Source organism: Onychomys torridus, chromosome 8, assembly GCF_903995425.1.
Source record: "Onychomys torridus chromosome 8, mOncTor1.1, whole genome shotgun sequence".
Lineage (NCBI taxonomy): Eukaryota > Metazoa > Chordata > Mammalia > Rodentia > Cricetidae > Onychomys > Onychomys torridus.
This window is the reverse complement of record NC_050450.1, coordinates 43,030,374-43,170,990: the sequence shown is the minus strand read 5'-3', so window position 1 is coordinate 43,170,990 and position 140,617 is coordinate 43,030,374. Positions and strand designations below refer to the sequence as shown.

General features: G+C 50.0%; 3 protein-coding genes across 7 annotated transcripts in view; 2 read left to right on the top strand and 1 right to left on the bottom strand.

Annotated features, from left to right (window-relative positions):
- Positions 1 to 39,396, top strand: part of Anxa6 (annexin A6) — a 51,303-nt gene extending 11,907 nt beyond the window's left edge. The window contains exons 3-26 of one of the 2 annotated variants that reach the window (XM_036196303.1): positions 6,554 to 6,644; positions 9,142 to 9,236; positions 9,704 to 9,817; positions 11,681 to 11,771; positions 12,987 to 13,066; positions 13,888 to 13,944; positions 14,584 to 14,677; positions 15,039 to 15,134; positions 16,683 to 16,741; positions 18,840 to 18,962; positions 20,217 to 20,275; positions 21,540 to 21,618; positions 23,511 to 23,592; positions 24,912 to 25,006; positions 25,298 to 25,411; positions 25,502 to 25,592; positions 27,029 to 27,108; positions 27,764 to 27,817; positions 31,711 to 31,728; positions 32,577 to 32,670; positions 33,611 to 33,706; positions 35,609 to 35,667; positions 37,286 to 37,408; positions 38,904 to 39,396. In XM_036196303.1, the coding sequence (XP_036052196.1) occupies positions 6,554 to 6,644; positions 9,142 to 9,236; positions 9,704 to 9,817; positions 11,681 to 11,771; positions 12,987 to 13,066; positions 13,888 to 13,944; positions 14,584 to 14,677; positions 15,039 to 15,134; positions 16,683 to 16,741; positions 18,840 to 18,962; positions 20,217 to 20,275; positions 21,540 to 21,618; positions 23,511 to 23,592; positions 24,912 to 25,006; positions 25,298 to 25,411; positions 25,502 to 25,592; positions 27,029 to 27,108; positions 27,764 to 27,817; positions 31,711 to 31,728; positions 32,577 to 32,670; positions 33,611 to 33,706; positions 35,609 to 35,667; positions 37,286 to 37,408; positions 38,904 to 38,963 (2,004 nt within the window). In that variant the 3' untranslated portion in view covers positions 38,964 to 39,396. The remainder of the gene's footprint in view (positions 1 to 6,553; positions 6,645 to 9,141; positions 9,237 to 9,703; positions 9,818 to 11,680; positions 11,772 to 12,986; positions 13,067 to 13,887; positions 13,945 to 14,583; positions 14,678 to 15,038; positions 15,135 to 16,682; positions 16,742 to 18,839; positions 18,963 to 20,216; positions 20,276 to 21,539; positions 21,619 to 23,510; positions 23,593 to 24,911; positions 25,007 to 25,297; positions 25,412 to 25,501; positions 25,593 to 27,028; positions 27,109 to 27,763; positions 27,818 to 31,710; positions 31,729 to 32,576; positions 32,671 to 33,610; positions 33,707 to 35,608; positions 35,668 to 37,285; positions 37,409 to 38,903) is intronic. The other variant, XM_036196305.1, reaches the window with a different exon arrangement.
- Positions 39,397 to 63,483: 24,087 nt separating this feature from the next.
- Tnip1 (TNFAIP3 interacting protein 1) lies at positions 63,484 to 108,428 on the top strand. 4 transcript variants are annotated; one of them, XM_036195850.1, is made up of 18 exons: positions 63,484 to 63,573; positions 77,973 to 78,144; positions 79,119 to 79,256; positions 81,075 to 81,196; positions 82,984 to 83,067; positions 85,401 to 85,592; positions 88,853 to 88,947; positions 90,797 to 90,920; positions 93,363 to 93,452; positions 95,385 to 95,450; positions 95,611 to 95,742; positions 99,160 to 99,288; positions 101,024 to 101,155; positions 101,496 to 101,621; positions 102,067 to 102,132; positions 102,392 to 102,586; positions 103,648 to 103,738; positions 107,715 to 108,428. In XM_036195850.1, the coding sequence occupies exons 2-18, from the start codon at positions 78,009 to 78,011 to the stop codon at positions 107,744 to 107,746; spliced, it is 1,950 nt and encodes a 649-aa protein (XP_036051743.1). In that variant the 5' UTR covers positions 63,484 to 63,573; positions 77,973 to 78,008; the 3' UTR covers positions 107,747 to 108,428. The 4 variants fall into 4 exon arrangements, with proteins under 4 accessions (XP_036051743.1, XP_036051742.1, XP_036051741.1 ...); XM_036195849.1 differs by having other exon boundaries at positions 107,641 to 108,428; XM_036195848.1 differs by lacking the exon at positions 107,715 to 108,428 and adding an exon at positions 107,435 to 107,628.
- Positions 108,429 to 108,839: 411 nt separating this feature from the next.
- Gpx3 (glutathione peroxidase 3) lies at positions 108,840 to 117,294 on the bottom strand. Its single transcript, XM_036195852.1, has 5 exons — positions 117,059 to 117,294; positions 112,382 to 112,535; positions 110,663 to 110,780; positions 110,203 to 110,302; positions 108,840 to 109,804 (listed from the first exon to the last, which is right to left on the bottom strand). Exons 1-5 carry the CDS (start codon positions 117,143 to 117,145, stop codon positions 109,583 to 109,585), a joined length of 681 nt encoding a protein of 226 aa, XP_036051745.1. The 5' UTR covers positions 117,146 to 117,294; the 3' UTR covers positions 108,840 to 109,582.
- Between the last annotated feature and the right edge of the window lie 23,323 nt (positions 117,295 to 140,617).

Sequence of the window (140,617 nt, the reverse complement as noted above, 5' to 3'; positions counted from 1 at the left end):
TGGGAAGTTGAATTGACCCCACCAGAACTACGTGGCCCCAGGAAGGGAGATAGGCAACTAGGCAGACACCAAATTTCAGTGAGGTTGCTTATGCCCTGAAGAGGTGTATTCCATGACATACCCTTTGGGGTTAAGTTTTCCTGGCCAGGAAGACTCTTACCTTGGTCTTTCACACTGTCTGACTACTCTGTTGGGTGATAGAATTTGAGACCAAATGCAACAATCTCTCCTATGTGGCTAAGGGTGATATGAGAGCTTCCTCTGCATTAGAGAGAGGTCCCAGTTGGTTACCCTTACAGTGCAAACCTGGCATTGGAAGGGGAGGATGAGCTGAAGGATCCCCAGCTGACCCCCATTTGTTGCTTAATCCATCTCTGGAACTTCTGGTCACAGAACAGGCCTCTTTCCCCCTGGCCGAACTGAGAGCCAATTTTACTTCTCATCCCTCACGTGATACCCGATGAGCCAGGGACAGTCACAGCCTGCAGAGAACAGTGTTTATATGATACAAGGCAGACCCTCAAAATAGCTCTTGCACAGACAGCTCCCCTCCAGCCCTGAGGAACGGGCTCTGTCCCACAGCCTCTCTGATCAGGCCGATCAGGGAAGAGTGTTCGTTGTTGTGGGCAAAGCTCCAGGAGCTGCTGCTGCTCCCCTCTTCCTGTGTGTGCGTGCGCAGGAGCTGGGAGGCACTTGCCCTGCGGGATTCTGAATGACTCAAGCGACAGGTCAGTCTGAAAGATCAGTAGGGTCGAGACTTGGGGTTCAGAGGTTTGGGCCAGGGACCTTCTGCAAGCAAGTTTCAGGGTGACTGGGCGTGAGTGCAAGTCAGATGTCCTTGTACGGGCTTTGGTGGGACATGAAAGAGGTCTGGGGCCAGCGGGAGGGCACCCTTTGGGTCAAGAGGCTTTGGAAGACAAGAGGGATCTGGATCAGACAGCCAGAGCTGAGAAAGAATCCAACCTCATCAGAGCAAAGGGTAGTTCGCAACCTCAAGAGGGGGAAGGTTGCAGAAGATAGTCCTGGGGGGTGTGAAGAAGGAAGTTGGTCTGTTGCCAGCTCTCAGCACTGTCTTTAGTGCCCCCACGCACGTGTGCACACACCCACACACCCTTGCAGGCACACAGCACACTGTTCACAATCCTTGGGTCCAGTCAGTCACCTTAGCCCATCATGCTGACTGGTCCTTCCTGTCACCTTCCAGAAAGGTGAACTTGGGAAGAGGGTAGACTATGATTCCTTGGAAGGCCCTGGGAGATGTGGCTCTGTGACCTGGTCACTATTGACATTTGGTATTGGAATGCTATAGTGGATATAAAAACACTTTGCAGACAGGGAGAGAGGGGCAGATGTGTGTCCTGGGACCCCAACAGCTGCAGGATGAGGCGGGTATCAGAGCTGGTTATGGTTGCTCTCTGCTAGAGTTCCCGTACAGGCAGGCAGTCGTCTGTCTAGGTAATGTTTATCTGTGTTCTATGAGTCCCAGGACACCTGTAGTAGCTCCAGGCTGGAGCCCCAGGGCCCAGGTTGCTCACCACCTGGCAACAGGGTCTGCTAAATATTTCAGGGCGGAAAGCTTTCTCCCCACTCCCTCCACCCTGGGTATCTGCATCCAGAATCCTATCTGCATGGGGTGGGACAGGCTGACGACAGGTGGCCTGGGCTGCTGCACATGTGGCATTTAGGAATATAAACTTCCACAACGGGGTGAGTCATGGCCTGTGGGAGCTAGGCCTAGATGGTTTGAGGGAATGTTTCTATACCTTTATGTTAGCGGCCTGAGCTAAGGCCCACTTTGCTTGCAGTACCCATGACTGTGTGACATCTTGCATCGTGGGGCTAGCAGGCAAGCACTGAAAAGACTTCTCCGTCACCGTGCAGAGCTGCATGGGAGACTGAGCCAGATCCCCACTTAGTTTGTCTTTCCGTGAATACTTTGGCCAAGCCTGTGCGGGCCATTAGCCATCCTTCCCCGGTGTCGCATGGACCACATTCTCTTCAGCCGAAACACCACCAGAGCCCACCCACACCATCCTGAAGGTGAAGGGAGGAGGGCAGAGATGGAGAAGCCGCAGTAGAGAGGGAAGCATGCCTGGTGCTCTGTCTTCAGCCCTGCAGCCCAGCAGGTGCCTCCTGTCTCCGCTCAGCCCCTCTAGGCAGCTTTCAACCCTATGGTCATAGAGACCCTCGGTATGTGACTGTGAGCTTTGGGGAACCGTCTCAGAATCTGTCTTGGCCCTTGCTGCCTCTAACACGTCTCCTGTAATGATTAATCTCAGTTGTCAGCTTGACGAGCTCTAGATCCACCTAGGGAAATGGTCCTCTTGGCATGCCTAGGGAAGGGTTCTCTCCCCTCTCCCGCTTTTTAAATGAGAGGCTTGTTATATAGCTCTGGCTGGCCTGAACTCACTGTTGAGACCAGACTAGCCTTGAACAGACAGAGGTCTGCTTGCCTTTGCCTCCCGAGTGCTGGGATTAAGGGGCTATGTGCCCAGCTCTGGAGGATTACCCTAAGTTAATTGAGGTAGGAAGACGTACCCACTATGGGTGACGCCATTCCCTAGGCTGGGGTCCTAGACTGTATGAAAAGGAGAAAATGAGCTAAGTGTAAGCATTTATTGTTCTCTGCTTCTCAACAGTGTAAGGAGCACAGCCACCCCAACTTCTCCATCATGATGGACTGCGCCAAAATAAGCCCCTTCTCCCTTAAGTAGCTTTTGTTCAGGGTGTTTTATCACAGTGACAGAAAAGAAACTGAGGCATCCCTGCTATTGACCTTGAGAAAGGCATCAGTTTGAAACGGCTGCTGCTTGGCTGCTTTTAACCTACACAGAAGATGGGCTACATGGTTAAGCTTCCTGGGGAAAAAAAATGCAAAACCCCGGAACCAGTATCATGAGGAGCACCTCTGTTTAATGAGCAGAGACAGCAATGCAGGTACAAGAGCCTTGCTTTTCCTAGGCCCTGACTTAGGTGGCATGCCCAGGGTGGCCAAGAGGACTGCAGGCTCTTGCTGACATGGCGACCCCGTCTTCTGCTTCATGCTCATTGTACCCAACGTGAGTTGACCAACTCTGGGCATCGGCTCCTAAGCACTATAATCTGGGGTTCCTTTCCCCAATGTTCTCACTGTCTCCCAGGCCTCTGCCAAGTCTCCTCTGGGTGGTAATTTCCACAGCCTCTCTCCCCAGGGTGGAGGGCCGCTGTTACTCATCCTGTAGAACTCGCAGGAACTCAGACACCATCTCCAGGAAGTCAGCTGTAATCTGCTCAGGATGTATTCTCAGTAATTCACTCATCTATTTCTGAAGCAAATACCAAGGTGGGCCTAGATGTCCTAGGTCCTGTGCTAGGGGCTAGAATACCTCCATGAGCAAGATAGATGCAGTCCCGGATTTAACAGGGTTTCTTCTCCAGCCCCTGTGCTGCTCTTAGCTGACTGGATTGTGGCTGCATCTACCATGTAGTTCCCTGCCAGACTGTGAATTCTTACAGGTTCCTGGGCTTAGCACATAGTAGGTTCTCAGTGAGAGATGGATGGATGCATGCATGCATGTGTGGGTAGATGAGTGGATGGATGGATAGTTGGGTGGATGGATGGGCATGAAGATAGATGGGTAGCTTGGTAAGTAGATGGAATGGCAGATGGACAGACTGATAGATGGACAGATGAACAAACAGGTAAATGGATGGAAGGATAGACTGTAGCATAAATGGGCAAATGGGTGGATTGGTAGGTAGATAGGCAGATGAATAACAGATGGATGAGTGGGTGAGTGGCTCTGGTTTCCCTGGAAACGAGAATCTAGGTATGATGGGGTACTGATGCCTGTTTATAACTTGGAAGTGGGTCACCCTGGCACAGAGAAGAAACAGGTCTCCAGAAGCTGCCATCCCAGCAGGGGAGGCAGACAGTGCAGTACAATAACTCCATGTTTGTCTTCAAGGAGAGGCAGGTGGTGTCATTAGCTTAGGAAGAAGCCGTAGGCCGTGTGGTGGTCAGTGACCCGCCACACCATCTGGCTTCTGGCAGGGAGGGTGAAAGCTTGGTTTGCTAGAAACAGCCATCTTTCCCCTTCCCAGTCAGGCCTCTGACATGCTGGCTGGTCACATGCCACTTGTCCTCTCTATTTTGGGCCTTTGAAATTTTAAGGTGCATTGCCCTTTTTCTCCAAAGTGAACCCCGGGATCAGTGGCAAGGAGGCTGAAGCTAGAGAGATGATGGACATGTGGACTCAGGCAGGCGGAGAGGAAAACATCATGAGTCATGGCAGCAGCTAGCTGCCCCAGATAGACAGACCCTAGAAGACCTAGCTCCCAGGAAGCTATTTCAAAGTTGGATATTCCAGAGCTGGTCCAGCATCTCCAATGCTGAGCCATGGGGCTAGGAATCCATGCTAAGGAGTCCAACTGCCTTCCCTCTGCTTGCCTCTCTCTTTAGCATTTTTTACCTCAGAAGAGAATGTTTTAGTTCCTTCATTCAACTCAGGTTACATTTAGCAAGCCTCTCTGGTCTCCATTGCTAAGCCTGTTCTAGATGGGGATCCACTATTCTCCTATGCAGTCATGTCCCATTCCTGACGGCTCCTGTCCTTGTGGAGTCAAGAGACAAAGAGCTGAGTGGCGTCACTCACCTGTAATCCCAGGACTCAGGTAGCAGAGGCAGGTGCATCAGGAGTTCAAGGTCAGCCTTGGCTACATAGTGAGTTCAAGACCAGCCTTGGCTACGTGAAGCCTTATGTCAAACAAAACAAACAAACAAACCAAAAGGTTCAAGAGGAAGGTTAGACTAAAAGTCTTTAAGGCCCTTTGCAAAGCAGACATCCTGGCCCCCTCTGCCCCCTTTTTCTCCACCCTAGAAGCTGATGGCAATTCTTTTTTGACATTTCTAGACCAGGATATACAGAGAGAAACACCACATGGGTAGGAGGTAAAATTCCAGCTGGACGCTGTCATTTTTCAGATAACAGCGATTAGTCATGGTCAGTCTCTGAGCCGTGCGCAGATCATGGCTGACACTGGACCCCAGGTCCCTGGATCAGACTCTGCAGGGTGGCACTGTGCAAATGCAAATGTGGCAGGCCTCAGAAGGGCAGAAGAGGGAGGAGGGAGTCTAGGCAGGAGGTAGGGCCAGCATGCGCCATCCCTCGCCTAGTCTGTTGTCTGGCCTGTTTCTCCTTCTTTGCCCAGGGCTGAGATCAGGTTGCAGGGGATTCAGGAATGGCGGGAAGAAGGCTGTGTCCCTTTCTGGTCACCCGCCCTTTGAGAACTTTAAATAGCAGCCCTGCACCCACACATGCATACCTCTCAAGAGTCAGCTCTGTGACCGAAGGCAGAGGACATACAGATGTCTGGCTGGATTCAGTGGTAGGAGCCACCAGGGGACACCGGACCATGGGAGGACTCCTGTTTTGCCTGTCTATGTCTCACTACTTGAAGGCACAATCTATGGGCTCCTTGGTCTCCCACTGCGTTGCTCCTCCATCCACAGAACTTTTTCTGGGCTCCTTTTGGAGTTAGTGTTGGGCTTAGCTGTTCTTCTGTAACTTACCTTTCTCCTTAGGTGTTTACACAACCATTTATAGCTCATATCAGCCACTGGGTGAGAGGCTCAACAAAATTCGATCTTTGGTTTTTCTGAATCTTTAGCCCTTGGCCCAGGGCCTGGCACGGATTCTGTGCTGTGTGCCTGCCCAGTGACAGCCCCTGGTGTACTGGATTTGTCCGGTGGTTCTCTCAGACCCCATACTTCTCCATACTGTATGGCTGACCCACATCTGACTCCTCTGTGAAGCAGCCTATTGTGCATTCAGCTTTGATCTGATGTCTGAGGTCTCCTGGCTCTCTGCCTTCCTCTTCTGGCCTGCAAGGACCCGGCCAGCTTATCCTCAGATGCCGTTTCACAGCTCAGTTTACTGGGCCCCCAGGACCAATGCTCATCTTGGTATTGAATTTGAGAGCAGCTCTGGGTCCCCGTGAGTAGCTGACAGCTGTTAGGTTTGTGCAGCTGAGGGGAGCAGGGAAGAGGGGCTAGGGTCTGTGGGGGTCCTTCTCAGGGTTTGGCTGTAGACCGTCAACACTCCTGCAGTGGCTAATATATCTGTGTTAATGGAGATAAGAAGCTTAGTAAACTGTAAAGATGGTGTGAAAAATGGCCACATAGTGAGACCCTATCTCAAAACAAACAAAAATAAGGTGGGTGACACCTGAGAAACAACACCTCTGATTGACCTCTGACCTCCAGCTACACAAGCGCTCACAGGGATCATGTCCAGCCAGCCACTCAGCCACACTTTAACCTCTCCTGATGGTACCAGGTGATGAAGGGTGGTGAGCCTCAGCCAAGCCGCCCTCCCTTGGAGGAAAGGCACTGTCCTTTGAGCAGGCTGCATCTGATAGTTCTGAAGAGTCAGCCACACCCTTCCCAGGTGACCTCAGCCCTTGTTTTTTTTTTTCCCCTCTGGGGAACAGAGCTCAGCCTGAACCAGAACTAACGGTCTGTCCTGGATCCAGGCCCAAGGTCGGAACTCATCCTCTGCTTCTCTCTCCACAGGGTGGGATGTACCGAGGCTCGGTCCATGACTTCCCAGACTTTGATCCAAATCAGGATGCCGAGGCTTTGTATACAGCCATGAAGGGCTTCGGTGGGTGTCAGCTGCCTAAGAGTGGGCCCTACAGGGAGGAGGGGGCATGGGAGACAGCCAGTCCCCCCAACATGGCCTACCCTCAAGCCATTTGCGGTATTCTGTGACTTTTCCTAGACAGAGATGAACAGACATTACCCAGTTAGGGCACTAACAACAAACCAAAGACACCGTTCCACTCATCTAGTTTGATGAACCAGTGAGTTTGTTGGGGAGACTTAAAGGAGAATAAGTGACCCCCAAACAGCCGCATGACTGAAAAACCCACTCACTGCAAAGCTGCGTCCTTAGTGGCCCCTGCCCAGTTGCAGACAGCTCTGCCAGAGAGGCTTGCCTCTCTCCAGCCGTTGTTTCTGCTTTTAGAATCTTGGAGCCATATGGTCCATGTCTCAGTTTGGGCTTTCTGAGTCTGCTAAGGTCCCTGAACTTCTGCTGAGCCTTATAAATTTCATGAGCTTCCAAGTCTTAGAAGCCTTCCTCCTCCATCCTTGAGAGACTGTCTCCTTGCTGTGGAAATGGATGCACAATAGCTATTGGTGGGGGAGGAGCCTGGAATGTGGCAATGTGGTTTTGTTTTGTTTTGTTTTGTTCCTGTTACTAGGGATTGGACCCAGGATCTCATGCAGACCAGACAAGCGCTCTGCTTCTGAGCTTATTGAATTCACTTTTTTTGGTCTCTTTTCATATTTTATAAATTTACAATAAAATATGTCAAACAAAAAAGTATATATATATATATATATATATATATATATATATATATATATATATATGTCAAACCACTAAAAGAGATAAAGAATACTAAAGCCTTACCCACAGACCTGAGCTTAAGGAATGGACCTGGTTAGTATAGCTGGGAACCTTGGTGAGCTAACAGCCTCCTGGTGACTCCCCTGCCTTTCTTCAGGGTGACCACTGACCTGAATTTGTGCTTATCAGCACCTTTGCTCGTCTGCAGTTGGCAGAACACAAGCTGTTAGGACATCTGGGTTTTTCTAAGTCTAGTGCCTTGTGAAGCCTTGTGAAGGTCCTCACCTGTCTCTGTGCCTCACTTCCTGTATCTGTGCCACAGAGAGCGCCATCAGGGACCCTTTGAGCTCAGGTGTTGTGAATGCAATGACTCCTCTCTGTGGGGACTTAGATCAGTGGTTCTCAACTTTCCTGATGTTGCGACCCTTTAATACATAAAATAATTTCGTTGCTACTTCATAACTATAATTTTCTACTGTTATGAATTTTTTTGGTTTTTTGTGTGTTTGGTTGGTTGGGTTTTTTGTTTTGTTTTGTTATTTGTTTTAATATTTTTTTTAACTTTTATTTTATGTGCATTGGTGTGAAGGTGTCAGATCCCCCTGGAACTGGAATTACAGATAGTTGTGAGCTGCCATGTGGGTGCTAGGAATTGAACCTGGGTCCTCTGGAAGAGCAGCCAGTGCTCTTAACCGCTGGGCCATCTCTCCAGCCATGTTTGTTTGCTTTTTTTTTTTTTGAGACAGGATTTCTCTGAATAGCTTTGGAGCCTGTCCTGGAACTCGCTCTATAGACCAGGCTGGCCTTGAACTCACAGAGATCTGCCTGCCTCTGCCTCCCAAGTGCTGGATTAAAGGCGTGTGCCACCACTGCCCAAACTGTTTTGAATTGTAATATAAATACCCTATACCTAGGATAGCTAATTTGAGGGGTGGCCCACAGGTTGAGAACCACTGATGTCGCCACCTCCTTGTTGAGAGCAGAAGGTTTCTGCTGATAACCTGCAGGAGCTGCAAGGCCTCTGCCTGATAAAGGAAGCAGCCCTGGAGGGCTTCCTGGAGGCAGGCTGGGCACGGTGACAGTGTAACCGAATACAGTGGGCTTGCATCTTATCCAGCAAGTCGAAATATGCACAGCAGAGATTGGTGGAGGAAGATTTATTCCCTGCAGCAGGCGAGGAGGCTGGCAGCCATTTTCAAGCCAGCGCTCTCGCTGAACAAACCAAGCATGGACATTTTAATGCAGGCCTGTACAGATTCACACAGCCACGGTCCCATTCCCCAGTGATCCCATTCCCTGAGTGAGCACGCCCTCGTGTTAGGGGTACAGTCCCAGGCATGCTCACTTTACTTATTATTATTATTGTTGTTGTTGTTGTTGTTGTTGTTGTTGTTATTAGTTTTTCAAGACAGGGTTTCTCTGTAGTTTTGGAGTCTGTCCTGGACTAGCTCTGTAGACCAGGCTGGCCTCGAACTCACAGAGATCCACCTGCCTCTGCCTCCCGAGTGCTGGGATTAAAGGCGTGCACCCCACCCCACCCCACCCCACCCCACCCCACCCCCACCCCCGGCACATGCTCACTTTAAAGTGACATAAATGCCTCTGGGCATGCTCCCCTTGAACCATGGAGCCTTAGGAGCAAACAATGAAAGGACTTCTTGAAAGCGTCTGAAGTTAGCACGGGAGTCTGAACCTGAAGGCCCTGGCCTGCTTAGTCACTACCAACAGGTGCCCTCAACTCTTCTAGGCAGTGACAAAGAGTCCATACTGGAGCTGATCACCTCCCGCAGCAACAAGCAGAGGCAGGAGATCTGCCAGAGTTACAAGTCCCTCTATGGCAAGGTAAGCCTGGCGGCTGGAGGGCCAGGGGCGAAGGGAACTGTCACTTCCTGTCTTGTTATTCAGGATCCTTTTCTAGCTTTCTTCTCCATTCTGCCTGCATGCTGGCTCTTCCCACTCTGCTCTTACTTGTCCTTCGGTCTCACATGTCATCGGAGTACCTTGCACTGGGCACCATGCAGGTGTTATACCCTGCACTGAGAAAGCAGACCTGTGCCATAGCCTCTCTCTACACTCCCGGATCCTAGAAAAGACAGACAGTGGAGGGGGAGGATGTTGAGGGCTTGAACCTGCATAGTCCACTTGCTAGCTACATGACTTGGGGCAGTGGCCTGAAGTCTCTAGAATCTTCTGTAAGGGGCGATGGTGATGTCTCCTCCCGAGAGCTGGATTCAGCAAGGCCTTGGACCAGGCAGAGAAATCATTCACTTATCACCCACTCCTACCACGGTGCTCCTCCACCCCCCCAGGACCTCATTGCCGACTTGAAGTATGAGTTGACAGGGAAGTTCGAGAGGCTGATCGTGAACCTGATGAGGCCGCTTGCCTATTGCGATGCCAAAGAAATTAAAGATGCCATCTCGGTAAGAAGCACGGGTCTAAGTGTGCACTGGGGGTGCAGATAGGGGTAATAAGTTCTGGGCTTTGCCACAAGCTTGTGGTCAGCCCCTGCCCACCCAGCCCATGTGTCCTGCTTTAAGAGGCAGCCTGTCCCAGATGGGTTTCCTAGTCTTCTGCAGCCTGACAGATGTGGACAGATGTTAGGGAAAAGTAGACCCTGTGAAATGGGGCCTTTGTTCTGATCCCCATGCCAGGGGTTATAGTCCTGAGAAAGTGGAGAGACATGGAGACAAATGCTGTCCAATACACTAGAAGCTTAAGGACACAATAAAAACTAATTCTTGCAAGACACTGGGTCTAAGAGGACCAAGTTGAGCCCAAAAGCCTGCAGAGGCTCTGATGGGTAGGAGTGCAGGGGACATCCTAGGCTGGGGGCTGTGTGTCCGGGTTTCGGTAAGACTTGACCTGCTTAAGGCAGACGGATGCCTTCTAGGAAGAGGGGCCACAAGCCCTTGATTAGGTGTGGTAGGGTAGTCACAGCACTGGGGAGTGAAGGCAGGAGGATGATAAGTTTGAGACCATAGCCTCAGTTACAGGAAAGACCAAAAAGAAAGGGGCGGGGGGCACTGGGAAAATGGCTCCATGGGTAAGTGCTGGCTATTGCAAGCATGAAGACCCGACTTCAAATTCTCCATAAAAGCCAGGCACCTGTAACCCCCATCTTGTAGAGAGGAGGAACAGGTGACCACCAGGGCCTACCGGTTAGTCAGTCTAGCCAGAACAGCAAGCTCTAGGTTTAGTAAGAGACCCTGTTTGAAAAACTAAAGTGGACAGTAATAGAGAAGACACCTGAGGTTGACCTCTGACCTCTGCATGCATATACCTGTGTATGTATGTACACATACACAAAGCCCTTGATTTAGGCTTCCATTCCTGGCACCCTAAAAAAAAATATACACAAACCCTTGATTATACCTGGTACTTAATAGTTTATAAAGTCTATGTCTATGTCTAGTTCCCACAAAAAGATTCATTTCATCAGTGGATACACTGACCATGTGAGAATTTATTGCCTTCATGGTCAGCCTTAGAATTTGGCAGCTCAACAAAGAGCTTCCCCATTGTATGGATGAGAAAATTGTGGCCAGAAAGATGAAGTCATTGTTGTTGTTGAAGGTTTTATAAATGTTCACTTTATGTACAAAGTGCTGGCATGCTTCTTCCATTGGGTGGGTAACTTGGAGAATTCATTCAAAGATCACTCAGTCCGACTTAATGAACACCACGTACTCTAGAGACTGGACTCTGGCAATACACATTGAGACTCTATTTTCCCATCAGGCTTAAGGATTTGTGCCAGAATACCAACCCTGGTGTAATCTCTGCAGTAAACTTAACTATTCCGGTAAAGTTGCCAATGTCCCATCTTGCTTTCAGTGGTGATTCTAGAAGGAAAAGAATGCAGGATTGTGTTGGTTTCTGAATATTTATTTATTGAGTCAGGGTATCATGTAGCCCAGGCTGGCCTTAAACTCCTCTGTCTCCTAAGTACTGGGAGTAGAGGTTTGTGTCTCCCATGCCTGGTTTTATGCAGTGCTGGGTCAAACCCGGGACCTTGTTGCATGCCAGGTAAGAACTATACCAACTGAGCCACATCCTTAATCCCAAGATTGCATTTCTTAGTGAGAAGTCAAGACAGCTGCTATACAGGTGGGAGCAAAACCCATGCCTTGAGTCTTAGGGTGGCATCTCCCAAACAATGCCTAAGAGCTGAGCCAAAGATACCTTGACTACAGAAGGTGTCACAGCCCAGGCTGATCCAACGTCCCCTTGTGGCTAAGGGCTTTCCATTCTGCTCTACCCAACATGTTCCTTCTCTCCTGCAGGGCATTGGCACAGATGAGAAGTGCCTCATTGAGATTTTGGCTTCCCGGACCAATGAGCAGATGCACCAGCTAGTGGCTGCATACAAAGACGGTGAGATGGGCGGGAAGGACTCTCAGACCGCAAGGGTGGGGACACTGAGACTGACCACCCACCTTCCCTCTGACCTATCCATCTCTCTACCCATCTATCCATCCACTCATCTGTCTATCCACTCATCCTTCTAGCCATCATCACACATTACCCATCCACATACCATCCATCCATCCAACATCCATCTATCCTCTCATACATCCACCCATCATCCATCCACTCACTCATCCATCCATTCACCACCCACCCACTCATCCATCAACCCATCCATCTAATGTTCATCCATCTATCTTCCCATCCATTCACCACCTGCCCATCCTTCTTCTATCCACCATCTACTCACCCATCTATACACCATTTATCCATCCATCTAACACCCATCTATCTTCTTGTCCATACACTCATCTATCCATCTACCAGCCCATATCCATCTTCCTGCCCATATATATCCCTCTATCTATTCACCATCCTTCTGTCCATCCATGCAGTAAGTACCTGTTCTGTGCTGGACAGTGTTCAGGTTCTCAGGGAGATGGTGGTAGATAAAAGCAGTGTAGTCTCTGATAGCTGGAACTTGTAGCCTCATGAAATAACGATGAGTCTCAGAGAAAAATAATAATGACAGACAGTGTCAGATTTTACAAAGGAAATGAACAAGAACCAGACAGTCCCAAGAGAGGACCTATGTCAGAAAACCTGTCTTAGGAGGAAGTGAGGAGCTTGTTGTATAGAGAACGGGGTGACAGATTGTCCTTCTGGCAGAGGGAACAGCGGTAAATAGACCCCTATGCAGAAGTGAGTTAGGTGGCCCAGATGAGGCTGAAGAGGTAGACGGTGAGTTAGCATCACAGAGGACTTTGTAACCAAAAAAGCACTGACATTTTACTCAGAGTCCAGTGACAGGTCAGGGGTGTTGCAATCAGATATGAACTTTATGACAGCTGCCTTGTCACTGTGGGTGGAAGAACCCTCTGCCCAGGTGAGGATGATGATACAGTGGGATGGTACAAGGGGACAGAAGTAGGAAGAATCCACTTCATTGTGTCCTGGTGCTAGCAGCTGTGAAGAGACACTTGTCATGGCAGCCACACAGATTGGATTGGGGTTTATGACAATAGCTAATCATACGGGGTGGGGAGAGTAAATGACCTCTGTTCTGGATCCTAGAGACTTGGGGTGGGGGGTGAGACTAGAGCTCCTGTGTTTCTTCCACAGCCTATGAGCGAGATCTGGAGTCCGACATCATTGGAGACACTTCCGGCCACTTCCAGAAGATGCTGGTGGTCCTGCTCCAGGTGGGTCTGTGTGCAGACATATGCCCCTTTCTACGGCTCTCCCTATGGGGGCCACAGGGTCCTTTCACTGCCTCTCAAACAAGTGGCCCTGGAGGACTGCAGGGTGTGAGGGCCTCTAGACTGGGCATCCTTCACTGCCCATCCCCACTTGTTTCATCCTCTGGAGCCTGAGAGGCCACTCTGAAGCCCAGGCTCTGTCTGTTGGTCTACCCTTGTCCCAACGCCATGCTTTACCCAGGTCTGTGCCCTATGGAGACCCAAATGCTTCATTCACAGCCTCCTTCCCCTCCTCATGTACCTTGAACTCCCTTCTGGGACTTCAGACCTTCGAATACAAGTCCCAAATCCTCATGGGTAAATTCTTGGGTTAGGGGGATGGGAGACCCTAGTATTAGCACACAAATGTGCAGTTCTAGGCTGGACGTGACTATATGCCTAGAATTCCAGCACTAGAGAGGTAGAGGCAGAAGGATCAGTATAAGTTCTAGACCAACCTGGTCTACGTAGTAAGTTCTGGGTCAGCCAAGGCTACATAGTAAGACTCTGTACCATCCTTTACCCCTTGGGCATTATTGTCATGAAGTGACCCAGAGAGTGCCAATGCCTGTGGCCTTGCCATCGAGAGCTCTGTCTTCAAAGTACAGGGCTCTTGTCTGCCGCCCTGGGATGAAGGTACCAGAAGGACTTCAGTCTCTCCCAGGATTCCTGTTTGGTCAGGGAGAGGCTCCCTACAAAAATAGACACTGGGCATTTCTCCTGCTCATGGGCCTCCTCCTGCCTCCATACATTGGAAACACACACTCCCATGTCTCTCCATCCAGGGAACCCGGGAGAATGACGATGTTGTGAGTGAGGACTTGGTCCAACAGGATGTCCAGGTAAATGATGCTGATGGAGGTCTCTATGCCAAGAGCCTTATGGGAGGGGAGAGGTCCGGGGCTTTGGGGTGGGGTAGGAGTGAAGTCTTTTGTATCAAGCACCCAAAATCCCTGAATCACAGTGTGGGTTTTATATGATTTCACCAGAAAAAAAGATGTAGGTTTCTTTCAGAGGTAGCATGTAGTGTGTGAAGTCATCGAGTGTGTTGGAGTAAAATGGTAACCTGCATTTGATCCCCAGAACCCATGTAAAAAGCTGAAGACACCACCTCAAAAAAACAAGCAAACAAGGTGGACAGTTCCCTGAGGAACAAAACCCGAGGTTGATCCTCTGACACCCCTCCACCACCCATCCCCCCACGCAGCCACACACAGAAAGAGGAAACTATGGGAGCTTTGGAAAGGGAGAGAAGGAAGGCATTCATCTAACAGACCACAGGGTTATTTTTGGAAGAAGGGAGGAGGTCTAACCTGGGCAGTGAAGGCTTGAGTGGGAGCTTCCACAGAAGGATGGGAGTGAGCAAAGGTCAAGAAGTCACCAGTAACTGCTGTGTTCAGGGTCAGGTAGCTGCTCAGAGTGTGTCCTGTCTCCGCAGGTGTGTTCTTTCTGTTACACCTCACTCACTTCTTCCTTCTCAGGACCTGTACGAGGCTGGGGAACTGAAATGGGGAACAGACGAGGCCCAGTTCATTTATATCTTGGGAAACCGTAGCAAACAGCACCTCCGGTTGGGTGAGTTCCCGAAAACCGCAGCTCCTCCAAGAGTGACACCGAGAACCCCTTTCTCTTTGCCTTTTCTACTGATGGTGCATGGGAGCCACTTCATCTCCAACCCGAATACTAGCCCTGCTGTGGGTTGTGTCGTTCCTTAGCTGAGTCCTTGCCAGGACAGCCCTGTCTCAAGATAGAGTCCTGGACAGCAAATATGACACAACTGTGTCACCTCCCAGCCACCACACCAAAATGCCAGCCCCAGCCTCTGGCTAGCATTTGATTATTGGCTATTACATCATCCCCTTCAAAAGTCTCAGTTCTTTTGTTGTTGCTATGGCAACACTGTTAGATGTCAAGTCTGTCTGTCTGTCTCCCTCAGTGTTTGATGAGTATCTGAAGACCACAGGGAAGCCCATTGAAGCCAGTATCCGAGGGGAGCTGTCTGGAGACTTTGAGAAGCTGATGTTGGCCGTGGGTATGTACTGGGGGCTGCAAAGGAGTCTGGGATGTCATCCCAGAAGTAAGGGGATAGGAAGGAAAGGGATTCCCATGGGGTGGAGTTAGAAAAAGCAGGTAGTAGAGGATTGGTTGAGCAGCATGGCTGAGGCTGGGCTGGGAAGGAACTCAGCCTTAGACACTGGTGTCCTGTGTGATAAGGGTAGAAAACATCCACCTTAGATTGGGATAAACAGTCATCAAAGACCTTGGAGAATCTGCTTGCCAGGCACCACGCTGTATTAAGTATCCCACTCAGCTGGGACAAGTCACCTAGCCTAGCTGGACCTTGGTTTCCTCATTGACTAAATGAAGGTGGGGGGTGGCTAGATTTACTCAGTTCTTTGCCAGTCTGGTACTTTAAGAGTTGGCATAGCCAGGCCACAATTTAGTTGGTTTTTGTTTTTGAGACATGGTCTCATTTAGCCCAGGTTGACCTTGAATTATGAGGTCAGCTGAGGCTGACTCTGGACCACCTACTTCTGCCTCTGCATGTGTGTAAGCACACACGCCACCATGCTTGACTTAGTTGGTGCTAGGGACTCTGTGTGTACTGGGCAAGCCCTCTCTCGACATTAAGCTGCATGCCCAGTCTTGTTTCCTCCTTTCTTTTCTTCTTTCTTATATATTTTTTCTCTAATTTATGTGCATTGGTGTTCGGTCTGCATGTATGCCTGTATGAAGATGTCAGATCTGCTGGAACTTGAGTTACAGACAGTTGTTAGCTGCCATGTGGGTGCTGGGAATTGAACCTGGGTTCTCTGGAAGGGCAGCCAGTGCTCTTAACCACTGAGCCATCTCTCCAGCCCTCTTCTTTCTTTTGACTTACATACTTAAATAAATAATTAATTTTTGAGGCAGGATCTCCTATATCCCATGCTGGCCTCAACTCACTGTGTAGCCAAAGATGACCTTGAATTTCTGACGGTTTTGCCTCCATTTCTGGAGGGCTGGAATTATGGTGTGCATCACTTCCAACCAACCAACCAACTACACACACACACACACACACACACACACACACACACACGCAAACACGCTTCCCATGTGTTTACAGCTGGAGGTACTCCGAGGCTGAGGACAGTCAGAAGCCAGGACTCCTCCTGCCTTTGAACTTTTGGCCCCCAAGAGTTAGGAACAACTGGTAGCACCCATGTGCAATCCCATCACTAGGGAAGCCTGAGGCAGCAAGACTGCAAGATCAAGGCCTGCCTGGGCTACGAGAGTAAATTGGAGGCTAGCCTGGGCAAATTTAGCAAAGACTGTTACAAAGTAAAAAGTAATGAAAGGATGTGGACTATAGCTCAGTTATAAAGCACTTCCCAGCACCCCGAGGCTAGAAATGGAGGGGGGAGGGGGAGGGAGGGGGAGGGAGGGGGAGGGAGGGAGGGAGGGGGAGGGAGGGGAGGGGGAGGGAGGGGGAGGGAGGGAGGGAGGGGGAGGGAGGGGGAGAGAGGGAGACCCTGTAGGTACCCTCCCTTTTCTGAGGCAATGGAGATAACTAGTCCTTTCCCCTCCTTTTTTCCAGTGAAATGCATCCGCAGTACCCCAGAATATTTTGCTGAAAGGCTATTCAAGGCCATGAAGGTTTGTAGGGGTTAGTGGGAATGAGGTTGGGGGAGGGAAGCCTCTGCCCGAGCCCTCAAGACTGCTGGGATTTTACCAAACCCTTGGTGTCCGGTGACCAGAAAGAGCCTGCTCTGGTTTGATTTTTGTTACTGTGATAGAATGCTGTGACCACGGGTAGGGAGCAAAATTAAAAAAAAAAAAAAAGATTCTGACCAAAAGCAACTTAGGGCAGGAAAGGATGCATCGGCTCATACTTCCAGGACACTGTCCATCATGAATGAGGAAAGTTGGGGCAGAACTGAAGTAGAAATCATGGGGGACCTGCTTGCTGACGCACTCAGGTTCATGTTCAGCTAGCTTTCTTATATAGCCCAGGACCACCTGTGTAGGAAGTGGTGCCTTCCACAGTGGTTAAGAGCGCTGGCTGAGCCAGCAGTGGTGGCACGTGACTTTAATCCCAGCACTCGGGAGGCAGAGGCAGGCGGATCTCTGTGAGTTTGAGGCCAGCCTGGTCTACAGAGCTAGTCCAGGACAGGCTCCAAAGCTACAAAGAAACCCTGTCTCAAGGCAGAGGGGAGATACTGCCAGCCGCTGCCATGACAAGGCTATTGTGTACAGGCCCACTGCCTAGAGCAGGAAAAGGAAGTCTCCCCAGACCAATGACTATCAGAGGAAGCAAATGGAAAACACCAGGAGGTGGCACAAGTGTTCCAGGACATTGACAACAACCTATGTTTCAATTCTGAAGTAGCTACCACCACTACACAATTTATGATCTTATCTATCATTGCAAAAGAATTTACTGTGAGGAGAAAAGAACCTCTGCAATGAAGGAAGGTGACCGGTTTATTTTCTCAATGTGAATTACCACCAACCACCTCTACTATCATAGTTTATATCCCTTCAAACTTGTCCCAGGATTAGAAGTTTATATTATGCATGGTGTTTTGACTTTCTACTACCAGCTATTGCTATAATAAAAGATTTCAGCTTAAAAAAAAAAAAAGAAAAAAGAAAAAAAGAAACCCTGTCTCGAAAAACCAAAAAAAAAAAAAAAAAAAAAGTAATTAAAGCAGAGCAAAGTGGTACATACTTGCAATCCCACAGCTTGGCATGGTGGGGCAAGAGGATCAGTAGTTCAAGGTCATCCTGAACCTGGTCACAAAAGCACAAAGCCAGGCTGGCTGGTAAAGGTACTTTAGTTCAGTCCTTGGGGCCATCGTGGTGGAAGGCAAGAACAGTTTGCCAAAGGTTGTCCTCTGACTTCTACACACACTCCATGGCATGTGCGTACCCACCCACACAAATAAAGAAATGTTATTTTTAAAAGTTTTATGAATTGGAGATATGGCACAGGGGTTAGGGGCACTTGCTGCTCTCCCGGAGGACCTGAGTTCAGTTCCTAGAGCCTATATCAAACAGTTCACAACTGCCTGTAACTCTAACCTGATCCCATGCCCTTTCCTCTTCAGTCACCTACACACATATGGCATATATACAGATAGATACACAGATAAAATCAAAATAAAAATAAATCTTTGAAAAGTTTTAAACTATAAAAGTAACAAACAAACCAGAATATTCCTACGTTTATCAGACCATTTTAGAAAACACTTCAGTGGGGCTGGAGAGGTGGCTCCGTGGTTAAGAGCACTGGCTGTTCTTCCTGAGTCCAATCCCAGCAACCACATGGTGGCTCACAACCATCTGTAATGAGATCTGGTGCCCCCTTCTGGTGTGCAGGCATACATGCAGACAGAACACTGTAAATAGAATAAATAAACAATTTTTTTAAAAAAGAAAGAAAAGAAAAAGAAAACACTTTGGCATCTGTCAGTAATCTCTCCACATTCATAATGCTGATCATTGTGACCAGGCGGCTGGTTTCCCTCTAGGCATATTCCAAAGGACAGCATTTCCCAATCTTTCTCTCATATGACACAGAAACCTGTGACATTTCCTTGGCACATTAGAGTAAATGAACATTTGCTATGAGAGATCCAGGAACATGCGCACTATCCCAGCCCTTCTTGGCTATTCCAAAAGTGCAGAGTAGATATGGTCAGACATTCCCTGTGAGCGTGAGTGCTGTCCTTCATGCCCTTATGTCCTCCAGGGCCTGGGGACTCGAGACAACACCCTGATCCGCATCATGGTCTCCAGGAGCGAGCTGGACATGCTTGACATTCGGGAGATCTTCCGGACCAAGTACGAGAAGTCGCTGTACAGCATGATCAAGGTGAGCAGGCTCTGGGGGGTGAGGAGAGGAGCAGAGAGTTCCCACCACCACCGAGGTCTTGGGAACCTTTACACAGGAGCATGCAGGTCTTGAGCATTCCAAGAGCTCTTGCTTTAGGGCATTTTCCAGGAAGTTGAAACCCCAGGGGAGCTGGTAGCAGGAACAACTTGAAAAGAAGGCGTGGAGGCTGGAGAGATGGCTGGGCCATTAAGAGCACTGGCTGTTCCTGCTGCCAGGTTCAGTTCCCAGCACCCATCTGAGGGGTCACAACTATCTATAATTCTAGTTCTAGGGGATCTAATGCCCTCTTCTGGCCTCTGCAGGCACAGGTGGTACACATGCGTACATGCAGGCAAACACTCATACACATAAGTAAAGATAAATAAAACTTTAAAAAGTAAGGTATGGACTGGATCCTGAAGGGCTTGCAAATAGATTTAAGGACCAGGATGTTGTCCCAAGGGCAGTGGGTGTCCACAGTCTCTGCAGAGCAGTTCACTGAAGAACACAAGTGAGCATTAATTAGAGAACCCTAGAGCCCGCTGGGTAATTAGTACTATCTCAGGGGTGGCCATCCCATGAGGCCTTGCCAAGAGATCATAAGACATAGTAGTTTTATAGGCCGGCAGGGGAAAAGATCCAATTTGTACTCGTAAATGGTGTCTACAGAGGATTTTTATGGGTGTCATGCCCTGGACATTCCATGGGGAAATAAGTCTGGAAAAGTCCAGAATAAGCAAAGATGCTGTTGCACAGGGTCTCTACCCTAGAACTTCTCGTAGCCATTAATATTGTGAGGTCCATTCCAAAGCCTCAAGGACTAAGTCATCTACATCATCCTATTTGCTTGACTTTGACCATTTTCCGTGGGTTTGTTTATGGAACTGTACTTTCCTGAGATGTTTCCCTTGGATGTGATGCACCAGGGACAGTGGAATGCCAGGGCCATGGGAGGACAGCAAGTATCTCAGAATTCCAGAATTAGTGAAGTCAACGTGGTACTGAGTTGTTATTGCCGGAAATATTCATACCTCAGGAAATGTGGCAAATGACATACACCAGAGACTTGCTCCTTCTTCCTGTCTTTCCCAGAGAGCTGATGGCTGGATAGTGACCAGCCCCGCACTGTTTGGTGGCCTCAGCCACTGCAGGCAGGAGGAGAGGCAGGGCTGGTGTGCGTGTTCTGCCCCGCCCCCTCTTCTTGTCCAAGAAGACCCAGGGCTGTGTTTGAGGTCACCTTTCTTCTCTCCCCAGAATGATACCTCTGGTGAATACAAGAAGGCTCTACTCAAGCTGTGTGGAGGAGATGATGAGTAAGTGGGTCCCGGACCCCAGGACGGAAGGATGGCCTGACCCTTCTGGGCACCGTCCCCCGTGGATGGGTCGATTGCATGAGCCTGGGTCTCCTCTGAGGCTGGAATGCCAAACGAGGAGGAAAGTGGCCTTCGGCATTCCAATCTCTACAGTCTTGGGGTCTGAATGTCTGCACAAGTGTGGTCTACCATATGTGGAACTCTGCTGTGTGCACTTGGAAGTCAGTCTGCCGTCTGGACCAGGGATTAGAATTCAGGGGATTTAAACTGGGCACGGTGGCACACACCAGAGGTGGGCAGATTTCTCTGAGTCCAGCCTCGTCTATGTAGCAAATTCCAGGCCAGTCAGGATTGCGTAGTGAGACCTTGTCTCAAAAAATGAAAGGAGGGGGAGAGAGCCATGAGAAGCCGCCTCCCAGAAGGCCTGGTGAAGAGGACTGGCCTGGCTTCTTCCTGTGACCGCCAGTGCATTCTGTGGAGAGCTGGGGAAAGAGATGAGGTGGCAGGCAGGCTGCAGGGGCCCTTCCTGGAATATTAAACTAGGTGACTGCGTCATGACATGACGATATTTATACCAAAGGAATTGTGGGTGCTTTGACTGCCTTCCAGGGTTCAATGGCCAGTTAAGGAAGGGACACGAGAGCTTCCTATTGATTACACTCAGGCCACAAGACCACAAATCCTGTGCCCCACACACTGGCCCCTCCCATGCCCAGGTGCCTTGCAAAAAGAGATATGGGAATGATACAGCCATATTGGGCCCTTGGCTTATTTGAGAGGGGATTTGGACAGAAGTCACCAAAGGACTATAAGGAAGAAAGATGAGATTGAGGGACTTTCCCACCTGGGTCTGGGACCACCAAGGCTCTTGGGGAGAGCCCCACTGCACAGGTTAGAGGGAGCTCAAGAGAGGGCAGGAAACTCTCTGGACTAGAGGGTCCTCTGATGAGCTCAGGCTGGAGAAGAAATAAAGCCAGAGAGGTGTGCGTTGGTGTTAGGGGTGTGTGTGTGTGTGTGTGTGTGTGTGTGTGTGTGTGTGTGTGTGTGTTAGAATACATGTGTTGGGGTGTACACTGTGGTTTCACCAAGTGTTCCCTTGTGTCCTTGGGTTAGAATGTGTGTGGGTGTCTCACCCTGTGTTGGTTGTACTTGTGTGTGTTGACGGTATGTGTGCGTTGGGCATAAGAGTGTGCTGGAAGTGTGGAGTGTTGCCCTTGATGACATTCCCTCCCATCCTCTCCTCTCCCGAACCCCTCCATTCCAGTGCGGCTGGCCAGTTCTTCCCGGAGGCAGCACAGGTGGCCTATCAGATGTGGGAACTTAGTGCAGTGGCCCGAGTCGAGGTCAGACCCTCCCCACTTCCTGCTTGGCCTCTTCACCACTGCCTTCCACCTCTGCTTGCACCTTTCCCACTGAGCTGGTTGGCCCTCGGCTGCCCCCTGGTGGCCAACCTGAGCTGAGGCATCTTACTTCTGAAGCTTCCAGATCCTTGTCTTGGTTCTAACAGCTGGGGAAGTGTTCTCTGCCTGCTCTCTACTAACAGGGCTTCCTCCAGTGAGACTGGGCTGGTTCCATGAGGGCCTCTGCATCCTGGACCTGGCAGCTGGGCTTTGCATACTTGGCTCCCCCCAGAAGAGCAGAGGGTGCTCCTGGGTATATTACTACAGGGGTCAGGGATGTACTCCTGAGCACCCTCACACCTGGGGGTCCATGAAGGACAGGATGGAAGATTTCACAGAGGCTCCTGGCAAACCAATCTAGACACTGTCGGGTCCTCACCCTCCTCATGGCCTCTATGCCTGAATCTTTCAAAGGAGGGGCTTATACATGGCAGTCCTGGTGGCCTAAAGGCCCTTGAACTCTGATGTTCTTACTCTTCCCTAAATTTGAAGGCAAATGCTAGCACTGCAGATCTCAGGTCTTACGAGGAACGAGCTTGGCCTGGCAGATGGAGGTGCCTCCCAAGGCATTAAGTAACACCCCACCTCTCAAAGAGAGCCTACTCCTTTTCAGTTCCACCAGCCTTTCTGATAAGTAAAGAGAGATCGGCCTGGTGCCACACTGGTGCTGTACAGGGTGGCTGCCCTTCTACACAGAGAGCCAAGGGAGCTGGCCTAAAGTTCCATGGTCTTGGCAAGCAATTGCATCTTCAATTTGGTGACCTTTAACCTGAGTGGGGGCAGGCATTACATTTATTTTTATGGGTGATCATCTGTTAATGACATAGGATACATTCTTTCTAGTTTGTGATAGTAGATAAAGTATAAAATTATTTTTATCTCAAAACTGGGGATATAGCTCAGTAGAGTTTGCCTAGCAGGCACAAGGCTTTCAGTTTAATTGCTACCACTGAAAAATATGTTTTAACCTAATGTCTGTTATGTGTCAGGCACTTGTTAGCACAAGAGGATATAAAAGGTATACACAAACATTTAGACATGGTGGTGCATGCCTTTAAACCCAGAACTCAGAAGGCAGAGACAGATCTCTGTAAGTTCAAGACCAGCCTGGTCTATTTAAATGTACTTAAAGACGGATTTGTCGGGGCTGAGATGTTACTTAGTATGTCAAGCACCCCGCCCCGGAATATTCTAAATAAAACTGCTTAAGCAGAGATCAGGTGTGATGATGCACACTTTAATTCCAGCATTCAGAGAGGCGGAGGCAGGCAGATCTCTGAGTTTGAGGCCATCCTGGTCTCTTTAGGGAGGTCTAGACCAGGGAAAAGCTACATAGTGAGACACTGTCTCTACATAAAATAAAAATAAAAATAAAATACAGTAAAACCCCAAAACCACGTAAACAAAATAAAAAAGAAATATTAAGACAGCAAATACGGGAAGCAGCATGAGCGTTGTTGGGTAATGACTAAAATTTGCAAACTATTCTGCTTCTGAGTCTTTTGGCCTCCTTGGCTGCACTTGGCATCAGGGCACCGGGGTAGGGTGGGTGGGATGCTGAGGGGCCCCTGGGGACCGTTCAGCCTCCGGAGCTGGGACCGAGCTGAGTCCAGTTGTAGGAGCTGCCTGCCCTTCCCTCTCCAGCACTCAGCTGTCCCCAGGCCTGAGACTCTGCCCTCTCAGCCCTGAGCGGCTTTGTGTGCTGTGCCTCCTCCCCCAGGCTGCTTGGCTTGGGCCTCAGCCTGGACAGCCCCTGCCACTCTGCATGCTCCTCTCTGGACCTGGCTCCCCAGGGGCCTCCAAACCTGTGCTGAACCTCGTTCCTCTTCTCACAGCTGAGGGGGACTGTGTGTGCAGCCAATGATTTCAACCCCGATGCTGATGCCAAGGCCCTGCGGAAAGCCATGAAGGGAATCGGTAAGGGTGACAAGGACCAGAGAAGGTCCCTAGGCAGCAGCCTGGCAGGTTTTGGCTGTAAAGGGGCTAGACAAAGGGAGGGATGAAGCCTCCAGCCAGGCTCTGCAGGATGAGGAGGAGTCTGTGGGAGCTCCCTCCACCTCAGGTGGGAAGGAAGGATAGGAGAGTGTTTGGAAGGAACTTCATCGGAGTCTTTCCCGGACACCTAAGTCTCTGTCCCCCAGCTTCTGAGCAGGAGCCTGGTGTGGAAGAAAGTACTGATCATCAAGCTTCAGGTGTTAACTCCATAGGACTCTGGATAAGTCCTTAACAGCTCTGGGTCTTACTTTCCCAGTGTGTAAATGAGGTCCATTGACGTAAGAACCCAGATCCCCAGTGCTGGAGTGACAGCACCCCAATTGGTGGCTCCTCCAGGCTGCATTGGCTGACCATGGGAAAAGCCACGGCATGACTGGTCAGCTGCTTGCACCCAACTGGGCCTGTGCTTGGCAAGCCCTTGCTGGGGAGGAGAATGGGGGGTTGGTTTCTGTTGTCTTCCCTCCTCCCATATGCCCAGCAACAACTCCCAAGGGGTCTTGCACCCTCTGGGTCTCAGTGAATTCTTCTCATGAGAGTAATGCCTACCTAGCATCTCTGTGACTGTGAGGGGGGGGCGGGGGGGCGAGGGGGTGCTCTGAAATTAGATCCCTGGGTCAGACCTGAGGTTGGTGTTGGTGGCACTCACGTGACAGGCAGGCAGCAGGCAGTGCCCTAATGCCTTCAGCCAACTTATGCTATGCTTAGAGGGACTCCCTGGGAGCCACTGTCAGGGAGCTGAAGACAAAGGAAACACAGCCACTAATTATGCTGAGATTCCAACAGGGTTGGAAGGATCCCTTAGTGGTTACTCGATCCTATTCATGTTAGAGACATGGAAAATGAGTCCCAGAAAGAGAAAGGGACCTCCCCAAGGTAGGCAGCCATTGCCAGAGCCAAGGTTAGAACTCAGAGGCTCTGATACCCAACCCATTGCTTGCCACCCCAACTGCCAACCAGATGCTCATCACCCAGTGCCCGCCACCCTCCTGGTTATAGTTTTATCTTGTCCAGTAGCATGTCAGAAGAAAGCAAGGAGCCCACAGGGGCCAGGAGTCCACAGGGGCCAGGAGCCCACAGGGGCCAGGAGCCCACAGGGGCCAGGAGCCCACAGGAGCCAGGAACATGTGGCCACCAACCCAGGCCTTTACCCTGACAAAGACTGATGGGAACTGTCACTGGGGGGATGCTGGGGAAGCTGAGCCACAGAACCTCCTCTGAGGCATGTGGCTTTGGTGGCCCAGGCACTGATGAAGCCACCATCATCGACATCGTCACACACCGGAGCAACGCCCAGCGGCAGCAGATCCGGCAGACCTTCAAATCTCACTTTGGCCGGGTAAGGGGCCTTCCTCCCTAGTCTGGGTCTCACATCGTTACACCTCCCTAGTGAAGCTCAGCCTGCCACTGCCAGCTCTGGACAATCAGGTACCTGAGGGCTTCATGGAAATGAGCCCTCCCACCTGGTTGTGGCATCTTGGAATGTTCTAGCCTTGGGTCACTCTGTTCCCAATTCCTTGTGATCAGTGAGTGGTCATGTGTGTGAGATGGCTTGGTGGGGACGCAGTCAAAGATGATGGCATTTCTGTGTGGCTCTGAGACCGGTGTGACCTTGGGTCTGTCCTGGCAGGATTTAATGGCTGACCTGAAGTCCGAGATCTCCGGAGACCTGGCAAGGCTGATCCTAGGGCTCATGATGCCACCAGCCCATTATGATGCTAAGCAGCTGAAGAAAGCTATGGAGGTATGGTGCACGAACTGGAGAGTGGGATGGGGAGGTCTTGGAAGTCAGGTCAGAACTGCAGCGGACATGTCCTTTGTATGGACTTTCTAGGGAGCTGGCACAGATGAGAAGGCTCTCATCGAAATCCTGGCTACTCGGACCAATGCTGAAATCCAGGCCATCAACGAGGCCTACAAGGAGGGTGAGTGTGGGAGGGCTGGCCCAGTGCTGCTGGGAAACAGGGGGTCCCCCACCTGTCGGTATCAGCCTACAGCTCTGACCTACTGCCTCCATGACGCTGTGTAGGTGTGTGTGTGTGCAGGGATATGTATGTTTGTGGATGGAGACCAGGGTTCAATCTCAGGTACCATCCACCTTAGTTTTATCATTTGTGTGTGTGTGTGTGTGTGTGTGTGTGTGAGAGAGAGAGAGAGAGAGAGAGAGAGAGAGAGAGAGAGAGAGAGAGAGAGAACGAGAGAGAGAGAACATGCATGTGTAGGTCAAAGGACAACGGACAACCTGTGGGCGTCAATTCTCTCCTCCTACTGTGTGGGTTCCAAGTATTGAACTCGGGTCATCAGGCCTGGCAGTGAGCACCCTTACCTGTTGATCTAGGTCATTGGCCTCACCTTGTTTTTTGAGACTGGATCTCTTCCTGGTCTAAGGGTTGCCGGTTTGGCAAAGCTGATGGCCAAGGGCCCCATGAACTTCCATTCTTCCCCTCACCAGCTATAGGATGACAAGTAGGCACTACCATGCCTGTTTTGTTTTGTTTTTGCCGCGTGGGTTTGAGGATCCAACTCAGGTCCTCATGCTCCTATGGCAAGCCCTTTACTGGCTGGGCTGTCTCCCCAGCCCTTCTCTGGGGCTTTAACAAACCTGTTAGTGTACCCAGCTCCGCATCTAGGGAGAGTTGCTGTCCCCAGGAGAACAGAGTCCTGATGGTAGAAGACAATTTACATAGAATTTGGGGAGCAGAGAGAGCATTTAGCCTGCTAATGAGAGGGAGGGTGGCTTCATGGGAATGGGGCCTGAACAGTTGCACAGGGACCCGCCCTCAGAAGGGTCTCCCCTGCCTCATTATGCCCTGCACTGCTATAGTCTTGAAATCCTTAAGCTTTAATCAAGTGGCCCTGGACTGTCAATCTGAAACACTGTGCCTTCTGATCAGACCTCAAACAGCTGTCTTTCAGCAGAGCTTTGGGAAAACAGCCATTTTAAGTGTGGGGGGGAGGGCACGATATACTTTGGGATTCAGTGGCTGCTGGGTAGGAGGGATGGTAGAGAGTGAAGGAAGGTAGGAAGGTTCCACTAGAAGGTGTTGAGGGCGGGAGGTATATATAGCTCTAGATCCCTGCCTAGCATGCACAAGTTCCTGGGTTCAATTCCCAACAATGCACCAAAATGAATGGATAATGAATGGGAGAGGTGGGGAGCTGGTGCAGGAGTGTGGAGGGGCAGGCACCAGTACAAGCTGCCTCCAGACATCAGCAGGAAGATAGATAGATACTGGAGACCCTCAGGAACTGACGGCACACTCCTTCATCCCCACCTTCCTGCTGACATGGCCCTGGCTTAGGTGTGACTCTCTCCAAGCCTCCCAGCCTGCAGCTGCTCACACCTTTCTTCCTATCTCAGATTATCACAAGTCCCTGGAGGATGCCCTGAGCTCAGACACATCTGGCCACTTCAGAAGGATCCTCATTTCTCTGGCCACGGTGAGTGAATTCATGGTTCTGAGGTCCATTCATCCACAGACTACAAGAGAGCGTGCCCCGCCACTCATCCCCTTGCCTCCTTGGGGTTCCACCTCAAATTGCTGTGTTCCCCTTTTTTGATGTTTTGTTTTTTTTTTCAAGACAGTGTTTCTCTGTGTAGCCTGGCTGTTCTGGAACTCAGTCTGTAGACCAGGCTGGCCTAGAACTCACAGAGATGCACCTGCCTCTGCCTCCCAAGTGCTGGGATTAAAGGCGTGCACCACCACCACCACCACCACCTTGTGAGAATTCCTTTTTGATGGTTGGTATTATGACTTTTTTGGTCTCTTTTGTGTAGGCCAAAGCCACATGAGTCACTCTGTCCTGTGATCCTATAACCCAGGGGCCACACCATGTGGCCTACTCTGGAATTGTTTCTTTGTTTTGTTTTGTTTTGTTTTGTTTTTTCCAGAGCTGAGGACCGAACCCGGGGCTTTGCGCTTGCTAGGCAAGCACTCTATCACTGAGCTAAATCCCCAACCCCCTGGAATTGTTTCTGTGTTGCAAAAGATGCAAAGGGGTGCCAGAAAGTGGCTGAGCAAGACCCACAGGTGACTGAAGGGTACAAGTGGGGAATGTCTGGGGACTGACTTCTCGATGGTCCTGTGTGTGACAGGGGAATCGCGAGGAAGGAGGAGAAAACCGAGACCAGGCCCGGGAAGATGCTCAGGTGAGACTCCCGCCCATCCCCACTGGACAGCTGGCGGGTCCCTGCCAGGCAATGGCTGTAGGTGGGGCAGGCTCCTGGCTGGAACGTGGCTGGTTTGACTGACAGATGCTTAGGTCAGACTCCTTTACTGCCACTCATGGAAGCGAAGCAAATGCTTGAGGGTTTTCAGAGTCGACTTGGAAGGGTGGAGCTTGCTTCCTGGCACTTCCCGTGTGGATAGTGGGACCCTCAGAACTGTAAGGCAATCGTAGATCACCCAGGTTCAAACCTCTCAGCCTACACTGGCAAATGGAAGTCCAAGAGGGTGACTGATTTCTCAAACCACACAAGCAAATCTGGCCCAGGGAGAGCTGACCCAGAAGGAATGGGTTTGGAATCTTGCTAGGCAAGAGGCCTGCGAACCAAATGTCTGGGTTTCCTGTCTGAAAAATGAGACCAAAGTCAACAGGAGTGACTTGGCAAAGTGTAGCAAGCTCCTGAAGGCTGGTGCTGCTGCCACTCACCGATGATGTATCCCAGGTACCCTGTGTCCACTGATGACTAGATACTGCCGAATAGTGGCAGGGGAGGGGTCACCAGAGTCCTGGATGCTCTCTGCTTCTCAGGCTTCTCTGAAGCTGTGCTTAGAGGCTGGGCAACCCCATGTCATTTCCCCTGAGGAGCACTGTGACTGTGTAGCCCCCACTGAGGTCCTCACTACTGTCCCCATGGACCTGAGCCAGGTCTCCATCTGTTCCATCCCCACCTGCTGCAAGAGCTGTCCCATGTTGGAGATGGGCATAGATGCCACCAACTGTAATGCTAGCACCCTGTCACTAGAAAGAACATTGACAAACCCAGAGTCCCAGCGGTTGAACCCCCAGCTTCACCAGCAGACATGGACTGAGACACCAGTGGCAGCTCAGCCATCCCTAGGGTAGCCTGATGAAACTGAAATTGCAAAGTTGGGCACACCCCAGCACTGGGGGGCACAGGGGCTGGGGCAGGAAGAGCAGGAGCCTAGCCTCAGCTCCCAAGGCCCTGTCTCCCAAAGAACAAAACCCCAACAGCCCCCAAACTCTCTTTACAATTTAGAAGGTGAGCCCTTTAATGCCCTTCTGTGTACCATGTTGTTTCTCCTGGGGAGGAAATCATCCTTATCCTGCCCACAGGGACAGTTTCTGAATGGCTTCAGTTTGATTGGCACTCAGGTCCAATTATCTCCAGTCCAACTTACACAATACCCTCCAGGACCCAGCACCATTATCTCCAGTACTCAGCTCCTTGCTCAAGAGACTGTGGTCCAGTTGCCCAGTTCTTTCTGAAATACAATGTCAGAAGCTTCAGGGTCCCAGTCAACAGGTGTTTTCAATTATATTCAAGTACAGATGTTCATAGGAGCTAGCCGTGGGACAACCTCACTGTTGTTTACTGAACCCACATTTCACATACACACACACATCCAATAGGTGTTTATTTAGTATTCATGAGCAGCCTCTGGGTGTAGCAGGGGGCTTTTGATCTTAGGCTTCACCAGCATCCACCCTGTATCCTGACATCATCTCTAGGTAATGCTGGTACCTGGTGCCTGGTCTGCCTTGGGTGCTAATGGGGCAGTGGTGGTCCTGGCCCAGTGACTACTTTGCAAGGGAAGAGGAGAGAGAGAACCAGGGTGGAGGCAGTGGAGGGATCTTTTGAACCATAGCCCTGACAGAGGCTCAGTGGCTTCTCCATGAATAAGGATCAGATCCTGGTACAGTGTCAGCTCATTTCCTGACAACTAGCAAGTTTTTGTCTCATAAGTAATATGCATGCTTTCATAAAACTTTAGAAAATAGAGCTAAAGACAAAAAAAAATCTTACTCCCGCCCCTCTAGTCATCACTTAATATAGCTATTCAAATTGGGCTTTGTTTTTGTATATATGAATAAATAGTTTCCTGCTTATGGCAGTTAAAATAAGCAGGCAGAATAAACCTCCCCGTAATCCCAGCAGAGGCAGGCGGCGCCATGCAAGGTCAACGCCAACCTGTTTTTGCATAGTGAGTTCCAGGACTATCAGAGGCACTATTGAAAGAAAGAAGGGGGAGGGGAGTGATACATAGGGGTCAGAGGGCAGGTTGGGGGTGGTCAGAGGGCGGGTTCAGGGGTCAGTTCTCTCCTTCCACCTTATCAAGGCAGAGTCTCTCCTGTCTAAGCCCTGCTACTGGCCCTGCAAGCTTGCTCTGGCTCTCCCTGTGAGAGTGTTGGGATTACAGATGTGCACCACTGCATGAGTTCTGGGGATCAAACTCAGCAGGTTTTCATGGCAAGTGCTTTGACCGGCTGAGCCATCCCAGTCCGGCCTGAGTTAATCATTCTTCAGTGGCATCCAAACCCATTCATGTTGCACATCCACCACTATTACCCTGCCCCCTAGAACTCCTAACAAAGCTGACACTCTGAGCCCGTGAGCCAGTGGCTCCTCACTTCCCCACCCTCTAACCCATAGCAGCCTGCTTTCTGTCTCTGGACTTGACCCCTCTGCCAGCATCAGTTAGGGGCTTGTCTGCTTATAGCTGGTTTACTTCACCTGGCACAATGCTCCCCCATGATTCAGTGAGGTGATTGAAAGCCTGGGGTAGCCCATAAGCCTTCTAAATGGGAGCATCATGGCTTGACATTTAAATCAAAGTGAAATAAAATATTTCTACAATGGGGAATATGATCATAAAATTCCAGGATGGGTAAAGGAGCCACCTAACTCTGGCCTCATGGAGAGCCACATCATCCATGTATGTACTACCTGGTGAATATGAGTATTTTTTTTCTCATCTAGATGAAAGAAGTGCATACAATGCATATATGCACATATGGACTTATGTAAATTGTGCAGAGAAGTCTTGTTTTTATGGTGCTGGGACTCAAACCCAGGGCCTTACTCTATCTTAGCTTCTCCCCTATCCCAGGCTTAACCTTTTTTAAAAAACAAAAAGTGTGTATGTGTTTGTATGTGCACGTAAGTGCAGTGCCTGCAGAGGCCAGAAGAGGGCAGCTCCTCCTCTGGAGCTGAGGTTATGGGCAATTGTGAACCATCTGCCCTGGGTTCTGAGAACCAGACTCAAGTCCTTTGTTAGAGCAGGACCTGCTCTTATCCACTGAACCTTCTTTCCAACCACCTTAATTTTTTTTTTTAAAGCTTCATGGGACCTTGAACATGGTATCATCTTCTATAATCCCATAACTCAGAAGGCAGAGGCAGGAGGATGGCTGTGCAGTTAAGGCCTACCTGGGCTGCTATTTGGTGAGCCCTTGTCTCCACAGAGAAGAAAAGAAGCCAGGTGTAGTTGTGCATATCTGTAATTCCAGCACTCAGGAGGCAGAGGCAGGTGGATTTCTATGAGTTCCAGGCCAGCCAGGGTTACATAGTGAGACCCTGTCTCAAAACTAAATAAATAAAACCTGGGATCTTGGTCTATGCAGGAGAATATGAAGGTTGGCAGGATGTTGGGAAAGGACTAAGGTGACCGTTCAGGTACATGGCTTTATTCCCAGACATTCTGGGTTAGAGCATCCTGGCTCACAAAAGTCCTGGCCACAGTGTTCGCTCCATAGGCCATTCTTCTCCACGGGCTCCTAAGGTGTAGTGCCCACCTATGCCACATGCCTGTGACTCCTAGACCTTAGCTGCCCTGCCTTTCTGTCTGGGACCTGAGGGGCTAAGGTGACAGAGTCTGATAGTCTTCCACTCTGAGTTCTAGCCCAGAGATTAGAGAAAGGATGTGCCCCCCACAGCCCTTCACTGGGACCCTGGGGTCTCTTGGGACCCCTGCCACTCTGAGTCAGGCTTGGGGCTCCAGGGTCCTCCGGCCGCTCACCTTGGCCTCTGACTCTTGCCTCCCCTCTCTCCCTCCTCTCTCTTCTCCCCGCTCTCAGGTTGCTGCTGAGATCTTGGTGAGTGTTCTGTTCTTCACGGGGATGTACCAGCGTCTGAGTCAAGTCCTGCTGAGCTTGGGCTGGGCTGAGTGGGACAGGATTGGGCAACAAGTGGGGTCTTCCTCACAGCTTCTCTCTCTCCCCTTCCGGGCCTTTTAAGGACTTCCTTTTAAAAGGACCAGGTGTGATAGTGCATGATTATAATCCCAACACGTGGCAAGTGGAGGCAGGAGGATCAGGAGTTTAAGGTCATCCTCAGCTTCATAGAGAGTTTGAGGCTAGCCTGGACTACACGAGATCCTGTCTCAAAAAAAAAAAAAAACGGGAGGCGGGAGCAAAGCAAGTGTTTCCCATGCTTTAGCCATTCATCTCTGGCTTGATTTATGCTATATAATCACAAGCTATGGTTGTTGCCTTTAAATTGATTCATTATAATTTTCTTTTTTAAACCCAAAGTGGGTTTTTAAAAGAGATTCCAAATAGGATCATAGCTAGCTAGGGAACTGTGGAAACTTTTATATGGTAGAATAAAATGTATTTGCCCTTGACCCCAACTGGGGGAAACTGTCTAGGACATTTTTGCTTGTTCACACACGTGTCCATGCTCCCCAGAGGGATTCTCTGGTGACTGGGTAGACGTACCAAGTCCCTATACCCAGCTGCAGTCCCATCTCTGGGTCCTGAGGACTTCAAAGAGAGATGGAATGACCACTAGGCTCCAGAGTTGAGAAGAGAAGGGACCAACCTCAATCCCCTTGGAGAGCTGGTCTAACCCCACCCTGCCTGCCTTGAGCCTCGGCAGAGACAGACTAACCGTGGCTTTCTCATGTCCTCCTCTACTCCCTTGCCCCAACTGCGCTCTGCAGGAAATAGCGGACACTCCCAGCGGAGACAAAACATCCTTGGAGACTCGCTTCATGACCGTCCTGTGCACCCGCAGCTATCCCCACCTCCGCAGAGGTGAGCCTGCAGAGCCCCCACCCCTTCCAGTGTGGCAGTGGAAGCCCCAAATCTGACCTGAGCCTCCCAGCCTTCTCCTTACTCCAGTGTTAGGGGACTCCAGAGCCCGAGCCTGTCCTCTGCCAACTCCCTTCCCCACCTTACAGAAGCAAGTAGAACACCTAGGATAAGGAATGAGCAGCCAATTTCACCTCAGAAACATGCAGTGTTAGGGATTCTGAGGTGTGCTGTCATGGTCCATTGGTGATGCTTGCCAGGGACAAAGCAGAGAGGGGTGAGGTTGGCCCAGGACAGGCCACCACAGCCGTGTGCAGTGGCACTCCTGAAGTCCCCGGCACTGAGACTTTTGCTGCCTCACATGTATCTGCTCAGTCCTTTTCAACACTCAGATACTGGGAGCTTGATGCTCCGTTGCCTTGACTCCAGCCCCCCACTTATCAGCTGTGTGGCTGAGCAGATGACTGAGCCTCTGTTCCTTGATCCCCTTATCTAAGAATTGGGGTTTTAGTTGTACCTCACATGGTTGCTAGGATACCAAACCTACAATAAACATAGTCAGCCTGTGTAGGGCACATAGAGCCTCTTGGATGTCATTTTGATTATTATATAGTAGGCACCATCCCAGCCTGTCGGGGGGGGGGGGGGGGGGGGGGAACCCAGAGAGGAAGACCACCCTGGGTGGTCCAGGCATAGTTCCTTTTACACATCAGCCTGGGATCACAGAACTTGCCAAGCCCTGTGGCTATTGGCTAGACCTGGAGGTGCTGATGTGGCCTAGTTGGCTCCAAGCCTTATGACAGCCCTGGGGCCAGAACCTGCCTGTCACCTCAGCCTTACCCAGTGCACAGCATACACTGTGAATGTACTGTGAGCATTCATGGGGTAGATCAGATGACCCTGCCCAGCTGGTGTTCACCTCTCCCTCACTTCTCTTGGCCAGTCTTCCAGGAGTTCATCAAGATGACCAACTATGACATAGAGCACGTCATCAAGAAGGAGATGTCTGGGGACGTCAGGGATGCATTTGTGGCCATCGGTAATTGGCAGGCACCAGGGGAAGGGGCTGGGGCCTTGCTGAGAATGTGGGCAGGTTCCCTAGAGGAATGTAACCTTAGCATCATCCTGGGAACTAAACACTGTCTCAGATCACCTCCCCTGCCAAGGTGTGATTGTGGGGGACAGGGACAGCCTGAGGACATCTTCAAGGCTCTGGGGCCAGGGTGAGTAAAGGGCATTCCAGGGAGAGGACCAGGAGAGAAGAGAAGGGCAGTGCTCTGCAGGATTGGAGCGTGTGTGTGTGTGTGTGTGTGTGTGTGTGTGTGTGTGTGTGTGTGTATGCACACATGAGATTCACAGGATATGTATAGTGTGCAAGATGCCTTCATTCACAGGGCACACACTGCATGTATACACTAAGACACACCTTAAGCATGTTCTCTCATACCACATTCTGCCGCCGAGCTACCACCTTTTTTGTTTTTTTTATTTATTTATTTTTTTCCTTTGGTTTTTCGAGACAAGGTTTCTCTGTGTAGTTTTGGTGCCTGTCCTGGATCTTGCTCTGTAGGCCTGCCTCTGCCTCCCAAGTGCTGGGATCAAAGGTGGGCGCCACCGCCGCCCCGTGGCTTTTTGGTTTTTAGTTGCTTGTTTTTAGTTGCTTGTTACATTGTATTATTTATTTTGTGTGTGTACACATAAATGCACGTACAGGTCCGTGCATACCATAGAATGTGTGTGGAGGTCAAAGGAACCAACTTTATAGAGTTAGTTCTCTCCACTATGTGGGTCCTGGGGATTGAACTCCAGTCCTTAGGCTTGGTTTCAAGTCCATTAGCCTGATGAGCCACCTCACGGCCCAAAGATCTTGACTTTGAAAAAGTCTCTTGGCCTTTTGGGTCTCATTTCTCACTGTGTAAATATGGATCCATACAGAGCTAAGCATGATATTGCATCCTGTACTCACCTTATTATACCAGCAGGTGGTGATAGAAGGCTTTCAGAGTCTCTCTATCCACTGCAAAATGCATCTTGAATTTCAGGAATTCTAAAATGTGAAGGAAAAGTGTTTAAGATTAGATAAATGGAGGTGTTGCTTACAATGGCTCTTTACCACCTACAGCAACACCAGAGAGGCAGGACAGAGTAGCTATTGGAAGCTGGGCAGCTAAGTAGGAACTGCCATGTGATTGCTGTGTGTTCCTGGGAGAACACAGAGCCTGTCTCAGCTTCTGCACTCTGTGACAGGACATGAAAACTGGCCTTCTACCCAGTCCTCAAGTGACACAGAAGTTGTTAGTCACACACACACACCTCACCCCTGCCTCAGAACATCTCTAGAATCTGAATTTCTAGAGTGGAGTCTAAAACTTGGGTTGTTTTTAGGTTTTTGTTGTTGTTTGGGGGTGGTGGTGGTGGTGGTGATGGTGTGTGTGTGTGTCACATTTGTATGGTTGCCTGTGAAACCCAGAAGAAGGTGTCATATCCCCTAGAATTGGAGTTAATAGGCTGTAGTAGTAAGTGGCCCAAATCTGGGAGATCTGGGAACAAAACTTGGGCCCTCTGGAAGAGCAATAAGTACTCTTAACCCCTGAGCTATCTCTCCAGACCCAGAAACTCAGTTTCTAGCCATCTTCTCACATGCTTTTAATGCACTCAATTGGTGGCCCTGCATCCAGCATCCCCTAGCCGACCTCAGTCAGCTTCAAACATCATCACTGTAGGAAAGATGCAGCACATGACAGAGAGATGGACATAGGGACAAGAAAAGGGAGTGGCACCATGGAGGGGATTAGAGCAACACCTCTGAGCAAGGCAGGTTAGCAGTGACCTTGCAGACCCAGTCCGTTGGCTGCAGTAGATAGAGAAAAGCCCTGCCCCGGGTCTGATCGGCACACAGCCTCTGACCAGATCCCCTGCTTCTCTCTCCTCTTCCCTACAGTTCAGAGTGTCAAGAACAAGCCTCTCTTCTTTGCTGACAAACTGTACAAGTCCATGAAGGTATGGCATCTGACCTCTTCCTGAGCACCGTCTTTCCCAAACCAACAGGCACAGATGTGCACCATCCCCCAGATGAGGACTTCAGGCTGCTGTTTCCCCACTTTGCTATTTGTCAGCATCTGCCTTTGGCCCAAGGATAGTCTTTCTCAATTGGGGTGATTTTTATACCCCTCCACCCAGGGATATTTGTAATATCCAGACAAAATTTCTGGCTGCCAAAACTTAAAAGAGTATTTCTGTTGGCATCTGGTGGGAGTAACCAGGGATGTTAATATACCCTGTTGTACACAAGATGGATCCCTATATCAAAGAATGACCCAGCCCAACTGCTTGAGAACTCACTCTGTGTCAAAGCCTGAGCCTTGTCTGCCTCTGACCACAGTTGACCCCCATGGCAGTGCTATGGGCCCATGGTAACCCCCTTATTTCCTAGAAGAACAAAGACAGTAGAGGGCAGTTAAACTTGGCCCATGTCTATATACCTGATGAGTGGCAGAGCTGCAGGGAGAGAAGAGGGAGCCCTGGTGCTCACATATTCCAGATCCTGTGTTAGTTTCCAAGACTTTTGTAATGAGTTTCCCTAAACTGAATGACAAGAACATAATCTCTGGTTCTAAAATCAAGGCATCCGTAAGGTCGGTTCCTTCCCCTCTTATCCCTCCCCTGCCTCCTGGGGGCTGCCAGGAGGCCCTTGTGCGTCTTGGGTTTGGCTGTATCACTCCAGCCTCCGCCTTCATCTTCATGTGTCCCTGTGTCCCTGCTCTCCTTAGCTGCCACTCCGTGGGTTTAGGGCCCCAATCCAACATGACTTCATTTTAACCCATGACAATGGTGTGTTACTTAGCTTTCTATCTCGGTGGTACAATATCTGGGAGGAAAATCAAATTAAAGGATGAAAAAATGGATTTGGGCTCAGAACTTCAGAGGTTTCAGCCCATGGTCTTCTGGTCCATTGCTTTCGAGACTTTAGTGATGTAGAATGCCATGGCAGGGAGCACATGGGAGAGCAGAGCTGCTCACTTCCTGGTAGCCTGGAGCAGAGAGGGAGGAAGGGACTAGGGACAAAGTACATCCTCTAACACCCCCAGGACTGACTTCACCTTCCCCCCTTCCCAGTAATGCCACCAGATTGTATATACATCAGTGCACTGACCTGTCGAGGAAGTCGGAAACCTTAAGATCCACTTCCCCAAATCTCTAGCTCTGAACATTGCACTGGGGACCAAGCCTTCAGGGCATGAATTTGGGGAAGGATACATCCTCCAAACCACAACAACACAAAGACTCTGTTCCCAAGGTTACATTCTGAGGTTCCAGCAGGATGTGAATTTTAGGAGGGCCTGCTCAGCCCACACAGGCCCTCTGCACCTCTCTGTCTGGCCAGTGCTCAACACAAGGGAGTTTGATTGTTGCTGTCTGTGGAAGACACAGAGAGTTTGATTGGTACTTTCTGTGGAAGACACAAGGGAGATTGATTGGTACTGTCTGTCTGTGGAAGATGGCAATGGAATAACCCACTTGGTTTGGGAGGGCAGAAGCAACAAGCAGGCAGACATCTGCTGACCCAGCTCTGCCTCGCCCTCATGCCCCATGTATCTCTCCTTCTTGACTCCACCAGGGTGCTGGCACAGATGAGAAGACACTCACCAGGGTGATGATCTCCCGGAGTGAGATAGACCTGCTCAACATTCGGAGGGAATTCATTGAGAAATATGACAAGTCCCTGCACCAGACCATTGAGGTAAGGGAAAGGCTGTTCAGTGGGCTCTTGGATTACCATGTATTCAGGGAACGGCTAAAGGGAGACCTGCCTCGGTGTTTTTGCTATGAAAATATTTCTTTTATTTTATGCGTATGTGTGTTTGCCTATGTGTAAGTCTGGTGCCCAATAGAGGTCAAAAGAAGGTAACAGGATCCCCTGGCATTGGAGTTGCAGAGTTGTGAATTGCCATGTGGGTGCTGAGAACTGAACCTGGGTCCTCTGCAAGAGCCATCTATCTCGCCCCTGGTTTTTACTTCTTGTAATTTTATTAAAGTATAGTTTACAGGCTGGTCAGGTGGTAACATTACCAGCACTAATTGTGGTGTTAGTGATACTAAAGTTTAATTTACATACCACAAAATTGATCTTTTTTAAGAACACAATTCAATATTTATTTTTTATTTACTGATAGTGGGGACTGAAACACATGCTAAGTATACACTGGACCACTGAGCTATAACATCAAACCTTCTTAAAAAAAAAAAAAAATTTTTTTTTGAGACAGGGTCACTATACTGCCCAGGCTGGCCTTACAGTCACTTTGTAGCCCAAGCTGATGTTGAACTTGCCATTCTCCTGCCTCCACCTCCTATTTGCTGGGATTACAGGTGTGTGATACCAAACCTGGTTCATACAGTGCTAGAGATCAAACCCAGGGCTTCATTCTTGGTAGTTCAGTCTACTAACTGAACCACACTCCCTAGCCCCTCTTTTAGAGTTTTTATTTGTTTATTTGATGTAGTGCTCTGCACTGAAGCTAGGCCTTCATGCATCCTAAGTGAGCGCACTACCAATGAGCTATATTCCCAGCTCTGAATTTTCCAAGTAGCCATGTATCCTGTAATCTGGAAGTATCGATAGGTCAAGGTCATTCTTGACTATATAGTGAGTTGGAGGCCAGCCTGGGCTACGTGAGACCTTGTCTCCAAACCAAAAACATTATAAGTAATAGAAGCCCCTTCTAAATGGAGATCTGTGCCACTGGGGAGGGTCTGGCTCCCTGGCCTGACTACAGACAGACCCCTGTGGTGTATCAGGGTATGTGGTGTTTACCAGCTCTGTTGCTGGCCTGGGCCTTGGTGCAGGGTGGCTCTCTCAGATGATGGTTATAGAACAGTGGGCACCAAGGGCTGAGGAATGTGCCTGGCTTCCTGGGGCAAGATGGAGGCCTCAGGCCCTTCAGTGGGAAGCTGCAGGGCTGGCCGGACAGGAGCTGGGATGGCAGATGGGATCCAAGCTGCTCCCAAAAGAAGAAGAGGCACTATGCCTTTCAGCTCTGCTGGGTCAGGTTCTAAAGGGCCAATTCCTGGAGGTACCGGGTGTGTGTCTGGAGAGGTCTCGATGGCCTTGGTACAGCAACTGGGTTGGTGACCGAGGTGCTGAGGGTCATGTCTAGGCTGATGGCCACTAGGAGGCTGGGGGATTTGGACCAGAATTCTTCCTTTCTCACTCTGCTTTCTCTCTGCCCTGTCAGGGTGACACCTCTGGAGACTTCCTGAAGGCTTTACTAGCTCTCTGTGGTGGAGAAGACTAGAGCTACCGGTCTTGGTGGCCCTCTGCCAAGCAGTGGCCAGCAGCACCAGCCACCGTGACCTGACCAAGCCATCGTTCCAGCTTCAGAGACTAAGGAAGGAGGGGTGAGGGGTGGAGTTGGACTGTCATTCAGCTGGGCCTCTCTCTAGCCGTCCAGGGTCCCGGGCAGTCCCTTCTGTTATCCCTCCTGCTCATGGCTGAGTGGAGAACCACAGCCATCTATCACATTCACCCCTGCCTCCCTTCTACCTCCTCCTCAGCCCTCCCTAGCTTCCAGCCCTCGACATAACCCCTGCCCTGATTCCAGCTTTGTCACATCTCAAAACATACCCAGCCTCTGGCTATAAAATGAGTGATGTGTGTGCTTTGAAGGGCGGGCTGTGGTGGCTGGTGCCAGGCGAGCATTCTGGGATAAAGGAGATAGATTAATTTGATAGAGTGGTGAACTTCCTCCGCTGTCACCATCCAATCTGCTAAAGTACCGAGTGAGGAATTTCCATGCCCAGGTTTCACGACACCCTGGGCTTCAGACTTTGGGCCCTTCCTTTCCATCCTCTGGCCTCAGTTTTGTTATCTGCAAAATGAGAGGCCAAAATATCTTGGCTTCCCTTCTAACTCTGACCTTGTAGACTGAGCCTGCAGCTTGAATCTTATTCATTCTTTTACAAGGGGAAGAAACGGGGCTAAGGAGATATAGTTCATTTAAGCAAGTTCTGTGCACGCATGCAGACCTGAGCTCAATCTCCAGAACCCATATTAAAAAGGCTGGGTAGCCACCAGGCAGGGTGGCACATGCCTTTAATCCCAGCGCTAAGGAGGCAGAGGCAGAGAGATCTCTGGGTTCAAGGCCAGCCTGGGATCCTGAAAGACTCTGCATGAAAATAAACAAGCATATATAAACAAACAAACAAAACAAACAAAAAAAAAACCCCAGGTGCATTGTGTATTTATGCCAGTGCTGGGAGATGGAGACTGGAGGATCATGGGATTTCACCTCCTCCTGCTTCTTGGGAAGATACAGAGTGGGAGCCTGTGTCAAGGCTAAGAAGTCTCAGCCTCCCTGCAGCTCAGGTCCCCCAATCCTTGCCCCCCTGAATGCCCTCCCCTTACAACCAACCCTGTGCTTCCTCTCTGACACCCTCTAGGACACGATGCCATCAGTAGCTTCATCGGAGAGAGGTGGGTGGAGATAAGCCATGAGGCTCCACAGCAGCTTCACTGTCAGTCCTCCCACAGCCGCCTTCTGCTCCGCACTTGGATCTGCATTTTCCAGGTCCAGTGATGGGAGGCTGGCTACTGGGCAGAGGGCTCAGCCCTGCCCCCTTGGCTGGCCCCTCAAGGTTACTGGACTCAGGGTGTTCGTGATAGAAGCTATCCACATGGACAGGTGGAGATTCTGGGTCTGGTCATTTGTCATTTCCTCACCGGGTGACCTTGCAGTTATTCACTGGCCTCACCATTTCCCGTTTGTATAGTGAAGGGTCGGACATGATGAAGGGTCGACATGATGATGAGTCTGAAGCTAAGAACACTGAGCTTGTCAGACCTCTTCCCTCCTTCCAGCAGGCTCCCAGGAGTCCAGGAGCCCCGGAGGGAGGGTCAGCTTCTCTGAGAGTGCTTTGGGATATTTGCCCAATTTAACAATTAACAAAATGGCTCGTGGTTTTGGAGTCAGACTTCTTACCGGTGTTGTGAGCTGTAGCCTCTCTGAACCTCTGCTTGCTTGCCTGTAACATGGGCTCCCAAAACTTCCCCTCCCATAGCCTCTGTGGTAGTCCAGTGGGAGGTTCTCATGAAGTGCTCCACCAAGCATCCCCGTGGCTTGAAGGCAGCCGGTATCACCATCTACCTTGAGCCAGGCTCAGTGGCAGGAGCTAAGAGGTAAATCCATGATGTCTCTGGGCTTGGATGTCAAGAAGTGGGTCAGCCTTGGATCACAGAGACATCCAAACTGGAGAAAAATGATGCCCTCATAGACACATATAAAGCTGGTCACTATGGCCGGCTGTGATCCCAGAACTTAGGAAGCCAAGGCAAGAGGAGATAGAAGGTTTGAGGTGAGCCTAGGCTACATGTCAAGACCCCCATCTTAAAATGGGACTGAGGGGATGGTTCAGCAGGTGTTTGCTTCATGCGGGTGAAGACCTACATCCAAACCTCCAGCACGTGGGTAAAAAAGCTGTGTGTGGGGGCTGGGAGAGATGGCTCAGTGGTTAGGAATGCTGGCTGCTCTTCACAACATTCTAGAATCTCAGTTCCAGTAGATCCTATGCCCTCTTCTTCAGGTACCAAGCATGAAGTGATACACAAACGCACACAGGCAAAACACTCCCACACCTTAAATAAAAATAATTTTTAAATCAGTGTATGGCTGTGAATTCCTGTAACTCCAGCTGGTAGGGAGATGGTAGGAATGCTCTCTAGGGCTCTGGGTTCAGTGAGAGACCCTGCCTTGAGGGAAGAAGGCCGTGAGTGATAGAGCAGGACCCTGCAATCCTCTGGCCACACTCACACCCATACATTAAATCCTTTAATCCCAGCACTCAGGAGGCAGAGGCAGGTGGATCTCTGTGAGTTCAAGGCCAGCCTGGTCTACAGAGCGAGATCCAGGACAGGCTCCAAAGCTACACAGAGAAACCCTGTGTCAAATAAAAATTTTTTTTTGAAAATTCATATATGTGCATACATATATTAAATATTTCAAAGAGAAATGGGCTAGGGGAAAAAAACAAAGGAATGTGAGAGCTAGGAAAGAGGAGACCCCACAAGGTAATCACAAAAAAATGCTGTGGAAACTAGGAATGCAAACAGCTGAGCCCAGTGCTTACGCTGAGGAAGGCATGTCTGGAGCCTCTGCACTTTTTCTTTCTTTCTCCAGCTGAAGAGAGTCTTCTTCAGGGATGGCTCATAAAGGCGGATTTCAGTGTTTATATGCTGAAGTGGTGGTGACAGACATGTTAGTCTGTCCCAGGGGGTTTGAAATGTCAGGATTTTCCTAGACTCCGGGAAAGTCTTCAAAGCTTGTGGGCATGGGGTGGTGAAGCCTCTTTGTGCCTGAAAAACAAGCCATACTTTCTTCTTTTTTTTTTTTTTTTTCTTGAGGCTTTGTCTCGTGATGTAGCCCAGGCTGGCCTCAAACTTGCTATTGGAGATGGAGATAACCCGATCCTCCTGCCTCTCCTCTGGTTCTGAGTACTGGGTTGCAGGCATAGCCTACCAACTCCCACAAGCTATACTCATACAGAGGACAGCCACTCTGAATCTGAAGCAGCTTGTTCATATTAATTATTCATTCATTCACGAGCTTCTATTTACTGATACCTGCTGTGGACCGTGCTGGTGCCAGGAGCTAGAGCTACGAACGGTGATGGTTCTAATCCTTACAGGGCTTCAGTGAGTACCTCTTCTGTGATTCTCTCCACAACAGTGTTGGAGGTGACTCTCGACGCCCAAGTTCAGGGCACAAAAGTGATAGGGGACAAATTAAAAGGAAAGCGATAGCATTTCAAACCACTGCTATCCCAAAGTAGGAGATGGGGAGGATGGCTCTGAGGTTCTAGGTACAGAAGGGGCCTCCGAAATTCTCACCTCCCTCAGTGACGGATGAGGCAACTATCACTTGTTCAGAGAGGAAGTGCTTGGCCATCACAGGAGTTAGAATGGGAAGGCCACAGTCCCTCCAAGGTCTGGGGTTCTAATACATGCCCCCTACCTTCCAGCATCTCAGTCACGCTCTGAGATGAGCTTCTGGGCTGGAGTCACCTTCCCTCCAAGTCCTTACTGCTCTTTTTTGCTGTTTGTTTTAATGTGTTGAGTTGGAGGAGTGCTGACATGTATGTATGTGTATCACACATGTGCCTGATACCTACAGAGACGAGAAGAGGACACTAGATCGATCCCCTGGAACTGGAGTCACCCTGTAGAAGCTGTGAACCAAATCCAGGTCCTCTACAAGAACCACAAGTGCCACCTCTCCAGCCCACCTGTTTCTAAAACGGGGTCTCGTGTAGCACAGGCTAGCCTCAAAGTCCGTGTAACTAAGAATGACCTTGAAGCTGTGACCCTCCTGCCTCTGCCTCCCAAATGTCGAAAGTCTGTCATGCTGGGGCTGAAACCCAGGGCTTTGTGCCTGCCAGGCAAGCACTCTGCCAACTAAGCTATATGCCTACATCCCTGGTCCCCTAGTCACTTTTCCTTGGACCATGCATTTTTCCCTTCAGGGAAGTCCTTTTCAGAAGCCTTGGGCTTTGGGACCACAAGGAAACACCTGAAGGAAGCGGCAGCTTGGGAGGGGGTTGCCCTAGCTAAAGCTGAGCCCCATCTCTGCTCACACTTCTGCTAACAGACAGCAGTGAGGGAACTGTTGGCTGCTGTGAAATCCCTGCTGTTTTCTTTCCCCAGCTCAGCTGAAGCTAGAGCCCAGCCACAGCAAACTTCACAGGCAGCCATTGTTTCCTTTACAGGGCTCTCCTGCCACTGTAAGGGACCAGAAGGGAGGTTCCTATTGGTAGGATAACTTGCCTGAAGACAACATCACAGCAAGACTGGCAGAGAAAACTGCCTCATTTCACAGTTGGAGGGAAATTCTAGCTCTGCCCCAGCTTCCATCTTGGGCTGCAGCCATGAGCCTGAACAGTCAACCTCTAGCAGTAGGGGATTCATTGACCTTCTTATGTCTTATTTTCCTTCTCTGAGATGGGGGCAGCAAAGGTGTGTCTACCTCTGAGCTGTAAAGCTAAACCAGAGCATGTACATCTCTGAGAGTACTGTCCATACCAGAAGGTCAACTCCATGACATTGGCTCTTGTATTCTTTTTTTTTTTTTCCAAGACAGGGTTTTCTCTATGTAACAGTCCTGGTTGTCCTGGAACTCGCTCTGCAGACCAGGCTGGTCTTGAACTCACAGAGATCCACCTGCCTCTGCCTCTGGAGTGCTGGGATTAAAGGCGTGCGCCACCACTGATCCCAATGACATCAGCTCTTCATTCTTAATAATTGACATGCTCATAGGGAGCCTCAACAGCCCCTGATGCCCACTGAGTCCATACACGGTGCCCCCACCCTCAGCAACCTAAGTGGAGAAAAAGGATTATTAGAGCCTGGAGGTGTAGCTCAGTTGGTAGTGTTCACCTGGAATGCAGAAAAGGCCTGGGTTCAATCCTCAGGAAGTTGGAAGTAGAACTGGGTTCAAGGTCAAGACTGCAGAGACACTTCAGTCGGTGAGGTGCCTGCCGAACTAGCATGAGGACCCGAGTTTCGATCCCCAGCACCCACATTAAAAAGAAAAAAGCCTGTTGTGGCAATGTGGGGGTTGGGGTGAAGATAGAGGCATCCCTGGGACTTACTAGCTGGCTAATCTAGCTGATCAGTGAGCTCCACATTCAGCGCCAGCCTCTGTCTCAAGGTAGGTGAAAATCGGTTGAAGCTGCTAACACCGTCTCAAAAGAGAGGAGGCCGGGGTGCAGGGGGGAAGAAAATGAAAGGAAGGGGTGACAAGAAGAGAGGGCACACCCCCACCCTGCAATGAATTCAGGAGAGGATGGGGACAGGTAGGGAGCTAGGTGTCATTACCTGGATCCTAAAGGTGGGGCTGGGGCAGGAGGGGCTTTTGAAGGCAGAGTGTGAGGCTAGAGCCCCCAGAGAGGCCATACAACAGCCTGTGTAAGGACACGTCGCAGCTATCCCGGAGTGGGCCCCTCCCCCAGGCCCAGCTGTCCTCAGAAGCTTTCAGCACATGCATTTCCTCCCGTGGATGGTCCCACCCCTTCCTCTCAGCTATCACCATCTGCCGATGCTGTCTGCTAAAAACCCCTCCCGGACACCCAGCGAAAGAACCCTGGACTTTGACCTGGGAGGGGCTGATAAAGCAGGGAGGAAGGAAAGGGGACACTCCACTCCCCAGTTTCCCAAATATATACCCAGCCCCATTCCCCACAGGTCATACGGAAAGTCAGATCACTGCCAACCATGCCTCCAGGGACAGACCAAAGAGAGTCAGGCACAGGTGCGTGCTGCTAGCCGCCGTAAGACACAACCTGCTGGAACGCTCAGAAGCACACTGTTAACCACGTAAACCCGAACTGATTAGGCCCGCAAGCACACCAGAAGTACATCATCCCTGGCCACATGGGAAACATCTGGCCCAGCTTTCCAAAGTTGCTTTTCACACACACACACACACCATACACACACACCACACACACCATACACACACACCACACCACACACACACACACCCCACACACACCCCACATACACACCACACACACACACCACACACCCATACACACCACACACACATACACACCACACACACCACACACACACACCACACACACATACACACCACACACACACACACACACACACACACACACACACACACACACACTGTCGCTCCCTCACCCTCTCATTGCTGCACAATCTTAGTGTACTACGTACAGCCTGGTCCTGGGCACCTGCCTGGTCTTGTGAAGAAGAGACAGAGGCAGGCCCCATGTAGTACCCATCAGCCAGGGGTTGCTCTCTGTCCTACCAGGCCAAGGCCTGGGGAGCCAGGTGGTGTGTTGTCCCAGACCTAAGAAAGGAGTGGAATCCTGAGAAGGTTTCCCCTTCCCAAAGAGGCAGAAGGCCCAAGGTGAGAGAGATTCATGGAGGCCAGAGAGATGTTCCCATTCTGGACACCTTGCCGGGGGTGTTCCAGGGAGGTTAACAGTGCCAGTCTTTGACAACCCCCATGGGGCCTAGGAAATGCAATGTGCTGGGATTTGCCCAAGGTGAGTCAAGGTCACTACCTGCCTCATGCCTTTTGGACTGTTCCCAAAATGAAATTCCCCAGTGAGTGAGATGAAAACCCAAAATGAAAGTGCTGAGGCTTCTCGGACTCAGGCCCCATCTCTGTTGCCTTTGTCAGCAGCAAATCTATCATCGTGATCCTCGTCATCACGGCCATCACGCCACCTTCCCCAGACCCAGTCTCCCGGGAACTAGGGAACACTTTCTCTTAGGCAAGGACAGTCTCACTGAGCCAAAGGCTCAAAGGCTCCCTCCCAGTCTTTGACCCAGGAAGATGCTATAAGGACAATGAGATGAAGCCTTTGAGAAGCCTAGCAGGCTTTTAGACCCCCAGGGATATCAAGGCCCTAGACCCTCTCCATCTTTCTCATACCCTCTCCTCTTCTCTCTCCCTCACCCATCCTGAAGTCCAAGCTAATGGGAGTTAGTTATTTACATAGACATACGACCTCACCGGGGAATTTCCCCAGTGACCAGGCTTCCTTTCTGAGGTTAGGCCACATCATCACACTGCTCCTTCCTCTCTGATGTACCCCAGCCACCCGCAGGCTGCAGCCCCTGTCATCTGGCAGGTGTGGGTCCCAGGCACACAGATTTAGTCTCAGCCTTTGACCTTGGAACATGCCCCCAAGGACCTGGAGCAAAGATATCAAGGTACTACACACACTGGAGGAGCAAATGAAAGGACAGGAGGGTGGAGGGGTCCCTGCTAACTCCTCAACAGCTCCCTGCCTCGCCCTGGGTCTTCACCTTCCCCTTCATGAGCCTCAGTTTCCTTTATGCCCAGTGAGCACATTGGTAAAGATCATTTTGAACCTTTTGTTTTTGTTTTTCGAGACAGGGTTTCTCTGGGTAGCCCTGGCCATCCTGGAACTCACTCTGTAGACCAGGCTGGCCTGGAACTCAGAGATTCACCTGCCTCTGCCTCCTGGGTGCTCTAATTAAAAGTGTGTGTCACCACCAACTGGCTCATTTTGAATATTTGTTCCAGTCCTGAGGGCTAAGGAGCCACTTCCTTTAACAGTCTTGCAACATCTGTCCTTGGATCCTCTCTAGCAAAACATCTTTCAACACACCCCTTTATATCTGTTTCCTTGGAAAGCACCATTTTACAAAACTCATCCTTGAATCCCAGTTTTCAAACCCCAACAGGATTACACATACCCTATTTCCTTGAAGTGACTTTGAGTTTTAGTTTTTCCTTTTATATCCATCATATGTGATGCTCTGTAGCCCAGAAAAGAGCCATGGAGTCTCCTCCATAGCAACTGAACTCTCTTTTCTCAGATCTCAATATCCGATGTCCTCAGTCTGTGACTTGGCTCTGAGAAGGTACCTCCCTGGTACAAAAAGTGGACTAAGATGCAGATTAGGGTGCTTCAACCATGAGTTCCTGGGACTCCTTAATCAGAATCAACCATTAAAAGGAGCTGGGGACAGAGCACAGTTAATAGAATACTTGCTCAGCACTCATGAAGCTTTGGGGTTTGGTCCCCAGCACTACATAATACATGATACACACCTGTAATCCTAGAGGTGGAGACAGGAGGATCAGGAGTTGAAGGTCCTCTTTGGCTATGCAGAGAATTCAAAGCCAGCCTGGGATACATGAGATTCTGTCTCAGAGAAAGAGACAGAGACACAGAGAGACACAGAGAAGGCAATGAAGGAGAGTGGCCAAAACCACAGGTCCCGATAATCTGGAAGAACATTGAAGCTGAGAGCCCCCTGGCCAAATCGTCTGCTTTATGAAGCATTGTGCGCCATGTGTGCACAGTAACTATCCCTAGATTTCTAAAACGACAAGGAAAGCTGCCTCTCACAGGAGGAGGGTGAGGAGGGACAAAGACTAGTTCAGTCACAGGGTGAGTCAGACACAAGTGTAGGTCTGGCATGTAGCAGGTGTGCGGGTGCATGCACACTCAGCTCGGTTTTGGTTATCTGTCCATCTGTTCAGAGTTTGGAACTTTTTGCTTGCAGCCTCCCAGTGCAACCATGTTGCTCAATGTATGCCCACAGTGTAGGGAGGGATAGTCTGTGGATTCAAATGGTGACTCTATCCCTAGCCAGTCTTCCTCCTCAAGACACACCTGTCACTATCTTCACATCTCTAAGGCACCTACTGGATCAGGTCATTTTCATCCTCAACAACTTTTTATTCAGGGTAGAGATGTAGCTCAGTTGGTATAGTGTTTGTCTCATATGCATGAGGCTCTGGGTCCCATCCCCAGCACTGCATAAAACTGAGTGTGGAGTCGGGCGTTGGTGGCACACGCCTTTAATCCCAGCGCCCAGGAGGCAGAGGCAGGTGGATCTCTGTGAGTTCAAGGCCAGCCTGGGCTACCAAGTGAGTTCCAGGAAAGGCGCAAAGCTACACAGAGAAACCCTGTCTTGAAAAAAAAAAAACAAAAACAAAAACAAACAAACAAACAAAACTGAGTGTGGAAAAACTAAAACTGGGCGTGATGGTGCATGCCTGTAATCCCAGCACTTGGGACATGGAGGGTCACAAGTCCAAGATCATCTCCTACTACTACTGAGGTTTGGGCCAGCCTCAGCTACTTAAGATCTTATTTTGGGAGACAGACCCATGCTTTATGTAAAGGAAAGCCAACCAAACAAGGTATCAGGTCCCCTGTAGGGCAGTTTGTTCCCCATCACTGTTAAATATAGATGGGCCTTGGAACTGGATGGCACTCTCCTCCCCACCAAGAGGCAGACATACTCACCCCAGTGGGCACTAGGCCAGTGAATATCACACAGAGTATGATTCTATTACTTCTAGATATGTCAGATAAGAATGATAGCTAGGCATAGCGGTACACACCCTTAATGCCAGCACAAAAGAGGCAGAAGCAGGTGGATCTCTGTGAGTTCGAGACCAGCTTGATATTCCAGGACAGCCAGAGCTATATAGTGAGACCCTGTCTCAAGTGGGTGGAGGGATAGGTAATAGTGCCAGCTGCTGCAGGACCTTTTCAGAGTTGAGGATTTGATGTTTGGCTGACTCCGCCAAGCAAGAACACACTCTTGTTCATGGCTGCTTGGCCTAGTTAGGTTCTTTGTTGTTAGGATAAACCACAGACCAAAAGCAACTCCGAGAGGAAAGGTTTTGTCTGGCTTACAAAACCCGACTGATCACAGTCTGTTGTTGAGGGAAGTCAACGCAGGAACCTGGAGACAGGAACTGAAGCAAAGAACATGGAGAAGTACTGCTTACGGGCCTGCTCTTCATGGCTTGCTAGTTTGCTTTCTTAGACTACCCAGGACCACCTGCCAGTAAAGAAAACATCCCATAGACATGCCCACAGACCAATCCAATAGAAACAAATCCTCAGCTGAGGGTCTCTTCCCCTAGGAAGTCTCCAAGATTCTAGCTTGTGTGAAGTTGACTACCTATGTACAAACAGATCATTCTAAGTTTGAGGTTTGAAAACTCATCTCAGAGAGCTTGGGCCTCTCAAACTCTTCTAATCCCCTGGTGATCCTTATCATATTTAAAATTCTGCTTCTAGGCTTCTACCTTGCATGGTCTGATATTGTGGGTTTCTGGAAGGGCCCATAGACCTGCCTAATCAAGGCTCAGTCCTAATAGGAGGAGTAGCTTTTAAGAGCTTTCAACAGAATTGGTGACCAAGCACTTGGACACATGAACCTGTGGGGACATTAGATATTTAAACTGTAACATTCCATACCTGGTCCTCGATACCCATGTCATCTCATAATGACAAAGGCATTCAGTCTGTCTCCAAGAGTCCCTGAAGTCTTTGTAATCTGAGCATTATCTGCAAGTTCAAATTCAAAGTCTATTCAGAGACTCAAGGCTGACTCTACTGTGACTCCCTAGAGACTCAAAGAGAACATTATATACTTTCAATATACAATAACAAAGAACAGGCATTTCCCATGATGCCCTATATCAACCAGGTGCCTGGTGGTGCTCTCTTCTGGAGGAAAAAAAAAGAGTCTTATAAGTATACTCTTTTATAACCCTAGTCTGGTCTGGAATGAGAAAAGACTAGCCCACAGCTGAGTTACCCTCACGGCTTCTTTCCTAGTCTCTCTCCTAGTCTCCCCTCCCCCTCCCCCATATGTAAAAGCAAAGAGCCTTTATTTTTTTTCCTGAACATAAAAACAGGTTATAATTTAAAAGTCCAGGGTTATTTTAAACAGTAAAATTTCTCTGTAGAAAATAGTATAAATGATAACATTCCCCAATAAGGCCCTTTAAGCCAAATGATAGCTGAATTATACATATAAATATTGACTAGATTCTGGGTTTCAGAAGAAACCTATCTTCATCTGTTCAGAGAACTATGTTTTACTTAAGTTGTGTAAGTGAGATTCCTATTCATCCTCCCCTTCACTGTTTGATTTACAGCAGACATTTTTCTATAAGCTAATCTATAATCTAAAAAGATTTTGGTCTCCCCTTCTGAAAGTACAGCCAGCATTTTCTTCCATCAGCTTGATACAGTACAAATTCTTATCCAAATAGTGAAATGTTCCACTAAAGCTTGCCCAATGATTGGGTAAAACCAAAACTTATTATAAGCCTCAGTCATCCTAGGGTCCCCCCTGCTAGGTAGCCTCCCTGGTTCTATGGGTTGCAGTCTGATTGTTCTTTGCTTTATATTATCTAGCTCTTTTTAATTGTGCTGATCTCTTCAGAGACAACAGCTTCCTCAGTCCCAACTTAATGTAGGCTTTCTGACTAAGCTACAAGTTTTAAAAGTCTTTCTGCCCTAATTGTCACCGTAAACTTGGCTAAACACAGCTAGCAATAACCTCGCCACCCCCTGAATGCTGAAATCCACCAGGTTAGTGAATTAACCCCTCATCTTCACACTCAGGCTCATTCAAAGTCTCAAGGCTTGCATGGATAAGACATAGACAAGTTCTTTTTCAGATGCAATATGCATGGCCCCTAATCTAGTTCCCAATAGAGACCTCATTCCCATCTGAAACCTCATGAGCCTGGCCGTCACTTTCTGCCTTCCCATCAGCATTCTGGTTTTCTGAGCTTCACTGGGATGGCCCATTGGGTTCTGCTAATAGCATACTGAGCTCTCTTCAGCTTACATCTCAACTTTCCTGAATTCTTCCTGCAGATCAGTTCCAAAGGCTTAAGAGCCACGCTTAAGCGTATAGCAACACACCCACTTCTCTGGAATTAGTTTTCTGTGTTAGTCATTTTTTCTCATCCTTGACATGAACAGCTTTATGGGAGGAAGAATTTAGTTTTGAAGATGATTTCAGCGATATTAGTTCATAGTCCTTGGTTCTGTTGGCTCTGGGCCCATGCCGAGGCAGAACATCATTGAGGAAGGAGTGTGTGGAGGAGGCTGTTCCCCTCATAGCAGACCAGCAGACTGGAAGCCGTCACTAGGGGAAGGGGGTGGGGTAGGGTGGGATGGAGCCAGGTTTGACCTTCAAAGTCACACCCAAAAGTGATCTACTTCCTCTAACTAAGCTCTACCTCCTCAGATCTCCAGAACCTCCTAAAATAGTGCCACTGTGTACAAAGCACCCAACACATGAACCTGTGAGAGTATCTTTCATATTCAAACTGTAATATCCTGGGTTTATTAAATGTAACCTGTCTTCTTGTTTATTTATTTATATATTTTGAGGCAGGGCCTCACTAATCAGACCTGGCTGGCCTGAACTCACTATGTAGACTAAGCTGGCCTTGAAATCATGAAGATGTGCCTACCTCTGCCTCGTGAGTGCTGAGATTAAAGGCATGTCACCATACCTGGATATTTTTGTTTCTATTTTCATACATGTGTGTATGTGTGGTAGGTGCACATGAGTGCAGGTGCCCATGGAGCCAGGAGGGGGTGGTGTTGGACCCCTAGGATCTAGAGTTCGGGTGATTGTGAGATACAATTCATAAGAGAGTCTTGGGGACTAAATGTGGGTCCTTTGTAAGAGCAGCAAATGTTCTTACCTGGGGAACATTTCTCCAGGCCTCATCTGTCTTTTGAGTTCAGCATGTCCTATCTCCAAGTGAGAATAGGAGACAGTATAGCCAGCCCTTGGTGTCCACAGGGGATTGGTTACCTGCTCAGATATTAAAATCCAGGGAAACACAGTGTTTGCTTATAATCTACTACACACACATCCTCCTGGATACCAAGCCAGCCCTGAGTGACTCATTATACCTAATACAATGCCAATGTTATGTAAAAGGCTGTCACAGAGTACAGTGGTGGGAGTGATGACGCACAAATTCGCACGTGTGCAGCAGAGAGGCAAATTTTTTCCAACATATTTTCCATTCACATTTGGTTGAATCCACAGATGCAGAACCCGTGGATACTAACTGCACTGGAGTTGGAACCACAGCTGTGCCTCTGATTACTGGTTTGCCTTAACCCTCCACACTCCTCAGTTTCCTCGTTTGTAAAACATTAGTGCTGGTCTTCTAGAGGTTCTTACTAGGTGTTTGAGAAGGGAGGAGCGTCACTCCAAAATACAAATCCTCAGAGTAGTGAAAGTGAGGAAAGTGGGGCAGTTTGGGTCTTTTGTTTTTGAACTTGAGAAGTCCAGAGCCAGACACTGGCAGGACAATATGGTGCAGAACAGTGAGTTCTTCAAGGAGACACAGTCTTCCCTGTGTCTAAGATGGCTTCCACGCTAAATCCCCCATCCTACTGGTTCAGGACACAAACCTTATTTCATGTATACCCTGGCTTTCCAGAGTCCCTCCTTTTCTGATATGTGGGATGGGGCCTGGAGCAGGCTGCCTGTAACTTTTCAAACCTAAAATGAACTGAGAATGCCTAGATATGCAGGCACAGCTGCCAGCTAGGGAAGACAGGGCCCAGCACTGTTAGGGACTTGTGATTTGTTATTGAATTTTCAATTCACCTCATACCAGAAATGGACCGTAAAGAATTACTTCTTACAGAGACACATGAAATAATTCATTCAAAAGAATTGAAAGATGGACATGGTGGCACATACCTGTCATCCCGGCTTTCAGGAGGTGGAGTAAGAGGTTTGGGAGTTCAAGGTCACCCTTGGCTTCATAGGGAGTCTGGGGTCAGCCTAGGCTACATGAGACTCCATTGAGCAGGGGGAAGAGTGACTAGTGATAGTGTTTCCTGACTCCTTGGCTGTCTTGCCTTTTATTCCTCTACATTTTCACACTTCCTTGAATGTCAGAACAGAATGTCCCTCTCTGGGTATTTAGCCTGATTCCTACACATTATAGAAGGAAAAGCTGAGGACTCAAGAGGGGGAGGGACTTGCCTGGGTCACATGTCAAAACCAAGACTCAAACTCAGCTCTTCTGATCCTCAGACCAAGTACCTCTTCTTCCGTGGTGCCCATCCCAAAGCCTGAAAGAGATGGAGAATTTCAGGCTGGAAAGAGAGAAGAGGTGTGGGGAGAGGCCGGAGAAGCTGACCAGCATCTCATCATGGACAGACCGTAACAATCTCCCCCATAGTTCAAGCCAAAGGCCCATGCTGGCCCAGCTTTTTGAACTTCCCTGTCCTTTCAAGGACCCCTGCCACTTGATGGGCAGGCACTGGTACAAAGCCAGTTCCATGTACTCACAGGGGTTCCACAATTATTGTGGCCACGTTTGTAGAAAATATTCCAGTAAAAAGAACATCTGAACCAAGTGATGCATTTTTACTCCCTGTTGATGAAAAGGTCTATGCCTACGGAAATGTACTGTTCTCTTTGCCTCTCTAGTCCAGCAGAACTTCTCGTGACATTAAAAGTATCTGTACAGCCCAATATGGTAACTGCTTTTAGATGAGATTTCTCGTTGCTGTTTTAAGGGGATTTCATTGTTGTTGCTGCTTGTTTCATTTTTTTTTTTAAGATTTTACTTTATTTTTAAGTGTGTGTGTGTGTGTTTGTTTGCATGCACATGTGTGTATATATATTTGCATGCACGCATGTTTGAATGTGTCTTTGGAGGTCAGAGCTGTTGAATCCCGATGGGACTGGAGTTACAGGTAGTTATGAGAGCTGCCCCTAACATGGATACTAGGAACTGATCTCTGGTCTTCTACAAGAGCAGTGGATGCTCTTAACTGCTGAGCCTTCTCTCCAGCTCCATGTTTATTTTTTGAGAAAGGATCTTACTATGTAGCCAGGCTGGCCTCAAAGTTACTCCTGCCTCAGCCTCCCAGGGACTGCACCACCTTGCGCTGACAAGTGACTACTGAGCTCTTGACAAGTGGCCAGTGCCGTGAGGAAGAGAGTATGGTCTGAGATAGAGCACTGGCCTAGGAGTCAGGAAGGCCCCAACTTACTCAGGGAGAAGTCACTTCCCTTGTCTGGCCTTCACTTCCTGCTGCAAAATGATGCAATGGTCGGAGAGGCTCCCCCATCGCTCCCTGTGTAACCCCAACCTCAAGGGCACAGAAGCGGTTGAGGAGTGAATGCTGAAAACTCTGTCCCAGATCACCCTCTCTGTGCCCAGCTTTCCATGTGGGTTTTGTGCAGCCCCTGTACCTATGACTCCCTTCTTCAAACTCCATGCCACCAGTACTTCACACAGACTCTTCTCTGTGCACATTTTATTCCTTTTGTGGCGAACATCCTTCCTTGTGCTCTTGCTTGGCTACTTTCCGGTCTCAGCTGAGAAGTCACTTCCTTCAGGAAGACTTCTCAGGCCCCCCAAATCTCATCTAGACATTTGTCCCAGTGCCTACAGCTCCCTGCATTTTTTTTTCCTGCCTAAACACACCTTCCTCACCTTTCATTGTAACCCTCTGATCATATATCACAGCCACCAGAGCAGTACTATCCAACGGCACCCTCTATGACAATGGAGGTGATGGACAGACTTGCAGTCTCGTGTGATAGCCAGGAACTGAAGGCCAGACAGGAGAAACGACTTCCGCGTGAATTAAGTTAGGAGTTCCCTGACTCCCAGTCTAGTCTAGTACTCTTTTCTACACCACACCCCCTTCCTCATGGCACTGGCCACCCTTCAAGGGCTCAAAAGCCACATGTAGAGCAGGGCACGGCAGTGCATACCTGTAACCTCAAGTCCCACGTAGGAGCAGCTATCACCTTGGCTAGCCAGCCATCACAGAGAAATGTGCCTAATGCTGAGGAACTGAGTTACTGTGTGTGTGTGTGTGTGTGTGTGTGTGTGTGTGTGTGTGTGTGTAGAGCATGTGCATGTGTGTACACATATGTATGGAGCCCAGCAGTTAATCTCAGATGTTGTTCCTCAGATGCTATCCATCTTGCTTTTTGAGGCAGATTCTCCCACTGGTCTTAGGCTAGCTAGACTTGCTTACCAGTAAGTCCCATGAATCCTCTTGTCTCTGCCTTCCCTGCACTGGGATTGTACGTGTTCACCACACCAGGCTTTTTCACTCAGGTCCCGCGGCTCAACTGAAAGTCATCATGCTTGGACAGTGAGCACAATACCCACTGACATATCTCCTCAGCTCCTAAATTCTTGCTTTCATTTAAGTTTAATTAATTTACATTTGATCCATGTGTGGATAAGGGTCACACAATTGGACAGGACAGCCCTGGTCTCTGTGAGCTTTGAGGGACAGAGATCTGATTGGATTTGTGTATTCCTATGTCCTCAGTTACTGTCACACCAGAACTAGAAGTGATTAAGAAAGTCTTTCTAGCTGGGTGGTGGTGGTGGGGGCGCACATCTTTAATCCCAGCACTCGGGAGGCAGAGCCAGGCGGATCTCTGTGAGTTCGAGGCCAGCCTGGTCTACAGAGTGAGTTCCAGGACAGCCAGGACTGTTACACAGAGAAACCCTGTCTTGAAAAATAAAAAAGAAAGAAAGAAAGGAAAAGATAAATAAAAAGAAAATCTCTCGGGCTGGAAAGATGGCTCAGAGGTTAAGAGCATCTGACTGCTCTTCCAGAGGTCCTGAGTTCAACTCCCAGCAACCACATGGTGGCTCACAACCATCTGTAATGACATCTGGCACCTTCTTCTGATAAATCAATCAATTAATCAATCAATTAATCTTAAAAAAAAAGAAAGAAATTATCTCTCTCCTCCTCTCCCCTCTCTCAGCATCTTTGTGGCAGGTACTGAATGGTGCAGTGCCTATGTATGTATCAGCAGTGCAGCCCTATGTATGTATGTATCAGCAGTGCAGTCCTATGTATGTATGTATCAGCAGTGCAGTCCTATGTATGTATCAGCAGTGCAGCCCTATGTATGTATGTATCAGCAGTGCAGCCCTATGTATGTATCAGCAGTGCAGCCCTATGTATGTATCAGCAGTGCAGTCCTATGTATGTATGTATCAGCAGAAATGCAGCCTAGGTATGTATGTATCAGCATGTGCACGCCCTATGTATGTATCAGAGCAGTGCCAGTTCCTGATGTATGTATTCAGCAGTGCAGCCCTATGTATGTATTGTATCACAGTGCAGTCCTATGTGATGTATGTATCAGCAGTGCAGTCCTATGTATGTATGTATCAGCAGTGCAGCCCTATGTATGTATCAGCAGTGCAGCCCTATGTATGTATCAGCAGTGCAGCCCTATGTATGTATGTATGTATCAGCAGTGCAGTCCTATGTATGTATGTATCAGGGGAGTGCAGCCCTATGTATGTATGTATCAGCAGTGCAGTCCTATGTATGTATGTATCAGCAGTGTTGCAGTGCCTATGTATGTAATCAACAGTTTACAAGGGGTGAGTGCAGAGCATCATTTGGCTTCTGTAGAGCAGCAGAAATCAGACAGAGCAGGACTCAGTTTCCCCACTCTGCAGTGGGTGTGAGGGTGGGTCACAGGGAGTGTGTTAGCCTCTTTACTCATTGTTTAGACAGAATACTGGCACGCAGCATCTTGGGGTGGGGTTGCTGTGGCTCCCGGTTTGAGGGGACACAATCACCATGGTAAGGAGGGGCTGGCAGCCTGGGAGTGTGGCTCTAGGCTGTGGCAGCCAGGGCATTTGGCTGCTTGCTCACATCTAGTGGATTGATTGGGAAGCAGAGAGAGTAGAAAATGGTGCTTGACCGACTTTCTCCTGTTTCCCCTTTTCATGTAGTCTGGAACCCCAGCCCCTGGGATGGCTGTTCACATTCAGGGTAGGGCTTCCCTCTTCAGAGAATCCTCTCTGGAAAAGGCTTCATAGGCATACCCAGAGGTGTCTCTCCTAGGGACTTCGATAGTAGAGATTACCCAGCACACAAGGCTCAGGAGAAGCCTTGCTCAGGGACTGACTGGCTTGCTCGGATTGAACCGTGGCAGGTTCAGAATGGGCCATGGGTCATCAGGTATGACTTGACATGCAAAGGAGAGCCAGCATTCGGAAAGGAAGGAGAATGTTTTCCTTGTCTGGAGAGGACTCACAGAGAGTCCTACATGAGAACAGATGAGACAGGAACAAGAGGCAGGAGGATGTCAGCGGGGCGTCTGGCGATTTCCTCAAGGCCATGAGTGCTGGAATCCCCCACTTTGGACAAAGAAGGAAACACAGATCTCTAGGAGAACCCAGCAGGGCAGGCCAGGTGGCCTATGCTCTTGTACCTGCTCTTGCCTTATGCCTGGCTCAGCTGAGGAGTCACTAGGCTCTCAGCCCTTCTCCAGAGCCCCTGTCCCCCATCCTGGAATCCACAGCAAGTGACAGGCGGTCCGGGGAGCAACAGGTGGAGGCTGGCAAAGGGCCCTGGGCTCTGCCAGAGGGCGGGATAGGGCCTCAGCTGGGCCTTGTGGGGCTGCCTGGTGGCTGGCTTCTCCATCATGGGGGAATTCCCCTCCTGCCTCAGAGTCAGCTCCGCCCAGCCCTCCTTCCTGCAGAAGCTCAGAAAGCCCAACAGCCTTCACAGGGACACAGGGACGCATGGCCGCACTCACCAGGCACAGCCTCAGATTACCCGGTGCTTCCTCAGGTGAGTGACCTGGGCTAGGGGTAGGTGTGACAGCATGGGTGACAAGACTCATGACATGGCAATGCAGAAGCCACCAGACTTTCCCAGCTGTGTGTCAACAGCTGCCTGGCCTCTCCTTCTCTGCTAGCTGGGGTCTTTTGCTCTCCAGCCTACCTTAGTGGGCCCACATAGGGCCTTGAATTCTGAGCCTCTGCTCTTTGCTCAACCCACTTTGCCCTCTGACCTCTATCTCTTATGCTTGTTCGGCCTCATCAATGAACCGTCTCTTTAAATCTCTCTAACTTTTCCAAAGGGCAGAAAAAAGAGGCTTATTTCTATACTGTTTTCCTCTCAGCATTGGGGGGGGGGGGGGGGAATGAATGGACAAACGTTTTTCCCTCATATATGTTTTCTGTGTGTGAGTTGATGCGTTTGCGTCTGTGTCAGGCGCACAGGAGCAGGTGCATGTTGGTCCGTGGGAGTGTTTGTGGACGGTCTAGGTGTCTGTCTCTGTGTGAATGTGAATTTTGAGGGTGTGGGATGTGGAATGAGCTGGGCAATTTGGAAGTCTAAACCCAAACAAGGAGGGCAGGTGAAGCCCATCTTGGTCCCTGGGGTACACAACAATGATTGAGTCCCCCCTTGACACTGGAGTAGAGGGGACCCCTCTCCTGTCTCCAGACTTCTTTGCTCTCAGGCCCGCTGGCTCCTTCTGAAGGTAAACCTTTCACCGAGAACTTGAGGCCCTGGGAGTGGGCCAAGGGCTGGCAGATGGTGCTGACTGACTTCTTTGATCACAAACAGTCCAGTTTTTCCAAAACTGGTCAGAGGAGGCCCAGCCCAGGGAAGTCCCTGGCTAAGAAGGATAAGGGTCAGAGGCTGTGTCAGACATTTGACAGTGGCCCCTGGGCTGCAGAACGAGGGAGGGCTGTGGGGAGGTCCTAGAAGGTGGGGTTATGGCTGAGAGAGAACTGCTCTCAGGGCCTGGTAGGGCTTCCCAGGATTGGGAAATGTTCTGGTCCTGCCTGTGGGGTTACCTCCCTTAGTGGCTGAGCTCTTCCCACTTCCAGGAAGATGACAAGGAGCAAGCTGGGATCCCAGTCTAAGGCCTGCATGATACTAGAGTCTGGAGGGCTAGGGAGAGAAGCTGGAGGAGAGACCCAGGACTCCTAGAGATTGTGGGAGGGGCCTGGCAGGGCCAGTATGTGACGAGCTGGGAATTTCCCTGGTGTCACCCTCCTTTCTTCTCTTCTAGTAGTGAGTGCCCTAGAAACCAGAGCATAACAGGCAGGTTAGGGACACCAGGGGAAAGAGCTGGGAAGGAGAAAGAGGCTGGAGGAAAAGCTAGCAGCCATGGCCAGAGGCCAGCTCCTCAGAGAATTCTCAGTGAGATCCAGGCAAAGAGATCCCCAGCTGTGGGCCTGGGATCCCCTTCAGAAAAGGAAGATCAGCACTGCCTGCTGTTCCAAACCATAATTACCATGTTTCCTATCACTGGGGCCCGCAAACTGACACCACCTACATGGTCTGACTTGGGAAATAAGGGTGCAGACCCTGAGTGGCAGGGCTGGAATCAAAGCCCAGACTTCGGAACACACACCTTAGTTACTGTATGGCAGGTATCCGGGGAACAGGGCAAGTTGTGAATGTAAATGGTTTTATTCACCTTGAGACCATGAATGAGGGCTGGAAAGATGGTTCAGTGGGTAAAGTGCTTGCTGTTAAGTTTGACAACCTGAGTGTAATCCCTGGGACTCACATAGAAGGAGAGAAAGAACGCCTACAAACTGTCATCTGACCTCCACATGTGCTGTGAAATGTGTGCATGCAGGAGTGCGTGTGCGCGCACGCACGCGCGCACGCGCGCGCACACACACACACACACACACACACACACACTTGCAATAAATAAATACATATAAAAGATGCTAAATGGACACTAAAATCCTGTAGCCCTCATAGCTCATGAAGGCAGATAGAGTTTAAAAACACCTTAGGCTGAGGGGAGCTGGGACTACAGACAGTTCATTTAGTGACAGTTTTTGATTGTGTGTGATTGGAGTTGGGGCAAGGCTTGTTGTTATTTTAAGTCAGAGTCTCATATAGCCCAGGTTGGCCTTGGATTTTTGGTCCTCCTACCTCTGCCTCCATAGAGCTGGAGATTGGAGCATTCAGCACTACTTCCAACTGACATACTATTTTTTTCCTCCCTCCGTCCCTCCCTATCTCTTTCTTTCTGGCTGAGTCTCATGTATCCCAGGCTAGCCCCAAATTCCCTGTGGAGCTGAGGATGAACTTGAGTTTCCCATCCTCTTGCCTCGACCTCTTGAGTGCAGGATTGCAAATGTGTGTCGTCACATTTGGCTGTCTGGTGTGCTAGGGATGAACCCAGGCTCTGGTGCATGGCAGGCGAGGACTGTCCTCACTGGCATCACGTATTTACTTCTCAGCAATCACCACCAGCACCCCCAAGCCCCATTTTAGTCAGTGTCACATGTTTGACATTCCTTATCTCAATTAACTATCACCCAAATCTCTCTTTTTGATAAGCACACACCCAAGAGCAGAAAGTACCTAGAATCCACTGAAGGGTTTTGTATTCTGAGGTTGCCTCAGGCTAAGTATCCAGGAAGGGATCCAGGACTGCTTAATTACTCTTCCCCAAGTTCCTCACTTCCACCCTCTCCCAGCCAAGGCTCTGAGTCTCTCATTCCAATAGAATAAGGCTCATGCTTGTTTGATTCAAAATTCTGTTTCCGGCCGGGCAGTGTTAGCGCACGCCTTTAATCCCAGCACTTGGGAGGCAGGGGCAGGCGGATCTCTGTGAGTTCGAGGCCAGCCTGGTCTACAGAGTGAGTTCCAGGAAAGGTGCAAAGCTACACAGAGAAACCCTGTCTCACCCCCCCCCCTCCAAAAAAAAATCTGTTTCCCGCTTGGGAATGAAGCTTAGCTCGGAGGCAGAGCGCTTGTCTACCACAGATAAAGCCCAGCTGGGGTCCCAGGAGAGTAATAATGAGATGTGATGCATCCCAGAACCCAGGACCAGGAGTCATGAAAACCAGAAATATCATGTCTTTCTCACTACACAATGATTTTGAGGCCAACCTGGGCTACATGATACCCCGTCTCAAAAAAGTAAAGAAGGGGTGAGGGGACACCTCAATCAGTAATGTGGAGGACTTGAGTTCAATCCCCAGAGCCCATGTAGAAAAAACTGGGTATAGTGATGCACACTTAAAATCCCAGCACCGAGGGAGATAGAGATAGGCTTGCTAGCCAGCCAGCCGAGGCTAATTGCCAGTCATAGGTCCCAGTAAGAGACCTTGTCTCAAAATACAAAGTGGAGGGTTCCTGAGGAATGACACCCAGGTTGACTTCTGGCCTCCACACACCTGTGCTCAACACACACACATACACCGAGACTCACATGCATACAAAAACACACAGGCGAGCAGCTGTGCTTCCCATCAGTGGGAGTGTGTAGCAAAAAAGCAGGTGCTCCCAAGTGGAGCCCAGGTGCTGGTATCAGCATTGCTCTAATTTGCAGCAGGCCACACCTGCTGCAAATACTAGCCTTTCTGAGCCCTCAGTGTGGCTCCACCCACAAACGATGGTCATGTCTCTTCCCTCTTATTCATACCACTTATTTTGAGTAGAGTTGGGGGTTTGATCGGTTCTTTCTTTCTTTCTTTTTTTTTTTTTTTCAAGACAGGGTCTCTTCTGTGTAGCTTTGCGCCTTTCCTGGAACTCACTCTGTAGACCAGGCTGGCCTCAAACTCACAGAGATCCACCTGGCTCTGCCTCCTGAGTGCTGGGATTAAAGGCCTACGCCACCACCGCCCAGCCGGGTTTGATCATTTCTAAAGATCCTTTTGAGGCTGGCATTCTGAGTTCTGTTTCACGCTAGCTGGTGAGATATTGTGACAGGGTGGTGCTTAAGAGCCTGGCCTGGGTGCATGAAGCTCTATATGAACTTCATTTCACAGACTGGATGGGAGATGGAGATGAATTGTGTAAAAACACAGGCTTAGTATGCACTCCATCGTGTGTGTGTGTGTGTGTGTGTGTGTGTGTGTGTGTGTGTGTTTTGTTTGCTCATGCGTGGGGGAGGGTACACACATGCATAGAGGGCCAAAAGAGGATATCATGTCCCCCTGCTTTATCACAGTGTTCCTTGTCCCTTTGAGACAGGGTCTCTTACCAAACCTGGAGCTAGGCCAGTAGTCAACTAAGGCACAGCAATCCTCCTGTCTCCACCTCCTACCCCAACAACAATAGGGTTTTGGGCATACACACAGCCACACCTGGCTGTTTAACGTGAGTGCTGAACGTTCACATCAGGTCCTCACGCTTGCACAGCAAGGGTTCTTGCTCCCTAGCCATTTTCCAGCTCCTTTGTGTTATCTTTTAATGCTTTTATACCACAGCCCCCACTTCCTGCTTCTGCCACATGATTGTGCTTAGTCTTTTCAAGGCATGTTTTTATAAGTGTGCACTTGGCTACTTTGGAGTCTCCCTGGTAGAGGTGGTTGAGGAGGGAGTGGCAGAAAGGATGGGACGCTGTCTTCTTCAACACAAAGCAAAACAAAACCCAGGCGGTGTGGCTCTCCTCCCAGGTGGGGCTTTTTAAGGGTGCTTGGTGATACTCTAGAAGAGTAAGAGGTTACCACCTGTCTGAGTCACTCACCTCCCAGCTTGGAAACTCCCTTCCAGGCTAAGGGGTGGCAGAGGATGCCAGGCTAGGGGCATCTGCCTCCCGCCAGCACCATGTCCCAAGTCTAGGGGGACGGAACCAAAGAAGACTACATTTCTGGCTTTAACAGTGAAATCTATCAATGCGTGTAATTTACATTTGGGCATCACCATCATTTCTCAGATGCTAGTGTGTGCTGAGCCTCTGTCTTAATCATACTCATCCTCACAAACACCTGAAGGGGAGGTATAATCATTCTCATTTTTTTTTTCCAGAAAAGAACCCGGGGTTTAGAGGCCACCAGGGTAGTAAGGGACTGGGTTGGAGTTGGGGCCTGTGCTTCTTCCGTAAAAAAGTGAGAAAGCCGGGACACAGGTGACACAAAGCCCAAAAGGAAGGTCCTTGTTGAAGACATCTGCTTAAGTAGGTGCCTGTTCACAGTCCCCGCTGAAAGGTCTCTCTTTATGTACAATGAGGGCATGTAGGAAATAGTCCCCTAGATCCTCATCCCCAGACCAGAAGATGAAGACCAGTCAACGTTGAACAATTCCAGTGACAGAGTATATGTTTCAGTCTTCCTCCTAAAAAGCATATTATCCTCCATGTTTAAAGAGCTGTCCTTTATTCCAAGGTCAAGGCTTTCCACCTTTCAGAATCGTGTATGTTCATGTCTATGGAGGCCAGAGGTCAACGTCAGATGTCTTTCTCTTTTGCCTTTCACCTTACTTATTGAGCCAGAATTATATATATATATATATATATATATATATATATATATGTATATGTATATGTATATATATAACATAATATATATAATATATAAAATTATAAATATAATATATACAATTCTTTCTGGTGGTGGTGGGGTGAGCCATGGTTTCTTATTTCCGAAGCTGGCCTCGAACTCAGAATCCTCCTGCCTCAGCCTCCCGAGTGCCAAGAGGGCAAGTCCTGCAGCTGGGAACTAGAAAAGACCCGGCTCTTGCTTCCCTACAGGGGCTTAGTCACACAGGAGGTAAGGACCCGTGTTGGACTTGGGAGGTCGGCACGGTGCCCTGAGGCCCCCTAGGTTTGAGCCAAGAACTGCTCCACCTAGCAGAGCCGAGGCCGTTGTTTACATCGCAGGTCACACCCCCAGCGCCCAGCGCGCAGCGCCATTGGATGGACGGCCCGTCGGTCTCCGGGGACTTTCCCAGGGGCGTGGCGTGGCCCCGGCATTTCCTGGTACGGACGAGCCTAGGGCTGCTGAGTCTGGCTCCGTGCCCCGAAGCTCTCGTCTTAGGGTGAGCGGGGCCGCCGGGGGATGGGCAGGCGGGAGGAGACCGGGGCCTACGCGGGGCGCGAGGGCTAGTGGCGAGAGTCCCGGAGTCGTGAGGTATCTGCGTCTCCGCCGTCAGTCTTCAGAGGCTCTCGGCCCGGGAGCTAGCCGGGCGCGCATGCGCACGCCTGCGGAGCGCGCCTGGGACCGGCCTGCGGACCCCAACGCCCAACCAGCCAAGTTTGGGTAGCGGTGTGCAGACGTCGTAATGACGAAAATCATCATCGTAGCCCACGCTTATTGGTCAATTTCCAGATAGTCTTTTCTTGTTTGTTTTGAGACAAGGTCTCGCTGTGTAGTACTCTCTGGTCTGGAACTCGCTATATAGAACAGGTTGGCCTCGAACTCACAGAGACCCTCCTGCTTTATTCCCGAGTGCGAGGATAAAAGGCGTGCAGTCAAGTGTTGATCTAAACTTTTAGTGTGAAACTCATCCAACTGTGACATTCATTTTAAAAATACATTTATTTATTGTTTGCATGTAAGGTTGTGGACAGACAACTTGCCTAAGTCGTTTCCCTTTTTCCAAACCTTGTGAGTTCCCGCCAGGGACTGAACTCAGGTGCTCAGGCTCTGTGGCCAGCGTCTTTACTGGCCATCTAGACAACCCTTCTCCATGAATGTTACTTTATATCTTCACCTCACCAGTGAGGAGCACAGGCAGCTTGCAGATTGTGATCACACAACTGGTGAATTGCAAAGTCGAGATTCGAACCCAAATGTTTGGCTGCAAAGCCCCCTACTCCATCCTTAATGAGCTTGTTTGGCACAGCCTGGGAGGCATTTGTGTACACAGGTGCCGGGTAGATACAGTAAGTTTCTGGGGATGATTATGGAGGGATAGTTTTTATGCTTTGGGTTGTGTTTTGCACCGTGGGAAGTTTCTGTGCCTCTGTGTGAGATCATGTGTATGGAAGTGGTTTGCTGTGCGTGTATTCATCTTGTGCCGGGCAGTGGGTGGGAATTTGGTGCTGTCAGTGAGGAACTGTTTTGGTAAAAGGGAGGGAGGGACTTTCAGGGATGAAGCAAAAGTCTCAGCAGTAGCCGTCCCCACCCCTTGCTGAATGACAGTGTGGGAAACGTGTGGATTCCTGATGCATCATTTTGATTTCACAGTCAGTCAAAGTGGGATTTGATCAGCTCTTACTCATGCTACCAACAATGAGGGGTGTGGTAGAGGGGAATTCAGACTCATGAGTGGACAGTCAGGGGACTCTCAGAATGGTTTTTTGGTCCTTGACGGAGGACATTGTGTTAGGAGAGCGGAATACTCCCACTAACTAAGCAGGCTCAGTATCCCTTTGTCCTTAGCAAATGGCCTGTGAAAATAACCCATAATGATAATTAGTAACTTTACACTTAGGAGTTTTTAAAACTTTTTCTTAATTTCCTCCTTACTTTTTTTTTTTTTTTCAGACAGAATCTTGTAGTCCAGGCTGACACTCTGTGGCTAAAGATGACCTGGAACTCCTGGTCCTCCTGCCTCTACCTGCTGGGATTACAGGGGTGTTCCACCATGCCTGGTTCTCGTTCTTTCTGACCATCCTGATAGTAGTTTTCAGGTTTAGAAGTCATCTGTTTTCAGCTAGGCCTTCGTTGTTGTTGGATTTTAGTTTTACATGTGTTTGTTTGTGCTTCTATGAGGGTGAGTGCATGCTAGGATACCCGTGCCCATGTGGAGGTCCGAGAACAACTTTCAGGACTTGGCTGTTTCCTTCTCCCGTGGGGGTTTTGGGGCTTGAACTCAGGTTGTTGGGCTTGGTGGTAAACCCCTTTACTCACTGAGCCATCTCAACAGTTCTAAACTCTGTTGTTTTATGTTATAACAGGGTCTCCATATCCCAGGCTGGCCTTGAACTTAACTTGTAGCCGAGGATGACCTTGAACTTCTGGTCCTTCTGCATCCACTTAAGTGCTGGGATTAGAGGCCTGCACTACAATGCCTGGTTTATGTGGCACTGGGTATTGAACCCAGGGCTTTATTCATGCTAGGCAAGCACTCTACCAGCTGAACTATACCCCTTTCCCCAAGGACCCTGTTCTTTTTCCACTAGCTTAGACTGTTATCATTGCTGTGTCCTTGGAAAATATTTAGGGCCCAGCCCTTTGTGGACACATTTAATCTTGTCCCTCAGAGCGACAGATGGGAGTGTTCTGCGTACTTATATGTATGATCACATTGTCCCTTGCACGTGGGTGTCCTGTAAGTGTGGGTACAGAATAGCTGGGGGTGGGTGCCTGTCCCTGGATGCCCATAGCAACTCTCTTGGGGCCCCAGGAAGCCATGGGTCTGACTCATTCCTTCACCCCCAATGCTGCTGTGTCTCTGGCCCGGATGTCCTGGCTGGGTCAGGCCGACCTGGTTTGAGTCTGATGGTGCTCTGAGAGGTTGTTTGTCTGCCTCCCTCCGCTGGTTACTACTGGCCCCCTTCTGTGCCCACTGTGATTTGGCAGGCCATGCTGCCTGCTGTTTCCCAGCTGAGTGTGCTCAGCTTGTTCTCATGCTGACTCCTCACACCTGCCTTCCCAGTGCCCAGAACACAGTGCCCAGCCCTTCCTTCCCATGGCTGCTTTTTCCTTATCTGTCGAGTCTCAGCTCAAATGTCACCTTCTCAGAGGGGGCCTTCCCTCTTCTTCCTATGCAGAATAGCCCCCCTTTCACTTTCTGTCATATTACTACTTTTTTTTCGTTCATTTATCATGATCTAAAATAAGTTTATGTGTGCACCAAATGTAGTGTGCTGGTGCAGGCTTTTGCTCCCTGGGCTCAGGAGGCAGAGGAAGGCAGGTCTCTGAGTTCAAGGCCAGCCTGGTCCACAGAGTGAGTTCTAGGATGGGTCACTGGAAGGTATGTTTTCTGATGTTCCTGTGAGCTTTCAGCTGGGAGGTGTTCGGGCCTCACCTGTTGTGTGGTTTCACCTTTCAGTGCTCCTCCTGTCTGAGAGCTCCTCCTGACAGCATCAGGAGCCAGTGGACAGTGAATAAGGCTAGCCATTGTGGATATAGCCAGGCCGGGTTGCAGCAGCCAAGCTGATGGGTGCCAGTGTTGGGTGTAAGGCTGGTGCAGTGTCCACCTCACTGTGACAGCTCCTGGTGTAGACCAGGTGGGTGTTGTATCCCCTTGCTTCCTCACCCAACTCCAAGAGATAGCAGTATTACCCTGCAGCATGGTGGGAGATCTCTTCGTACTGGCTGCAGTTATTGCTGAGGCTGTTGGAATCTCAGCCACAGGTGGCAAGGGACCCCACTTCCCAGGCTTCTGAATAACCTACCTCTAACCCTCTACTGGCCTGTGTCTGTGCTCTCTGATTGACTTGTCCTTAGCTCTATCCCAAGTGTTGGGTGTAGGATGTTGCTCAGTTGGTGGAGTGCTTACCTACTGTGAGTGAATTCTGGTTCCATTCCGTGCGTAAATCAGGTGTGCTAGTTAACGCCTACAACTCCAGCTTTCAGAAGGCAGAGACAGGAGAACCAGAAGTCCAGGATCATTCTTTGCTAATGTTTTAAGTTCAAGGCCAGACTCTGTCTCAAAACTCCAAATGAAATGAATACTCCAAATGGTGAAATCTAGCCATTGGACCCTCCTTGTCCACTCATTGGGTGGGTGGTCCTCGCTGGCTCCAGCTGGGCCAGGTCTTCTTGTGCCTCCCTGCTGATGTCCCCTGTGTCCCCAAGGTGCTCCCTGTCCACCTTGTCTCTCAGGAGGGGTGTCATGTCTCCAGCCACAGGCAGACCTTGGCAGCCAGGAGGCTGCTGCAGGAAATTAGTTCTCTGTGTTCTTCCCGTGACCTGCACTGGACGGACGGTCACCCCAGTGACTGGGAAGGGGGACTGCTGAGGAGTGGCTGGCTCCTTTCTGATGGCTGTCCCTGCAGGGCTGCCCTCCCTCACTGACCTTGTCCCCAGGCTGTTCTCTGAGCCCTGAGTTGTAGGACATTTTCTCTGCAGAGCACAAGGGTGGGCAGACCACTGCCTCAGCCTTGGCAGGTGAGTGGGGGTAGAGACGAGGAGGTGGAGGCACTGGAGCTAGAGTTGGCCCTTGTAGGGTGGAGGAGCCTCTAAGTCAGGGGCCTCAGTTTGGTCCCCACCCCTTCCATAACTCCCCTGCTCTAGGTCCCTCAGCCCTGATTGATCTTCACCTGGCTAGCCTCGGCTCACCACCAGTCACTGTGTTTTATTGAGACAGGCTCTCTCCCCCTGGCCTGGGACTCATCAATTAGGCTAGCCTAGCTGGCTAGTCAGTTCTGGGGATTTACCTGTGTCCACCTCCTCAGCTCTGGGGTTGCAGGCTGTGCCCCCAGGCTGGCCTTGCATTCATGCCAGGATTGCCGGTGTGGGCCGTCATGCTGGGCTTCTGGCTTTTGATTTAGTGTGTGTCTGTCTGTGTGACAGTAGAGGACAACTTATGAAGGAGTCCACTCTCTCCTTCTGTCATGTGGGTGGGATCAAAGTCAGGTCGTCAGTTTAGGGAGCAAGCACCTTTACCCACTCAGCCATCTCACTAGCGGCCCCACCCCACCCCCACCCCACCCCCTACCCCCTGTAAATGTGTGTTCTGAGGCTCAAACGCAGGTTTTCATGCTCCTGTGGTAGCACTTTAATGACGGAGCCCTCTCCCCTGCCCTCTCTTGTGTTTCTTCCAACTTTAGCATGAACGTGTGCATCTCTGACCAGTGTGTCACATGGTTGTATGTTGTAAGCTGTGCTCTGTGCTCCCTCACTGTCCCGCTCTCACACAGCTTGCATATGAAAGAGAGCCATCCACGTTTGTGTCTGCCACCCCATTCATTTTCACTGCCCAGGCATCTCCACCATGTATGGATGCATCTTCCTCCCTTTGTGGGCTGTTTGCTGCCCTTGGAGATGAGCATCTGAGGGTCTCTCCTGACTTAGCCTTCCTTTCTCTGGCCCTTTCATAGCCATGGTGACTCCTGTTTGGGTTTCACATTAAGGTTTATAGACAGCTCTGTGGTTCCTACTTGGTTCACACAGCATTTCCCACAGGGAAAGCAAAACGACAGGCCTTGGGCAGGCAGCAGAGCCAGGTTTGAGTCTGAAATTCTCTTCCCACCATATTTGGTATAAGGAGAATTCACAAAAACCGGCATCTTCCTCTGAGAGGGGAGTTACAGGGTTGCATAAGCCGGTGGTGGCATTTGGGCGCTGAGACAGGCTACTCCCAACGCTGTCCTTCTTGTCCTAAGATTGGCTTATTCTCAGCTGATGGTCGAGGCCACCCTGGCTCGGTGACATCCCTTGTCAGTTCTGGGCCCTAGCTGAGGGAGGAATGTGGGTGTGAAGGGGACACATTGCTGAGGACACAGGCGTCCTTTAAGGAGGACACATCTGCTTTGCTGCACAGTTTTGGTGGTTTGGACACTGCTCCTGGCCTGCTGTGATTGCCTTGAGCCTGCGGTAAGACAGCATAGCACAGTGGGAGCACATGGGCAGGGGTGGAGAGCACATGAGGAGGGTCACTCACCTCCTCAGTCATGAAGCAGAAAGAAAAGGGAGAACGAGGTACCCTGGAATCAAGCTTTGTAACATGGGGGGCTTTGGGGGACGTTCATTGTCCAACTATAGCAGAGACTTTCATGTATGTATCCCAGCTGTAAGAAACACGTGAATGCCGGGGCTCTGCCAGCGGATGTATAGTCTCTGAAAGGGTGGAAGCCAAAGTCCCTGTGTGTCTGATCACCAGGCAATACCTGAGTGTTGTGTCCAGTTCCAGGGCCTGTGGCAGCTAGCACAGTAGATTGGCAGATGGTGGGACAATGCCAGGAACAAGGTTACAAGGCAAGCCCTGAGGTTCCAGACTTTTTGGCCTGACATGGGAGGAGTGACATCTTGCTCCTTCCCTTGGGACCCAGGATATAAAAGCCATCAGAGGTAGAATTGGGAACACCATTGCGCCAAGTGCCAAATTCAGTCTTACAGAACCCCATCTCCTCTGCTGCCTTCCAGCCCGAGATGCTGAGCCCAGGTGACTGCAGGTCAGGGTAGACAGAGATGGAAGCCAGGGCCTGGGCTCTTGTGGGATTCTGCCTCTTTCCTCCCTGGGCACTGGAAGCTGGATTATTTGTTGACACACTGATAGAAAATTACAACATGTCCACACGGTTGGGCTTGCCCGGCGGACCACCTAATTATTTCCAGTTCAAAATAGCCATTTCCAGGTCAGAACATCTCGCGTGGCTAGGACTCCATGGCTTTACATGGTTGCATAAAGCGCGCGCACGCGTGGCATAGCCACATGTGGTCCTGTACGCATGCCCGGCCCACTCTTTAAAATGCCGGCACCATTTTGCACAGGTCTCTCTCTTCTCTCTCTCCTCTCTTCTCTCCTCTCTCCTCCTCTTCTTTCCTCTCCTCACTCACATGTGTGCTTCACACAGGCCTGTCACGTCTCTTCCTATCCTATATTAATAAACAGCTCTTCTGTGGACTAGTCGTGTTTGGGACGTGTTCCTTGCTGGGTAAGAGCGCCGCCTAAATAACTAACACACACAACAAGCTGTTTATCCTTGGGCAGATAGCTTAGCCCCTCTGAGTCTGCTCCCACATGCTGTCTAGGCAGGTGGATTGACCTCCTTGCTGGAAAGCAGGGGTAAGCACATTTAGCTCTGGCTGAGGTGACGCGTGTAATGGTTCAGCTAGCACTTGGCACATGGTGGAGCTGAACTAGACATTTCATTTCCTTAGCTCACCCTTCTGAGCACTGCTTGTGTGTATCATTTTTACCCAGCTGACCTTCCAGCTCTGGTGTCAGGCAAGTGCTGTGAACCCTGTATCAAAGGACACTAGGGACTCCCTCTGTACTGACTCAACACAGGAGAGGGGAGAGGGCTGAGGGAGGGGTGTGTGCTGCTGGAGGGGCACAGTCCCCAGGTGTGGCTGGAGCCCTGCATGTCTTGTAGTAGCTGGGCTGCAAAGAGCCATCAGCCCAACGCCTTTGCTTCCTTCCTTTCTCTCTCTTTTCCCTCTCTCCCCGCCCCGTGTGTGTGTGTGTGTGTGTGTGTGTGTGTGTGTGTGTGTGTGTGTGTCCGTCCGTCCGTCTGTGTGTCCCTGAATAAACTCATGGGCAGACTGCTGAGTTGAGAATCCCCCAGGCTACTGTAGAGGCTAGAGCTGGGGACAGATGATAGTTCTGTTAAAGTCAGAAAGGGATGGGCTGTGGAAGCAGCAATTCTGAACTGTTAGAACTAGAAAGGACTTAGAGAATGTCCAGTCCACTTAAGCATGGTGGCACATGCCTGTGATCCAGTGCTAGAGAAGTGGAGGAAGGAGAGTCAGGAATCCAACGTTGTCCTTGGCTATGTAGGGAGTTAAGTCTAGCCTGGGCTCCATGAGAATATATATATATATTCATGCTAGGTATGTTGGCACATGGCTATATCTTAAGACTCAGAAGGCACAGGGAGGTCTATGAGTTTGAGGTTAGCTAGCTACGTAGTAAGATCCTGTCTCAAACACGAAGACCAGCTGGGATATATTTGAGCGACAGAGTGCTTGCTTAGCATGTGGGTTCCATCCTCAGCACCACAATACATAAATAAATAGCAGGGCTTGGGGAAATAAAGTGCTTGCTCCATCAACATGAAAGCGACTGAGTTTGATTCCTAGAACCCACATAAATCAGCAGACAGACATGGTGGTTCATGCATGTATTCCCAGTGCTGCGGAGGAGGAACCAGGCAGATCCCCGGGAGTTCCTTGGCTGCCCAGCCTAGCCAAATCATTGAACCTACAGGTTCCAGTGAGAGACCCTGCCTCAAAAAAAAAAAGTAGACAGCTCCTGAGGAATGACACAGAAGGTTGACCCTTCAGTGCGCGCGCGCACGCGCGCGCACACACACACACACACACACACACACACACACACACACACAGAGGCAAAATAAAAGCCAGCCAAGGATGGAGTGTCGGTGGACAGTTCTGAGGTCAGTTTGGCATAGTGGTGGGATCCCCTTGTCCTCTTGCTGAATACTTACAGTGAGCTACATACTGAGCTGGGAACCACTTATTATATTGGATATTTCATTGTGAAACATGTTTTCTTGTTGAGTAAATCATGTTTGGGAAATAAAGTCAGAAGTCCATCCTTTGGCCATTAGAAAGGCACCCAGCTTTATCTAGTCAGGCAGCTTCTGTCTCATCCAGGCTCCCGCCCCTTGCATAAGAGGACAGGAGACCAAGGTCGTAGAACAGAGGAGGAGGCAGGCTTTTTTTTTTTTTTTTTTTTTTTAATAATTCTTCTGAGCTTCCTTTGTCCCTGTGTTCTGGCCACACCTGCTGATATATCTCACAGCTCTGCCTCTGCTGAGGACATAGACCTTTGCCACCACGATGTGATGTGCTGGAGCATTCCTTTGGTGCTAAGAGACCTTTGCTGCCTCCAGGGCTGAAGGTGTAGCTGTCCCCTGATACAGCCAGAAACCAGAGACATTGTGGGGCTTAAGTCCCCAAGCTGAGCTTGGTGATCTTGTCCTTCAACCCTGCCTTCTCCCCAGGGCTACTGGGACAGTCAGATAAAAGAAAGCCTGAGACTTCATACTTTATAAATGCAAATGACGCCGTTAGTCCCAGCACTCGGGAGGCAGAGGCAGGCGGATCTCTGTGAGTTCGAGGCCAGCCTCCCTGTCTACAGAGCGAGTTCCAGGAAAGGCGCGAAACTACACAGAGAAACCCTGTCTGGAAAAACAAAAACAAACAAACAAACAGACTATGCAAATGAGCATGAGTTTGGGGGTCATGGAGCCTTTCCCTGTGGTTCAGTACCCCATGCTTCCTGACCTGCTCCCACCTCCTCAGCCATTAGAACGTGCCTGTGGCAAGGCAGCCTTAGACAATCAGGAGCTGGATGTGAGTTTAGCAAGGCTCTGGCCCTTCCCTCCCTCTCTTCCAGAAGTGAGTCAGGGATGGGGGTCCACTCTACCGCCTCAGCCCCACCCCAGCCTTGAGTATGCCCCTAGCTGCTCCCCAGCCACAGTGCATCCAGAGTCACAGTGTCGTCACTTCATCACGCACTCTGCACTCTGGGCTGACCTGTGAGTCTAGGTCCTTTTCTGTCCTCAAACCAGGCCTCCACGTAGCCCCAGATCTAGTCCAGGGAGGGACATGGGGAGCTTTTTACTCACCAGCTCAGGGCTTCTCTAGAAGGTGTGAGCTGGCTGCCTCTTTTCTTTATCAATGTCTGTCTTTGGTTTGGGCAAGGTGTTGGTGTTCCCTGTAGGAAGGCCCCTTGCTGAATGGTGGCATCTGTATAGGTGGCCACCACAGCTTCCTCCTAGGCCCTGGTTAATAGAGAGTCTGCAGCCAGACCCACAAGGACATAGGCCTTTGTGTGGCCTTGGCCTCCCAGCTCCAGGTCTTGCATGGACCCAGAGGGAGAATTACAAGAAGGCAACCCTGATCTTCCTACCTGTCCCCTGCTGTGGTCTCTGGGACTGCACTATCCTCTCTTAGGCAGCCTCTCAGTCTCCAGCAGTTCCCTGTGCTTTTTGCCTGGGGGTGAGATTGGCTTTGTTGTATTGGGAGAGCCCTCCTGGTGCTAGTCCTTGGAGGTCCCCTGTGGTGATATGTTGTGTGCCCTAATAAACTTATCTGGGGATCAAGGACAGAGCCAGCCACTAGATTAGACATAGAGGCCAGACAGTGATGGCACACACCCTTAATCCTATCACTCTGGAGACAGATCCATCTGCATCTCTGTGAGTTCAAGGCCACACTGGAACAGAGCCAGGCTTGGTGGCCCACACCTTTAATCCCAGGAAGTAAGATGGCAGGGCAGAAAAAGTTATATAAGGCCTGAGGAAACAGGAACTCCCTGAGGATTTTGCAGAGGTAAGAACTTCTGGCTGGCTGTTCAGCTTCTCTGATCTTTCAGCTTTCACTCCAGTGTATGGCTCCAGGTTTTTTATTAATAAGACCGTTTAGCAATTCGTGTTACATCCCCCTGATCCTTGCACACCATCAGAAGCCATGCTGGAAGTGCATGAGCCACTGGGCCAGGGCTTGGCTGAAAGCCCCTCATCTCTCACCACCTTCCTCCTGGCGTCTCTCAGGCCACTCCTTTCTGGGGTTCCTCCTGAGTCCGCTATCTTGCAGTGAGCCTGACCCCTGCCCCAGCTCTGCCATTCCTCTGTCCACTGTGGTCATGCTTGTAAGGATTCTGTTCTTAATTACGTCACCAGCCTGCCACGATGTCCTAGCCTAAAGAGTGGCATGCCCTCTGTGCGTTCTCTTCTTTCTGCTCTCTCTCCTTCCATATTCTCTTTCCTCCGTGCGGTCTCTTTGTCTCTCTCCCTCCCTCCCTCCATCCCTCCCTCTCTCTCCCAATAAAGCTCTAGAAAGGTAACTATGGCTCCTGACTCTCCTCCAGCACTCTCCTCCACGAGCGTTGCCACTTAACCAACAATGTTTCCTCTGAGCCCCTTGCTTGTCAGCCCCTATATTCCAGTTTGCCACCTGGCCTTGTCTGGGCATCTCTGGGCGACAGTGGGGTGAGTCTAGTTTTGATTCTAGAAGTGTTGGGCTGGCACCCTGCCACTGTGCACAGTGATGGTGGCTGGGCTGGCTGCCCCCTGCTACTGTGCACAGTGATGGTGGCTGGGCTGGGGGGCTGATTTCAACATGGCCTCTTGGGAGGTGGGGTAAGTCCTTTCGGGCTCTGGGCCTTGGGATGAGTGGTGTGTGTTGGACCTGTGGGATCACTGCTTTCTGAAGAAGCCTTGGCCTTGGTTTCTGCCTCCGTGGAGTTTCTCTGTACTGAGAAAGCCGCATGGAGAAGAAAGTGACCAAACTGCCCCGTAACAGTGACTCTGAGTCTACTGTGAACCCTAGGGAGTGGGGCTAGGAACCAGGCCACCTGCAGCTACTTGCCACTCGGGGTGGCTCCAGCCTCAGTTTCCCCATTTCTTCCCTTTGGGATGACCCTCCTTCCTTTGCCAGTGACAGGAACACAGAGATATGTAAAGCCTGTTTCTGCCCAGGAAGTTGTTAGGCTGATGGACAGACACTGGCTCCAGCCGGATGCAGTCACATGGTGACAAGTGTAGGTGAGCAGAGGAGGACCCTCATGTGGGCTGCTGGGCTGAGCGTCCAGCTGTCTACCTAGTGCTTCACCCACACTGTCTCCTGTCGCTCAGCGGTGCATCAGTGTTTACCATTCTGCAGTGTGTGCTGACCTTTCAAAAAAAAAAATCCCTCCTAGCCAGCGATGTGGGTGTGTGGGCAGCTGTCCTTTGCCCCACAGGGCCCAGCTGGGAGTGGGTTCCTCTGAAATCGGTGTTCAGCTGGTGTTTGTCAGCCTTGGGGTGGGGTGGGGTGCTTGTCACAGTTTTGTTTTTCCTTCTGGCCCAGTGTGTTCTAAAGATAAAGGGAGCTGATGGCTTATGGGGCTGTGGGAATGGCTGTGTTGGTGGTACTGGTCCAGTGTACAAGGCCCTGCTCTGTCCCCAGCATAAGGCTGATGGCTGCTAGGCGTGGTGGTGCACACCTTTAATCCCAGCACTTGGGAACTTGGGAGGCAGAGGCAGGTGGATCTCTGTGAGTTCGAGGCCAGCCTGGTCTACAAAGCGAGTTCTGGGACAGCCAGGGCTACACAGAGAAACCCTGTCTCGAAAAACCTAAAAAAAAAGAAGGCGGCTGATGGTTCGTACACTGAAGGAAACAGCTAGAGCAGAGCAGTGGGTCTTGCTGCAAGCCACAGGAAAATGTAATGGAATTCAGCTGCTATCACTAAAGCTACTACTTGGAAAGGTCAAGGACTTTTCCCAAGGTCAAGCCATGGTTTAAGAAGTCTTGGTGATATTTTATTTTTGTGTATATATTAGCCGATTCCTGCTATGCTATGTATGATTCCAAGAACTCCTAACAGTATACTTTATCTGAAATATCTATCAAGCATGCAAGGCCAAATGATCTCCTGAATTAAGGTAAATTAAGCTCAGACCCTGTTTTCTTTTTCTTTTTTGGTTTTTCGAGACAGGGTTTCTCTGTGTGGTTTTGGAGCCTGTCCTGGAACTCACTCTGTAGACCAGGCTGGCCTTGAAATCATAGAGATCCGCCTGCCTCTGCCTCCCAGTGCTGGGATCAAAGGCGTGCGCCACCACCGCCGGCCAGACCCTTCTTTCTCACACAGCCTTAGTGGTATTTATACTAACATTACAGACTCCTAACATTTACCTCACCACCTCTAGGAATGTAGTTTGAGCACACAAATCCCTTTTTCTGATATATTAACTGATTTTAGCTCTTAGTTGACCTCCTCCTTTACCAGTCCTCTTTTGGGTTGTAAAAGAAAGCTGGGCGTTGTGGTGCACACCTTTAAACCCAGCACTCAGGGAGACAGAGGCAAGTGGTTCTCTGAGTTCCAGGCCAGCCTGGTCTACAGAGCTAGTTTCAGGACAGGCTCCAAAGCTACACAGAGAAACCTTGTCTCGAAAAAACAAACAAACAAAAAAGCGTGATGGTCACTGCCTGAGGAGAACTCTTGTCTGCCTTTGTGGCCCTGTGAGAATTCAAGCCTGGTGAGCTTGCATTAGCTAGAGCACTGCTATTGCATGGGTGTATACCTGTAAACCTCAGAGGCTGAGAGAGGATTTTGACTGGAGAGAATTTTGACTGGAGAACTAGAAGAATGAGATGGGAAGAACGAGAGGAGAAAGACCAAGATGGTGCAGGGCTAAGATGAGAGAATTAAGATATAACTTAGAAATCGGGCAAGAAAGGAGCTAGGCATGAGAACAGAACTGAAGCTGTGTGGACAGGATCTTATCCCAGAGGAATCAAGTAGACAGACTAAAGAGCTTTGTGTACTTAGATTCTTTTCCCGAAAATAATTCGCACTGTTTGTAGCTTCTCTTCTGGGCCCCTGGGAAGAAGATTATTAAAGCTGGACCATAATAATATTCGAGAGATTCTTAATTTATGGGTCATGACCCATTGGGAACTAACAACCCTTTCACAAAAACCATCTGAAAACACATATATTTATATTATGATTCATAACAGTAGCAAAATTACAGTTATGAGGTAGCAATGAAAATGATTTTATGGTTGGGGGTCACCACAGCGTGAGGAACTGTGTTAAAGGGTCGCAGCCTTAGGAAGGTTGAGGACCACTGAGGCTATGCGGTGGCCTGAGACTGCCCTACAAATGGACTTGAACTCAGCCATTCTGGCCCATGTTAAGGGAGCTATGGGTCCTCACCATGTGTATCTAGCAGGGGTAGGAACTGTGGTCCTTCCAGGCAAAGCTCTGCGTCTGATGCGCACACACTGGCCTTGCCCCGTGGCTGAGGTGCTTTACGCTCAATGGCCTCTGTTGTTGATGTACAGAATGAGGATTGCTGGGCCCCCAACAGAAAGCATCAGACACACATGCAGTTGGCACATGGTAGTGAAGTTACTGCCACCAACCCTGCTGTGTGCTTGTCTTTAGTGGACAGTGTGGAGGCCAAAAGGGCTGTTGAAGCTCCTGATTGAAGCGGTTTTTGCTATGGACTGATGATATTGGGAGGACAGTTTCAGTACCCCCAAATCCTGAGTTTCCCATTCCCCGTCAAGTCTTTGGAGTTATGGCCCACCACCCCATACTGGTAATTTGCACCCAGACCAGTACCCCATACCCAGACTACTATCCAGCACCCAAACCCCAGAGGTCGTTGTTGAATGAATGCAGGGATGAATGAATGAAGGCTCCTAAGCCACAGGAGTCTGCTGTACTAGCCGATCAACAACAACTCACAGCAGGAAATGTGCTCCACAGTGGTGTGATGGGAAGTTCTTCTGCTTAGAACTGAATGGGGCAGAGCAGTCATGACCTAAGACCCAAGGAGGAGGTCCACAGTGTCTTAGAACCTAGCCAGGGTCTCTTCCTCACCTTAGAGATCATCGTTTGAATTTAAGGCTTTCATTTCCCCTCCAGGAGAGGAAGAGGAGCTTCCCAGCCCCGTAGTGATCAAGCCATTTACTATGAGTGCTATGGGTGTTTACTTTATCACTGGTATGTGACAGGTATTGGGAAGGGCCAGGCAGGCAGCACTCAGGCCTCTCCTGACTCCTCCTTCTCGGATTCTCTGTCACACCCAGCAGCTCATTTTACTGCCATTGCAAATGAGCCAAAGTGCAGCGCACCTGCTAAAAAAAGATGCCTGCTGGTTACTCTCACAGAGTCAGAACGTGTGTGTCGAAGGAGGTGTGCTATGCAGTGCTATGGTCAGACCAGCCTGATGTGAGGTGTCCTGTTCTGGGTCATGGGGACTACTTTTTGGAGCTGTGGCAGACTGGAACATCATCATCCCCAGAAAAGATGACTTAAGGGCCTGGCCAGCCCTCTGATGTCTGCCATTGTCCCTACAGCCAGGTGGCCGTCTCGGCAGGGGTTGAGCTACCCTCATGGAAGGGAGAGGACCCTACCGGATCTACGACCCAGGGGGCAGCACGCCTCTGGGAGAGGCAGCAGCAGCTTTTGAACGCCTAGTGGTGGAGAATACCCGGCTGAAGGGGAAAATACAGGGGATAAAGACGTTAGGTAAAGACCGTGCTCCTTTCCCTGTCCCTCTTCCCGCAGCCTGCAGTGCCAGCCCCTCACAGAGGCTGGCAGGTGCCTCTGCCCATCACGCTGCTGTCCCTGTGACCCAGTGTTAGCCATCTTTGCATTCTGTAGCCTGGTGATGGCATTCCCAGCCCTGACTTCTGCCACCCCAAAGGGTGTCCTTGAGGCACCAAGAAGGAAGCATGCAGGGGGAGAGGAGTACAAGGCCCAGTTTGTGGACCTGGAGCCAGAATGGTCTCGACCTGTTGGAGAAGTGAAGTGTTGCAGATGAGGAGAGCCAGTGTACCAGGGCAGCGCCAGAACCCAGGGCTTGGATGCCAGGCCGGGAGCAGAGCTGGCCCAGAGCTCAGTACAGCAGGGCCCTTGGCCCTGTTCCTCCAGCTTCTGCTCAGGCTCTCCCCACTGCCGGCCTTCCCCTCCCTCCATCCTCGCCCACTGCACAGCCCACTGCACAGCATGCTTCTCCTTGGTACAGAGCCTTCACTTCCTTCCTCTCTTCACACTGTGTCTAGAAGTCACTTTCTCTGTGTTCGCGCTTGGTGTGGGGGGCCTAGCACCCTGGCTTCCCAAGTTTTTCTCCTTGCCTGGCAGAACCCACGTGGGATAGTGGTGGGTGGGGGTGGGGAGTTTTCCTTTCTTCACCTGCAGAAGGGAAACAGGCCTAGGATGCAGGCAGTCCCTCAAGAACCCCTCACTTTCTGCAGGTGGGGAACAGATATGAAGGGAGAGGTGGGCAGGAAGAAGAGGCCAGAGGTAGGGCGTTCCTTGGCTCCACTGCCAGACTCTTCCTATGATGGCCTGTTTTGGGCAGGGGGACAGCACAAGCTTGGACTTACAACCCACGTAGCCCCGGTGGGAATGAAGTCAGTCCATGGCCAGGTTTGGGTCAGGGATGGGAGAGCCATGCACTGGGCTGGGTAAACCTGTATGCTTCTCCACCTTGTCTCTAGGGGAGCTTCTGGAGGAGTCTCAGATGGAAGCGTCCAGGCTCCGACAAAAAGTGGAAGAACTGGTCAAGGACAGTGAGCTGCCTCCACCACCACCTGCCCCTTCCTTGGGCTCCTTTGATCCCCTGACTGAGCTCACAGGTACCAAAAAAATCCAGAACCCCTGCCTTCTCTGAACTTAGACTGCCCAGGCCCTGGATACCACAAGGCCTACCCCTTCTCCCACAGACCATCTTTCTGTGCACATCTTTTGGCTACAGCACCTGTAGAGGGTCAGGTCTATAAGGGACCCTAGAAGACTGTAGTGACACAGTACTCCTGATGCCCTAGCAGGCATCAGTGATCCATCACAGTGGTCCATGGCACCAGGGATACAGCCTTAGGACCCATCAGCATGGTCATTGAGTCCACAGCTGCTGTGTGGCAGGCCCAGCCCCTGGCATGGGAGCTGGACTTACTTTCTCTCCCTCCCTCCCTCCCTCCCTCCCTCCCTCCCTCCCTCCCTCTCTCTCCCTCTCTCCCTCTCTCCCTCTCTCCCTCTCTCCCTCTCCCTCTCTCTCCCTCCCTCTCTCTCTTCTTTCTCTCCCTCTCTCTCTGTCTCTCCCCCTCTCTCCCTCTCTTTCTCTCTCTCCCTGCTTCTGTTTCATAATCGAGAAGGCTGACACCCAGAAAAGAACCTGGCCTTGCCTCTTAGCCTTCAGCAGTGCCTACGCTGTCTGCTAAAGGAGAGGGTGACAGTGACTAAGGGCTGGTCTCTGTGTGGTGACTTCGTGTTATTCTAGAGTGTCTCGAGTCCAGGGTGAGGGCTGGAACCAAGAGAAGATCCCCCACACCAGACTTGGGCACTTCCTGCTGCTACTCCTCAGACTCAGCCCAGGCCCCTGTGACACCTTCTTTTTCGAGGATGATGGGTCTTGCTGGATGAGAAAAGTAGGGGTGTCAGAGCCTGTGGTACTGTTGCCAGAGGGCATTCTAGTCCTCACTGGCCCAGTCCTCTGTTAATTCTCAGGGTCTAATTGGTGCCAGGCCCACTCCCGGTGCAGTGGGGAGATACTCGCAAGGCTTCTGCAGCATGGGCCTCCAGTGTGCGGAGCTGAGCTGCTTTTGAGTCCAGGTTTTACAGCTTGCTCACAGAGTAACTAGCCAAGTTGACGACCGTGCCAAACCTTGGTCTCCTTTCTTCAAAACAAGAAGAATATGAGCTGTCTTGAGACACCATGAGGGTGAGGCTGTAGTCCAGAGGGCAGAGAGCTCACCTAGCACGGAAGCAGCCCTGAGCTCCATCCTCAGCTGCTCTGAATAAGCTGCATGGTGGCACACACCTGTCAAACTGCAGTTTGGAGTTGGTGGCAGGAAGACAAGAAGTCCAGTGTCATCCTCAGCTGCATTCTGAGTTTGGGGCCAGCCTGAGCTATATGAAACCAAGTTTTTTGTTTGTTTGTTTTTTGGGTTTTTTTTGTTTTGTTTTTTTTCGAGACGGTATCTCTGTGTAGCTTTGCGCCTTTCCTGGAACTCTGTAGACCAGGCTGGCCTCGAACTCACAGAGATCCGCCTGGCTCCGCCTCCCAAGTGCTGGGATTAAAGGCGTGCACCACCACCGCCCAGCCACTGAAACCAAGTTTGAAGTCAACCTAAGAAGCTACATGAGCCTCTATCAAAACCCAAAAGAAAGCACTCGGTTAACTGAAAATTATGTGCATATCCCCGAGGCAGATGGAGGGGAACAGCCAGCCATGGACACCTTGGAGTTTTCCTAGGAAGGTCTGGGAGAGGGTCTCTGCCTAAGCTCTGTCCCCATTACCAAGGCCATTCATTTCACCTGGCTTCTTGTCTTAAAGAGACAACCCCCCCCCTTTTCTCCAAATCAAGAGAGAACTCAGTCAGAGGGTTTCCATCACTGTGGGTTGGGTTCAGGCTTCTTCCCTTTTGGTTTCTTTAACCACAGTCTTGATTTTCCAGGACAGGATACACAGGTCCAGGTAGATCCTAATGCTCCCACTACCACCACCACCACCACCACTACCACCCCCACTGAAAACTCCATGCAGAAGCCAGCGCCAGCCTCCAAGCCTCCATCCAATGTAAGTTGCATTTGGAGTTATGACTGGCTGAAAAAAAGCTCTTCTCACCTCACGTCAGTCTGGAGCACCGGGAGGGGCAGCTTGCCATTTTGAGCTAGAAATCATAGTTAATGTGATCGGGAAGGCCCTGATCTGATGAGGGATTTTTCACTTACTGATCTGTGATGTGATATGCTCACCAGTGTGGCACAGAGACAGACTGCCAAGAAGCTCAGAAACCATGGCCTGCAGGCTCAGTGGAGGAGGTTAGCTTGATGTCGGAGGATCAGTTCCTCCAGGGATCCTTCAGATATCTGGTCATGTATGGAACCCAGAGAATGGAGATTTGGGGGAGGTCTTCTCGTAGGGCTGAGACCATAAATAGGGTCATGGTGGCTGTGACTAGATGGCCAGCTCGGCTGGTTTCTCCCATCTGTCCTACCCCATCTCAGGACAGGAAAAGCTGGATAGTCTCTGCAGGTCAGGAGAGTTTTTGTTTTAATTTTATTTTGGGGTGTGTGTGTGTGTGTGTGTGTGTGTGTGTGTATGTACGTACATACGTACGTATGTACGTACACTGTATGCATGGGGGGAGTGTACACCAGTGTGTGCTTGTGAGGACAGAGGAGGAGGACATCAGGTGTCTTGTTTTATCGCTCTCTTCCTTATCCCCCTAAGTCTCTTCATTGAACCTAGAGCTTGCTGTTTTCAGATAAGCCAGCTGGCCAGCAAGTTCCAGTGATCCCGCTGTCTCTGTCCACTCTAGTACTGGAGTTACAGGTTATGGATGCCCAGCCATGCTTTTTACATGGATGTGGGGGAATCCAAATAGATAGGTCTTCCTGCTGGAGTAGCAAAGGCTCTACCCACTGAGCCATCTCCCTAGCCTCTGGTCAGGTTTGGGGAATCTTAGAGCCAAGTGAAGTTCAGATGGACTATAGGCCCATCGTGATTGAACAACCAGTAATGTCTGCTTGGAATGTCTAGAGGTTTGAAAAAATAGAAGACAGGCTAGCCACCACCTCAGTTTGGGGTGCATCCTGAGACACTTTCTGCATTGTCTACCCATCCTAGTTGTTCTCAGAGCAGTTCTCCTAGGGACCTTTGGGCGGGACCTTCCTTAGTAGTGGCGGTAATGTCTGCTGTCACCCAGGGGTGAGCTAGAGGCACTTGAGCCTAGGAGATGGATTGGTTGCTTTGGCAGGATCTGTCGTCTTGTGCAGAGTTGCGCCTTGCGTGTTAACTGACTCTGTGGACTTGGTTTCCTCATTTGTCCAAATGTGAACCTCGCAGCCACTCCATGAGTGACTCAGGGGAATAAAGCTCGTGAAACATTTTAAAATACAGAATGCTTGGGCCAGTGAGGTAGCTTGGCAGGTAAAGGTGATTGCTATCAAGTCTGAACTCAGAAACTTCAGTTCTAGCCCCAGAACCCATGGGGGGAGAGAGAAGCAACTCCCAACACTGTTCTCTAATCTTCACACATATGCTGTGGCATCAACACACACGCACACACACGCACACACACACACACACACACACACACACACCAGTGAACAAATAATAGTGGTTCAGGGTGAGCTCACCCCGCACCCCTTTCACAGATAAGGTAACGGCCATGGAGGGGTGTAACCTCAGGTCACAAGGAGTGTGGTGGCAGTTGTGTGGGGTCTCGGTGGTCTCATGTGAATGGTGTGTGACTGGTCGCCTCTGTGAACTCTACACTATTTGCCCTTCTGTCCCTCACTGCTCTTCGTTGAGGGCAGAGTGCATTTCTTTTGGGCAGCCCCTAACTCTCTTTTGCACAGGGCGCCTCCTCTGACTTTGAAGTGGTCCCCACTGAGGAGCAGAACTCCCCACCCAAAACTGGCAGCCACCAAAGGACCATGATGGTGAGCACTGGCAAGCCCCCTCTGCTTTCCTTTCTGTCTGTCACCTGCCCTACATGACAAGACACCGGGGCCATTCAGATCCCTTGAGTCCCCCGGAGTTATGTGGGGGACACAGAGGGGCTAGAGCCTGTGGTGCTTCTCGTTCTCATATGCAAATCCCCCTGTTGGTGACTTCCCCGGCTTGGGGCACACAGCACCCCACTGTTGTGAAAGCCTGGGCCATTTGCCAGCCCCACTGGCCTCTGAGCCAATCACCTTTCTATCAGTTATGATGACTAAGCCTTTTGGGTCTGTAGGCTCCAAGCCTGGGAGTGTGGAAAGGGTCCGCCTGGTGCTTGTGGTGGAGGTGGGGGTGGGGTGGGTGGGAGTAATTTACCCTTTTGTGCAGATCCTTGACTCCCCAGGAGTGATGGGTTGGAGGTTAAAGTTTCTGTTCCGTGTGGGGCGGGCCCCCGCTCTTATCCCTATTCCTACCCGGGCATCGCTTACCGCCTTGGTCCCAACCATGCAGTCCTGTTCTTTCTTAAAATGCCAGACTTCTGGAAGACCTTTTCTCTGAAAGATCTACAAGATTTGTCAGAGACCTGCTGTTCCTACCTTCTCCTCATCTCTCCCTCCCTTCCCATTTAATGTTTGCTTTATTCTCTTGTGTGTGTGAGAGAGAGAAATAAGGTCTCACTCTAGCCCAGAGCTCAGGGCAAGCCCCTTCTCCCATCTCCTAAGTCCTCGTAGTGCCAGGCATGCCCCACTGTAGCCCAGAGTTCTTTCTAAATTGTTGTGCCAGTGCTACATGACCTCACCGTCACGGAGGCTGCAGCCTCCACCGCCTCCAGTCATGAAGGTTTGAGTGGCTGGCCTGCTTTTGCTCACTCACAAACAGCAACTCACCTCCTACAGCGTTTAACCTTTAGTGCTGAGAGAATCATCCTGTCAGTCGGTGCTGAGTATGAGACAGAGCCTCTGTGATTTATCTCCTGGGACCTTGTGTCTCGTCCTGTTCTGTCCCTGGGGACTCAGACCCAAGTGAGGAGGCAAGATTTCCTTGTTCAGAAAGGTTTCACCATTCGACCATGGGCCGGTAACTTACCTCTTGAGTTAAAAGTCCCTGTGTAGTCAGTACGTCTTGCCTGTGCCAAGCCAAGAATGCACCAGCTCCTGCTGGTAGCTTGTGGGCTGGTTGGAGAAATTTGAGGGGTCTGAAGCGCTTTATGAGCCTTCAGAGAGCAGCTTGGCCACCCCTGGTCCTTCATGGGAAAAAGTGCCAGGAAAGGGTTGCAGAACTGGAGAGTGGTACCCCTGTCTCAGAACGTGGGTTTGACAGGGAACAGGCTGAGCATCCAGAGGCCACAGAGCTCAGTATCAGGTCCCAGAGCCCCGGATTGCAGTCGGAAGACTCCGGTTGTAGGGCTGGCTCTGCTGTGTACTGACTGGTTGCTAGGAGCAAGTTCTCTGTCACTATTTCACTGTCCCAGCCTGAACCCCGAAGTCCCTGTAGCTCTGCTCTCCGATTCCCTGAAGTGTGGCAGGAGGTCTGTTGTGGGAGTCTCTGAAGTATTTGGGAGGAGGGGGCCTGGAGGAGCTGAAGCATGTGAGCATTTGGGGCAGATGATCAGGATATACAGAAATGAGGCCTACAGAACCCTGGGGTCTGGCACAGGGCATTGGGCACGAGAAGGTTGGGAGGCCAGGATTGGTACAGTGAGAAGGAAAGGCCCACTGGATTGGATCCATAGGCCTGATGTGGGCATAACCAGGGCAGTGACTTCAGTAGGAATGTTCTAGAGACAGTGCGGAGAGCAGTACTGAACTGCTCTGCCCAGGCTGCTGTGTCTAAAATGCTGCACTATGTTGTGTTCTGTGGAGTGTTGGAGCTGTGGTTTTAGAATCAGATGGTATTTCATCCACTCCCAGGCAGACTCCCTCCCCTGTGGGGAGCCTTTTTGAGCCCAGGAAACAGGGTGTGTACAGCTAGAGACATTCTCTCTGCCTTCACTCCTGTGAGTTTTTGCTGCAATAAAGGAGGGAAGTGATAGACACACTGCGGAGAGGATGCCCAGCCTGGGGGAGGGTGAACCGACTACCCTCGGGCCCTCAGTAAGACTCAAAGCATAGGAGGAAGATGGCTCTGCAGCTTAGGCCAGTAAGTGGCCTGGAAGTTCTAGGTCCTGCCCTGTGAGTCAGCTCCAGATGGGGAACCTGTGTAACTGGAAAATTTCCCTGGGCTGAGCAGAGGCCACAGGGGAAACTGAGTCATGAGGAATGGGGAAGCAGTGGGAGAATTGACTGGCATTGCCTGCTTAGGCTTGGTGAAGATCATGCCCTTGCTCTCACAGGAGCTGGGGTCCCCACCCCCAGAGGACGGCAACCTCCTGCTCCACCTGCAGCGCCTGGAGACCACCCTGAGCGTGTGTGCCGAGGAGCCCGACCACAGCCAGCTCTTCACCCACCTGGGCCGCATGGCCCTGGAGTTCAACAGATTGGCCTCCAAGGTGCATAAAAATGAGCAACGCACATCCATCCTGCAGGTGAGGCAGGCCAGTGCCCCTCCCCCCAGCTGTGTGTGGGGTCCAGGGGTTAACTCTGGGGACTTTGGAGGGCTGGATCCTAGGCCTACGTGGGGCCTCGTATTCACACTGGTGACAGCAGTAAGGAAGTTGTGGGAAGGTGTGTGAAAAAGAAGGAAAGGAGGAAATGGGAAGTGGGCAGATTCCTGATGGCTACCCTGCGGGTCGTGGTCTGGCCAGCTGGCTATGGCCTGCTTTGTTCTGGTCTCTTTTTGGCTTTTTGTTTGTTTGTTTTTGAGACAGGGTCTCGCTGAATATCTCCTGCTGGTCTGTACTTTACTGTGTAGACCAGGCTAGCCTTAAACTTAGAGATAGATCTACCTGCCCCTGCCACCAGAACTCACCCTGAGACTTGCTTTGCTGTCCCTGTGGCTCTTTGTATGCTCTGCCCCCACAGTAGGAGCTGTTCATAGGACCCCTTCCCAGATAGGCAAACAGCCCTCAAAAATGTCTTTTTTTTTTTTAAACCCTCAGGTCACCCAGCTGGTAAATGATGGACTGATATTAGAACCTCAATTCCTATTTTCTTGCATTTATTTATTTGTTTGTTTATTTTAAGGCAGTCTCACTCTGTAGCCCAGGCTGGTCTCAGACTCACATCATCCTCTTGCCTCAGCTACCTAAGTGTTGGGATTCCAGACACGAGCTACCACACCCCGCTTTAATCTGTCATATTTTAAGTCTCATACCCTTAGCCACCCTCCCTACCCACCTGCTTTCTCAAATCCCTCTTAAAAGGCTCCCTGTGCTGGGGAATGGTCAGATTTCTTAGCTCAGGTCAGGCCCTTGGTTCTTCATTACTGAGTGGTCTTGGACAGGTCACTAATCTCTGTCCTGTCAGGAATGGAGCCAACAGTGTCCCCCTCCTGGGGCTACTGTATCAGAGGATGCCCTTATGCAGTCTAGAACCCAGCACTGGGAGAGGCCACTGTCAGCTTTGGTGGTACTCATCCCCACCGGCAGGCTGTCTTCACTTGGAGGGCTTTGCAGTTAGTTATAGGCTACACCATTGCGAAGATGGTGAAAATGAGTTCCCAGGGGGCCCGCCGCTCAGGACTTGAGCACCCCTCCTTTTGGGCAGAGCCCTCACCTGAAGGCTCCCAACTTTGGGTAGACCCTCCTCCTCCTCTTCCTCGGCCAGTCAACACTGGTGAAAGGAGGGATCTACCCTGTGTGTTTGAGCAGCTGAAGTCTTGGCTAGTTCTATGGCAAGGAGCACCCAGGACATCCTTTCATTGGAGGCTGGAGAAGCAACAGGAATGTGTGGTGGAGGCCCACAGGTCTAGGCTGGGTGAAGGACCTCTTTGAGAGGCTGCCAAGGCTTTGGGGTTTCCAACTGAGCCCTGAGAAGGAAAATCTGGCATGGTATGGGGGCTGAAATCATTCGAGCATCAGCTCTTCAGCACTCAGATGGGGATGTGTGCTGGCTCCTGACACCCGCCGGCCTCTTCTGTCAATTTCCTGTTTATTCCCTTCTTCACTCTAACAGTTCCCAACAATTCCATCTTATTAGGTAGTTGATTGGCTTAGTCTGTTTCCCTGCTGAGTGTTGTCTTCAGAGAGGGAGTGTACCCACTATGGTGCCCCAGTGCACTTCATCCACAATTAAAAGAATGAGTGAGCAAGCCAGGTGTGGAGGCTCACACCCAATAATGCCAGCTCTAGGGGCTGAGGCAGGAGGATCTCAAGTTCAAGGCCATCCTGGGCTATATAGCTAGATCCTGTCTCAAAAAAAAAACCAACAACAAACAAACAAAAAACAAAGTTGGAGAGATGACTTAGCAGTTAAGAACACTGACTGTTCTTGTAGAGGCCCTGGGTTTGGTACCCAGCACCCACCCACATAGCATCCATCTCACATTCTATAGCTTCAGTTCCAGGGGATCTGATGCCCTCTTGTGGCCTCTGTGGGCACTATGCACATTTGGTGCACAGACATACGTGCAGGCCAAACACCTGTATACATAAAATTAAAGCAAATCAGTCTTTTAAACAAACAATACAGGAGCTCACTGGTGTGCACTTAGGCTCTCTGATGGAGAGTGGTGACCTTTGGCTGCTGCTGATCTTGCCTAGCATCTGGTTTGTACCAGGGCACTTACCTAGAGGTTCCAAGAACAGCCCTCTGGCCTGGAATGACAGTGTAACAAATGAGGTGTCATTGTGGCCTTCCCTTAGGGACAGGAGCAGGACATTCTGTTCCCTGGAGTGTCCCCACCCAGAGCGACAGCAATTCCCTGTGTCTCAGCCTCTGAATGGAGGAAGCTGAGTCCAGCTCCACCTCATTCTTATCTGGTTTATGTCTGGTCCACACAGCAAACACTGCAGGTTTGCACCTGTAACCTCGCGCACTTGGGAGGCCAAGGTGAGGATTGCTGGAGTTCAGTGCTGAGGTGTAGAGTGAGTTTCAGGCCCAGTCGGGCTACAGGAGAGACCTTGCCTAAAAAAGAAAGAGATGCCAAGCGGTGGTGGCACACACCTTTAATCCTAGCACTAGGGAGGCAGAGCCAGGCAAATCTCTGTGAGTTCGAGGCCAGCCTGGTCTACAGAGCGAGATCCAGGACAGGCACCAAAACTACAAAGAGAAACCCTGTCTCAAAAAACAAACAAACAAATAAATAAAAGGTATATATTTTTTGAGATCAAATATAGCACAGGGCCCCTCTGCTGGGCCTTGAAGAAACCAATAACAAGGTTTTTGTTTTCTCAGCCTTCAACCCACGGTGTCCAACACCTGCAGTGCAAAGCTGCCCTTCCTCCATCTAGGACTGTCTTAGGCTGGTCAGAAAGGAAGCCAGCAGCTCTGGTCTCCCTGGGTGACATGACACAATTTCCCTTGTAGTCTGTGTAGTAGGAATTTGTTTCCGTCCATACCATTCCTAGAATGGATATAAGATACCTACCCTGGTTAGAAAAAGAGACAGAGAAGTAAGCCAGGGAGGGCTGCCAAAGGAGGGGCATCTAGGTAGGGAGAGCCGTGAAGGGAAGAGGGAGGAAATTCTCACTGGGAGGACCAGGACCCCACTGCATCCTCACTGCTGGCTCCTATGGAAGAGAAGCCTAGATGGATGGGCCTAGTGGCCTGGCTCCCAGCTGTCCTGCCAATCAAGGGGATAGAGTATCTGGTCCTGCCTGGGCTGGCTGCAGCTCCAGCCCCATGTCAGCCTGCCTCGGAACGTACTCCCTCCTAACCCTCACCCCATCTACCTGTCTGCCCACAGACCTTGTGTGAGCAGCTGCGCCAGGAGAATGAGGTCCTGAAGGCCAAGCTGGACAAGGGCCTGGAACAGCGGGATCAGGCTGCCGAGAGGCTGCGGTAAGTCCAGGCCACCTGGAGACTGGAAGAAGAGGAAAGGGAAAGAGGAATCATGTGACACACTGGTTCCTGCATGAAGCCACGTCTTAGAGCTCTGTTCTAAGATCCTCTCCTTGTATTTTGTTTACCTTGGGAGGGGGGTGTAGACACATTGAGAGATGCCCTTCTCCATTGGGGCAACTGCTAACATTTGTTAGGATCTGGCTCAGGACTTTCCTGCCCCCTGGTGGTCATTATCATTCCCTGCTCCCATTTTTCTGGGATCTTTGGAAGTCCCTCACTGGACTCAGGCCTGTGTCCAAGACATGAAGACATGCATGTTTACTCCAGCCTCTCTGTCCTTGGCAAGACTGAGTAGGGATGTCTTTTTGTTGTTGTTTTTTGCTTTTCGTTTTGGTTTTGGTTTTTCCAGACAGGGTTTCTCTGTAGCTTTGTGCCTTTCCTGGAACTCTCTATAGCCCAGGCTGGCCTCGAACTCACAGAGATCCGCCTGACTCTGCCTCCCGAGTGTTGGGATTAAAGGCGTGAGCCACCACTGCCCGGGGAGTTAGGATGTCTTAATGAACCATAGGGTCTGCACATCACCAAGATCTCTGTGACCATAATGTAAGATGCCTAGGAATTTGTGATTGCTGGATCTCAAAGGGCCTTTGCCCTCAGATCATACAGACTAACCACCATTGAGGGGAGACAGGCCCAGAGAGAGGCGGGCTTTCTAAGGGTCTCACTGTAAGAGACTAGGCATAGGCATTCACTGGAGTAACAACAGTTCCTGCTCACTATGGTCCTGGGTAAGGGTGCTGGGTTATCTATTGGACAAGAGAATCTGTATTAGAGCCAGGACTTGCCACTCTTTGGTCCCTCTTGGTCACTGTGGCCACGGGCCCATTTTGCATCATGGTGCTTTGCTTTACTTTTGGATGGCCTGGTGGTTGGAGCTCTAGAGCCATACTCCATTATTCATGGAGGACATGGATAATGTCAAGGGCAACGATGCCCAGAGTAAAGGAAAGGTGAGTGGGTGAGAAGGCAAAAGCTTTCTCCCAAGGGCTTATGGGTAAGAAGGCAGGAATTCAGGTCCTTGCTGAATGGCCTGGGGAAAAGCCATTTGACTCCATGGTGTTCCTGCAATTATGTGGAAGCCGAGGGAGTGTGTCCATGTTTCAGGCATCCTGAGACCCCAGCACTACCTGCCTCATGAACTTAGGATTTCACTCTCACTTAGTTAGATTTCTGCTTGTTTTGTTTGGAACAGTCTTGCTCCATAGCCCAGGGAACTCACTATGTAGCTCAGGCTGGCTTCAGCCTTGTGAACATTGGGGTTGCAGGTGTGGGTACCCACACTCAGCTTTGCTTGGCAGCTGCCCCTACTATAAATTCTAAAGGTCTCCCCTGGAGCATCACCTGTACTCAACAGATGATAACCTTGAAGCAGCAGATACAGTGACAGGTGTGAAGATGGTCCTGCCAACACCGGCTCTGAGGCAGGAGCCTGCTCTGAGGCAGGAGCCTGCTCTTTCTGTGTTGACAAAGGGGAGTGGCAGGTGCTAGTGAATGCCCAGGACCTACCAGCACCACAGGCTCAGCTGCTTCAGCTGAGCCAGGATGCTTGGCTGTAACCAGAGGGACAGAACTTTCTTATGAGAACAGGATGGATGGTAGGATCTGAAGGTGCCATGTGTGTAGGCAGCACACAGACAGGGAAACTCTGCTAAGGATTCTCAGGCTTCCACACCCTCTAGGTCTTGTCATACTTCCCAGAACCACTGCTACAGTGCCTGTGACAGTAGGTCAAAGGCTCCTTGATCTAGGGCTGACATTGTGACTTCTCCACTTGTCTCTTACTCAGGGAGGAAAACATGGAACTCAAGAAACGGTTGATGAACAGCAGCTGCAAGGAGGGTCTCTGTGGGCAGCCCAGCTCCCCAAAGGCAGAGGGTGCTGGCAAGAAGGGCATGGCCGGACAGCAGCAGGTGTGTGGCAAGAAGTCCTTAGTATCCCAGGCTTCTCAAACCCGGGATCGGCTCACCTCCTCTGTCAGAGTGAGCCCACCTCCTCCTGCACAGTTCCAGCGGCAGAAGGTTCTAGTTGACAGACGGTGTTTCCTAGCTCAGCATCCACCTCTGGGAGATGACCACTCCTTAGCCTTTTGTCTGCCTTCACTTCCTGTGGAGAGTCCCACTCCCTGACACACAAGCTCAGAACTAATGGCAGTCACATGGCTCTGTGTACCCCCCCCCCCCCCACACACACACACAGTGGCTGCTTCTCTTGCTTGTTAGTTTGGATTATCCAGCTGTGCCTCATGGGAGTTGGGTTCAGTGTTTTGCTCATTTTGGGTACTAGCACCTTAATGCATACATCTTTTTTGGGGTAGGGAGGAGGTCAAGGTCTTTCTCTCTCTCTCTCTTAAAAGTCCCAGAAGTCAGTGTAGCACATCAGACATTCCATGGCAGAACTGAGGTGTCATGCTGAGTGAGATCCTTTGGGGATTGTGTTAAGCTTGTGAGATTGCACCTTGGAGCCTCTGCATGGAGAGGAAGACATTGGCAGCATCGTTGTGGTCTAGGGATGCCACAGCACTGACCCACACCTCCAGGCCCAGCCTTGCCACACAGACAAGTCCCAAGTGTCCCTCGCTCCACTTTGACCAGTAGCCTCCGTCTCCTCTCACCCAGTCTTTAGCAGAACATGCTCCCCCCACCCCACACTTAAGTGAGTTGTAATCAGTTGCAGCATACAGAACATGTTCCCCCCACCCCACACTTAAGTGAGTGTAATCAGTTGCAGTATAAGCCCTAATGCTAATAACTTTATACTATGTAATGTAATTATCCTGGTCACTCACTCCTCATCACTGGGTAGAGATGTACTTCACCCAGGACTTGCAGAGCCCTGAGCTCTCTCAGGCTCTTCTGTCACCTCTCAGGCAGACATGGGTTTGGCCAGCTAAACAGCAAAGCTTCCTCACTCCCCTTCTCACTGGCATCTGTGGCCCCTTTTTTATTTTTTTAAAGCACGATCTCACTGTGTAGCTATGGTTGGACTGGAACTCACTGTGTAGACTAGCCTGGCCTCCAGCTCACAGAGATCTTCCTACCTCTGCTGGAATTAAAGATATATGCCACCACACCTAGCCTTTAGCTGTTGCTTTTGACAGTAGATTTGGGACCGGGGTGCCTCTGTCTGCCAAAGTAAAGGAGCCCAGCACCCTGAAGGAGGCAGGGGGCTTCCTGGGAGCAGGGCATCTCTGCCCTTTCTCACGAGGCCACCATAGAGATACACCTTTTTCTCTCCAGATGCCATGGCATGCTTACAGGTCATAGCCTGTAGGGGGCACTAGAGGCCCACAAACGCAGCAGGATGTGAGTAGCAGCAGCATGACTGCAGGGCGGATGGACTGGCCAGGCGGGCTCCAGTCATGGGCCGTGCAGCCCCACAGTCTTGGTCACACACTGAGGGCCGTGGTGACAGTCACTACATCTGGCCCTGCTCTGTGCCTGTCACCTCAACACTTACTAGTTGTTCACTTTCCAAATACTTTATTTTGAAGTAACTTGAAACTTAGCAGAAATGAGTTCTGTTCCCATACTCCCCCTGACTTCCCTGGCCAGCTTCCAGAGCCACAGAACCACTTCACCAGCCATCTTACATAACTGTGGTTCCATCACCAACGTAGGCATTAACATCGGCATTGCAGCACTGTTCAGCTGCCGCACGCCCTTCACTCCTGTCCTTTCTCTGTTCTAGGACTGAATCCAGGACCCCACATGGCAGTCAGTTGTCACAGCTCCTTAGTCTCCTCATGCCTGTGACATTGCTCAGCTGCTCCTTGTCCTCATGACCTTGACACTTTTGAGTTATGCTGGCCAGTTTTGCAGAATAGCATTGGGTTTCTATTAGATTGTGGGTGTAGAATTTGGAAGGAATCTCAGAAGTGGCATGCCACGTGCACACACACATCTGCACTGTGCGGACTCTTAGCACGTGCATCTGGGCTCGATGTCTGCTGAGCTCCATGGAATTTTTACTTTGTGTTGGGGGTTGCATGTGTGCATGGAGGTCAGCAGACAGCTTGGAGGAGTCAGTTTTCTCTTTCCACCATGTGGGTTCTGGAGATGGACTCAGGCCATGAGACTTAGTTTCCTCACTGAGCCATCTCACTGGCTCTTGGTAATTTAGAAGTATGTACTCACACCTTCCAAGTTGGGGGATTTGGGTTGTTATAAGGGTTGAGATGGCTGTGGAAAGACCTGGGGTTGGGATGCTGGGGCTGGCAGCCATAGTACACATCAGCAAAGGGAAGTGATCCTTGTGGGCTTCCAGAAGGAGGTCATGGCTGCCTAGAAGGGCAGTGGGCTGGGAGTGAAGCTATGTCGGAGACTTTGGTGAAGGCGCTCTCTGTTTCTCCCCAGGCCAGTTCGATGGCAGGGAAAGTCCCCGAGGTGGGGGTCTTGGGTCCAGCCGAGAAGAAGGTGAAGATGCTGGAGCAGCAACGCATGGAGGTAGGTGGCTGGACAGGGTGGTCAGTGAGCACCCCTCTCCCCTCTTGGCTCTCTGGTTCCCACTGGTCCCGGGTCATCTTGGAGAGTTATCATGGAAACCATTGAACGATCTGCCCATGGGAAAGGTCTCTCTTGATGTACCACAGGGATCACTGAGTACACTGTATCTGTGGTACAGCCTGAAATTGTTTGAGGAGCTTAGGGAGCTAGAGGGATGGCTCCGTGGTAGGAGTGCATGCTGCTCTTGCAGAGGACCCTGGGTTCAGTTCCCAGGACTAGCATAGGGCAGCTCACAGCTCCACCTCCAGAGAGTCTGACCCCCTGTTCTGGCCTCCATGGGCTCCCACACTCATGCAGGCGCACACACATATACACATAACTTGGGGGGGGGGGCGCTTAGGTTAGCTAAAGTAAACCGAATAGCCTAGGGAGGTCATGCTAAGTCAGGCCAGCATCAGCGTGGAGACCAGTGCTGCAGTGTAAGGAGGGGCCGATGGGAAGAAGCTCTGCTGCCCTTGGCAGCAGCCCTGTGTCTCACAAGCCCCTCCCCACCTCCAGCCCAGGGCGGTAGCCTGTCCCTGTGCCTCTTCTCAGGCCTCTTCTCACAGCTGGGTCCTCCCCAACCTCTTCCTTCCTGCCGCTCTTACCATCACACACATCTGAAAGCTTGCTTACGTGCATACTCTAGATTTATTTTACTCATAGCTCACAACTAAAAGAATGCTCATTATAAAATGAATCAAGAATCTCCCTAGTAATAACTACAGCTGACTTGAGCTCACTGCTTTCCTTCAGGGTTGTTTTGTTCCAGTTTTTTGTAGTACTAGGAACTGGACCTTTGGCCTCATCAAGTTGCCTGGTTGAACCTTGAACTCATAGCTGAATTTCCTCAGGCTCCTAAGTACCTGAGGGCACAGAGGTACAAACCCTGTATTCAAGGTTTTTTAATGCAGAAAATAAAATGACACATACTACTTTTCAGATTAATTTTTTTCTTTTAAAATTACCTCGGGATATCTGTTCAGATCTACAGCATAGGCCAATTCCTTCGTTTTTTAGTACTTTTGTCTTTTGTGTTACATCTGAAATCAGAACACTCTCTCTCATGGTCTGCATTTCATTTTCTTAGTGATGTAGAGTTGTTTTCTTCCCCAAGTAATTGCTCTGTCAAGAGTATGGCTTATAATTAGCATTATCTTAAGCTGAGAGAATGTATTGTCTTTTATTTTCTTAATGACTTTGTATTATCTGTTTATAGTACAATTTAATCCACGTCCTACACTAAGCTAACCTTTGGGCGTGGACACACACACACACACACACACACACACACACGAGGGTATCATTTTATTTTTGGTTTTGTTTTGAGATAGGGTCTCTCTATGTATCCTTGGCTTTTCTGGCTATGTAGACCAGGCTGGCCTCAAACTCACAGAGATCCTCCTGCCTCTGCTTCCTTAGTGCTGGGATTAAAGGTGTGGCCACCATGTCTGGCTGATTGGTCTTTAAGTATGTTTTCCCACTTGTCTAAAGTGTTTTTCTTTCCTTTTTTTCTTCTTGTACCAGGGAATGAAACCAGGGCCTTGTGCATGCTTGACAAGCACTCTCCTACAGAGTCACACCTCAGGCCTTGGTTTTCGTATTTCCATTGGTTACATTTTTCAGGTTGTCACACCCCTTTCACATTGCCCTCTGAAGAACCACGTTTGTGCCTCGCAGTGACTGTCTCATGGTCTGCATTCTCTGTTGCTTTCCTAGCAAGGGTGAAATGCAGCTGGGGGATAAAGCTGGAGCAGCAGGGAGCTTTGGATCAGCGGGGCATGGAGGCAGTGTTGCAGCTCCATGCTGCATGTGCTCTGGGCACCTGGGGAGCTGGGGCATGGGGTGGGTATCTGGCACCCCTTCCCTAACCCAGCACCTACCTGCCCACAGCTGCTGGAAGTGAACAAGCAGTGGGACCAGCATTTCCGGTCCATGAAGCAGCAGTATGAGCAGAAGGTAATGGAGTTCCTGGGAGCTGAGCCGTGGGTGGCTCAGGGAGGAGGGATGAGAGGCTTGTAGCCAGGCTGAGATGGGGTGGGGGAGGGACAGCTGGGGCATGCTGCCCCCTGCCCCCCCACCCGCCCGCCCTCACACTCCCTTTCTGCCACCCCTCCAGATCACAGAGCTCCGCCAGAAGCTGGCGGAGCTGCAGAAACAGGTGACTGAGCTGGAGGCCGAGCGTGAGCAGAAGCAGCGGGACTTTGACCAGAAACTCCTCCTGGCCAAGTCGAAGATCGAGATGGAGGAGGCAAGTGTGACCAGCCAGGCTCACAGTCTCTGAGGTTCCAGAGTCCCTGGGACCAGTGAGCCAAGGACAGAGCCATGTGCTCTGTGACCTTCTTAAAATTGAGAACATGGGATAACTATTGCTTTTCAGTTTTTCTTGCTTGCATTTTGCACAGCTTTTTTGATCAGTTGATGACATTTTTTTTAAGATTTACTTACTTTTATTTTATGTATATGTTTATGTATATGTTTATGTTTTGCCTGCATTTATATCTGGGCACCATATGTGTGCCCAGTGCCTGCAGAAGCCAAAAGAGGGCATCCCATCTCTTGGAACTGGAGTTGCAGGCAGTTGTGAACCCAATGTATGGGTGCTGGGAACCAATCCCAGGTCCTCTGTAGGAACAGCCAGTGTAACCACTAAGCCATCTCTCCATCCACTGATAAGTTAAAATCTTAAATCCTAAGGAACTATACAAAGAACTACATACTATAAAAATGGGACATGGTAGGCTCACACCTGCAAGCAATTCCAGCACTCAGGAGACTGAGGCAGGAGAAAAGAGAGTAATAGGCCAACCTGAGGTATATAGCAAGACCCTGTCACAGGGCGGAGCTGGCACTCAGTTGGTAAAGTGCTTGCCTAGTAGGCATGAGGCCCTGAATTCAGTCCCCAGTGCTCCGTAAACCAGGCATGGCAGTATGCAGAGGGGAGTACAGAAGTACAGGGCCATCCGCCTGGGCTCCATGAGACTGTCCAAATAAAATAAAAAGACCCTGTGTTCTGAAACAGATAAAAGCAGGCCTAGAGGGGTGAAGTGCTGTTCAGAGTGGAGTAGGGCCTCAGACAGAGGGGATTTGTTTATCCAGGCATCTTTCCAGCCTGCTCAGACTGTACCAGATAGAGTCAAGGGAAACAGTCAGCTCTGCCCTGGCTGGAGAAGAGATGCTGAGCGACTATATGGAGGCTAATAAGGAAGAGTGTGCTAAGTCCTACAACAAAGGGGCAGAGACCAGATACTGGGCAGCAGAGACCTGATTTGGGCTGGGCTGTGCCGTGGAGCGGCACTCTGAAGAAATGGCATCTGCTCTGCCATGTGTGACGGGTACCAGCCATGGCCCTCCAGAGTCCTGAAGCAGCTGAGTGAGGAAAGGCCACCTGACTCCCAGATCTTTGGGGATTAGTGACAGTACTACTTCTTTCTCTTCATGGGAACTGCACGTGGGCCACTTTTCCTAGCTTTAAATTGGATATTTTCAACACGGATTGCATTTCAGAGGCCCTGCACCAGCACGCGACACCAGGTCTTATCTGAACACTGTTCTGTGACTGCCCCCTTCCCTTGAGGATTAGTTACAGAGACGCTGTGTGCTTGCTTCTGAGTGCGTCAGCATAGCACTCAAGCCAGATGTCCCGGCCTTATGGTTTCTTTTCCTCACTCATGTCTACAAGGGAGACAAACTCCTGGAATCTGACCTTCTGTCCTGTCCGCTGGGGGAGGGCAGGGCCTTTCCAGGTTCAGCCTGGCCTTGCAGATGGGAACCCCATGGTCTAGGACATGCCTTGTCCTAGCGTCTTCAGCAGGGGCCAGGACGTCACCCCGTGTCTTGGCCCAGGCTGCCCCTGAACCACCTCCGTCTGGAAACCACTCACCCATTGATGTGTGGAATGTTGACTAAATGTCACACAGGAAGGGATGAGCACTGACCCGCCTCAGTCTGTCACTTGATCCACGGGACACACTTCAGATAAGCTAAACACATTCCTGGAATACCTCCCCGCCCCCTCCCCAGAACCTGGTCTTCTAAGAAGTAACCATGGTTAAATTTTTCTTTTTTAGATTTATTTTATGTGTATGATTATTTTGCCTTCGTGTATGTGTGTGCACCTCATGTGTGCCTGGTCCCGTGGAGGCCAGAAAAAGGCATCAGATCCATGGAATTGGAGTTTTGGTTGTTTGTGAGCCACCATATGAGTGCCAAGAATTAAACTCGGGTTCTCTGCAAGAGCAGTGAGTGCTCGTAACCCCTGAGCATCTCCCCAGGCCCAGACCTTTGTTCAGCTCGTACATCTGCTGGCGATACAGTTTGTAGCCATGCCTGCTCTTTATGCTGCAGTACCATCACTGTTTTAGTTTATCTTGAGACAGGCTACTAGGCTACCCGGAACTCACTGTGTAGACCAGGCTGGGCTTGAACTCGGAGAACTCATCTGCCCCTGCCTCCGGGCTGTGGGGATTAAAGGTGTCCACCGCCGCTTTCCCCACAACCATAGTTTGACACTCTGCCTAGCTGGCCCATGGTGCAGGCCTGCAGCGCCAGATTCTTGGAAGGCCGAGGCAGGACGATCACCAAAACCCAGGGCCTCCCTGGGCTACGGAATGAGTTAAAGCTTGCCTAGGCAATTGAGTAAGAGCATGTCTTGAAATATAAAAATAACAAAATTCAGGGGCTGAGGAGTTGGGGCCATAGCTCAGGGGTGGGAGAGTTGCTTAGCAAGCATGAAACTCAGCCCCTGGAAAAGTAAACAAGTCCATTTCCTGGCCTGGTGAACAGCTTTGCTCCCAAAACTACAGCCCAGTTTGATTTCCCAGTCAGGGAAGTATATTTGGGCCGGCGAGATGGCGGAATGGATAAAGTACTTGCCGGCCCCATATGGTAGAAGGAGAGAACCGACTCTCACAATTGCCATCTGACCTCCATATGTGCATACCCCCACACACAGACAGATAAATAAAATGTCCAAGTGAGGAAACCCTTCCTTTGATGTGAATGGATTAGGGCCTTGAATTCTGCCCTAGCTCCCTGTGTGGTCTGCAGGAGGTCACATGCATGCACACACACATTGAGCAAAGGGGCCTGCTGCCCTGCTGCCATTCCAGCTGTGACTGTGTGATGCAGAAGCCTGGGAGCTTCCACCCCTCGGCTATGGTGACCTCTGCACTACTCTGGAGGGTCTCCTGTCCTGTTTATGTCTTTGAGCATGGTCTCTTCTATTCTTAGAAGCTTGAGGTCCTTAAGGAGCTGAGGTAGTCTTCATTCTTTGAGAATCTGGTGGACACAGGGGCTTTACTCCTGAGTTTCACAGACAACATTTTACACCCAATTTGGGGACTCACGGCTCTCATGAGGTCCCTCTGTGACTTTTGTTAAGGTCCATTTAGCCCTAGGATTTAGAAAGCTTACTTCAGAGGGCCTGTGTGGGGCCCCAGGTCTCTGCAATTGGTGAAGGAGTGAGTATCAGAGTTGAGGACCTTACACTCACCAGGCTTCTCTTCCTTGAGAGCAGGACAAATGGGCTCTCAAAGACACCAGCCTCTCCCCAGGTTATGTGCAGAAAGCACTGAGATAGTTGCTGAGGGCAGGAGAGCCTGGGTGGGGGTCAGGCAGTCCAGGCCTCCCGGAGAGCCCCTGCTTACCAACCCTGCACTCTCTGCAGACTGGAAAGGAGCAGCTGGCAGTGGAGGCCAAGGAATTACGCCAGAAGGTCAAGTACCTGCAGGATCAGCTGAGCCCACTCGCCCGGCATCGAGAATACCAGGAAAAGGAGATCCAGCGGCTCAATAAGGTGGGCACTGACACGCTCCCATGGGGAAAGGCTATGCTGAGCTCAGCTGCAAGGCCCACCCAACCTTCTGCTGGCACCCCCAGTTCAGGAGAGGTGACCCCTTTTCAGTGGGTTAGAGGCCCAGTTCCTGTCTTCCCTGCCCCCACACACTGTGGGTGTCGCAGCCCCAAGGGAGTCTGGACTCACTCCTGCCTCCATGTAGCCTTTGTACATGGTGGCCTCCTTGGAGGGCCTCTATCCCCTGACACTGCCTGGCCTACCCAAGCTTGAATGTCCCTTGATCAGCAAAACTGTCTCTTCTTGGTGGCCCCATTTTATGGTCCTGGATTAGCAACAGCTGTTTTCTCACCCCGCTGATGGGTTGTCCTGTTTATGCATACATACACACAAACTTGTCGAAGGCAGTGTAAGAGACCTGTCACTGAGAGTCCCTGATGTCTAGGGACTAAAGTCCAGGGAGGATCCTGTGGACAAGAAAGAAAGAATAAGAGGGTTTGGGGGACTAAGGGCACTTTGCCATTTTGTTGGGGTTTTTGTTGTTGTTGTTTTTCGAGAGAGGGTTGTTCTGTGTAGCCCTGGCTGTCCTGGAATTCACTGTAGACCAGGCTGGTCTTGAACTCAAAGATCTTCCTCCTCTGCCTCGCAGGTACTGGGAGTAAAGGCATGCGCCATCATGCCTGGCTCCCCCACCCCACCCCACCCCACCCCACCCCACCCCAGCTGTGTCTGATCTTCAGGATTGGTTGGTAAAATAGAAACTAAGTGGAAATTGGCGTCCAGGCTCATGTAACTAGAGACAGGGTGGGTTGCAGAGGCTGAGAATCCTGAAGAAGCTGCCAGACAAGGCTTCTTTCTAGGTCTTGGGTATGAAATGTTAAGCCAGGCCTGTTCAGAGACAGTCTTTGTACATGAAGAGCTCAGGTTAACCTGCAGGCTAAGCACACACAGACTGGGTTGAAGTCCTGTGTTCACTCATTAACGGTCTCCATTTGCAGTTTCCCGCAGCAACAGAAACCCTCAGCAGTCTCCATGAGGGTCTCTGTTGCTGTGATAAATCACCATGACCAAAAGCCACTTGGGAGGAAAGGATTTATTTCATTTATAACTTTCAGGTCCCAGACCGTTACTGAGGGAAGTCAGGGAATCTGGAGGCAAGAACTGCAACAGAAACCATGGAGGAACACCACTTACAGACTTGCTCCTCATGGCTTACTCAGTCTGCTTTAATATATATATATATATATACTCCAGGACTACCAGCCCAGGGGTGGCCCCACCCACAGTGAGATGAGCCTTCCCCTGTCAATCACTAAGTGAGAAAATACCTCAAAGGCTTTGCCTACAGGCCAGCTTGGTGGGGACAGTTTCTCAATTGAAGTTTCCTGCCTCAGGCGACTCTGGCTTGTGTCAAGTTGACGAAAACCAACACAGGACACTCAGCCAAGTCACAGTGGGTCTCTGGGCCTCAATTTTCATACAGAGGACACTCAGCCAAGTCACAGTGGGTCTCTGGGCCTCAATTTTCATATGTGTAAAGTGGGGGTGATGACGAAGAGGCTTCCGTGCAGTGGCCCAGGCACAGCCTTGCTGGGCAGGGCTGGTGAAGGACCACTGCTGCTGGGGTTATAGTCAGTCACTGTGTTATCAGAAAGAGCCTCTCCAGGAGTGGTCTTCAGAGGGGTCTGACTTCCAGGGAGGCCTACTAACGACCCTGTCTCTTCTCTCCTGACCCCAGGCCCTGGAGGAGGCCCTCAGCATCCAGGCCTTGCCATCCTCTCCACCACCAGCTTTTGGGAGCCCAGAAGGGGCTGCGGGCCACCTGAGGAAGCAGGAGCTAGTGACACAAAATGAGCTGCTGAAACAGCAGGTGAGGTTGGAGAGCTGATGCATCCCTGGGAGCCAGCCAACCTTCCCCATGCTGGCTCTGCTCTCCATTCTCTGTGGACCGGGCCGTCTTGTTTCTCCTTTTTAACATGAAGTCAGTGATCCCTTTGTTCAAATAAAGTCCTATCTCAGAGTCCCTAGTATAAGACAGGAGAATGCAGACTTACTCTAGAGAAGTTGGATTTGGGGCTCGAGATGGCCTACTCTAATCTCCAGTGTCTCCAGCTCTTCCTCGACAGCCCAGTGAGAAGCCTGGAGTCTGGGCCTGAGCAGTGCCGCTTCCAGAAGGCTGCCCTGACCCCTCGCCTCCCGATCCCTTCCAGGTCAAGATCTTTGAGGAGGACTTCCAGAGGGAACGGAGTGACCGTGAGCGCATGAATGAAGAAAAGGAAGAGCTGAAGAAGCAGGTGGAGAAGCTACAGGCTCAGGTCACCCTGACCAATGTCCAGGTGAGAGCACCGCCCTGGCCTGACGGGGTTCGAGGGCCCTGGGGACCTCCTGGACTCCATCCAGCTCTGCTGCCACTGTTCTCTTTTGACCCCCGCCAGCCCCTCGTCCTCTGAACTTTGTACAGTGTCGTGGTCTAACTCTGTGGCGTTCTAGCTCTGACTCTCCATCAGTGTTGATGCCTAGAGGAGCAAAGTTAACAGGGAGGATGAGAAGACACTATCAGGGAAGCACTTGGACTGCCCTCCTGACCTGTGTTCAGGCCACCAGGGAGAGGAGGAGGAGGCCCCGCAGCTAATGGCCCAGCTTCTGCTGTGCCCCTTAGTGCCCTTCCTGGAACTTCCCATGCTTGAGTGGTCTCCTGGGCCTCAGCCATCTGCCCTCAGGGTGGTGAGGCATTGGGCCCACACCTGCCTATGAACCATCAGGCCTCCCTCTCTCCTCCAGCTCAAAGCACTCAAAGATGAGGAGAAGGCCAGAGAAGCCCTCAAACAGCAGAAGAGGAAAGTGAAGGTGAGCAGCTGGAGGGAAGGGACAGCATGCACTGTCTGGCCACCTTCAGGGAGTGGGGTCCCAAGGGAAAGATTGCTGGCATTCTGCCAGTTAAGTGCCAACAGAGCAGTCCTCATTAACTGTCATTACCAGTCATCCGTGGCCAGGCCCCCAGTCCTGCCTGTGTCCCAGCCTCCCTTGCCCTTTGAGAATTAAGATTCCCGCTACAGGGCAACAAGGTGGGTGCCAGGCCAGCGGCGGATACAAGCCTTTCTTGCAGGCCTCAGGAGAGCGTTACCACGTGGAACCCCACCCTGAGCACCTCTGTGGGGCCTACCCCTATGTCTACCCTCCCATACCAGCAGCCGTGGTGCCCCAGCACGCCTACAAGGACTGGTCCCAGATCCGCTACCCTCCATCCCCCATGCCCATGGAGCACCCGACCCCACTCCCCAGCTCTCGCCTCTTCGTTCTGGTGAGTCTGTGTCCCTCCTTCCTGCAGATTCTATCTAGAAAGGAAGGCCAAGTGAGGGGGCGGGAACCTGCTGTCCTGGCGGTTTCTCAGAGACACGGTGGTTGTGGGCAGGTGCCCAGGCCTGGCCCTGGGCTGCTCTCCCTGGGGTCGAGACTCTGCAGCCCCTCACTGCCCTGGTGCCCGGTAGTGGTGCAGACTAGGAAGGACTGCCATCGAGCCCCCAGCTGGGCATCCGAGTTGGCATTGCACTTCATCCGTCCCCTTCAGTGGGGTCAGATCTGACGTCATGTCCCCTTCAGTGGGGTCAGGGCTGACGTCATGTGATTCTCCTCTTTCCTCCTCTTAGTTCGGCTCCTCCCCCTCGCCTCCTCTTTCTCCCACCCCCAGAGTTGCTGTCCCCCCCTCCTCTGCCGTCTGTAACAGCCCCTTCAGGTGTGCCCAGCCCCCCTCGGCAGGTCCAGTGGCCTCCTGTCCGGCCTCCTATCTAGCTTCCCCCTGTGCACACTTCAGCAGTGGTGGCCATGCCGTGCTTGAGAGGTTCTCAAGCTAGTTTGGCTCGGGCAACCCCAGCACAGCTGAGGGAAGAAACCTGCCCACAAGTTTGAAGCCAGCCTGGACAACACAGTGAGACAGAGGCTATCCTGGGCTACAGAGTGAGACTCTATCTCAAAAAACAAAAGAGAGGAGGAGGCATGGACTCAAAGCTACACTTGGCCATTTTCTCAGCTGAGTGACATGTACCCTTCAGGATTTGGTACTTGGTTCCTAAGCATTTAGGGCTGTTCTGGCTGTGGTTCCTGCTGTGGCTCTGGAATGTGGTTGTGGAGTCCTTCTTTCTTTCTTATTTTTTTTCCCCTCGAGGTGTAGGGGTTAGTTTTTTTGTTTGTTTGATTTGGCATAGTTTTAGTTTTCTGAGACAGGATTTTTCTGTATAGCCTTAGCTTTGTAGAGGAGGCTGGCCTTGAACTCAGAAATCTACCTGCCTCTACAGTGCTGGGATTAAAGGTGTGTGCCTCCATGCCTGGCTCATTTGTGAGTTCTTAAGCACCCATCTGTTGCAGCCGGAGTACCCCTGGCGTCCACCCTGTGCAGGGATTCAGAATCCGACCTCCCAAGTGATGGACCCACCCCCAGACAGGCCTTCAGAAGCAGGTGAGTGTGAATCCCCTAGTAGAGAGGACATTCATCCTCCAACATTGACTCAGTTTGCAAATGTTGGTATTTTGTGAGCCTGGTAACATGGAGGCCCAGCTTCCTGAAATGGTACTGAGAGAGGAAAGACATGGACTGCAAGTAGAAGTGATTGGAAGGAGCACACACTCGCTTTCTAGTACTGTGTTAGGAGCCAGCACTGCTCAAAGTGGAAGCAGGCGTGTTCCTATCCTAGTGAGCCAAGCAGAGGTGAATTCAGTACTCACGTAAACAGAGCAAGTTTCTGTGAGAGAGGTCAAGGGGCCTGACCTGGAGCAGGGCCAGGGAGTTTGTGGAGGCAGTGACATCCTAGCTGAGAAGCCAAAGGGGTCAAGGATATTCATTCCTGCAGAGAAAAATGACAGCCACAAAGACCTCATGTGTTACTCAGCTTTCTGTCTCTGGGACAAAATGCCTGAGACAATCAACTTCCAAGGAGGGAAGATTCGGTTTTGGCTCAAGGTTTCACAGATTTCAGTCCCTGGGTACCTGGTCCCATCATTTTGAGCAGATGGCTGTCCAGTACATCATGGCAGGAGGTCTCTTTACCTCCTGATGGCCAGGAAGCAAAAATAGAAAGAAGGAGCTGGGAGGCCCTGTATCCTCTGCAGGGCTGTACTTGTATGACCAAACTGCCCCCCACCTCCTAAAGGTCCACCACTCCCAGAGACCCACAGGCTGGTGACTAAAGCATTTGGGGCCATTCTGTCTCTGGCTTCTGAGGCTTGTGTCCATCTCACAATGCATAGTGCATGTAGGCAATCTCCCAGAGTCCCCATGATCTTGACTTTGCTGGCATTGCTTAAAAGCCTAGTCTCTAAGGCTCAAGGCAGACTCATCTGTGAACACTTGCAGAAACAAAGAAGATAGATATGGTGGCACACACTATATTCCCATCACTTGGGAGGTGGAGGCCCAAGGATCAGGAGTTCAAGGTCATCCTTGATTATATAGCAAGTTTGAGGCTAGCCTGGGCTGTGACCCTATCTCAAAACAAAACAAAAATCCAAAGGGAATGTTTCATGCCTCTAGTATACAGTGTTGGGCCAGATATAGAGTAAATATCCCTGTTTCAGAAGGGAGAGTGTCATAGACCAAAGGAGTAGACCGAAGTAACACTAAAACCCAGAAAGGCAAACAGGCGCTCCATCGCTCTGGGCTCTCTGTCACCTTGCCTGGCTGTGCCTGAGCCCTTCGCTCCCTCTGGTCCACATTCTACACTCCTGGGGGCTCCAGTACAGCTTAGACACGGTCATAGTTTCACCTACTACCCTGTCTGGGCTTGCCCACTGGGACTTGGATCCTGCCACACATACTGCCTGACCCCACCCCCCAGCCCTTCCTTTGAAATCTGGGTAGAAGCCATGACCCCATAACACTTGGCATTATGCATACTGCCAGACTACCATCATGTGGACAAATGCCAACATCTACTGCCAATTAGAGCTATGCCAGAGCCTGCTTGAGTCTCTGCTGCAGTGGTCAAGATCTGTATGTTGGACCTGAACATGGCAAAGCAGTCTCCTGAAAGTAGTTCTCTAGGTAGCCCTACCTGAAGGCACACTGGTGCTCTCCTCTCAAATCACAGAGTTTACATGTCTAGGCCTTCTGGCCTGGGACTATGTAATAAGCCAAGTTGGACTCAGACTTGCGGTAATCCTCCTGCCTCCACCTTCCAGGTGCTGGGATTATGGATGGAAGTCACCACCAAGATGGTGTCTTCCTATTATGGAGATACCCTCAATACATCTTTCTAACTATTTCTTGGCAAAGCTTTGCTGCTTTTTTTGTTAGATTTATTATTTTTAATTATGTGTATGTAGGTATGTGCATGTGTGAATGCTGGTGCCTATGGAAGTCAGTTACCAGATCCCCCTTGAGCTGGGGTTACAGGTGACTGTGAGCCACCTGATGTGGTAGTGTGTGCTTTTAACCACAGAGCCATCTCTCCGCCCCAAATTGCTTCTTTTGTTTGTTTGTTTGTTTGTTTGTTTTCTTTTTGTTTTTCGAGACAGAGTTTCTCTGTATAGCTTTGCACCTTTCCTGGACTAGCTCTGTAGACCAGGCTGGCCTTGAACTCACAGAGATCCACCTGCCTCTGCTTCCCGAATGCTGGGATAACAGGCATACACCACCACCGCCCAGCCAAATTGCTTCTTTTTAAGGGTCCACCTTGGGGTACACTTGATGCTTCTTTTCCAGCCAAGCTACAGTACTTTTTAATCTGCTCTGCCTTTGTTCCTGTTCTTAGAGTAAATCTGGCTGAAAGCAGTCAGCAGTAGCTATGATACTGCCAGAAAGAACACTGTGTGACCTTGACATTTAGTCCACCCGATTGTTACTTAAAAACTGCACCTCACACAAGTGTCAGGGCATGGACAAAACAGACAGGTTCTTGTTGGAGTGTAACACAAGTGGCCCGATTTCCAGAAGGATCTTCATGTCTAGCCAAAATGTCATGAGCCTGGCCTCACTGTCCACACACCGTCAGTATCGAGCTTTCTGAATCCTCACTACAGTTGCCCATTTAGTCTTGGTTATAGCCATCCAGGTGGTATCTGGGGCTCTGAACTGTATCACAGTCTCCGTGATGACTGATCCCTTTCTTGGTCAGCAGTTTCCTTGGTTGGCAGCTTGCTTGGTAGGCAAATTTCTGTGTTACTCAGCTTTCCATCCCTTGGCTCAAACCCTCAAGATAATCAGCTTACATAAAAGAAAGATGTATTTTTTACTTCGAATTTCAGAGGTGGTAGCCCATGGTTACTTGGCTCTGTCATTTTGGGCATGGCCTCTCATAGTAGGAGTATATAGCAGAGTAGGCCTGTTCACCAGGAAACAAGAAAGGGCCGGAGTCCCTTCAAGGGTGCTTGCCCGGTGACTTTGATTTCTCCCATGGGGCCCTACCTCCTAACTGTCCTACCCTGAGAGCACAGTGGGCTAGCTGGTGACTAAGCTCTTAAATGTGCCTCTTGGAAAACATTTAAGATCCAAGTCATGGCATTTTAATAGGAGTGAAGGAAAGTGGCTTATTTACCATCTGAAGGAGCCAAGCTCACGGAGATGTGAGAGCTGGGGGCAGGGTGGGGTGAGAGATGTCAGAGGTTCCCAGGTGTGAGGCCTTTGCAGAGTATGGTAGGAGGACTGGTCTGAATCCTGAGAGGAGGGTGCTGGAGTCCTGGGATGTTGTAAAACATGGTGACATGACCAGATTGGAACTTTGGAAAACTCCATCTGGCCACAGAGTGTGCCATTGAAGAGGTTAAAGGACCTAGAGCTACAAGCCAGTCCCCCCTAAACCCGTGGGACTCTGGGAAGGCCATCGTGAGAAGTGGGTGCATACACTAGGGAGACCATGTCCATGAAGAGGGACTTCTAAAAAAGTCACCGTTGTGCAGAAATGAAGCCAGCTCTGTCAGGAGATGGTGCAAGCAGAGGCCACAGACAGGAGACTTGGGTGGGGCCGGAGAACTTGGTGCCTGGAAGAAGGGATTGGCCCGGCTGGTCATTTCCCCGGAGGGTCATGAAGTCCTTTGGGGCTGCTTCAGTGAGTGGCAGAGGGCATGGTAGACAGGGCTGAACCTCTTCTGGTACATACTTGTGGGATTTGGAGGCGGACGGACTGAGGACGTGGGACAAGCTTGTGTAACTTTGTCCTAGGTCCCTCCTCTGTCGCAGGGGTAACGATGACCTTGCCCCTCGTGGCTGGGTGCGGATCACATGATGAATGCCCGAGACAGCCTGGCACTCAGTAGCATTCAGTAACTAGCTGCTGTTTACTCTGGTGAGGAAGCCTGAGCTGGCGTCTGTGTGAGACTGAGACCAGACCACATGACCTTAAAGCTTCAAAACTTTTGTTTATTTAGAGTCTGCAAAAAGTGACTGTGAGGGGCCTCAGTGAGGCCACGTTGGGTCATTTGGCTCCACCTTCGTCTTGCAGAGCCGGCTGACCTCAGATCGCCGAGAAACTAGAGGCCATGTGCATGTTCTGTGTGGCCCGAGCCTTGGCGGAGCAGAGGCTGGGATGAGCAGGCGGCCCACGTCTCAAGCCCCACCTCGAACTGTTTACATGACTAGAGAGACTCTACCCACGAGGTCTCTACCAGGTTCTTCCGGATGCAACTAGGAAAAACTTGACCCACCCTGCCTCTTGCCAAGACAAGGGGGCCTCACCTGGCTTTGACCCGTCCTCTTTTGCTGAGGCCACTAGCTGTTCATCCTGAGAGTTGGGTGCAGCCAAGACCCCCTTCCTCTCAGAACCTTGAAGAATTTGTTCCAGGCTCTCCAGAGACCACACCCAGTTCATGTGCGTGTGTAATTTTTGCTTCAAGCTCAGCAGCAGGACCTGCCCCATACCCCCTCCTTACCTCTCTGTGAGGAGTTATGGGAAGGAGCTTCTCTCGAGCAGAAGAGAACGATGGGATGTTAGGATGTCAGCATGCTCTCCGCTGCACCCGTGGCAGCCGCCTCTCGAAAGCCACCGTGATCTGGGACGAAGGCCACACCAGCCATGTCTGCTGAGGGGCCCAGCCTTGAAGCTGCCCTCAGCCACCAGTTAGATGTTTATGGCACCAGAGGTCTGTATTAAGGTAGCTGTCTGTTGCTAGGCAGCTGTTTGCACAAATCTTGGACATAAATCCAACTTGAGGATCAACATTTTGTGACTGGTAATTTTTTCATGCCCTCACAGCCAATAGGAGGCTGTGTTTCTGGTTCCGACCCCTGGGAATGTTGCTAGCTAGCATCTTAGAGGCACCCAAGGGTGAAGGGAAGATTCTGGGCAGGGAATCAGAGGTCTTGGGGCTGGGGCAAGCCTGAGTTCTGGCCCTTCAGAAGTGCCATTCTCTGAGCCCTGGATGACCTGGGAAAGGCAGGTAAGACTGAGCTGATGTGAACTTGGTTATAGACTCCAGTAGCTGGTCAAGGGCTGCAGTATGGGCCTAAGTAGAAGCCAAAGCTTTCACAGGCCCCAAAGCACGCCCCGCACACCTCTTTCTTTCTCCTTCCTCAACCTCCCTGTCTCCACCCCCAGTCCCCACCTCCCATACCAGGAAGTCACCACAGGTAAGCTGCTGCAGAAAAGCCTTTACTGGGCAGACGGGGTGTGAGATGCCAGTGGACAAAGTGAGAGAACAGCATGTCCTCCAGAGGAGCAGGGCGGGTATCTCTGCCTGGGAGCCTAAGCCTGAATGCACTAAGGGCTGGCCCCACAAACAGGTTCAGGGGAGGCCCGCCCACAAGGGCTTCGGGCCCCTCCTTCATGGAGACACCACCCCTGACTTGGGGTACATGGCTATCACACTCACGGTTGCCTTGGCTGTTCTCAGGAACACTGTGGGATGGGGTTGGGGACTTGGGAGGGCCCTTCAGGAAGGATGAAGGAGGCTGGCAGTGGAGGGAATCCAGATGTGTGTAGGGACTTAAGTGTGGGCATGTGGGGGATGCTGGCCCCAAGGGTGATGTCCAGGTTTGAGCAGGACTATTGGACCCAGCACTGGTGTTTCCGCCGGGCTCATTTGGAACAGAAAGCTGGAAAAAATATAAATGTATAGTTCCCCAGTACCAAGCTGTGAGCACAGGTGTCCATCCCTGGGTATCAGGCAGGCAGGCACACGGCTGTGCGGCCATGCACACACTGGCACGACTGTCATGTGTGCAGCGGCACAGACACAACACTTGTGCAAGGCTTGTCTTATGTAACAAGAAAGGGGCCTGGGGTGTGTGTAGAATGATTGAGAATGTGGGTTCTTCCTGAAGAGCCCTCTCCAGCCCTTGCATGATGGACAGGGGTGGGGTAAGGAGCGTCAGCTACTTCCATCTGTTCCCCAGGGCTGCCTGCCGCCTCATGTAGGACAGGATGTCCATCTTGACGTTGCTGACTGTGGTCCGGTGGTACCAGCGCATAATAGGTATGCCATCCGGCCCCACCAGGAACTTCTCAAAGTTCCAGCGGATGTCATGGATCTTCATGGGTTCCCAAAAGAGGCGGTCAGGTGAGCCCAGCAGCTCCGCAGTGGGAGGACAGGAGTTCTGGTGTAGGAGTGAGAGGGATGTCAGTCTGTCTCAAGGCCCCCTCCTCATCTCCCCTCAGCCCTCCTGGGAGAAAACTGAAGGAAGGGCCCCAGTTTGGGAGCTAGAACACTTGACTGCCCATCTCTGCAGTGACTGGAAGGTTGTAAGCCCCTCGGATGCCCCTGTGGGCCCTGCTTTATCTGTATGTAGGCTGAGGGACCAGAGGGTCTGCCAAGCCCTGTCATGGGAGTCCTAGACCAGTGCCAGGACATTCCTAGGGGCTGAGGTGTGTGGGATGGGCCCGAGCACCTGGGGGAGGTCCTCCAGAGGACCCACTCCCACCCATTCCTAGAGGCTGAGGTGTGTGGGATGGGCCCGAGCAGCTGGGGGAGGTCCTCCAGAGGACCCACTCTCACCTTCAAGAAGGTGTAGAATTTCTGCTCCTTCTCCCCGTTCACATCTCCTTTCTCAAAGAGCTGGAAGTTAGGGACGAAGCCCCCACCTGGCCGGACATACCTGCAAGGAATGTACTTGGTGGGTCCAAAGAAGCAACACGTGACTCAGAATTGAGGCCAAGGAACTGAGCGGAGGAGAACTGGGAATCTCTTACCCAGCGGCAGCTCATTACTGGACATTACCGGCCCAGTGTGTGTTTGCCATCTCAGTCTCCTCAGTGCACCACCCCACATGCCTCAGGACTCCCAACCAGTTACCCATGGCCTTCTGTTTCCTACCCCCTCACCCTCATTCCATTAAACCCCATCCTGGGATGGGCATGGGGCAGCAGAGTGACTGTCATGGAGACAGGCGACAACCTCTGCGGCCTCCCACACCTCTGCCCCATAGAGGCCGCCATCTCCATCCACAAGAACTCACTTGAGGCTGGGTAGGATCTCTGAGTTCTCGCCCGGCTCCTGTTTGCCAAATTGGTTGCAGGGGAAGCCCAGAATGACAAGGCCGAATGGCCCAAGTTCTTCCTGTAGTGCATTCAGTTCTGGTCAGGGAGAGAGCAAGGAGCAGGTGAAGAACCTGCCTCACCACCCTGCTCCCCACCCACCCTCCAGATCACTGGAACCTCTGGGGCCCAAAGGAGGGAGGATTTCTCCAGAGTGACCCAATGAGTCAGTGGCAAGGCTGGAACTCACGTCCCGTCCTGATTCCAGTTCTGGGGACAGTGAGGTTTGGGAGGAGTTGGGAATGTGCTTCCTCACGTCAGTAGTCACAGGTCCAGTGCCTGGGTTAATCAGCTAAGGGCTCTTCCATCTGCCCTGGGCAGATGGCTGAGGACTTCCTTGGGGTGGTGGGAATTCAGGAACCTAGGAGAGGCCCTAGCCAGCTCTCCAGTTTCCTCAGTGCTAGCACCCAGCCCATGTCTTCAAAGATGTACTGCACTGTTCAAGGAATGGACAAAAGCATGGGTACAGGGCTTCAGATTCTGCAAATCCAGAAACAACCCCATGGGTGCCAGACAGGTAGCTGGGGTCTGTTTGGCTTCAAAACATTGCCGAGAGCCATCAAGCATTGACCTGATTGTTCCCTTGGGCTTCTGACTGTCCTTGCTGAGAGCAAAGGATAGAGGACACTGACATAGGGAGAATGAGCTCCAGGCAGATGCTGGGGGCAGCCATTGCCAGCCTTGTGGCACAAGTTTACACATGCTGGACCTTGATGCCCTTTCCTATAGAGTGAGTTAGAGGAGGGCTGAGCTAGACTTTTAAAAGTTTACTTAAGAATGAATTGTTGAACTGGTGTGGTGGTGCACGCCTTTAATCCTGGTACTTTGGAGACAGAGGCAGCTGGATCTCTGAGTTCAAGGCCAGCCTGATCTATAGATTGTAGAGAAATACTGTCTCCAAAAAACAAACAAAAAAGAACGAGGGTTGGGGATTTAGCTCAGTGGTAGAGCGCTTGCCTAGCCAAGGCCCTGGGTTCGATCCTCAGCTTTAAAAACAAAAAAAGAATAAACTATTGGGTGCCACTAGCACCTCATACCTCTTCCTTATCAACTCCCTCCAGGGCTCCAACTAGTGAGACCCACTCTCCAGAGTGGAGCCAAGAGAAGGGCACGGATGGAGGGGCTGAAGGGAGAGGAGGCATTCTCACAGTGAGCTGCAGTCATGGTTTCTAGTCAAGGGGGGCAAGCAAGCGTGCAGCCAAAATAGCTGAGGTGCTGGGGGGAGAGCGGGTGGGGGTGAAGAAGGGTAGCTGGGAACTTCCCAGAATACGTCCATCAGACCTCAGGCTTATTATCTCCAGAACATATGAAATACAGTGGAGCTAGGATATGGACTTTGGTCTCAGCCACCATCACCCCTTTCTCCTTGCACCCTATGGGATTAAAGTATATTGGGCAGGTGAGATGGCTCAGTGGTTAAGAGCACTGGTTGCTCTTCCAGAGGTCCCGAGTTCAGTTCCCAACAACCACATGGTGGCCTACAACCATCTATAGTGGGATCTGATGCCCTCTTCTGGTTTAAAGTTGTACATGCAGATAGAGCACTCATACATAAATAAATCTTTAAAAAATAAAGTGTACCCAAGTGACAGGATCGGCCCCAAATTAAGCAGCAAATTAAGGCATGAGGGAGCTCTTACCAAGATATTGGTCTGTCAGACCTCAGTAACTGGCTACGTTGACAAAGAGGACATATTTTCCGGCATACTGCTTAAAAGGAATGTATTCCTCCCCGTCGATGGTGAGGGCCCCATATTCATAGATGGTACCACTCATGCCTCCATGGCAGTCCATCTGGAAGAGAGAAAGATGGACAGCAGGGAACAATTAGACTGGAGACACTTAGGAAACCACATTTCTCCACCTCCCAACAGGGAGAGAGTGACTTACACCCAGGACAGCAGAACCTGGATCTGGACTAAAACTGAGTCTCCTAACTCCTCATCCCCTGTAACTGTGAGATACACACTCAGTATTTGCATTAAGCACGTATTGAGTGCTGTGGAACCCTGAGGTTAGCGAAAGTCACTTCCGTATTTCATAGGCAGTTGGAGTGGGATGAGAGGCAGAGTTGGGTAGCTGCTGCAATGGTCCAGGCAAATATGAAGAGGTCTGTGCTAGGTAACCGGGGAGGAGACGCTGGACAGAAAGGATGTGTCAAGACGTTGAGGTTGAGTCAGAGCCTCCCAGTCTGGAGGACGGGAAAGAAGAGGTATGAGGAAGCAGGACATGAGACCAGGATCCAGGAGTATGGAAATGTTTGTCACGAGGCCGCAGTGTGAGACGGTCTGCAGAGATGAACAGTATGATGACAGCCACACGCCTTCCTGTCTGTCTATCCAGCTGCTACTCCAGGAAAATGAGGGGAGTCCAGGGTACCAATAAGGGTGCACCAGAGCACCCAGGTTCCACTGCAGCCCTGCACCAGCTCAGTGCCGTTCCAGACTTCACCTCACCCTGAGAGAAGGAAAGGGGCCCAGTGCCAGCCAGCAGAATGTTGCCCTATCCCTACCCCCACCCCACCTCACCCCCAACAACAAACCCCCAGGGCTGCTATTGAAGTGGGAGAGGTCATAGAAAAGGAAGGTCAGGGTTGGGGATTTAGCTCAGTGATAGAGCGCTTGCCTAGCAAGTGCAAGGCCCTGGGTTCGGTCCTCAGCTCCAAAAAAAATAAATAAAATAAAACAAACAAAAAATTTAAAAGAAAAAAAGCCGGGCAGTGGTGGCGCACGCCTGTAATCCTAGCACTCGGGAGGCAGAGGCAGGTGGATCTCTGTGAGTTTGAGGCCAGCCTGGTCTACAGAGTGAGTTCCAGGAAAGGCGCAAAGCTACACAGAAAAACCCAGTCTCAAAAAAAGAAAAAAAAAAAGAAAAAAGAAAAGGAAGGTCACTCCCTCTTCCCTTTGGTTCTGGAAAACTTGCTGCCAAAGCAAGGTCCTCAGCCGGACTGGGTGAGGGAGCCGTCCAGGCAGCAGGGCAGGGGCCCCCAGTGGGATGCAGCGGAGTGCCTCTCACGGAGTCACTGCAGGCCTGACTAACAGTGAATCTGGCTGCCTTTCCTGGGTCAACCCTGACAGCTAACAGCTCTCCAGGCTGTGGTACAAAGCCCCTGCTCTCCATGGGTCTAATATTCCAGGTACTATTACTGGGTGTTGGGCTGAGTGCTGAGCTGGATAGCCCTCCCTGCTCCAGGCTTCAGAAGCCCTGGTTAGGATCACTTAGACCCTGAGAGGCAAACAGCACCAGGCTGGGGGGTGAACATCAGTAATGCCAACACGTGAGGCAGAAGCAGGGGATGGAGAGTTCAGGGCCAGCCTGGACTACATAGGGACACCCTGCCTCAATAAGCACAACACACTACAAACAGCAGGATACAACCCCTGCTGCCTCCCAGCTGCTCCACCTCCCCCACACCACCCGATGCTGAACCTCAGGTGTGGTGAGGAGAGTCCCAGGAGTTGACTGAACAATGGGAGCTTTAAAACAATTCGAAGGGAGGGACCATGGGGAGCCCCCTGAATGAGTCTGTCTTCACTGGCTGTGTGGCACTGAGCAAGCCACTTTCTTCTGGCTTCAGTCTAAGAGGATAACCGCTCGGCCTCCCTCTCAACGCGTGTTTCTGTTGTTCTGTTTGGCTGTGTGTGTACGCGTAGAAGCCGAAGGAGAGAGCTTTGAGACTGTCTCCATTAAATTATTTCGTTTCATTTATCCACTTATTTGTGAATGTGCGCCGCAGCACCCATGTGGAGATCAAGGGACAACTTGCAGAAGCCAGTGCATACCCACCATATGAGTCCCAGGAATCAAACTCAGCTTGTCAGGTTTGGCTACAAGCATCCTCGCCCACTGAGCTATGTAGCTGGCCCTCTCCAGCTTGTGCTCAATGGTTGGCCAGGCTGGCCAGTGAGCCCCTCGATTTACCTGTCTCTGCCCCTAACAAGTCCGCCATTGTTAGCACGTGTGGCCAGGGCTGACTTTACATGGACGCTGGGGATTTGAACTCAGGTCCTCTTGCCCTCGTGACAGTGGTTTTACTCACTGAGTCAGCTCCCCAACACTTGAAATTATTTTGAGAAACTGTTAGCAGATGAGCACAGGCTTGGGCCAGCAGGACATGGAGCTTGCTCTACCTGCAGCAAGGGCCAAGAGTCTGTGAGGCCCCTGCATCATAGTAAGGGGCGGCCATAGGTGTTCACTAGCTGACCTAAGACATGAACAGCGACAACTGAGGGAGAAAGGGGCTCATTCTGGAAGTCCAGGCTGGGAGGGTAGTCTGTGGCGAGTGAGCCATGGATGGCACTCATCAGCTCAGTCCCCACAAAAGCCCCCTTCCTTCCTCTGGGTCCAGAGTCCCAAAGCCCTGTTCCTCCACCAGGGGACCAGAAAAGAGTACTGAGTGGACACCAGGAATGGGCTGAGAGCTGGGGGACTGGGGTGATGCTGAACCAGGCACCTGGCTGCCCAGGACTGCTGGTCCATGCCCTCCCCTCTGCCATCTTCCCATACCCATTGGTGTGGTGTTGTGAATGTGACAGGTCTGAGAGGTAGGAAGGAGACCAGCAACCGGGCCCAGCCATGCCTCTGGCATTGTGTGACCACCCCTCCCCTCTCAGGATTCCAGCCTGTCTGCTGAAAGATGGAGTGGGATTCAGGGCCACTTAAGGCCCTGCAGCCTTGACGTCAGCCTGTGGTCCCATGATGCTCTCTGCCTTGTGCAGTCACCTAGAAACCAGCGGTTACTAGGATCCCACGTCAGCAGCTGTTAGCTTACAGCTCTGCAAAGCCATTTGCAGCTGTAAGCTGGACCAGACAGAGGGCTTCCTCCTTTGTTGCCCCTCCTTTTGAGTCAAGAGGACATCGTCCTGTGACTGCGTCCTTGGGTCTGCACATGTTCCCTCCCTGTTCCCTTGTCCTGAACTTGGGCCAAGGCAAGCGGTTGAGTTCCAGAAGCCAGAGCAGTAGCATGTGAACTCTTAAGGACCTGGGAGAACAGATGGGCATGCCTGGGCTGTCATGAGTCACAAGCCTCGGCTGGTTGTGAGATAAGATCACACCTCACCCTAAGACTTTTCTAGACTGTCTTCTCTCTCTTTTCCGAACTCACTCATCCCTCCCTGATTCCATGGATAGCTGTGATGAGTATCAGGGCCTGTGTGCTTACCTGCAGCCTCCACCCCAAGCTATTCCCACACTGAAGGCACAGGGCTGGTGCCCCAGTCCACCCCCACCCCTACTCCACACCCTAGTCTTGAACTCCGTCCTGTCTCTGTCCTAGAAAATGCCTACCCAGCTGGTTTAGGAATGGGGCTGGAGAGAAAAGGCTTTACAGGGACGCGGGCAGTTTAGACTAAGGAGCTGAGGGTAGAAAGGGCCTTAAAAACAGGAACCACTCTTGGGGCTCTCTAACAGGTAGACAGAATCTCAAATCAGCATTGTAGACTTACAAGATCTTAGAATGAAAACCCAGAGGGTTTTTAGAAACCCAGAAACTCAAAGCTAGAGCCTAACCAGTGTCTGTGTGTGTGTGTGTGTGTGTGTGTGTGTGTGTGTGTGTGTGTGTGAGAGAGAGAGAGAGAGAGAGAGAGAGAGAGAGAGAGAGAGAGAGAGAGAGAGAGAGAGATTGGAGACAGCTTCTGAGTCTGGCTCTACTGCCGGGTCATCTGCCTTCAGCCTCCCCATCCCGGCTCCGGCTCAGGGTGCCACACCTGGAGCAGCATAGATGGAGCTCCAGAAGACTCTGTCTGGCCTAGGTTGTCTTCTCTAGCTACCATGTTTGCTCCATGGCTGGCCAGTGGGCTGTGAATAGATAGGGCAACTAGAGGGTTCCATAGCCTTCCAACCATTCTCTCTCCTCTGCAGCTATACCCTGCTGATGGAGAAACTGAGGCCCAGAAAGGGATGTGCCTCCAAGCTTTCAGCCCGCCCCCTCCACGCCCGCCCCCAGCAATTTTTCAGGATGACCACCAGCTGCACTCTCCTGCTGCCTGGGGGGCGGGGGCGGAACCCACACCCTCTCCAAAACCGCTGAATGGGACAGTCGGTCCCAGGTAACTGAACGTGGCAAGGCAACCCCGAGATGACAGTGGAGAACATAGGAACTCAGGAAAGACTGTCCTCCCGAGTTCGTTCTGCCGGCTGAAGCACGCGGGTCTGGGTTTGATGGAAGGGCGTGGAAATCAAAGGGTCGCAGGGTGGGGTCCCCGAGGCAGGGCGAGATTGGGGGCATCTGGTGCCTCTGGGGAAGCGGTGGCTCTCCCAGCGGCGCGGTGGACACCTGGGCGCAGGGAACTCGTCTTGCGCCCTGGAGGTTCACTCACCTTGGACTTCTCTTGTCCCCGGCCCGGCGGAACGAACCCGGCCAGGAGCAGGGACAGAAGGCAGGAAGCCCGAAAGAACCGGGCCATGGCGGGCTGGAGCGCGTCTCGGGATGGCCACCGTCCGTCTGAGGTGTCCGAGGCGCTCAGCCACCTTTCAAGCCCTCCTCGGTAGCCAATCCGCAGCTAAGCCGGGGTCTTCTTAGCCAATGGCAAGGTGGCTGGGATTTCAAGGACGAGACGTTCCCGCCCCCATTTTCCTCCCTCTCCCCAGGCCCGGGGCGACAGTGAGAGAAGGGGAGTCAGCTGCCAGGGAAGTACTAGAGATGGGCGCGGCCAGGGCTCCAGACCGCACCCCAGGACGCAGCTCTTTCCCCAACCTCTAAAACCCAGGGACCCTGCCCTGGGTACGGACCCACTTAGTGCAGAAGAAGCAACATGTAATCCCAGAATCCAAAAAACTGAAGCAGGAGGATTGCGCAGGTTCAAGACCAACGGTAGCTACAGAGTGGGACCCTTTGTCAATTGGAGGATGTAGCTCGGTGGTTTAGTGCTTGACCAGAATGCATGAGGTCGTAGGTCCAATCAATCCCTAGCAAATGAGAGGAATGTGTGGATGCGATGGATTTTGAATTCAGCCTTCTCTTTGGTTAAGTTATGGATAACGACTCAGGTGGGTGGGGACCAGAAAATACATCTCCCTCCCCACTTTTAATTAGCACATAAAAACTATGTGTTCATCCCTGTGGTCCTAAACTCATTATTTTCCTCTTTGAGCCTCTGTTTGCCCAACTGTAATGATGGAACTGGTTAATGATCTCTCAGGTCCCACTGGCTCTGACTGAACGATGGGCTTCTATGTGGTGGACCTAGCCCCTGAATCTCTGAGGGTATACAACAGGTATATAATATTTGTTGAATCAATCATTAAATTTGTGCTTTCATATAAGGTCAGGCCAGGCAGCTCTGGATAGGGGCTTTCAGGCTTAATCAGGCTGCAGTAGGAATCGGTGCTTCCTGCCTTGCTACCCCAGTGGGCTGGGAAGCAGTTAGGATAGATCCCTGCGACAGGGAATAGATTCCTAGGGCTGCACATCGTAACCACTATGATGTAGTCTCTAAGGCATCTGCTGAGCCACTGTCTTCAGACACCTTGCAGAAGGGATTCTAAGGCACCTGACCTCAGTCTTAGTCAATGAGTTCTAGGATTGGGTGCCTTCTAGAAATTTCCTGACCCAGAAATGCCTGGAGGTACTATGCTTTTATGATGATTCAGGAAGTTAATGTGACCCGTGGAATTTGGAAGGTGTTTGCTGCATTCATAAAGCTTTCCTCAAACCTCATGGTGGGGCTGGAGAGATGGCTCAGTAGGTAAGAGCCCTGTGCAAGCCTGATGGTGTGAGTTTAGTCTACGGAACTGAGCGGGGAGGAAGGAGCCAATTTCTGAAAGTTGCCCACTGACCTCCAGCACAATAATAGATGATAGATAGACAGACAGACAGATAGATAGATAGATAGATAGATAGATAGATAGAAGATGGATGGATAGATAGAAGATAGATAGATAGATAGATGGATAGATAGATAGAAGATAGATGGATAGATAGATAGAAGATAGATAGATGATAGATGGATAGATAGATAGATAGGAGTAGATAGATAGATAGATAGATAGATAGATAGATAGATAGATAGATAGAAGATAGATAGATGATAGATGGATGGATAGATAGATAGATAGATAGATAGATAGTTAATAAACTCATTGTGTTGAAGTAGAAAGAACTTGGAACCAGAAAACCCTTATAACACATGGAGGCATGTGACTGTGGGTGACACAACAGTGACTCAATTAATGTCACCGTAAGTCCCTGAGGCCTAGGACACTGGAGTCCTTTATGAAAATTCCCACAGCATGGCAAAGAAGGTCCCCGAGACCAGTCTCTAGTCCATGTTGCTTTGATGTCCGTTATGTACGGTCTGGTGTGAACTACAACCCTCACACTTCAGGTTTTGGATGATTGCATTTAGTAAGTGTGCTGCTTGGACTGGGTGGGTTTGTCTGTATTTTGTTTTTGTCAACTTGATCTAAACTGGGGTTTGATCTAGGAAGAGGGAGCTCAGCTGAGGACTGCCTCCATCAGCTTGGCAGCATCTGTGGGGCATTTTCTTTTTCTTTTCTTTTCTTTTTTTTTTTTTGTTGTTTGTTTGTTTGTTTTTTGTTTTTTTTCAAGACAGGGTTTCTCTGTGTAGTTTTGCTGCCTGTCCTGGATCTCACTCTGTAGCCCAAGCTGGCCTTGAACTCATAGAGATCCATCTGCCTCTGCCTCCTGAGTGTTGGGATTAAAGGCGTACGCCATCACTGCCCAGCTTGTCAGGAATTTTCTTGATTGATGATTGATGTAGAAGGGCCCAACCAACTGCGGGTGGTTGGACCCCTGGGCAGGTGATCCTTGCATGTATAAGAAAGCAAACTGCTTTGTACTGTCTACACAGAGGAGGCATGAATCCCAGGGATCCTGAGGTGGCTAAGGGAACTAAGGAGGCTGGGGTGGTAGGTAGCAAGTTCAAGGCCAGTCTCAGTTGCACTATATAGTGAGACCCTGTTTCAAGAACAAAAGAAAAAAGAATTACCCCTCCCCCACAAAAATAACTAGTAGCCTGAGCTACAAAGTGAAACACTATCTCAAAAAAAAAAAAAAAAAGCCTTTTCCCCAAAACCAACCAGGCAAGAGATGAGCATGGAGGCTGGTGGAACAACCTATGGCCCCATTACTTGGGGTGCCAGGGGAGGAGGATCACAAGTTCAAGGTCAGCCTGGGCAACTTAATGAACATCTGCCTTAAGTTTAAAAGAAATTAAAAAGAATAGGGGATATAATCCAGTTTGTAGAGTGCTTGCCTGGTACCATGAAGCCCTGGGTTCCAGCCTCAGCACCACATAAATCGGCAGAAGGATCACACACTCGAGACCAGCTTGAGCCATGGAAGACCCTGTCTCAAAGGATCCCCAATGAAGGGAGGAGAGGAAGACCTTTGAAGCCAATCTGGTAGTTTGTTCCTGAGAGATGCTCTCCACCAAGCAGCTTCCATTTGCCCTCAGGTTAAAGTTCAAATTCCTTTAGGGACTTGGAACTTAACCCAGTTCATCTTCCGTCCGCTCCGCTCTTCCGATCCTGCCTTCCTCAGCTGCATAGAAGGGTTGCTGTTCTCAGTCTGCAGTTCATGCGCACCTGCAGGCTTTCTCTGGGTGGTGTCCACCACCACCCCCATCCCCCAAACCTGACCTTCCCACTTTAGCTAGCTTTCTTCTACCAGTTCAAGACTGCTAATGTCATTTCTTGAGTGCTTTTCAGATCCACTGGGTTGGTTGGTTGGTTTTTGAGGCAGGGTCTCATTATATGGCCTTGAATGGCCTGGAATTCACTATGTAGACCAGGCTGGTCTCCAACTGAGAGATCTTCCTGCCTCTGCTTCCCAAGTGTTGGGATTAAAGTGTGTGCCACCATACCTGACCCCTGGTTGTATTAGTTCCTAGAATATTCAATACTTTCTACCTCAACTCTATTACACTTTCTTTTTAGCATAGGAAATGTAGATTTATTAAGGAAACATTTAAAAAGCTCTCCCAAAGGAGATTTTCTTTTCTTTTCTTTCTCTTTCCCTAAAAATATGATACATAGTCTTTTGTTTTAAAACTTTAACTTTCATGCATTTGGAGGCAAGGCACATGCACCTCCCACACACCTGTGGGGCTCAGAGGACAGTTTTCAAGAGTTGGTTCATCTCCTTCCACCATGTGGGTCCCAGGAATTGAACTCAGATCCTCAGGCTTGGCTGCAAGTGCCTTTCCCTGCTGAGCCATCTAGCCAGTTCTCAAGGATAATGGATTTTGAACTCTTGATCCTTCTGCCTCCACTTTCCTGAGTATAACGGTTATTGGTGTGTGTGCCCAGCTAACGTTATTTCTCTGTTTATCTGAAAACAGCTACTTGTCCCATCATCATGCCCTGCTTATTTTATACACTGAATTATAAGGTCTACAAAGTCTTCATTTGCAGCAGCTCAGACGAAGCTTGATCCTTATTAGCTTGGTAAATGTTTCTCACATAGTATCAAATGAAGCACACTTTGGCACCCAGAATGAGCAGAGTGGCAGGCAGCCTTTGCTAACCATTTGAGCCCACAAGACTGTCTGATGCTAGGTGAGACTCGAGGCATGTGGGCTGCTCTGGGGAGGCTTGTTCAGGAGAGTTGACCTGCAGTGGGCTGTGGGAAGAGTGTGGTGGAAACAGACATTCTAGAGCCTTAGAGGAAGCGGTAGTAGGTTTTACTTCCTGTCTGAGAACGTAGTCTCCTTCATCTCACCCCAGAGAGCTGGGCACTCAGTACCTTTTATCCTCTCCTTTAAAAGAAACTGAAGGGGGCTGGAGAGGTGGCTCGTTGGTTAAGAGCACTGGCTGTTCTTCCAGCATTGGGGTTAATTCCCAGCACCCACAGGGCAGCTCATTACCATTTATAACTCCAGTTCCAGGAAACCCGATGCCCTCTTCTGGTTTCTGTAGGCACCAGGCACACAAGTGATGCACAGACGCAGATAAATGCAGGCAAAGCACCCATACACATAAATGAGTACAGGAAACTGAAACAGAACTTAAAATCTCTTCTTGCCAAGAACTGTGGTGCACGCTTTTATCCCAGCACTACAGAGGCAGGTAGATGTCTAAGAGAGTTCAAGGCCACAACGGTCTACATAGTAAGTTCCAGGATAGCCAGAGCTGCGTAGGGGAACCCTGTCTGAAACAGAACAAGAAGAACGAAATGTAATTACATTCATTTCTTCTCTCCTTCTACCATGTGGGCCCCAGGAATGGAACTCCTGTTGTCAGGCCTGGCAAGCCAAGCCTCTGCTTGCTGAGCCAACTTGCTGACCCTGCCTTTCTGCTTGGTTGGTGAACAAGGACTAGAAATGATGGAACAAGAGATCTTTTAAGTGCTGACCATTGTGTCCTTAAGGAAAACAGACCACGAGTTAATGAACAAAAAGGGCTGCGACAGCCAGAACACTGGAAGGCACCCCGTTGCTGAGTAAGTGCTTTGGGTTCGGAGGCCGGTGAGGGGTCAGCGAGCCCAACGTATGCACCTAGATAGGGGTGGCAGGAGAGAGGCCCAGCTCCAAGCAGCGATCTGTTTCGCAATCAAGAAGAGTTTGCAGAACTCAGGTGGGGCCCTGGAGCTTCTGGTTTCCAGAGTAATTGGCAGATGGAATCTCAGAGTCAGCTCACAGGCAGGGAGTCAGTCAACTAAGAGTGAGTGAGGTGCCCTGGCAGTGGTGGTGCATCTTTAATCCCAGCACTTGGGAGGCAGAGCCAGGAGGATCTCTGTGAGTTCGAGGCCAGCCTGGTCTACAGAGCAAGTTCTAGGACAGCCAGGGCTGTTACACAGAGGAACCCTGTCTCAAAAAATCTAAATAAATAAATAATAGTTAGTGAGGGATGGAGAACTGTTCAGTGGTTAAGACTTTGGCTCTTAGCACCTATATTGAACAGCTCAAAACCACCCCTAATCCAGTTCCAGGGCATCTGAGTCTTTAGGCAGGCACCTGCACACTCGTGTGTGTACACACACACAGAAGTAAGAGCTGGAGCCTGCTTCAGAATCAGCACCTTCCGGAACCTGGGCTTCCTTTTCTCAGCTGTGGAACAAGGCGCCGGACATGCCGATGTCTCTCAAGAGGTGACATTTAAACTAGCAACCATTAGTCAGTCACACAATGACCCATACATAGGTGTTAACTTAGATTTATTACTTTTTCCTTTTGTAGCCCAGGCTGGCCTTGAACTTGATGGGTAGCTAAGGGTGACCTTGAACGTTATTTCTCCAGCCTTCACCTCTCTAGTATTGGAGTCACCAAACTTGGCTTCTGTGGCGCTAGAAACAAAATGTGGAACTTCATGCATGCTAGACAAGCACTCTACCAAATTGAGAGCGTCACCCTCATCCCCAGTTTAACTTTTTGAAAAGGCCTTGGGGCCTCATGAGAAAGGTGGTGTCATCGTTGCTGTTTTGTGGATGACACAGATACACTGGGAGGTTAAGTAACTGTTTACAGTCATATACTTGGTAGGAGGCCGTTCTGGGTCTGAACCAGAGACACTGTAGGTAACCTAGTTTGATCCCAAGAGCCCATATAAACCACTAAGGTGGTTAGAGGCAGGCGGATCTCTGTGAGTTCAAGTGAACAGAGTGAGTTTCAGGATAGCCAGGGCTACATGGAGAAACCCTGTCTCAAAAAAAAAAAAAAAAATATATATATATATATATATATATATATAGAGAGAGAGAGAGAGAGAGAGAGAGAGAGAGAGAGAGAGAACATAGAGCTGTCCTCAGACCTCAACACAGGTGCTATGAAGCACTCATCCACACCTACACTTCACACATACACTAATCAATTTTAAATGTTTTAAATTAAATAATTTAAATTTACCTGCAAGGAGTATTATGTCAATCTATATAATCTCATTTTCCCATTTACTCAAGGTGTTGAGACAAAAAGATTACAGTTTGGGGTTAGCCTGGGCAACCCACCAAAGCCCTGTCTCAAGATAATAATAATAACAATAAAAGGGGTAGGGATGTAACTCAGGGGTAGAATAATATTTGCCTAATAAGCACAAAGTCCTGAAAAGAAAATGACTTAAAAACAAAACAAAAAACAAAAAACTACTGCCCAGTGTAGTGGTGTGCGTCTCTATCCCAGGTTTTGGGAAGCTGAAACAGAAGGATTACTATGAGTTTGAGACCAGCCAGGGTTAGTTACATAGTAAGTACCAACCACTCAAAGCTATATAACAAGACCATGTTTCAAAATGAATTCATTTCAGAGTGGCTATAGCAAATTTTAAAATTGTGACTCCTATTGGCCAGCACTGGTTTATTTACTCATAAAAGATGGCATCGGGTTCTGGTTTTTTTTTTTTTTTCTGGGAAGACTAGCCTTACCTCCTGAGAGGGGCCAGGGCCGTGTCTTGGTTCATTGATTTACTCCAAGGAGCCACAGAAGCTAGCATAGGACATGATTTATCCCATTGAAAAGTTGCAAAATCAGCTCACAGAGGGTGTGCCTGGGACAAAGTCCCGAGGAAGCCAGACATAAGCCCCTGAAGGTCCTCTCCTAGCTCAGTTACACGGGACCTGTTCAGTTCCTCCAGGGAGGAAATGTAGCAACCAACCTGCTGAGCCGCTGTTCCACAGGGACGCTCATTCGAGACCTGGTGCCCCAGGACTTTATTGGGGGCTCATCATGAAAGCACCCGCCACTAAACATGAATGTGTGGGTTTGGGTGTTGTTGTGTGGGTATTTTTTGTTATGGGTGGGTGTATGTGTGCCACAGCATGCGTGTGGAGGTCAGAGGACAATGTTTGGTAATAGGTTCTCTCCATCTTTCTGTGGGTTCTGAGGATCGAACTTGGGTTGTTGGGCTTTGAGACAAATGCTTTTACCCTCTGAGCCCTATCTCCAGCCCCTCCCACTTTTATAACCCCCTTCAAGCTTTAGTGCATCTCTCTTACCATAGCCTGTTGAAATCCTAACCCCTCAAATGATAGCATTAGGAAGTGTGGCTGTGGGAAGGTGCTTCCGTCATGAGGGTGGGGCCACCATGAATGAGATTAGTGCCCATATAAAATGGGCTTCACTCATCATCACTGGAGTTAGCTTGAGAAGTCAGCCGCCTCTGAGAGAGCAGGCCTCTCAGACACTGAATCTTTTGTCCCCTTGATCTTCAACATCCCAACCTCAGAACTCAGGGACAAAGGCTTCTGCTGACTCCGGGCCACTTAGCTCATGCACGGGGCTTTGTTATAGAAGGCTACGCCAGTCTAAGAGTGTCTCAGAGAAACTGACAAAGCCTGTATTCGCTGGGCCAGTCCCTGGAAGGGCTGACGTAGCAGGACTGAGCCTGCTCTCCCTAGAGAGACCTGTCCTGCTTCTCCCTTTGGCTTTTGGAAACTTCTAGAGAATTCTTCATTCTCCGAATGAATTAGCGTAGCTCAAATGCACAAACAATTGAGCTTATGCAGAACACCTGGCAGTCGGAAAATGTTGATATGACATCCCTCATGACAATCTCATTCAACCTTTTCATCTGGATGGTATTTTCAGTGTCTCACTGAAAATACAGTCATCTGTGGACTGTACCTCTAGGCTGGATAAGGCTCCAAGCTTTCCGTCAAAATGTCCCTTCCCTTCTGATGGTGCCTGTTACCAGAACCCACGACTCTAGTAGCTACCCTCCACCTTCCTTGTGTCTTTTCTAGGTTAGGGCTCACTGGGAGACCAGATTGTTCTAGTTTCAATAACTGCTTTCACAAACAGCCAAGACCCCCGGGTCACCTGCGTACAAACCCAGTGAGGACAGAGGGGGAACGACCCACGGGGCTGAGTCACCCCGTCTCCTGCCTTTGTCTGGGCATTAACCACTGTCATCAAATGGCCAGGTCAGGCCCGCCTCACTGTACCCTCTTTCCTGCTCAGACTCCAGGTCTGGGCAAGTCTACTTAAAGTTCTGGGCAGAATCCAGAACCCTTACCCTACCTCAGGAAGGTAGTTAATTAGTCCATTCTCGATAAACCTTTGGTCCCCCTCAGCTTGAAACAAGAAAGCTCCTAAGCTGTCTCCTGCCAGTCTGTCTAGGGGCATTCAGTTTCCCAGGAGCTGGCCGAAGTACTGAGAGCAAATGGCTGATGTTCCCAGGAGAGAGTAGGTCAGAGGCTGAAGGTGGACTATGGGTAAACATGTCCTTCCTTCCTTCCTTCCTTCCTTCCTTCCTTCCTTCCTTCCTTCCTTCCTTCCTTCCTTCTTCCTTTCTTCTTCTTAATTCTTCTCCCCTCAAATGGATATTTCAAAAACATTTTCATTGCTTTCCATTGCATTTATTTATTTATCTCTGTATTGTGTACCAGTGACCCTAAGCGGAGGTCAGAGAACAGCTCACAGGAATTGGTCCTCTCCTTCCACCATGTAGGTCCCAGCATTCAAACTTAGCAGCAAGCCCATTTACCTGCAGAGCCATCTCACCCATCTAGCTATTGTGAGTTTTAAATGAGGTAGGACAGCTTACTTCAAAGCCTGCCTTTAACTCCAGTTCGAGGAAACCAGATGCCCTGTTCTGGCCACCTTTGGCACCAGGCATATCCCGGTGTACAGACATACATGCAGGCAATATACTCTGTACACATATAAATAAAATAAATAAATCTTTGAGTAAATAAATAAACTGGAGGTTGGTTGAGGTGCTAAAGTGAATCTCTGACCCTGACCGCATGTAGGCAAAGATATACACACATGCATACTCCCCACAACATACAAAGTATACACAAAATAATAATAGTTTTTTTAAAAAGCAAACAAACAAACAAACAAAAAAACCAGAGGGGCTGGAGAGATGGCCCAGTGGATCTTACTGCTCTTGCAGAGGATCTGGGTTCAGTTCTCAGCCCCCACACTCACAACTGTCAATAACTCCAGTTAAAGGGGATCCAATGTCCCCTGTCTTCTGCAGGCACAGGCACATATGTGGTGCATATAAACTCAAGCAGACACACAAGTATACACATGAATAAAATAAGTAAATAAATAAATAAAGCTCTTAAGACAAAACAACAGCAAACCCAAACCCGAGGCATCTGGAGCCAGGGTGCTTTCCCAGGGCGTCTTTTTCTCAGCTCTTAACGGCTCAGAGGAAACAGGCTGAGTCTGCTGGCTGGAAAGGCGTCAGTAGCTGTATACTGGCTTTGTGGCTGTGCCATCCCCTGGGCTCCGCTGGCAGATGTTCATGCAGCTGCCTGCCCTGTTCCCGAGTCCTGACTTCTGCCTAGTGTGGCCCCAGCCCTTCTCCTGCTACTGATGTTTGGTAAACACTCCTCCTCTGCCTTAGTTTGCCCATCTCTAGGTAAGTTAATGAGACTTTTCTTCTACCTGTGACATTACTGGGTTCTAACTGAGAGTTAGTAATAGTAATGAATAGGGCTCAGTAAGGTCTGGAGACTATGCCAGAATCATCCAGTTTGATCCCCACCACACCCATTTCAGATGTGGACATCGAGGCACAGGGGGTTAACCCACATACTTGTCACTCTTTTGTCGAGAATCTGATGGACTACACGAGCTCTTTCTGATCTGTTTTCCAGCCTGTACCCAGGGTCAGCTCTGCGGGGGACTTCCTGCTTCAAATGGTCATTCTGAGGGTCTAAGACGGCGTGTGCCCAAGGTCACAGAGCCAGTTCACAGCAAAGCTCAGTGATGACATTAGGTTTCCCCGATGTCCCGTTGGTGCCATCACACATTCAACAAGCTGCTCTGTGTGAGTTAACTCATAAAGAGGTGTGGTCCTTTCTCCTCCTTTCCTCCTGAAACTGCTCCCCCCTCGCCCGCTTCCACACATACTCCAACCCTGAGACAGGTTCTCAGGTTTCCCAATTGGAGCTGTCTATATAGCTAAGGATGACCGTGAACATCCAATACTCCTCTGCTCACTAGCATTATAGGTGGGCATCACCACGCCCAGCTTATGTAAGGCTAGGAAACACAGGCTTCATGCAGGCCAGGCAAGAGCTCTGCTAACGGAGCACATCATGAGCCCCTACATTCTAACAAGGTGCCTCATTCATTCATTCTTTCATTTTTGTGGCCCTGGGGATTGTCAAAATCTCTGCTGTGCTAGGCAAGCACTCTAGCGCTGAGCACCCCCACCCCCCCCCCACCCTATTTGAGGCATTCTGTTTCTCTTGGAATCCTCCCAATGCCTTCCCTGCTTTGGATCATGGTGTAGAAAGAGTAGCACTGGGCTAGGACTTGGCATATCTGGGTCCTTGACACATCCCACTCTTAATTCTCTCTCCAGGCTGTTTTCTTATCTGAAGGCATCGAGAGGACCTGGATTAGGTGACTTATGCCATCTTCTGGTTTAAGTCACCTTTGCTGATGCCAGCTGACCTTGAAGGGGCAAAGCTGGGGATTCCCTGGGGCAGAGTCTCTGTCCTCCTTGACTGGTTTATTGCACCCCTGTGAGTGTCACATTTCAGGCAGCCTCACTCCCTGTCTCAGGTTTAGTCCCCATTCCAGAACCAGAACCACACCTCTGGTCTTTGGCCTTTGTCTGGCGCTGGTTCAGCCAGGCTCCTGGAGTAGATTGCTCAACACAGCCTCACTCCCAAGCAAGAATGTCAGTCCTCATGCTGACATCCTGGGCTTCAGTGACATATGTTCTCCCCATCAAACTCTTTTCTTCCTTCTTTCTTTTCATTTGAGTCAGGGTTTCATATAGCCCAAGCTGCCTGGAACTCACTATGTGACCACAGATGAAACTGAACCCCAGTCATCCTGTTTGCACCTCCCAGTGCTGGGGTTTTGGGTTGTACCACCACACACAGATAGATCAAAATGTTCTCCAAGCCCTGTGAAGTAGAAACTAAACAAGGTTTGTTTTACAGTATGGGAACTGAGGCTGTGGGGCCATAGTGAACTGACCCAGTGTGCTAAGGAGCCACTGAGCTAATGACGCAGGTGACCTAGGCTGTGGTGCTGCTGCTCCCTCTAGTCTCCGTTCACTTTCCAAAGATTTATTGGGCTGTTGTAAAACCTGGCCTGGGCAGTGAGGATGTGGTAGTGAACAGGACAATATGGTACCTACCCTCTCAAGAGGAAGACTATACTAGGTAAATCCCATGATTCTTTTTTTTAATTAATTAATTTATGTATTTAAACTGGAGACTGGTGCCAGGGTCTCCCATGTGCTAGCGCAGGTGCTCTAGCTCTGAGTCATGTTTCACCCCCTCAAGTGTGTGTGTTTGTGTGTGTGTGTGTGTGTGTGTGTGTGTGTGTGTTTGAGACAGGATCTCACATAGCCTAGGCTGGTCTCCAACTCACTATATAACCAAGGATGACCCTAAACTCTGATCCTCCTGTCTATGCTTCTCAAAAGCTGGGGTTTCAATGCACCCCTGCACTTGGCTCTCAACCCTTTATTTATTTGTTTTGTTCTTGTTGTTTGTTTGTTTTGAGGTAAGGTCTCTCTATATAGCCCTAGATATCCTTGGAATTCACTATGTACACCAGACTGGCTTAGAACTCACAGAGATCTGCTTACGTCTGCCTCTGCATCCCAAGTACTGGGATTAAAGGCATATGCTGCCACGCCTGGCTCCCAGCCCTTTTTAAAAACTATTTTTTGACAGGGTCTCATTATCTAGCCCAGGCTTGACCTCAAACTCCTGACTCTCCTGCTGCAGGTAGCCTGGTTGCTTGTACTGGTCCAGGTATGCACCAGTCTCCTCCTGTGCTTCTAGTATGCTTGCTCGCTGCAGGAATTCATGCATCTCAGGCTGTGTGGGCAAAGCAGGTCATCCTTCTGCCTCCACTTCCTCAGTCTTTGCTGTTTATGCTATCTTAAGAAGATAAATGCATACCAACCATAAACTTTGCTCATCCAAATGAAAATGTTGTCAAAGGACAAAGTCATCGTGATTTAGCCTCATGATCTTAATTGGTTTTATTTTCCACCTAGGACCAGGTAACACTTCATTCCATGAAATAAAGTGTTCCGATGAGCTCAGCAGGGACTGGGTTTTATGAACAAGGAAAGGCTGAGGAAGCAGAAACAAAGGCCAGGAGTGGGCTGATGTTAGATTCTCTTGGCCAGGCGGTGGTGGCACATGCCTTTAATCCCAGCACTCGGGAGGCAGAGCCAGGCGGATCTCTGTGAGTTCGAGGCCAGCCTGGGCTACAGAGCGAGTTCCAGGACAGGCACAAAACTACACAGAGAAACCCTGTCTCAGAGAGAGAGAGAGAGAGAGAGAGAGAGAGAGAGAGAGAGAGAGACAGATTCTCTTTGGTGGTGGGTTGTGGAGATAGAGCTGATAAGGGGCTGACTGGTTAGCACCGGTTTTGTTTGTAAGGATTAGGCAAGGAACTTCATTATCACAGACGGAAACTGGCCTGTTTGGAAAGTTCTGAGTTTTTTTGTTTTTTTTTTAAGATAGAGTCTCACTCTATAGTCTATAGCCCAGGCTGAACTGGACCCAGGATATCTCTATGAAACCCAGGCCAGTCATAAACCCCCAGCAATCTTCCTGCCTCAGCTCCCCACCCATCTACCTCCCAGTGCTAGGATCGCAGGCATGAGCCCCTTCACCTAGCTGTCTGAATGTCTTTCTTTCTATCTGTCTGTCTTTCTATCTGTCTATCAATCCTTCATCAATTTTTTTTTTTTTTTTTTTGGTTTTTTGAGACAGGGTCTCACTATGTAGCTAAAGAAATTGTTTTGGTTTGTTTTACTTTGTTTTTCAAGACAGGGTTTCTCTGTGTAGCCCTGGCTGTCCTGGAACTCACTCTGTAGAACAGGCTGGCCTCACATGGAGATCCACCTGACTCTGCCTCCCAAGTGCTGGAACTAAAGGCGTGCGCCACCATCACCCAGCTAAGAAGTAGTTTTAAAATTTATATTATTGTATGTGTATGAGTGTTTTGCCTGTGCATATGTGTCTGTGTACCATGTGCATACTTGGTGCCCATGGAGGCCAGAAGAGAGCATCGGATCCCATAGAACTGGAGTTACAGATGGTTGTGAGCTGCCAGGTGGGTGCTGGGAACTGAACCCTGGTCTTCTGTGAGAGCAACCAGTGCTCTTAGCCTCCCCTCCAGCCCTGTATTTTGGTTTCTTGGTAGTTCTTTTCAGTTTGAGAAGTCCGTGGCCCAGGGCAGGAACCTCGTCTAGAACAATGACTTTCTATTGTTTATTGTTGGTGCCCCCTTCCCTGTGTCTCCACCATCTTTCTGCTCTTTCGTGTTCCTCTGTCCAAATCAAGGTCCTTCATCATGTATGGTGCACACACTCTAACCCCAACACTCTGGAGGCTGAGATAGGAAGATTACCACAGTCTCAAGGCCGGCCTAGGCTATGTACTAAGTTCCAGGATAGCCCTTGTGTCAGAACAAAACAAACAAATCAAGGCCAGTCTGGGCAGATCAGAGACATAGGTCAACAGCTTCACCACTGGATTCTGACCCTCTTTGCCTGCCTCTGGGATTAGTTGCTGCTTCCTGCCCAGACAGTGGGGGCAAATGGCCCAGAGGCAGGGTCCCCAGGATGGGACCTCCTTTCCCATAGGGTCTTGTCTCTCTCATGGTGGCTTGTGGATCAAGGTTGGGAAGATGCCTGGGAGTTCAGGATGGCCCATTGCTGTTCCCTGCTGGGCCAGCTCCCTTATACAAATATAAAACATGCAGAACATGCATGACTTAAGCCTCAAGGTGGGGCCTGGGAACCCTGGCATCTGAGAATTGTGGGTCTCCTGTCTAGTGGTTTCACCATGGGCAAAGCATCTTCCCTTGTGTAAAAAAAAGGGGGTTTTGTAGTGGCCAAGATGATACATGAAGGCTGCCATGGTTTGAATCTGGAATGTCCCCAAAGGTCTCAAGTTTTGAACTAGCTGAGGGTACTGTTTTGGGAGGTTCTGGAAGTTTTGAAAGTGGATGAAGTGGATGTGGCCTTGGTATATTCTCCCTAGCTGCTTCCTGTCTTGCTCTCTGCTTCCTGGTCAGCCATACAGTGAGTGGCTGTTCTCTGCAACATGGTCCCACCTCCATGGTGCTCTGCCAAGTCACAAGACCATAGTGACCATGGACTGACCCTCAAAACAGGGTGCTAAAATAACGCCTTCTTCCTTTGAGCTGCTGTGGCTGTTTGAATGAGAATGGCCCCCGTAGGCTCATATACTTGAATGTTTGGTCCCTAGCTGGTGGACTGTTGGGAAGGGTTAGGAGGTGTGGCCTTGTTGGAGGAGGTGTGCCACTGGGGGTGGGCTCTGAGGTTTCAAAAACCCATGACAGGGGCTGGAGAGATGGTTCAGTGGTTAAGAGCACTGACTGCTCTTCCAGAGGTCCTAAGTTCAATCCCAGCAACCACATGGTGGCTTATAACCACTTGTAATGAGATCTGGTGCCCTCTTCTGCCCTGCAGGGATATGTGCAGGCAGAATACTGTATACATAATAAATAAATTAATTAAAAAAAAAACCCATGATAGACCTAGTGTCTGTCTGTCTGTCTGTCTGTCTCTCTCTCTCTCTGCTTGCTGTCTGTGGATCAGGATATATCTCTCAGCTCCTTCTCCAGCACCATGCCTGCTGCCTTGCTTCCTGCCATCATGATAATGGATTTACTCTTGGAAACAGTAGGCAAAGCCTACAATTTAAACATTTCCTTTCATAAGAGACGCCTTGGTCATGTGTCTCTTCACAGCAACAGAACACTGACTGAGACACTGTTGTCAGGTATTTGGTCGAAGTGTTGAGAGAGTACTAATATGAGGAAGGATGGTTTGATTCCGGACATGGAATCCAGTCCCTCCTTATTCTGTGGTTATGATTGGTCAAGGTGCAGCGGTGAGCTGGGGATGTAGCTCAGTTGGTAGGATGCTTACCTGACATGCACAAAGCCTGTGCTTGATCCCCAGCATGACATAAACCAAGTGTGGTGGTACATGACTGTTACTCTAGCAGAGACAGGAGGATCAGAAGTTCAAGGTCAGCCTCAGCTACATAACAAACTGGAGACATTAGTCTGAGCTACATAAGACCCCATCTCTACATAAAGCCAATGACTGTTTCCATGTAGAGACACAAAACAACTCTCACCTCAAAAAACAATAAGAATTTAGAGCTGGGCGGCACTCGGGAGGCAGAGCCAGGCGGCAGATCTCTGTGAGTTCAAGGCCAGCCTGGACTAGCAAGTGAGTTCCAGGAAAGGCACAAAGCTACACAGGGAAACCCTGTCTCGAAAAACTAAAAAAAAATAAAAAAAGAAAAAAAAATTTATTCTTGTGCCAATATGAATGGCTATGGCTAGGATTCAGTTGCCCTAAGTAACATGTTCTTTCTTAGTAGTGGTTCCATGTAGTTAGAGTTTTCCTGCCTGGCCCAGTCAGGACAAATCTCTCTTACCCGCCAGTCCCACAGTTGCTCAGACCCAACCAAGAAAGCACACAGAAACTTACATTGTTTACAAACTGTATGGCCGTGGCAGGCTTCTTGTTATCTGTTTCTTCTATCTTAAATTAACCCATTTCTGTTAGTCTATACTTTGCCACATGGCTTGTGGCTTACCAGTGTCTTTACATGTTGCTTTTCATGGTGGCAGCTGGCGGTGTCTCCTCCCCTGCCTTCTACTTCCCAGAATTCTGTTCTCTCTTGTCCCGCCTATACTTCCTGCCTGGCCACTGGCCAATCAGAAGTTTATTTACACAAAGCGATATCCACAGCACTTCCCCTTTTCTTTTTTTTTTCAGGAAGGTTTTAACTTTTATATAGTACAATTACATATAACAAAACAATTATCAAGCAAGAATTACAGTTACAATATTAGAGAAGATATCCTATCTACCTTATGTTTGTGAGCCTAAGGTTTTATATCTAACTTATCTTTTATCATAACTGAGGAAATTATAACTATCTAGTCTTCAACCACATCAAAGACCTCAGAAGGATATAATATTACCTGAGAACCAGGGAGAAGGATGCAAGCAATTTTTGGGAGTCTTGCAGGGTAGACAGAGACAGCTGGCAGCCTGAACAGTCACCTAATGTTCCTTTGTAATGTTGGGGCATTTGTCTTCAGCCCACAGGGCAAGAGTCTCTCGGTCACTTCTCTCAGTGTCCTGTAGAATGTCTGGCAGTTTCCTCTGTGAAGCAGGAACCTGAAGGACCATTTTGTCAAGCAAAGTTCAGTGGTCACCTTTTTATGGGTCCTGTATGTCCAGTTGATAGAGCAGTCCAGGCAAGAACAGTTTCTTGTCCAAATGGCTATTTTTGTCAAGGTGAAGATAAACTCCATATGAAGTGTCTTCAATGCCCATCCTCCTCTCTGAAGTAAATCGGTGCTGCCAGGAGCAGACATGTCTCACTGTCCAGAAAGTCTAAATTTTAAAAGTATTTTAAATGTCATATTCTGTAGGTCTTTGAAGTATTTGAAGATTACCTATCTATCTGAAATATGTCTATGTATATCTAGAAAACTTAACTAACATGGCTACGAGTATGATTATCATAGATGACTATTAATCTATTTTTAATTATCCATTTCAATTTAAAATGAGCTATACAAACATAATACCTTAAACACGATTAGAAATATACACACAGTATAACAAAATTAACTTTAAGTTTGTATCAATAGACTAAAATCTATACCAATGTAAAACATTTTAAACAAGTTGTTGCTCTTTAGAAGCAAGTTCCTTAATCTACCCTTTTTTCCTATTATATCTGTATCATATCCCCTTTTCTTCTTTAGAAAGAGATCTCATTTATAATCAAACTGCTTTAAAGAAAAATATTGGTTTTTCTCTGTCCCACACCAGAGGGCTCTTCTGATTTGGGACACAAGAATCTCTTAACCTTTTCTTTTAGCAATATGTCTGGGTTTAGAGAAGGAGTGAGCCAATTCCATCTCCAAAGCCAGCTTGATAATTTTGGGAATGTGGGAGTAGTTTCTTACTACTTCCTGCTGGAGAGGGTCGCTGTATCTTATGGGGACACAAAGAAAATTTTAGGATTATGGAGTAGTCCATTAGGGTGAACCTCTGAGCCAGTTGCCTTGAAACCATTCTGGATGTTGGATCATCTGGGCCATGGTGTCATCGGAGACCTTTCAGGTGGTCTTGGCTGATCAAACCTGATGTATCTTAATCTGGAACAAATCCACAGCCTCTGGCTTTCTGTGGAAACAAAAGCAGAGACTCTTTTCCAAAGCATCATATCCATATATCCAAATTTTGAAGTCAAGTTACCTTTAAAATTTACATATTTATTTAATTCAACAGCTTTTACAATCAAATCGTTTTCTGTGGTTAAAAATCCCAAAGACAAGACAAACCAGATTCTCTGTGTAATATCCATCTTTGTAAGATAGAAAGGCCTCTGTGACTGCTGGCTCCACCCACTTCAGCTTCCCAACATGGCAGTGGTACAGTTTACCACCAGCTCTGGGTCTGGAGCCATGTGTACCATCAACTATCAGAAGCAGTTCTATCAAAGCAGTGCATAGCCTAGAAATCTTTTTTTTTTTTTTTTTTTTAAACTAGCAAAGGCTAATCTGCCACACAGCAGAGTAAAGTGTCACTTATAGATTCCTCATTCCCGCCACACTGCAGGTCAGATGATCACGCCAGGAACTCGCCATAGTAGCTCAAACCGGCAGGCTGCCGCTAACTTGAGAGAGACAACTAGGAAGTTCTTTTTAGCTCTGTTTTAGAATCTTTTTTTCTCAGGTTTTAGGTGGAAATTCTTGCCAACACATTGGGCGCCATTTGTAGTTAGAGTTTTCCTGCCTGGCCCAGTCAGGACAAATCTCTCTTACCCGCCAGTCCCACAGTTGCTCAGACCCAACCAAGAAAGCACACAGAAACTTACAAACTGTATGGCCGTGGCAGGCTTCTTGTTATCTACTTCTTCTATCTTAAATTAACCCATTTCTGTTAGTCTATGCTTTGCCACATGGCTTGTGGCTTACCAGTGTCTTTACATGTTGCTTTTCATGGTGGCAGCTGGCGGTGTCTCCTCCCCAGCCTTCTACTTCCCAGAATTCTCTTCTCTCTTGTCCCGCCTATACTTCCTGCCTGGCCACTGGCCAATCAGAACTTTATTTACACAGAGCGATATCCACAGCAGTTCCATGAGAGTTCATTAGTTACAGAACAAAGGAAGTCATAAGTCAAGGCTTTGTGAAACACTCAGAAAGGACCTCAGGGAGGCAGGCTGCTACAGAGGAGGGAAATCTCTGGCAGAGGCTTCAGGTGCTGTTTGAGATCATGCTTAGCTTTTGGATTAATGGAAACTAGTGCTCTACTAAGAATATAGATTTAAGATGTTTTTCCCTAAGGTTGTTGTTAGGCTTTTGTTTTCAATGTGTGTGAGTGTTTTGCCTGCGTTTATGTCTGCAGAGTGGCCAATGGTGGGTAACTAAACCCCTGGGACTGGAATAATAGACAGTTGTGAGCAATGTGGGTGATAGGAATCGAACCCAGGTCCTTTGGAAAAGTAGCCAGTGCTCTTAACCACTGAGCCATCTCTCTAGTCCTGATTCTGTGGGGGAATTTGGGGACATTTGTTTATGACACGGTTGGTTTGTGACCTGGCCTAGAGCTTACTGTGTAGACTGTGCTAATCTGGAACTCACAGAGCTCTGCCTGCCTCTGCTTCCAAAAATCCTGGGTGCTGGTTAACAACTAAGAAAACAGAGACCTAGAGATGTGAAGGAATCCCGGCTACTAAGTAATGGAGATGGAATGTGTCCTAGTTAGCTTCAACTGTCAAGCTGACACAACCTGAGTCAACTGACCTGAGAAGGAAGTATCAACTGAAGGACTTTCCAGATCAGATTGGCCTGTGGCCACATCTGTGGGGGATCATCTTAATCTTTAATTGATGCAGAAGAGCCAGCCCACTGTGGGCAGCACCATCTGTAGGGAGGTGGGCCTGGGCTGTATAAGAAAACTAGCTAAGCATGAGCCTTAGGGTGAACCATCAAAGAGCATTCCTCCTTGATTTCTGCTGCAAGTTTTTGCTTGAGTTCCTGCTCTGATTTCACTCAGTATTGGATTATAAACTGAAGTATAAGCCAAACAAACCCTTTCTTCCCTTAACTTGCTCTTGGTTAGACTGTTCTGTCATTGTTGCAGAGTTTGAGACCACCAAGGAAGATCACTTAAACTCTATCAAGTTTTAATTAGCCAAATTTTATTTAAGCTGCAACTGACCATAGTCTCCTTGGTTGGACTTGAGACTGTAGCTTTGTAAAGGCAAAAGGCCACAGTCTGTTCCTGTGGACGTGCATTTCTGCAGGTGTGAGAGAACATCCCAGGTCAGTTCCTTTTTCTGTTATTTTCTCAACAGCCACAGGTTGCTTACAGGACTGGCCTCAGACTTCTAAGATGGAGTCCTCAGCTGCTACATCATAGCAAGAGAAGAGAAAATAGAACAGGGTCCCATCTTGGGGAGCTGGCTCCACAGCCTGCCCCTCTCTAGACTACTTTTCCTAGTCACTTCTAGTCCAAACAATGGAGGGGACTTGCCTGCCATTTGCATGGTGGTTTCTGACCATTAAGGCAATGAAAGAGCAAAGAGCCAAATGGAAGACTGGTCAGGTCCCCAGTACTCTCCAGTTCTACATCCTTGCTCCAGCCATCCTACCCTCCAAATGCTATGGGCAGTTTATTAAAAGCAGAGAGGCCGCCAGGCAGTGGTGGCACATGCCTTTAATCCCAGCACTCAGAAGGCAGAGCCAGGTGGATCTCTGAGTTCGAGGCCAGCCTGGTCTACAGAGCAAGATCCAGGACAGGCACCAAAACTACACAGAGAAACTCTGTCTTGAAACAAACAAACACAAGCAGAGAGGCCTAGGGCATGGCCTTGTGGGAAGCGCCAAGGCCAGCCTGACTCCATCATTATCAAGTCCTGAGTTGGGAGCCTCCCCAAGGCAACAAGGGCAGCTGACATGGCCAATAGTGGCAATGGGGACAGGGTTGCAGAGTTGAGGGAGAGAGGGAAAGGATGTCTGCCTAGAGAGAGGGTTAGGGTTAGGGTAGAGGCTAATAGGAGAACCAAGCATGTTTCCATATTCCACTGCATGCCAAGTGCAAGGGGAGGCATTTCCCCTACACAGGAGAGCTCCATCACCACCCCCACTTTCCCAAGAAAAGCTCAGAAAGATCCATCACCCACTCAAAGCTACCAGGTACAGCTACTCTGAAAAGGTCTCCTTGTCCACTACTAGAGAAGATGGGATGGGGTAGGGGGATGGGACAGGAGAGGAGAGAGGAGAAGGGAGAGAGGTAAGCACTGTGAAGAGAAGGGGAAAGTGAGGCTCTTGGTGCTGTGTCCAGCAAGGGCCATGTGTCCAGAGCTGTCCCATCTCAGGAGGCTCACTGGAGGGAGGAGGGTGTTTATGAGGAACCCAGGCCTCCAGAAGCAGCATGACCTCCTGGCCTGCCCCTGCTGGTGCCTGCCCCGTGACTGCTCCTGGCTATAAACAGCCTGTTTGTTAAACCACAGGAAACTGGCCCCTCCACCACTTACTTTATCTCCCAGCGTGTGAGCAATTTGAGAGAACAGGAGGTTCCTAGTCAAGAATTTCCAGACTGGGAGGGCTGGCTGCTAGGGGCCTGTAGTGCTCAAAGACCTAGGCTAAAGGGGCTTTAGAGGCAGGCTCGGGGCTTCCCAGAAGACTGGAGGGCTTCCAGAGCCAGGGGAGGTCACTTGAAGGTTATTACATTAACTCACCTTGTTATTTAGTCGAATAGTCCTATCATTAGTGCACTATAATGACATCAAATGAAATGATAGATAATACAAGGCACTTGGGGGTAGGCCGAGAGATAGGTGTCTGTGAAGCGCTGGCCTTGCAAGCCTGAAGACCTGAGTTCAATCCCCAGAGCTCGTGGTCTTTTGTTTATTTGCTTTAAAAAGCTGGCTGTGTGGGGCTTGAAGAGATGTTTCAGCAGTTAAGAACACTTGCTGTTCTTGCAGAGGATCCAGGTTCAGATCCCAGAACACAAAGGGCAACTTACAATTGTCTCTAATTCCAGTTTCAGAGGATCCAATACTCTCTTCTGTGTTCGGTAGGCACCAGGCTCCTACATAGTGCACATACATGCATACACACAAAATAACAAAAAATAAATCAATTTTTAAAAAGATGGCTGTGGAGGATGGCATTGGAGAGGCGGAGACAGGCAGGTCCCTGGGGCTCACTGACCGTGCCTAACCTGCTTGAAGAGCTCCAACCAGCCTAGTGGCAGACCTTGCCTCAGAAGCAAAATGGGCTGGCAAGACAGCTGAGTGGGTAAAGGCACCTGCTGCCGATCTGATGACCTGAGTTTGATTCCAGAGACTCATACAGTGAAATGAGAGAACGGACTCCTGAAAGTTGTCTTCTGACCTCTGCACAAGCATCATGGAACCCTCCTCCAAAAAATGTCAAATATATAAATGTTTAAAAGAAAAAGAAGTAAAAAGGTGAACAACACCTGAAGAATAGCACTGAGGTCGTCTTTGACTTCAAACACATGGCACAAATGCGTACACACACACACACACACACACACACACACACACACACACACAGCATTTGCTGAACATCTGCCCTGCATACCTGAGACTTGCCTGTTCCAGCCCATCACTTACTCTCCTCCCCATGGCTAATCACTCAGGACAAACTCACTTAGGGAACAAAGTGCATTGCCACTCAGCATGTCCTTACCGTTTGTGACCTTAGGTCATTCACCCACACCAAGTCTCAGCATCTTGAACACGGTGCTACTAGTACTGCGGTGCTTGTGCTCCTGACCTTGGGGGATTCCCTGAGTAATGGGATTGACATCAGACCTGGTACCTCTGCTTGAGCAGTCGGGATTCTCCAGGTTTATTCTGGGTATCCTCTGAGAAAGCGCATAAAGTGCTCACTTCCAAGGGACCCACCAACTTAAAGACACATGGTTGACATCGTTATAATGGAAGACAGGCTAACAAAACAAAGCCAGAAAAGGGCAGGAAACAGATTTATTTGATCATAGTTTTGCCTGGCATATTGTCCTTAATATCAAAGACCAGAGACTCAGGGATAGTTCTCCATGTTTGTACCAGGGTTGCTAGGAAGCAGGGTCAGCCGATAGAAATGTGATTGGACAAAAGAGGCATGAGCTGGTGTTAACAGCCTACAGTGACTGTGCAGCCTGTCTGCTTTGATATGGGCACAGCCCTTCTGAAAGGAGGGATGTCTGACCTGCTGTTGGACCGTATAGTCTGAGAATTTCTTTATGCCAGCTTAAGACAGAAAGGCAGGGAAAGACAAGTCGTGTGTTAGGGTTCACAGCTGCTTTGTGGGAAAGGGGAAAGGGGGTTCTCGTTTCTATGGCTTACCTTGGGAAGGAGGTTCTAGTCTCCATGGCCTGGTTTAAGGAGGAGAAAGAAGAGCCCCAAACAGGAGGAAAGGATAAAGTTAAGAAGAAATGTGGCTTCTGAGGCCTTCCTTTTCAAGTATTGTAAAATATTATTTTCTAAGCTCCCCAGATGCTTGTGCTGGGATGTGGCTCAATTAATAGATTGCTTGCTTGGCATGGATTTGATCCCCAGAACCTGATAAATGGATCCAGTGGTGCACACCTGCACATGAGAGGTGGAGAGGAGGATTAAGAGTTCAAGGTCACCTCCTGCTGTATAGTTTTTTGAGGCTAGCCTGGACTACATGAGACTCTGCCTCAAAATTGTTTTTAAAAAGTGTCTTGGGCTGGGCATGGTTGCTACAACCTGTAATCTCAGAAGGCTGAGGCAGGAAGATGGTCGTGAGTCGAAGTCCAGTCTGCCTACATAGTGATTTCCAGGCTACCTTACTCTATCTCAAACAAAGCAACCCAGGGGCTGGGATGTAGCTCAGTGGGTAGGGTGCTTGCCTAACAGGTACAAAGTCTGGGTTCAATGGCCAGCACTGTGTAACCCCAGCACACCA

Bases quoted from the DNA above. Each gene is read 5' to 3' on its own strand.
- Tnip1 (XM_036195848.1), top strand. From the start codon at position 78,009: ATGGAAGGGAGAGGACCCTACCGGATCTACGACCCAGGGGGCAGCACG. The intron at 95,451-95,610 runs GTAATGGAGTTC...CCACCCCTCCAG, and splicing joins AGCAGCAGTATGAGCAGAAG to ATCACAGAGCTCCGCCAGAA. The intron at 101,156-101,495 runs GTGAGGTTGGAG...GATCCCTTCCAG, and splicing joins ATGAGCTGCTGAAACAGCAG to GTCAAGATCTTTGAGGAGGA.